The sequence below is a fragment of the Equus asinus genome, chromosome 21 (genome assembly GCF_041296235.1).
Source record: "Equus asinus isolate D_3611 breed Donkey chromosome 21, EquAss-T2T_v2, whole genome shotgun sequence".
NCBI classification, from domain to species: domain Eukaryota; kingdom Metazoa; phylum Chordata; class Mammalia; order Perissodactyla; family Equidae; genus Equus; species Equus asinus.
Genome location: NC_091810.1, coordinates 87,017,862 through 87,144,020, shown reverse-complemented (window position 1 = coordinate 87,144,020; position 126,159 = coordinate 87,017,862). Strand labels below are relative to the sequence as shown.

The 126,159-nt window shown below is 48.1% G+C and overlaps 1 protein-coding gene and 2 long non-coding RNA genes across 11 annotated transcripts in view; all 3 read right to left on the bottom strand.

Annotated features, from left to right (window-relative positions):
• Positions 1-2,449, bottom strand: part of LOC139041445 (uncharacterized) — a 4,938-nt gene extending 2,489 nt beyond the window's left edge. The window contains exons 1-3 of one of the 2 annotated variants that reach the window (XR_011496617.1): positions 2,354-2,449; positions 1,822-1,878; positions 1-1,486 (exon numbers count right to left, since the gene is read on the bottom strand). The exon at positions 1-1,486 is cut by the window's left edge and continues 1,130 nt beyond it. This is a non-coding gene — a long non-coding RNA (uncharacterized lncRNA). Of the gene's footprint in view, positions 1,487-1,821; positions 2,027-2,353 lie in introns of those variants that run through there. The other variant, XR_011496616.1, reaches the window with a different exon arrangement.
• Positions 2,450-4,485: 2,036 nt separating this feature from the next.
• On the bottom strand, positions 4,486-8,009 carry LOC123279465 (uncharacterized). Its single transcript, XR_011496615.1, has 3 exons — positions 6,924-8,009; positions 6,472-6,538; positions 4,486-5,387 (listed from the first exon to the last, which is right to left on the bottom strand). It is a non-coding gene; the product is annotated as an uncharacterized lncRNA (long non-coding RNA).
• An 8,863-nt stretch (positions 8,010-16,872) lies between these two features.
• PXYLP1 (2-phosphoxylose phosphatase 1) lies at positions 16,873-85,833 on the bottom strand. Of its 8 annotated transcripts, none has more exons than XM_070493432.1 (7): positions 84,109-84,269; positions 67,898-68,039; positions 51,209-51,340; positions 33,847-34,005; positions 32,909-33,035; positions 23,768-23,907; positions 16,873-19,245 (listed from the first exon to the last, which is right to left on the bottom strand). In XM_070493432.1, exons 3-7 carry the CDS (start codon positions 51,285-51,287, stop codon positions 18,311-18,313), a joined length of 1,440 nt encoding a protein of 479 aa, XP_070349533.1. In that variant the 5' UTR covers positions 51,288-51,340; positions 67,898-68,039; positions 84,109-84,269; the 3' UTR covers positions 16,873-18,310. The 8 variants fall into 8 exon arrangements, with proteins under 8 accessions (XP_070349533.1, XP_070349537.1, XP_070349534.1 ...); XM_070493436.1 differs by lacking the exon at positions 67,898-68,039 and adding an exon at positions 38,346-38,480 and having other exon boundaries at positions 84,109-84,203; XM_070493433.1 differs by lacking the exons at positions 67,898-68,039; positions 84,109-84,269 and adding an exon at positions 85,722-85,833.
• Between the last annotated feature and the right edge of the window lie 40,326 nt (positions 85,834-126,159).

Sequence of the window (126,159 nt, the reverse complement as noted above, 5' to 3'; positions counted from 1 at the left end):
AGTGTGACAGCCTGGTCAGAGTGCCTAGGGAGAGCAGTCAGAGGACAGAGGTGAGCGAACCCAAAAGTGAGATGGGTTAAATGTCTGGAGACCAGGTCAGGAGGTGTAGTTCATAGGGATCCCAGTCTATAAGGGACATGTTGCTTCTAGAAGACTCTCCCAGAAATAATTCATTCTATGTTGTGGTTTGGAGATAGTTTAATGGTGAGAGTTAGGGGTCTCTTTGTAAATAAACTCAGGAAAAAGACCATTTGTAAATTCAAACAAAACAGAAGGCTGTAAGACAGACAACTACTTGTGGAAGGGCGACAATCCTTGAAGAGACTAGAGAAGCAGAAGCTGAGAAGGAAGGTGTTGTCACTGTAAGTCCAACACAGTGCAGGCAGGGAGATGACTGACCCGTCTCCTGGTCTATTTGGAAGGCTGATCCCATCGAAGAGACATGTGACCTCAAAGTGTAACTAATTCATTTATTCTCCTGGTTGGTTGGTCTGAGCACATTCTGTGGTCCAGATACCAATGAAGAAAAACCAATAGACAAGACACAATCTCTTTTCTCTTGGAGATCACAGTCTAGTGGGAAATGCAGGCTTATAAACACCTAATTAAAACTCTACAAGCTGGGGTTGCCGATACAAAGTTCCTTGGGAGCTAAGAGCAGGGGCAATCCAATACTTCCCGGGAAGGTCGGGGAAAGCATATCCCGGGAAGTGACCTTTCGGTGGAGTTCTGACGAACAAGGGTCTTTCCATGGTGGTATTTCTTTTTGTCTCCACTTCGCTCTTCTTAATGGGAAAAGATGGTTTAGGACTAGTTTACTACGAACATTGCAGTTTTCTTGGCAAATATAGCTCTCATTACTAAACTGAAATTCCAGTTAATTTTTAGAACCAGTGTGGAAATCACTCAGACCTGAACTGAAAAAGCTTTTGAATCTACAAAGCCAAGGACTAAATCCTTGAGCAGAGTTAGATAGAAGACATGGTACCTGAGAGACCCACACTGATCGGCCAGACACCCTTATTTTCCTTTACCAACTTATGACTGGTAACTGGCTCAACCTGCGAGCTTTTAGGGCAGTGTAAAAGCAAGCTCCACGCTTCCAGAACAAAGGAGACAAATGTGTATGAGAGCGCAGCAGGGGCTTCCTCCACACTCAAAGGAAGCCTCCAAATAGGTCCCAGCAAAAGTTAGCAGGAAGACTTGAATTTATTTGTATTTTCCCAGGTCCTTGAGCCTTTAGACCTGAAAGTTTCTAAGGCTGGAATAACAAAATACCAAAGACTGGGTGATTTAAACAACAGAAATTAATTTTCTCACAGTTCTGGAGACTGGAAGTCCAAGATCAAGGTGCCAGCAGGGTTGGTGTCCTCTGAGGCCTCTCTCCTTGGCTTGCAGATGGCTGCCCTCTTGCTGTGTCTTCACATGGCTTTTTCTGTGTGTGTGTACATCCCTGGGGTGTCTTTTGTGTGTCCAAATTTACCTTCTTATAAGGAGACGAGTCAGATTGGAATAGGGCCCACACTAATGGCCTCATTTTAACTTAATCACTTTTTTTTAAAGGTCCTGTCTCCAAATACAGTCACATTTTAAAGTACGTGATGCTAGCATTTCAACATATGAATTTTAGGGGACACAATTCAGCCCATAATAGCCCCCCTCTGCAGATTCTTGCTATCTGGTTGCCCTGTGATTCACTGTGTGGAAAACGGCATGAATCTCAGAGAGCCGGTGAGAGTAGGGCCCTCTCCTTCCCAAAGGAGTGCCTGCCTCAAACCAAGAGAGAGTGGGCATCTTGGGATCTGCACCCCTTAGACATACCTGCACTCGGATGTAAAGAGCCTCCATTCATGCCCTCCCAGCATTTGGGCCATCTCCCTGTTTTAAGAGTGACAAAGGAAGTTTCTATTAGAGGGAACTGAAATGTCCATTTTGCACCTTAGGATCACATGGGAAGATACAAGCCATTGACCATCAGAGTCTTCAGACATCTCAGGTGGCTTTTAGAAGCAAACTTCAATGTAACAACAGAGCCAAAACAGAGGAAGTCAAAGAACTCTGCAAGGCACAGCTAGTAGCGCTCTGAAAGCCAGGGTTTCCTGTTTGCTAGCAAACCTCCTTCTCCCACAGGGGCCTTGCTCAACATTAACTGGTCCTGTTTGCCACGGCGGCTCTCGGTCAGTTCACTGAAAGCCACTTGTTTCCACCGTACCTTTGCAGTCCCTGCCAGTGCCCCCTGCCCCCCTTCCCCCTGCCCTTCCTGCCCCTCTCAGCGAGTTTCTTCAGTGGTTTCTAATTCCTCTTAATCCTCCCACTGCCATTTGTCCTCACTTCCCCCAATCCTTTCAAGTACCATTTGGTTCCTCCAAGCCTTTGTCCTCTTCCTGTCTTCCTATTAATCCCAGGCCTTGCAAATCGCTCCCAGTCCTACAGGTCCCTCCCTTTACACGCCAGTCCTTCACGCCCTCCCGGTACCTCCACCCCTCAGCCCCTCCCACTCTTCCCGGCTCCCACTCTACCTTGAAGAACACAGGCATTTTAGTGGTGATAAATACAGCTCAATTGCCTCTCCAAAACACTGTACCAATTTACACTTACGTCAACGTTGAATTCCACGAACGGGCTTGATCTCAGATACACCTTCGCTAACCCTGTTACTCTTTTTCACTGTCTGATAATATGTGTTGTGAAAATAAACATCTTACTGCTGTTGTATCTTATATTTTCTTGATTACCAGTAATGTTGAAAATCTTGTCCTCTCTGTTTTTGGTTAACTGTATTTCTGACCCTGTGAATTGCCTGTTCATAGTCTTTCTCCATTTTTTAATTGGGGTGCCTTTTTCTTACTGATTTATACGTTTGAATTATTAGTTTTTTATATATATCATGAATATTTTCTCCTCAATATCCCTTGTCTTCTAACTAACCAGGGTAAGACAGACTGAATATTCCTTAAAATGCTGTTATGCAGATATAATGGGATACTGGCCAACTAAGATTTGAAGAAACGTTCAAAAGCTGTTAAAAGAATTTCATCCAGTATGAATTGCTGTGAATTTTATAAGCAGGTAAAAGAAGCAGGTGAATATGGTGCATTGATCAGTGAATTGGGTGTCAGCAAATCGTCTGCTTCCTTTCCCAGCATATCTGCTCAATACCTCAAAGTGTGACTGCATTTCTTAATTTTATATGTCTGCTTTCCCTTCACATTCATTACCTTTCTTTCTTTTGTTTTCTAATCACACAAACAATCTATTTTATTGTGGAAAGATTTAAAATATACATATATACAGACAACTGTAGCAGACATTTTTGTGCCTTCTCAGTAGTCATTCCCCTCACCCATGACCGTAAAGCCCAGATTTTGTTCAGACATCCACTCAAACTTGTTAATTGGATTAATTCTCCAATTTTACTAATTCATTTATGAATTTCTGAGAAAGTTACATTAAAAAGAGCAGTAGAAGAAACCTAGAAACCTTGGTTCCACAGTCCCAGGCCCTTCAGTGACGTGGGGGACCCTGGAACCACATGAGGTGACCACACAGGAAGAGGGTCCACTCACTCAACAAGAGGGCAGTGAGCCTGTCTTTGGCCCTACTGTGCGGATCCATTTAGAGGGGCTCTCACAAGTTCCTAAAAGGTATCTAACATGGATTCAGAGTGTGGCAGTTTGCAGAACTGGTGGGCTGGCCGTCCCAGTAGATATATTTACTCTTAGGGCGGTGTAGGTGAGAGAACCTGGCAGATGATGTGATGTATGACAGACGTTGGTATCCTGCCTGATCCTAGGAGACACAAGGGAGAGGGACTGAGCCAGAAGCAGAGAAGGTTTCTTTATGAGGGACTTTATATGACTTGAACTGGTAGCCTTGTGAATGCAGTGAGATTGCATACGTGGCTGGAGGTCTGGGGACTCTCAGGTTACAAGTCAAATATCACAAATATGTTGCAGACACAGACTCAGCCACGAAATGCACAGAAAATCCTTTAGAGCCAAACAATGCAGACTCAGGCCCAATGTACAAGCTGAATACGCTGCAAAACAGACATAATGCTTCCATAGAGGAAGCGGAATCTTCTCTGCCACGTGTTCTGTGTTTTTTGTTATAAAATATTTCACATCCCAAATAATTTAATATGTAAGAGATAAAGAAGCCGGTAAATATCACATATAAATCACCTAGCTTGAGAAATAGAACCTGACCAATCTTTTAGAAGACCCCATGTACGCTTCTATTTAATACCCTAAACTGAAAACTGAACACAACACCTTCACCTCACATGTCATTGGCCAAAGTCGCACCACATGCCCATCCCTAAACTATTATTTGAGGGTAACAGAGCCATCCGATTGCTCAGATAAGTGATCTCAGAACTTTGTGGTCTCAGGACTCCTTTACATTCTTAAAAATTACTGAGGACCCAAAGAGCCTTCGTTTATATGGGTTACATCTAGTGATAATACCATAGTAGAAACTGAGAAAATTTAAAAATATTTAATTCATTTACAAATTACAATAATAAATCCAATACATGTTAGTACACACACACACACACACTTTTTAAGAAAAACACATTTTCTAAAACAAAAATAATTAGTGAGAAGAGCCACTCTGTTGTACATTTTTGCAAATCTCTGTCTGGCTTAACAGAAGAGAGCTGGATTCTCCTATCTGCCTCTGCATTCCGGTCTATTCTAATGCTGTTGTCAGTATATGACAAAAATTTGGCCTCACAGGGATACGTAGTTGGAAATAAGGGGAGTATTTTGATAGCCTTTTCAGATAATTGTGGATACTCTTCTCTGATCCTACACCAGAACTCAACAAATGATAGCTTCTTAAAGGTCAGAAGCAATGTGGGATCTAAAACTACATCAATGAATGTTTCCTACTCTGTTACATTAAAAATCCATGGGGCTATCTTGCAATTAGAATAGATTTTTTATCTGTGCATCATGGCATTGTAACATCACACAGTCATTTGGAAAATATTGGTTCACTAAGTGTAGTGTTATTGAAACATGTCCACGTATTCTTCGGTACTCTTCCCTTTAAGAGGTGGAGCTTAATTTCCCTCTCTTTGAGTGTGGCCTGTACATATGACTCACTCTAATGAATAGAATGTGGTGGAAATTACAGAGCATGACTTCTGAGGGTAGATCATAAAAGACACTGAGGCTTCTATCTTGCTCCCTCTCTCTGATCACTTGCTCTGGGAGAAGCTGGCTGCCAAGCTGTGCGCATCCTCAAAGCCCCGTGGAGAGGTCCGTCCAGTGACGCCTCCTGCCAACAGCCACGTGAGTGCACCTCTTGGAAGCAGATTCTCCAGGTCCAGTCAAGCCTTCAGATGGCCGCAGCCTCAACAGATGTCTCGACTGCCACTGCAGGAGAAACTCTAAGTCAGAACCATCTGCATAAGCCACTCCCAAATTCCTGACACACAGAAACTGTGAGATAATAAGTGTTTGTTATTCTAAATCACTATGTTTAGGAGTAATTTGTTATGCAACAACAGATATCTAATAGGCTGCTTATGCAGATCTTCCAAGTGTTGACACATTTCATTATTCAATATAAAAAAATCACATTTGCTAATATCACCACCAAGCTCATCAGAAGAATCTTTTAAGTACTGGGAAGCTGTCAAGATATATGGCAAATATATATTTTTCAAAATTCTAATTTTTGCTTGAAAGACCAAATTTTATCATTGGCAACAAATAATGTCAATTGCTTCCCTTGAAGTGACAAGCTTACTTTGTTCGTTTTCTAGAAAAGTCTACCAAACATCCAAGTCCAAAGAATCACACTGTCAGTCATTCAAGTACAGGAGGCATTTTCTGGAAAAAAATTCTAGTTCAGCCAGCAAATCAACACAAGCACAGAACTGCTTTTTGTTGAGCACGTGACACCGATTACTACCTCCAGGGCAGGAGTTCCATCTCTCAGAGGACAGCAAGTAGTATACCACCTGCCAAGAGGACCAGCAGTCCCAAGATGTCAACCCACTGCATGGTTTGCAGGTGTTAGGGTTGCAAAGAAAGACTCGACTCACACAGGCAGTGGATAGAACAACACTTTCCTCACACAGAGAAGAGACAGGGTGAGACCAGCATCAGCAGTGAGTGTCCCCCGCGGCCAGCACGCAGGGTCTGCACGCACTCCGCCTGTGCCGCAGATGAAGGGCTCTAGTGTCTCCCCACAGGAGCCCGCGCAGCAGTAGGGGTGGGTAGGTGCCATATGACACAAAGGCTTTAGCAGAACAAAGAGGTACACATTAAGTCCAGAACAGGGACAGAGATTCTCGAACAAAGATATGCCCAGCACAGGCCAGGAAAGCTCTTTGTCTCTTCGTAAGGAAACGTTCCAGACCCAAGGCATGCTCTTATGTGACTGTACAGCGGTTCAAAGACTGCACACACGTGACTGCCTTTCCCAACACTTTCCTCAAGACAAACACAGTACCTTGGTATGCAGCAAGCCTGCTTCATGCGTACTTCCCATTCTGTCACACAGGGTAGCAACAGGACCTCTACTCAAGGTTCAAAATGGAGTAAAATGAATACTTTTTACAGCTTCATGAAGAACATTCTTAAGTGAAACTGGCTCCCCCTCCCCCCTAAAAAGCTTTGGTGAAAAATACAACTGCAAATATAGTTTGATGCCACTGCCTTGATTCACGCCAAGGTGCTAGCAGTTTTCCATGTCACTTTAAGTTTAAATGTCAATACACTGAAAAATGTAAACAAATCTTAGTATTATTGTGAAACAGTTCTGCCCTTGCAGATCCCCTAAAAGGGTCTCAGGAACCTCCACAGCTAGCACAGAGGAATGTGGCAACATCGAATTACTAGTAGTAGGTGCGGGGAGGGAGGGGAGAGCGCCAGGCAATGCTGGGAAGTCTGTAGTTCACGCACCTGTCTTGTAGAAGTTACCAGTAGCTGTAGCTCCTTAGGAACAAATAGGTGTGCACTTCACTTAACACGTTTGGAACAAAACTAAATTACTATGGGTTGTGTGCCTCACAGAGAACCAGAGCTCTGAAAAATGCGTTCCTCATCTGCCTGCTCAGAGACACCTAAGTTTCTTCCTTTTGAGACATACAGAGATGATGGGTCTCATTCCCTCGCTCCCTCACCCCTGCTCCCTGACCCTCCCATTTTGCCCCAGTAACTTTCAGTCCCTCAAATGTTCTGCAGTTCCATCTTAGTCCACTCCTTCCCTCCAAATGCTGCAGACTCCCTATCTCAATCCCAATCCCACCAGTTGCTCCCATTTCTAGCCAGGTGCTCTAGGTGGCCTCCGAGGGGAAAGGTGAAAACAGGTAGTGGGACCGACAAGCGTCGTGGGGTCTGAGGAAGGAGGCTGCCTTTCTCCAGAGTCCAGGCATTTGAGGACACGTGGTGGACGGGCCATAACTAGCCAGAGGGCAAGGGCCATAGGAAAGTTATCTTCTTGGGAACAGAGGCAGCACGTCAGGAACCACAGACCTTCCCCTCCCTGCTACTGTCCACACCTGTCCTCACTACCCACAGCTTCGACTCCCTCAGCCACTGCTGGAAGTAGCAGAAGAGCTATGGGACCCCCACGTGGAGCCCCGGGGGGTTACGCCCTTAGGGCCAAGGTCTCACTAATTCCCAGAGGAAGACGGGCAAGGCAGGGTTGGGAACAAAGGGTACCCGGGACCTTCTAGCTATGGGCCTCCATTTCCAGACACGCCGGCGGCGGGAGAGAGGCTGCAGCGCCCGCAGGCCGACAGAGCCGGGGCAGGGGGGCGAGGGCAGGGACGGGGCGGGCCTCGTGGCGCCGGGCAGAAGCAGCCAGAACGCTGCACAGCCAAGCGCAGAAGGACTGTCGCCAGGCCCTCTCCCTCCAAAGGCCCGGTTTCTCTGACTCACGAACGACCCCTGGAGGTAAACAGTCCGCGAAACCTCGAACCGTTCTACCCCCTTCAGAAAGCGTCTCTACTGCCAGGCTCGCCCATCTTCCGCTTTCAGAAAAATAGCGTAGTTCCGGGATGAGGACCCCGAGGAGCTTTCTGGGAAATGGAGTCCGGGTCAGGAGGATTCTGGGAGTCGTAGTTTCTACTGTTCCCTGTGCGCACGCGCATTTCCGTTTTCGCGTCCTGCCGCCTTTTGCTCGGCGGCGCGGCAGACAGACGTGTACACGTGTGCCTGGCCGTTTTTCGATCTGCGGTAGCTCAGGCTCCTCGTTCAGTGGGAAGGGATCCCGGGGCGGGAGGGGGGTGGGGAATGTGACTGACAGACTTGGGTCCTCCATCAATTACAATTGCCAATTGTAATTGGGCAATGACAGCGGAATGTAGTAGTCTCCGAGATGCAGGACGTAGGGGCAGCGCGTTAGGGCCCGGAGGACGAGGCATCAGAGCCCAAACCTTGGGGTGTGGCATAGGACCTGGCCGAGGGGCGACGCGTCCAAATTCTGGGGCCTTGAGAGCCTAGAGTCTCCAGTGAGCAGGGCTACTACGACGTTGAAAGGACCCTCGAGTTAGACTGCGGAGATGGGCTTTATCCCCCCACAGTGTAGAGCTGTTGTCAGTTTCAGGCGGGGCGCGCTGTGGCCCTAATTTCATTTTATTAAGGTCAGTTCCGCTGTGGTTCGGAAGAGTCGCTAGGGGGAGGGCATTGGAGATGGAGCAGTAGTCCAGGGAGATGTGATGAGAACCAGCGGTGGCAGTGGCAGTGTGGACTGAGCCGGTGATGCCGGTTCAGGAGAGGGAGGAGCTGAGGATTTCCAGATTTTTGGTTTGGGCTACTGGCATGTATGCAGATATTCTCACCTAGTGAAATTCTTACTCAGAATCTGTCTCAACCCAAAAAAGACTTGAGGGGTCCATGAGTGAGCACACATGTGCAAATCCATGGACAAAACTATTCAGATGCACACTTTGACTCAGAGGACATTCATGTGCATAGCCACGCAGCTCTGTTATACCCACCCTGTGAGTGCACTGGCGTGTAAATACACACAACCACGTAGCTCCTCATGACCACATACTCACTGCCCAGAAAGGGCCCTGATAAATGCATCCTTCATGTCACCTCAAAGAGCCTCTGCCCAGAGCTGAGGAGGCCCTGTTATCTTGGTCTAAGTGTGGCCTCTGGGCCAAAAGGACACGGTGATTTCTTTGGGCTTCTCTCTGGAAACTTCAGGCACAGCTCAGCCTTTATCCTTCCTACTACATCCATGTCCACCATGACTCTCTGACTCCTCCTAGTTTTCTTCCTGCCACCCTGGCCTGATGGGAGGGAGAAATGGGGCTTGAATTCAGGTAAGGGCTTTGCTTATGTGAATGTGTTTGCTGAGCATCTTCCCAGAGCAAGCAGTAGTTCTGAACATATTTGTATGTGCTGAGCTCTTTTAAGAATCTAATGAAAGCTGTGACCCCTCTTCCTAGATAAACACACATCTTTATATCCACACTATTTTGAAAACAAAACTGAAACCCATCTAGGGGGCCCTGATTAAGAACCTCACTAGAGATAGAAAAGGTCGGTTTCCTAGCTGCCCTCTCTGCGGTCTTCAAGTGGCTCTAGAGGGGAGAAGAGGAGGGCCCCAATCTCCCAGAGGAGTCAGGCCGTGAAGAAGGGGCAGCCTCCCCTCCCATCCATCTGTTACCCTTAGTCATGGAGCCAGACTGTCAGTCTTGCTGGTCCTCTGCTGGGCAGTCAGTCTGTCAGCTGGTTAGTGGAAGAGCCAGCCAGACAGGCAGTTCCAGCTCATCAGATGTTATTTAGGGTTAGTAGGTCAGTTAGAAAGCCAGTAGGTCAATCAAATGATTTATGGTTTAGAAACTTAATCAGCCAATTAGCCAGTCAGTCACTCAGGATTAATTTTTCAGATGGACAGTGGTCCATCAAGATCTATCAGACAGAAGATCAATTTAATGGTCAGTCTGTCCATCAGGGAGCCAGTTGTTGAGAATGTTAAACAGCTGGTTCATCAGTAGGACAACAGGGCAGTTGGGGTGAGACCATCTAGATACGGAGTGTGTTTCTACTGCTACATCCTCAAGGCAATGTGGGCAGGTAGAGAGAAGAGTTGACTCCTAGGCCACCAGATGGAGCTTCAGTTTTTGGGAAAGAGGTGACGTCTGGTGAGGGGACAAGGAAAGGAGAGGAAAGGAAAGCTTTTCTGGGCACTGCTGCCAGGGGCACAGCCGCACTGGGCAATTCCGGGGAGGGAGGGTGGAGGAGGAGCACCTTACCTGTCTGCCCCAGGAGCATGGAGGGGAGCAGCTCCCCAACGCTGAGGTACCTACTGAGGGCAGGATCTGCCCTCTGTTGAGATGCCTCTCTCTTCCCGGGCTGCTGCTTCAACTTCTCTAGGGGCCAGGGTAGGGTCAGACCAGTGGCCTAAAGCCTCCTTGTTGAACTCGGTGGCCAGCTGCCGCTTCTGCAATGGACAGCCACTCTAACTAAAGCAGGAAGATAGAGGTTAGTTAAAGAGAATGAAGGAAACATGGGGAAAGGACAGCAATGGACTTCATTTCCCTTGGGGAATAATTGAGATGTTATATAAGGTGTCAAATACCGCATTGGGCACAAGGGCAGGACTCAGAAGCTTCGAGTTCTTTTCTCTCCCAAAGGGAAGTGCGTGAGTGCAGGGAGTTCGATCTCCCCATTGTACCTAGAGCATGATGCAATGCCTCCGGGTGGGCTTCCTGGCTTAAAGAAATGGGCAGGGACATATTCTGGTTCCAGCTGGTTAGGTGAGTCAGAGCCGCTAAAAGAAAGAGTAGTTTGGGGGCAGTCATGGTTGCTGCCATGTGGAGTGCCCCGTGTACCTGGCACCTTCCGGGCACTCTCTCCTGGGAGGGGTCTTCCCGGTTCCCAGGTGAGGAACATACCACCTAGAGAGACTAGATATAGCGTCTGAGGTCTCACAGCTGGGAAGTGATACAGAACTGCGTTTGAACTCGGCCTGTGTGGCTCCAGAGCTCTTTCCTTTTCTGGGATATCACACTCCAGACACAGATGGAGAAAGGGAAGAGGGGAAGGACTGGAGGTTGCTAGGTCCCAGGAAGAGTTGCCCGGGTCCTCCTGACAGGACTGTCTCCTTCAGAGATTCTGCAAACCCGATGTCCCCCATGGTGACACTAAGACCCTTCTCTCTCTCCCAATCATGCAAGAAATGCGCCAGCAGCTACAGTCCGTGTACAGCCCTGCAGCCTTGTACCACTGCAGGTAGTAAAGCTGGAGAGGTAAGTGGGAGCCAGACCATGAAGGGCCTGTGAGTCATCTTAGGGAGCTCTAGAAGGCAGTGGAGGGCCAGGGGTTTTCACAAGGAGTGGGGTGATTTGATTTGCGCCGACACAAATGTGTAGTCCACATAGGTCAGAGAGAAATGCTGAGTCTGTGATTAGTCTGTGTCAGTGAGCCCCGCTGCAGACTTCGGGTGGGACCCGTGAGAAATGCTTACTTCAGTGGGTGCTGACCACGAGCAAGGGCTCTGCGGTCAAGCTGCTCTGACTCCCAGTTCTGCCACTTCCTGCCTCTGAGGCCTTAGCAAATGCCCTCGCCTCTCAGTTTTCCCCGTCTTAAAAATGGGAGATAATATGGAGGATTTCTAAGCTGCAGGGCTGCTGTGAGGCTGAAACAGGGGTATGCGTACAAAGCACAGTGCTTGGCGCGTGGCGGCACTCAGGGAACGCTGGGTCATCCTCACATCCAACACACCCCCGCCCCCCTTCCAATCTTCTCCGCTTCATGTCTTCCCAGCCACTGTTTGGCAACCAGGTCCAGGCAGGCTTGGAGCTGACAGCATCTCATTCTGTGGCTTCCTGCCCAGGGGCTCCTCGGATGCCGGAGTGCCCAGGTGAGCCCGCCGGGCTCTCATGCATGGTCAACCCAGAAGCACAGAGGACCCAGCTGTGGGTGGAGCCGGGGGATAAAGGTTTCCCCCTCTTCCCCAGGTGAACACTTGGGAGACACATTTCATATGGCTTCTCGGGGTCCCGTGGGCTGGAGCCCCCAGTCACGGCAGTCAGCTCAGCGTGCATCCTCACTGTGCCCCCCCAGCCCAGCCTCCCTGTCCTTCACTTCTGCTCCTTGGGACCACATTCCCTAATAAACACCTACACTGAGGTATTTTTTCCTCAGACTCTGCTTTCAGAGGGGCCCAGCCTAAAACAACCCGTTATAAGATGATCTTACTTTCTTGGAAATGCTGCATTACAAAAAAATGGGAAGAAGAATCAAAAGGAGCGAGAAACATGATCGTCTATGGAGAACCTTCCTTGGAGAAGGGTAGACTCTTGCCTGTTACGCATTCGTCTGTGTGAGGGGAACGGAGTGAGGGTAGAGGAAGCAGGATGCTGAGGGAGCTGGAGCAGCTTTGTTGTCTAGGATGACCCCGTTGCACACCTGAGTTGGCTGCTTACTACTGACTCTCTGATCCTGGCAGATGTCCGCCTCTGAACCTGTTTCCTCACCTGTAACACAGAGGCAGTAAATGCCAACTCATACGGTGAGACACAGAGACCATGTCAGCTGAGTGCCGAGCCCGGTGCCCAGGCCCTGGTGTGCGTCAGTAAATGCTGTCTTGGTGGAACAGCCCTGTGTAATCAGCTTGGGACTGTCCGGGACCAAGTTTCTCCTGCTGCTTCCTGTGTGCTTACTTCCCTTCCACAGTAAAATGGTGAGCCTCTCAAAGGCAGTGATAGAAGTCTGTGATCAATAGACACATTATCCCTTTCAAATAAACGACTCCAGCGTTACTGCCCAGACCAGCAGAGGCCTCAGCCCCTAGGGTTTGCTTGCTTCCCATAGCAGGTCGGTGCCCAGGAAGCCACTCTGAGACAGTTATGTATGCAGGAAGTTTATTGGGGTGGGTTCTTGGGGTCAACACTGTGATGGAAGGGAAGGAAGCAGGATGAGGCAGATGTGGGCTGCGATGCAGTCACAAGGCCTCAACTGACCCTGTGGGGAGCACTGGAGCTAGAGTGGCCCTTCAGGGTTGTCCTCAGGCTTTAAATCCCTGCCCTGTCCAGTCATTGGATGTGGCTGCCCTGAGAAGGAGGCACTGCCAGCCCGCACATTCCCGGCCACGGGGAAAGAAGTGAAGTGGGGGCTCTGAGTGGAGCAGCGCCCACCACACCTTCAGTTCTAATGGGTGGCTCTGGAGGATGTGGCAGTTACTGCTAGCTCTCCACCCAGTGTCCACTCACCCCTTCTTCCTTATTAAGAGGTGCCTGATTGTTTGAGACAGCAGTGTGCCCAATAAAAATACTCACTTTCCTAGACTCCTTTGCAGTGGAGGTGGGCCAGCGACCGCACTGTGGCTAGTAAGATGTAAATAGCAGTCTGGGCTCCTGATGACGTGGTGGAGCCGTTAGAGAAAATGAAAGGCTGTATCTGCTTAACCACTGTGATCAGGTTTCTGTTGTATGTAACCAAACAGTTCTAAATGGTTCACAGAGGCATTATCATATCCTGTCTTAAGAACAGGGTCCTTCAAGTTAAATGAACGACACCTCTGGGTCCCAGCTCTGTGCATACCAGCTAGCTCTGTGGAACCTCGGAGGAGTCACTCCACCCGGCTTCCTGTTTCTGTAAAATGGGAACGACAGGACTACCTGGCACATGTCTCATGTAACACTAGGGTAGCCAACTTGTCCCAGTTTGCCTGGACTTGCTCGGTTTTAGCACTGAAACCCCAGACAAACAGGGACAGCTGGTCACCCCATTAAAACACATCCCCAAACACCCTACCTCCTTTACGGATGGAAGACGGCCCTGAAGGCTAAAAATTCTATTTGATGCTGCCCCCTAGTGGCTGAATAAAACATAACTTCACTGCAAAAATCAGTTTTAGATTCTCTAAGTGGTTTTATCTTAACAAAAATAGCAACCGCAGATGGTTAGAGGCCAAGTCGGAATATTCTCCTAACCATTTAGATTTAAATTAAACTGCCGTGACCCCACTATGTTTTAGTATTTCTTGATATTCGCCAGCAAATATAGTATCTTGTAGGGCTATCGGGAGGATTAAATTAAATTAGTGTAGGAAAAGCCTTTTCCATGGTGTGTCCCACAGTACATGGCTGTGAAGTTCACCCGTGTCGCGTAACCTGGGGTCAGACTCGGGGCTGTGACCCTTCCTTTGGGAAAGTGACTTCACCCCTGAGCCTGTCTCCTCATTTGTAATAGCGGTAATGGGCCCTTCCTCAGAGGGCTGTTTAGATTGATAAAGAAATGCTTGTGGGGCCCCTTGACGGAAGCATGACCCAAAAATGGTGCCTTTACTATTGACAGAGTTATCCAGAAGCCAGGCCTCAGGCCATCCCTCTGCTGAGGGGCTCTGCAGTTCTGGGAGGAGCGTGCCAGCCCCTCAGGGATGTCTTCTCTTCATCAAGGCGTCTCAGCTGGCAGCTGGGCTTCAGAGGCCAGAAGGCCTGACCAGGCACGCTGATGAATTCAGCCGGTTCCCCTTAAGCCGAAGCTATTATGACTCATCTGAGCTGGCCACTGGGCAGGCAATAGACAGGGGTACGACCCCAAAATTCAGTTCAGTGGCCTTGAGCAACGACCAGAACTCTGTGCTAGCCACCCTCAAAGCCAGAACTGCAGTGTAAGCCCCCGCCGTTCTCTGCTCTCTGCCTGTGGTTGTGTTTAAACGCAGTAGGGTACACCCCCACTTGCCTGGGCGGCTCAAGCTGTTCAGAGGCTTCCTGAGGATTCAGAGGAACAGAGCATGCATCCCTGTCTCTCCTGCATCAGTGTTTTTAAGTTCTAGAGAAAGGAAACACAAATCTTTCAAAAGTCTAATTCTCCTATACCTACAAATACCCTCAAATAGGCTTAATAGCAATATTAGCCCAAGTTCTTCACTTCTGTTTACAAGGGAAATTAGAGAAAGAATACTCCACTCATGTTAATACCTGCAGCTATACCGGAAAACGGCTAACCGCTCAGATGGGCTAGAAAATCACACATCCGACTGCTGGCCTCTGACTTGTTCTGTGAACCTCGAAGTCTTGTGTTTCCATCTTAGTACCTTGGTTTTAAGTGTCAATTTCATTCATTTAGTGAGATTTAAAAAAATATGTCTCATTTATATCATGAAATATTATGTGGTGACTATAAAAAGAGCTATCTATTGGGGGCTGGCCTGGTGGCACAGTGGTTAAGTTCACACACTGCACTTTGGTGGCCTGGGGTTCATGGGTTCGGATCCTGGGCGTGGACCTACACACCACTCATCAAGCCATGCTGTGGTGGCGTCCCACATATAAAAAATAGAGGAAGATTGGCACAGATGTTAGCTCAGAGACAATCTTCCTCACCAAAAAAAATTTTTTAAAAAGCTATCTATCTCAATGTGGAAATATCTCGAAGACATGCTGTTAAGGGAAGCAAGTTAATAAGAAATATGTCTAAGATGTATTGTTAAAGGAAACGAATGAAATATAGGGGCCAGCCCAGTGGCTCAGCAGTTAAGTTAGCATGCCTCCATTTTGGCAGCCCGGGGTTCACTGGTTCGGATCCAGGGTGCAGACCTATGCACTGCTTATCAAGCCATGCTGTGGCAGGCACCCCACATATAAAGTAGAGGAAGATGGGCACAGATGTTAGCTCAGGGCCAGGCTTCCTCAAAAACATAAATAAATAAATAAAATAAATAAATATATATATATATATATTTTAAAGGGAAGCAAGTCACAGAAATATATAAAATCATCTTGTTTCTATTAAAAATTTGCACATACACTGTATTTTTTTTTTTAAAGATTGGCACCTAAGCTAACATCTGTTGCCAATCTTATTTTTCCCTTCTTCTCCCCAAAGCCCCCCAGCACATAGCTGTATATTCTAGTTTTCTAGTTGTAGATCCTTCTGGTTGTGCTATGCGGGATGCCGCCTCCGCGTGGCTTGATGAGTGGTGCTATGTCTGCGCCCTGGATCTGAACCGGCAAAACCTCAGGCTGCTGAAGCGGAGCGGGCGAACTTAACCACTTGGCCACGGGGCTGGCTCCTACACTGTATTTCTGCATCTGCATGGGAAATTTCTGGAAGAATATCTCAAACAGCTCACGGTGTTCTCTCTGGAGGTGGGATTAGAGGAGAACTTCACTTTTGAAGTTGTTTTCCTATCGTTTAACTGTTTTCCAGTGCGCATGTATTAATTTTAATCATAAGACCCAGAAAGCTGAAGATGCGCATGTATGCACCACCCCCACCAGGAACCAAGCCACTAAGACCACTGCCCGGAAACCGAGGACTAAGTCCATTCACCTCAGCTCAGTGCTCAGTGTTTGTTTATAGAATGAAATGTCTCAGGACTCGATACTGAGGAAGATATTTTAATGCTCTGTGTACCTGATGTCTTGGGAGGCAAAACCTACGTCCGTACATTTAATGTTGACTCTTATCCAAAAATATTTACCTTTACCAACTGATGTTGCAAGTTGATTTTTAAAACATCTTCTGATTCACTTTTATTTTTAAATCTTCAAGCTGTGTTTTGCAGTTCTAATTCAGATATATTGTGAGTAGGAGCAAAAAAAACTGATTAGGCTTAAAATACGTGAGAGACAATGCATGATTTTCAGCCGCAAAAGAAGCAGTTAAGATAAATTTTAACCCTGTCCAAGGCCACCAGCCATGACACCTTCCCCAGGCTCACTGAGCCCCGATGCTGCTGTCAGAGAAGGAAGCTGTGGCCCCTCTGTGGTCCCTCCGTCATCCCTGCTGGGCCAGGGGGCCTGGCCCTCCTTTCCCCATGAGTACTGCAGAGTTTTCTAATTTAAAACCCTTTATTTATTTTCTTAAAAAAAGATAAATTTAAAAACTATTGGAACTCACTTGAAAAGAACTAGAATGACTTATAGGGACAAACCATTAATTGTACATCTGAGTATTCTTCCAAAATTTATTAATCGAAACAGATGTATTCAAATGCGACACTGGACAAAAAGAGACAAGGCTGGAATGCCAATGACGCTGGAGCGTCTCACTTGCATTTTACATTTCTTCACACAGAACTAGCACCATTTTAGTTCCAAAATCACAGATTTAATTATAATTGCTTCTAATATATAAAATACGTTATAAAGATTATTTAACTATCTAGTAACAAAGTTCTTCCAAAACTTATTTAAAAATCAATTAGAGTTTACCATTTGAAACTGATGAAAATGGTTTAAAAATTGATCCAAATCTACAGCTTGTCAAAGGGAATGAGCTATCATTAGTTTTATTGGAAGAAAGTGCCTGAATTCAGCTTCCGACTCCTTCTAACCACCACACAGGTGCAGTAAATTGAATATTACATAGGAATAAAGCACATCTAAAACTGGCCTTAGAAAATATTTTCCTAGACTATAAAAATACTAAATGGGATACAAAAATCTCAGCATATACAGCAAAGAGACTACAGCAGACAAATATTTAAAACATACTTAAAACTATCTTATACCACAATTATCATGAACATCAAGTATTATTCTAATCATTTTCTATGATTCATTCTGATTCAATGTTTATTTGCCCTCAAGTCTTGTTCTAATGTCAGATATGGACCAAATCCTGTGTTTCTAGCAGAAGTTCCTGGAGGCACCACAAGAGAATTCTTGGTACCCTTTGCAACTGGTTCTCAAAGTGCTAAAAGTGCAGTTGGAGTAAAGCCTGCTTTTTAGGTCAGGGGTCAGCAAACTATAGCTCACAGGCCGAACCTGGCCCACCACCGCCTGTCTGTGCGGCCTGTGAACACAGCCGCACGCATTGGCATATGTATTGTCTGTGGTGGCTTTCACGTTACAAGGGAGAGCTGAATACCTGTGACAGAGACCCTACGTGGTCCGCAAAGTCTAAATACTTACTACCGGGCCCTTTACAGAACAAGTGTGTCAACCCCTATTTTAGATAAATAACTTCAGGAAATTTTTCACTGAACAAGGACAAGGAAAGACTGTCCCCGATTAAGAAAATTCTGGCTGAGGTTTGCTGGTTCCATCATACAGTACCATGGCAGATCAGAAGAATACACATTTGGCTTGGCAACTCTGGGTATTGAAATATTCTGGCCTTGTCAGCAAAGTCTGGCTACGACAAAGTACTCTTCTTTCTCTGTGAACTGGCCATTACGTACCAAGTAACTCACGTACCCAATTACAGCAACGTACTTTCTGTCCAACTCAAACTGTCTATGTGGCTCCCAGACACGATTTCTAGCCTTTAAAAATCGATTATCTTGTACCCTTTGCAACAGATAGTTCGAAAAGCAGACCTTTCCCATCCCTCTGTTTTGGCATAGATTCTGTAAGCACTGCGCTGAGTACCTTTTAGAACCCTTCCCTGTGACATGCATCGTGATAATTAGTAGTACCTCCCAGGGCTGTAAACATGTCCCTTTTGACAAAGCGGACTAAGTTTTCGAGGGGGCACATGGGCTTGAGAGAACGCTTGTGGTGGTCCTGGCAGAAAGAGGTGTGGAATGTGACATCAACGCCATTGTAAAGAATCCGGACGGAATGCTCACTGGGCTTTTCCCTGTCTTGCCAGAGCTCAAAGATCAACCTGGCCGCAAACCTCGGGAATCTGGCTTCCGTAAGGCCCAAGGCACTGAGAACTGGGGACAGAGTGACATCGTGGGCAGAGTAGAGGGTAAAGATCTCTTCTTTCCTGCCTGCTGCGGCTCGTTGCATCCGGCTGATGGTTTGATTCAGGATGGGGTGGGCGCCCAGGAGCGCATACCCCAGATACAGCTTCTTCTCCCGCCTCTCTCTCTCGTCCTCTATCTGATGCGTCTTGATCACCTTGAAGTGCTCCATGTCAATACACCCATTTCTGGTGCAAGGGAAGCTGACGTTGTGGCAGAAGTGGCAGAGCATGGAGTCTATGGGGTTGGCAGCTCGGAGCTGCTTTGTGGGGACGTCCACAATCTTGGCCATCTCCCCGTAGGTCCTCTCCAGCTGGCTGTTTTTCAAACGTAAAAGGTACTGCCGACGCTGCTCCTTTTCCAGATACTGGTTTCTCACTGGGCAATAGCAGTTTCCAGAGCAGAAGAGAGCACTGGGCTGGTGCCTGAAATAAATCTTCTTCCAGTCAAAATCTGGGAGAAAGCCATAGAGCAGGGCCAGCCCGCTTTGTAGCGTCCGGCTTTTCCCCGTGGTCTCTAAGTACAGCTGCTCTGTGGACCAGTCATTCGGCAGGAGTCTGTGTTTCTTGAGATAGATGTCCCTCAGCAGCTGGCCGTTCTGCAAATGCTGCACGACTCCTGAAACAGAGGGAGACAAGCGTTCCTTACTGCCAGCTTAGCAAAAGGAATGACAAAGGGAAGTTGAGTCAGTGTCCAACCCTGGAATGTGTTAGATAAGCGTAAGAAAAATTACTCGAGCCTGTTCCCCACCACATGGAAGCTGCAAGAACGAGTTCACGTCAGCTGGTGAAGGAGCCCCTCCGGGTTATCATGGATAACCATGGATATCATGGATAATCCATGAAGGGGTGAACAGAGGAGGGGCCTGTCCTCTGGACCCATGGCCTTTCTCGGGGGCACAAGGAGGATCTGCCTCGATCCCTTCCTCTTCACCAGCCCCCTCCCTGGGGGAGGTGCTGTGACTGGCGGGCCTCAAAGAGTAGGAATCACCCCACTGGTGGATGTCTAGGCTGTGACTGGCATGGGCCCAAGGAGAGCTTTCTTCCTCCTGCCCAGGTTCACAGCACTCCTCACTGTGCAGGGAGAGCTCACGGGAGTCAATCAGCCAACCAGTGCTGGCTGCTCAGTCCCCTCAGCGCTAGGAAGCTCCCACCTTCACCCCATCCTCCTCCTCTCCCGGCCAAAGGCTCTCTGCTAACCTTCCAGGTACATTCTGCTCATCCTGCTGGGACTTTACCAGCATATCAACAAGGATACTCTCTCTGTATGGATATGGAATGATCTCCCAGGTACCCAGATAGAATACGTGAACAAAAGCAAGTGCAGAACAGTATATTATATTATATAATATATTATTATATTTTTAAAAATGAGGGAAAAATAAGGATGCGTATTTGTAGTTGCCTGTGTTTGGCATAAAGAATCTCTGGAAGGAGACACAAGAAACTAGACTCAGTGGTTACCTGGGGATGACGGGGCACAGAAATGGGGCGGATGGAACACAGAGGGGAGGAAGAATTTCAAGTTTACCTTTTCGTTGTTTTAGTTTTGAACTACCACAGTATAGTATAAATTATCTTGAAAAAATAAAATAAAAAAGCCTTATCTTCAAGCAGGAGAGGGCAATCCAAGATAAAGCAAGCTCACCCTCACCGACAGATGTAAGGGATGGAGTTTCAGTCACAGCTAGGAATGCTCTGAGAGCGTAAACCGCACGCCGCCCCTCTGACCAGTCATGTCATTCATGCAGATGCCCAAACGGTTTGAAAAGCCCCATCACAAATAGAAGACAACTTAAGGCGGATGTGCGTGAGACAGAGGGAACTGTGTTGGCTCAGGAAGGGGAAGGGCTCAGAAAAAACCCACGGTGGGTGTGTAGGTCCTACTCCAAATGACGAGTACTGAGAGCAGAATTCCCTCTGAGATCGGGGCTGGGACAGTGTTAGCATTTCCAAAAGGATTTGCACAAAGGGGCAAACCATGAGTGATGAGGATCAAGAATCCGTGTCTGGCCCCAGTTCACACCTGGGCCTACCTCGTATTCTTAGGCTACATATATTAAAGTTGGAGTGCTCACTGTGTGCCAGAACTTTCTCCTTTAAGCCTCACAAAAACACAATAGAGAAGGCACACTATTATTATTATCCTCATTTTCCTTATTTTACAGGTGAGGAAACTGAGGCCCTGAGCCCTTCACAGTTAAGAAGCGGCAGAGCCAGAACTCAAGCCCCATCTGGCCCCACCCCTGGGCTCTTAGCCCCTGCTCACAGCACGTCCTCCTACCTTCTCATGCAGAAATACTAAGTGCTAGCCATTTAGGGCTTCTTTCACTCTCCAGACTCAGCCTGCATCTTCACAACTTTGCTCATGCTCTTCCCCTTCTCCGTTCCTCATCCAGCGCCCGGCTCCGATACTCCTGTAGAGTCTTCCTTCCTCCTCCCCCAGGTCAAAGGAACAATTCTTTCTGCGCCCATAGCTGCTGGACCTCTATTGTTAGCTGCATTCAGGGAGCCTTGCATGTGCTCGCCCTGTGCTGGGCACTTCACACGTGCTCTAATTGAACTCACCGCCAGCTCTGCGGGAATAGCACTGCCCCCGATTTACAGGTCTGCCTACTCCAAGAATGAGTTTATCTGGAAGACCGTGCAGCTTGCGCATTGCAGTTAGTGACTCTGTGCGTGTCATCCCACTGCGGCTGCAGTTCCTTTAGGACACGCACGGGAGCATCTTATTCATCCAGCCACCCCGCTCCCCGACACTCAGCAGCTGCCAAAGCATCTTGGGCAGGGTAAGCACTAAGGATCCATCTTGTCTTATATAGTTCCTGTGGGGTGCTAAAAGTGTGCCAGTTATAAATGGTTATTATAACAGCTATGCATTTGTAATGAAATTGAAAATAGAAGATAAAAGTGACCATTAAAAGTGAATAAGGGAACAGGAGCAAACAGTACTACAAAAATTATTTCTCGAGTAATACTAATTTAGCAAAATGATGCTGATAATACAGCAACTGAGAAGAAAGGCCAGAATGAATGACCGTCTCTAAGTGTGTGAGGCCACCTGCCCCCACCTCTTCTCAGGGAACAGGCCCTAGATCCAGAGGCTGGGCCCCCACTGCCCGATGCAGAGTCACCTGACCCTCAAGACCCCATCACATTCTCACTCTCAAGAATTTGGACTTGCAAGTTTGTCTCTGGATGTGGCTAGGACTCTCACTCTGTGGACAGACACACAGCCCAATCACAGAGGTGGGGACAGACAGCTTTTTTATTCCTGGTTCCAGTCTCCTGCCCTTAGAGTCCGTGAGGCACCCTGAATCCTTATAATAATAAATGTCCCTTTTTTGCTTGAGTTGGTGTCTGTCACTTGCAACCAGAGAGTTTAACCAGTGGTTCTCAGCAAGGCTGGTTCTGCCCTCGGGAGGGTTTGGGGGTTGGGTTGTCACAGTAATATGAGGAGGAATGTTCCCGATACCGAGTAGGTGGGAGCCGGGGGCTAGACAGTCTGCAGGAACTGTTCTCTGTCCCACATGATTTCTGAATGTACCGCGAGACATTCCCACATGTGAAAACCCATCTAAATCCTTTAGCCTAGAATCTGCTTTTTGCGTCCATAAACACAAAACCATTTTTGCATAACATTAACATTCACTGAACTTTCCAGAAATGCAATATAAATTAAGGGACATCTGTATTTTGTTTTGATCAGAACTTGTCAAAAAATCATGTCCCGACCTGGTATTAGAGTCACCAATACAACATCCCTCAGTCGTTCCGCGTGTGTAACTGTCATGGTGACCAATCCCGTTTAAGTGTAAGCAATTGATCACTTCGTTCTATTTTCCAGGGCAGGTGTGCCCAAGCGTTTACACTGAGATGCACAGAAATATGTAATAAATTAGCGTCCTTTTGTTTCTCCTTTGTATTACAGTTAGGGTGCCCGATATAACTGTTTTTTAAAACTTACGTATATATTTGGTTATATTATATTTAGATTTCACTTCAGGGTAGTTAAGCGAGCACCACAAAATACCTGTTAATAAAAGGGGTGCTGGATCTGGTAGGATGAGATTGCCTGCTTTAAACTAACGTGGAGCTTGTGCATGTGGAACGAATTATCAAAAGCTTTTGACAAACTCCTTCTTCAGGGCTGTTCCTCCAGAGCCTTCAGCTTGCCCCACTTTGTCACTCACTCATTCTCCCCAGTAATAATGGCTTTCAAATCATGGCAGAACCCAACAGGGCAACTATGGGACAGAGACCTTCCTTCCGTCAAAGCTGCGGTCCTAAGATGCTGGTGCAACAAGAAAGCAGAACATGGCCAATGGATCCTCTTGATTTTTCCAGGAAGGCTGTGGCCAAGCAAAGGTCCTCTGAGGCCCCGGGAGGAAGAAGTAGGAAGCTGGAACCTCTTGGGGGACCACCAGTTCCGTCTCTTCCCCACAAAGGTGGCACCTCAATTAACTCACCAACCTACCTGACAGTGAACTGGCTGCACAATGGTATGAACAGGGCTGCAGAGGGAAAGATGGGCTCCCATGAGGAACACGCTCGGCCACACGAACCCCGTGCTTAGTGGGGATCTGCCATATGTGCTTCTCCCTGAGACCCTAGCAGGTGTTTGGTTTGAAGTATCTAAGAACACGGGACTGGTCACGTAAATTATGGCCCACCCATAGTGGAACAATATGTAGTCATCAGAAATGATGTGGTTGATGAATATTCATTGATAGGGAAAGAGTATCACAATATATTAAGTGAAAAAGTGGGTTACAAAACAGTGTGTTTAGAAAGATAACAGTGTGTGTGCACATGCGTGCATTAGCACAGGAAGAAAGATTACTAATTTCTTTGGTGGAATTATGGGTGCTTTAAATTTTTCTTCCTTTTGCTTAATCTTCTTTCCTAATTTCTCTTCCATGAACATATATTGCTTTTGTGATAAGAAAAAGGGTAATTTTTAATTTTTAGAAATCAGATGTCTAATTAGATACCCTGGGGGCTCAGAACCACTTGCGAGGCCAGTCCGTATTTACCCCTGTGAGCCCACAGCGAGCGCCCTGCACAGGAGCCTCTGCTCCAGATGTGTGCCAGATGGAGGAGTGGGCAGGAGGCAAGTGAGGGGACGCGGCCACACGTACCTGTCTGCGTGAGCTCCCCCATCTCACACAGCAGGTGATTGGGGTAAAGAGGCAGGGAGTGTAGGGGGCTTTCGAAAGAGGCTCCGGGTCCTTTTGACATGTGACTAACGAAAGCTTCCAGTTTAGGGTGATACGGTTTCCTAAAGAGACAACACAGAGAATTAGTAGTCAGCCTGCTCCAAAACAGGCCACAACGGTTTCAACTTCAGCAAACAAAATCCCAAGTGTGTCATGCCCTTTCTTACGATAATAGATACTGGCTCAATCACTTTTAAATTCTAATTTCAATACTACTTGGCCACTGACACCTACACATCAGATCCCGGCTCCGTGAGGCCGGCCTGAGCCCTGAAGCCCTGCAGAAGCGCCCGTCACTCTCAGCACTGTGGGAGCCAGCTTCGCCCTCCACCTCCAGGCTCCCCAAGCTGCGCCCCTCCTCTCTCCCTCTCCAGGAGGCCCCCGACCCCCACCAGGCAGTCATGCCTAGGCTGGGAGTCCTCCTTCATTTCTCCCTTCCCTGCCCCTACACATGCCACCTGCCTCCAGTCCTGCAGACATGTCCTCCTGGGGCTTTTCCAGCCCTCTCTCCTGCGTCCCTGCAGCCACTGCCTGGCTTCTGGCTCAGGCAGCTTCTGTCTGGATGGCAGGGGCTCCCCCTTGTCTACCTGCAGTCCAGTCTCGCCTTCTCCACAGCCAGAGAGATGGACTCAAAAGGCAACCTCAACTCGTCACTGCTCTTCCACATTACCACCTTCCGGAAGGAGCCATGCATGGCCCGTCAGTCTGTTCTGGCCCCACCTCACTGAGGCTCAGGGCCCCCGGTCCTCTCCACTCTAATGTTGTGCTCTGGCCACACGCAGCCAACCACCTTCTGTTCCCCCAACACACTTCGTTCTTTCAGGCCTCTGACTTCCCACATGCTGCCTCTTCCTCCTGGAAAACCTACCCCAACCTTCACCTGGGTAACCCCTAATCCTTAACTTATCTGACCGCTGGAAAATCTCCTTTAAAGAAAATTGACTGATTAGGTTAACCAAGATCTCTATTGCTCTCTACAGTTCACTATGCATTTTGCACATACAGCATCTCATTTCATGTGGGGTGGTAACAAATAGCTAAAAAACAGTTTTTTCCTTAGATCTGACATTATATTTCTGCCATGAAGTACATGTGGTAAATCAAAATTTATCTTTCTAGTCACTAATGTAAAATTTCCCTGAATAATGAAGTGACCTGTGAATATATACACATTTTCTCTGAATAATGAGATGGCCTATGAATATACACACCTTTTCTCTGAATAATGACATGGCCTATGGAAAGTACATACATTTTCCAGCAGAAAGGAAGTGGACAGATAGAGTCGTTCCCTATTAGACTAAATCAGCATGAAAAGAAGCAAAGATAAATTGTGCTGATGGCAGACCCCTGCTGTCTGAATGCCCAATTAACTGTGGCAATGCTTTTAAAAAGGCTGCTGAAATGGGTTTATTATCTTTCAAAAACATAAAGCTAAAAAAAAAATCCATCTTTTAAAAAATACGTTTTAAAATTAGAGAATGCTAATCCTGATACACAATACAGTCTAATAAATTACCCTGGATTGCATGAGGGCATCATGTCTGTCCATAAAAACAGAGAACATATTATTTTTCTTGAGGCTAAAATACAAATATTTGCAAACTGGGAAATAAAATTTCCAGACTGATAATGAAGTTGCCAATATGAATCCACATAAACAAAGGCTATCCATTAACAGGAGTCAAATGTTCTGTTCCAGGCCATTATTTCCAGTTGGTGATTTTTGAAGATCTAAGAAAGCTTTTCTGCCAATATTAAAAATGAAATTTCACAACTGAAAGTGTTCGCTGAGACGTCCTGGGTTTTCAGGGCATCTGACTGCTTAATGATGCGTTAATACCTAACGGGATTCAGGAGAGCTTGTTTTTGGTATGGAAAGATGAAGATTCATAGAAGAAAAACGTCACTTACAGAAGAGATAACAAATGGCTGGAGCTTTTAAACCAGAAGAGGACCAGGTAACCTGAGTCCTCAGCCTGTCCTGGATCTGAATGACCAGGTCCTGCCTGCCGGGTCCACTGCTCCACCCCTGGAACTGAGAGGGCACCCAGCACATGGTAGCTACTCCCAAACCACATGTGAATGAAGTCAAGTGGGAGGTGCCCCAGCCTTAGGAGCTTCATGGAAAGCCCAAGCCTTCCATAATCTATAACAACGAATATGGCAAGCTCCCATAGTATTTATTAAAATATTCAGATTTTGATGGAAATATTAATAATAAAGTCCTTTGTGGGTGAGACTACTAATTGTGACAAAGATTCTCTTTGACCAAACTTTAGATAGCTTCCTCTGAACCCTCTTCCTTGGACTTTCATGTCCATCTTTGGATTTCTGTCCCTCTTTGCATCACGCAGTTTTAGCGAAAATCCTGCTAAGTGGGTTTAGCCGGAATCGCCCACTCCTGATTTTTGATCACTCCGATGTCTGATCAAATTCCTCATCCCCAGATGGTGTCTGATCACCCCGGCCCGGCTTCAGCAAGAATTCTGCCAGGTCGGTTTAGCCGGAATTCCCCCTCACCTCCGACGTCTCTACTTAGTAATTTTCCGTCCAGTGCCCCCGACCCTGCTCCTTGGCTCTGACAAGTTCCCACCTGTCCATGCCATATTTGGAATTAAGCCTCGTTCTATACCCAGGTCTCTTTTCCCTACTGCGTTAGTTCCTGAATAAAATCTGTTTTCACTGCTTTAACTACTGTCTAGTTCTGGTTTTTCTTTAATACACGAACATCTATTCTCTTCTTGGGAACTTGGTTGGATCCCGTTTCTGAGGTCCTAGTGGTTAGGTAGAGCTACATTTTGCCAATGGAATGGGAGGAGGTATGCCACCTCTGGGCTATCACACTCTTCATTCCCTCTGGCCACCGTTCCCGCACGGCAGCAGCCCTGGCTCAATCATGTAGACATCCTGAGGGCATGGTGGCAGCAGAGACCTGGAAGGAAACTGGGGCCCTGAATGACCAGGAGGAGCCAAGTCAGGTCCCGGAACTCTCATCTCAGAACTTCACAAAAACTTCTTTGTTATTTAAGGTAATGTATACTTGGGTCTCTTTGTCACAACAGCCTAGCCTTACCCTGACTAGCAGAGAAATGATTCTATCTGTGAGGATGAATTTTTCTTCAGGAAAAACTCATGTTATTGTCACCTCACTGGGAAATCTGTTTTCATACGGAAAATTGAAAGACTTGAAAGTGCTATTATCTTAAGCCTTCTTATTTACATTTTTATATGCACTGTTCACACCTATTTATGCCACAAAGCCTGAGACGGAACCCCGAGGCTAATCTACCCACCCGTGAGAAATTTCCTGTGCTTAGCTATAATCTGAGCGATTACTGAGTTCTGCACAGAACATTAAGACAAGCTGAGAAGAGGGATCAGACCAGCGACACTGTTATCAGAAAACACAATTCAGAAGAGCTTTCATGGCTGGAAACTGCAATGAATTCATACCAAAGATTTTTACAATTTGTGCAAATTGAAGAATTTATTATTTTATATTATTAATAAAATGAGATTCTAGAAAGATAAACTCAATACACTCTTCTCAGTCTTTAGCATTCTGGACCTTCTGCTTTACCTGACGTGATTAACTGCCCCTCTGCTCCCTGGAACTGTGCCCACCCTCTGCTCTCATAACATCGCTCTCCTGCCTTCTTCCCTGTGTGCAACGTCACCATCTTCTCCCGGGACCCTCCTTTCTCTCTGTGCGGCTACAGGCTGGTGTGTCCCAGGGCTGTGCTTTGGCCCTTCCCTCACTGCACAGGCTCTGGGATCCCACTCAAGCCCACAGCTTCCACTGCCATCTGCATGCTCAACTCTCAAACCAACCTCTATCTCCCAGCAAGACAATGCTCCTGAGCCCCGCAACTACACAGCCTATACTGCCTTCTAGAAATTACTGCTGGGATGTCTGATGATAGCTCAAACTCAGGAGGGCAACTTGTCCACATAACCTCCCTCCCTTCCTGCCATCTGAGCTCTCTACTCCAGGGAGGGGTACCACCTCTGGCCAGATGCCCAGTCAGAAACCGGGGCCCTGTCCTCTCTTTCTCTCTTACTCCCACCCAACCTATCACCAAGGCCCATCCATCCCACCTTATAACTTTCTCTCAGATCCCCTGCCCCCACCTCTGCTGCGACTCCCTGAGTTCCAGCCTCCATCATTTATTCATTCAACAAATATTTATTGTGTTCCTCCCATGTGCCAGGCACTGTCCTAGGCACTTGGGATACAGCAGCACTGAACAAAAGCAAATGAACACCAGTGCCCTCAGGAGCTCACATTCTAGCTCAGGGAAACAGACAACATACAGTGAACACTATACATGCATGTGTGTGTTAGAAGGTAAGACATGCTGTGAAATGTTTGATGCGTTTATCAAAAAGAAGAGCAAGTAAGGAGGACCTGGGAGACAGGGACAGAAGGAAAAGTCCACTGAATTTTAACTAGAGTGTTCTGAGTAGTCCTACTGAGAAGGTGACATTTGAGCAAAGACTTGCAGGAGGTGAGAGAACTGGCCATAACGCTACCTGGGGAACAGCCGTCTGGAGAGAGGACATGGGCAGTGAAAAGCCGCGTGCAGGAAGGAGAGTGAGGCCCAGGGTGGCTGAAGCAGTGAGTGAGGGCAAGGAGGGCAGCAGGTGAGGTCAGACGGGTAAGGGGTGAGCACAGGAGCCCTGTAGGTCACCTTAAGGGCCTGGGCTCTGACTCTGTGTGAAGTCTTTCTTCTGGGTCGTTATCCCCATAACAATGTAAACACCACTGCCAGCCTCCAATCCATCCTCCACATCATGGCGGCCAGAGATCTTCATAATCTCATTCCTTCACTCCCCAGCTCCCTCGCCGCCTTACAATTTGTGCTAGTTGAAGAAATTATTATTTTATATTATTAATAAAATGAGATTCTAGAAAGATAAACTCAATGCACTCTTCTCAGTCTTTAGCTTTCTGGACCTTCTGCTTTACCTGACGTAAATGCTTGGAGTCCACACTCTTTAGCTGGGCATTCAAAGCGTCAGATGACCTAGTTGCTACCCACTCTCCACTTCACGCTCACGCCTGTGGGCTGAGCGGCCCACCTCCCCACACCTCTGCACAGGTAAGTCTCACCACCGCAGGTACTGTTTATCATCAGCTGCTACCTGACTTGTTCCTGCACACCCTTTCCGTCCCTTTCTCTCGGTGGTCTTCCCTGATCTACCATCCCATCTCCCCTGCCTGCCCAAACTGAGTCAGGCCGCCCCTCTTCTGGCCCATGCCCCCAAATACGGTACCAAACTACTTCCACTTCTACTTCTTGCTCTTCTTCCACTTCTTTCTCTAACACTGCTGCTGCTGTTACCACCCACGCTGGCTTACCATGCCCCAGGCACCAGGTCTGTCTCTCTAGAGGTAAGTGAGGCCTCTGAAGGCAGGAACAGCCTTTCTTCTGTAAATCCTTCGAAGCCCTCTCTCTCCCCCTCACTTCTCCAGTCCAGCCACGTACTGGTCTTATTGTTACTCATACAAGCCCAGCTCTCCCAGCCTCAGGCCCTTTGCACTTGCTGTTCCCTCCATCAGGAACACTCTTCCCCCAGATCTTCATAGGTCTGTCTCCTTCACTTCATTTAGGTGCCTGCTCGCGTGCCACCTCCTGGTACATGAGCCAGGCACATATGACAGAACCTGGCACATGATAGGAGTTTAAAAATAAAGTTTATTGAATAAATGCTGATTGAAGTGAATATTCTTTTCTTCCTTGGATGTAGAGAAGAATATCTGATTCATATTCATGAATACAAAAAAATAAGCACTTACTAAACACAGCATATCAATGGCTAATAGCCTTAGTGCTGGCTAAATGTAGTCCTATGAGGGTTAAAATAGCATCTTTGTCACAAGGCACGTGGCATTCACAAAGAGGCAGCTTCCACCACAAAGACTTTGAGAGCCATGGAATGTGTCATCGGGAAGGGAAATACCAGGGCAACCAACCCATACATGCATCTGGCTGCTGATTCAGCGCACGCACCCCTGCCTGGGGGCCCAGAGACCCCGTTCACTAGACTAGAGCAACAGACGCACGCCAGAACTCAGCGCCTTTTAGGAGGCCATAAAAATAAGTAATTCCTGAGGTGGAACTAACACCTGGGAAGGCAACAGGCACTGCTGGTGACGTGGATCCCGCAGTCCCAGGGGATTCAGAGGCCCCAAGCGGGTCCACTTGGCGGGGAGTCCTGCTCAGGCGTACTCTAAGTGCTTGCTTATAACAAGGCAACTTATCTTGTTTTTAAAGATGGAATTGATTAAAATGACATTAATTAAATATGCATACTCCACCCTCTTTCTACAAAGAATGTGAAGTAGCTCCTAAAAATACAGAATGTTCAGTAATATAAAACTAGGCCAAGAGATCAAGGCCAGGAAAAATGAGAGCAGAGGCAGCCGGGGCGGCGGGTCCCCAGGAACCGTGCTTCTCAGGTGGGAGCTCCAGCAATGGTCCCATCAGAGGATCCTGTCATCACTGTGACAGAATGAGGGGCCCTGGGACCTGGCCCAGCCTTGTGACCACCCCACTCTGAGAGGAAAGAGGCAGAACCCCAGAAGACCTCCAGGCTGCTGCGGTAAATGACACGACACCACAGATCAGGCTCAGTGCTTTACTCCATCACCTTAGGCAGACTCCACAAGGATGTGACAAGGGGGGGATTACCACCCCCACATTCCAGAACAGACTACTGAGGCTCAGGGGTGAAGCGACCTGCCCTACATCACACACGTTACAAAGGCCTCAGAGGATTCCAGGGCCGAGGCTCACATCTGCTGCTAGGCACGTGATAGGAACACATGAGAGGCAATTATGACTTGCGATTCTCTCTGAGGTCCTGAATTCATTCTGCAACCAACCCAGTCCACCAACTATTACATGCCAGGCTCAGGCTGGGCACCAGGATTTCAGGAAGGAGTAAGTCCCAGTGCCCCGGAGGAGCGGTGGTGCAGGGAGGGCAGAGACAATGATGCTGGGAGGACAAGCTGCAAAGTACCGAGGTGCACAGGGAAGGCCCTGCATGCAGCCAGATGGCCCTGCCCAATGGGCCCCTTCTCTGGGAACAGCCAGGGTGGCCCCCAGAGGCCTCACGGTGCCCAGGGACCTTTCCACAACAGGTGACTGGTCTGGAGACAGACCTGTGGACTGAGCTGAGCCACTCAAATTCTCACATCTGGGAATTTGAAGCCCGGCTAGAGAAAGGGGAGCAGAAACTGCAGGTCACCAGGGCTGAGGCATAGTACTGTCCACAAAGTCCTGGAGGCTGGCCTGGGTCTGGCCAATTCAAGAGGCCTAGGGGCCCGTCTGTGCCCAGGCTGTTCAAAGGGTGGATGTCCAGCCAGTATGCGATGGCAGGACTATGCCAGTTGTTAACAACATGGAAACTCTGTGGTACCTGATGGAGCAAAGCCACTTCCTGGGGCTGCCCTCCCTGTACCCTACCCTGCGCCTTCCTGCCACCCCAGAAACTCCAGCCCATCCCCATGATCCAGAAACTAAAGGGCTAAATTCCCAGCACAGCAAGTGGCCTCCGCCCTTGCCCTAGTCCTAAGGCCAGTTAAGGTCCGGCCATTAGGTATTTTGTTCTGACACCCTTCCCGTACATCCCCCGTTTGTTTGGGTGAGGCAGCGACAGCGCCCGATACAAGCAGAGAATCCATCCCGATACACCAGGAGAGGTCTCCCAGAGCGGGCAGCATCTCAGGGCGCTTTGCACAGGCTGCAGAAGTGGGCCAAGCAGGGATGGGGCCCAAGCAAGCCAGACGGCAGGTGCAAGGCCTGAAGGAGTGAGGGGCCTGCAAGAAGGGGTATGGCAGGGGCAGAGGGTCCCAGCGGGGAGGCTGGCACAGCACGACAGAGACTGGAGGAAGAAAGCCGGTGTCTGCAGGGCACTCTGACATGGGCCGGACTGCATCCAGGGTGTTTTCCAACCCACGGGACACTAGGACATGCATCTGTGCTTGCTGAACATAGAAGAGAGGCACAAATACCCAGGGCGCGAGCCTCAGGACCTCCAGCAGGAAATGAAAAGTGTGTGAAGGCCTCCGGTCACAGAGTATTTCATGATGTTTACATGAAACGGTTCACTTAATCTTCCCGTAATACTGGACCATGAGAAGGCTGAGATGCGAAGAGAACCTGAAACTCCCAGCTTCACTCTGCAGTCTACTGTGAAAGAACAGCCTGGCTGCAGGGAGGCAATCTGTGGGTCCCCAGGCTGGCCCTGCCCGGGGCGGGCTGGCACCCAGAAGCATTCCATCCCAGTCACGTCTTCCCCCCCCCCCGTCTTCTCTCCTCATCCAGTGAACTCTGCTCGGGAGGTTACGTGCCCACAGACACGTCTGCTGAGGTCTGGCCCATCTCCTTATGGCTAACCGTGCCTCTAATTTTAGAGCCATGCCATTTCCATATGCACAATTTCCACTCTCTTTTCAATTATTTTTCATCCTAAGGGCTCATCCAACAGCAGGCTGTCTCTACTCCCATGAAAAATTAAAAGGTTGAAGTAATATCTTACATTTATATGACTTTGCAACTGATAGCGCGCATTCCCCTCTGTCATCTCACTTACTCCTCACCCCAGCCCTGCCTGGTCAGCACTGTTATCCCCATTTTAGAGCTAGAAGGCTGATGCTCAGAGAGACTAAGGGACTTAGCTGCTGCCCTGAACGGAAGTGCCAAGCCAAGGTCTGAGGACTCCTAACCCAGTGTTCACCACACCATGTCCCAGCTGCTTCTCAAACTGAAGAACAGCAGGGTGAGACAGTGAGCCTCAGCTGAGCCTGGGCTCAAATCTCAGTTTATCTGCTGAGTGGCCTCACACAGGTGTCTGCACCTCTCTGGGCCTCTGTCTTCTCAACCGTGAAAAGGCATTAACATGCAAGATTGTTCTGAAGATCAGACTCCTGGCAAAGAGTACTCGCTCAACCAGTGTTGGTCACTCCCCATCCCGTAATTCTCCAGTCAGCATTCTGATTTGGACAGAGATAACAGATTCTTGAAAATGACTTTTAGAAAAAGTGCAATTTACCTGTTAGCCACCAGAGTGCAGTCAATTTCCGGTCGCTTCGTTTTGGGAATGACATACAGCGGGTACCTGTCCCCGTGTCGAATGAGCACATGCACTGAGACCAGCTTAAAATGATGCGGAGCGTGGCCTGTGAGAGAGGAGCATGTCATCTGGTTATCACTCGGGAAGTGTCAGCCCTTTTCACTGTGCAGGCGTGGGGAGGGGTGACCACACTGGATGGTGCTGTGCTGGGTGGAGGCCCCTGAATAGACTCACAAGGCAGGGCAGGGGACTGTGAGAGGGCTGCTCACGTCCCAGATCCCCAGAAGTCACAGGAGGCTCTGGGCGTGTGGCTGGGGGCCGGAGGCCAGTGAATCAGGAGTAAGACCATTCATGTGGACTCACTCCCATCCACAGACCAGGGGAGGCCCACAGCAATGCTGGAAACAATGACTCCTGCTTTAGAGCTCTCAGGAGGCAAGGCAGAGCACCAGCAGACACATGTTCAGCATCACTCTGATACACTTTCAAAAAAGCCAAACTCAACGTAGAGATCCTATTTTCCCACCCCGTCACTGCAGGATGCCTAAGTCCCAAGGGAGCCAACCCAGAAAAGGGGGTGGCTGAGGCGATGCCCCAGGGCCTGCCACGGCCACCCGTCCGTCTTGCTGATGTATCACTAAAAATCATGACAACGGCAAACTCTGGTGGAAGGCTTCTCACGAGCCGCGTGCTGCTCAAGCAGGTACGTAATCCCCCCAGCAGCCCTGTGAGTAGGTACCGCATTTTACAGATATGGAGCTGACTTGAGAACTCATTCAAGGGCACGGCCTAGTGGCCACTGCAGGGTTGGAGCCCCAGCCATCGGGTTCCTTGCCACCATGCTGTGCTGCTTGAAGAACTAGGCCCTTGAGAGGTGTCCATCTGGGCACCAAGTTGGGCAGTGCCGCCAGGCCTACCTTCCATGCTGCGCTCAGCCACACTGGGGATGTTGCAGTACAAACGAGCCTCGTAGACAGGGTCCGTCACCGGGGGCTCCGTCACCGGGTCCGGCAGGATCCTCTTCCGACTCCTGCCACTCACTCCATTCTTAGCCGTCGACACTGGGATCAGGTGGACTGCCAGGAAAGCAGAGCGGGTCACGACATGCGGTCACAGGAACCAGCGGCAGGGGCCCTGTGTGCGGCTGCATGTCTACTTTGATGAACTATTCTCACCCTCAGCATCAGGGCAGACTTTAGTGGAGAGCACATGGTCAGCTGCCCATCCTGTTTCCTGAGCCCCACTGTGCCCCGCCTCTTTCTCAAAGCCATTGCTCTCTCCTCACCAATAATTATCATGCAACACTGGGTGGGCTACCCCAGAGAAAGGGGCCTCGCTCACAGTGGGAAGGAAGAACTTACACACCAACCTCATGCAACCCAACCACCTCGTTCCTAACACCCTCAGAATTCTAGTAAATACTGAGGAAGGAAACCATCGCCTACTCAGACCTACAAGGGGCGAGATGTGGTGTCTGACATGTCTTATTTGATATCACCTGATTCGCAGTTTGTGGCCCCAGAGCCCCATCGCAGGCATCATTCACTAATCCTCCCAAGACTACTTTACAGAGAAGAGAGCCTTGGATCCGGGGGAGCCGAGGCAGCTGCCCAGGGCGTACACGGCGGATGGAGCCCCATCCCAAGCCCACTCTCTGTCTCCAGGTAGCTTCTCCCCTACAGTCTCCTGGAAGTCACGCACGGGCCCTGCAGTCTGCTATGTCTGTCCATCCAGCACCCCTCTTTCTGTTGGCGAACCACTCCTTCCCCTCCCTTTGTGGTTCTGATTGAACCACCATCAGTCATAATGTCCCTGCCCCCTGGCTAGTGATGGACATGTGAACAGGATCAATGAGGACAGTGATGGAGCAACTGGACTCCTTTTCCTTGAGAGAGGAGCTGTACAGAGACACTAGAATTCTACATGCTGATCTCTAAGAATGGAAACTTGGGGTTGCCCCAGCCATTTGTCCCTCCGTGGACAGCCTCTGTCAGCAGTGAAAAAGATGCTAAGTAGAGACAAGCCAGACCAAGAAATGAAGGGAGTTAATCAGAGAGAGAGAAAGACCTGAGGACATCCATCCTTTGAGCCCCTGGGTCCGGATGTGGCTGAAGCCAGAAGCTCCTTTAGATGTCCCAGGTATGTAAGCTGAGCAAGTCCTCTTCTTGCTTGAGCTAGTCTGAGTTGGGGTTCAGTTACTTTCAGCCAAGTAAGTCGTGACTAATATGTTATCAATTATTTACAAGCAGATGTTAAGTCTATTTTCTGGGTCGGTGGTCCCCAATATTCCCATGTATGAGAAACCTCTTCGTAGCATCTCAGATTTTCTGGAACTCTCTACACAATAATAGCTGTATTTTTAGTAACTACCAACTAAGGAAATACATGAAAATAGATGTGCTTATGAATCACTTCTAAAAAGTTTATTAATCACCATAACATATATATATATACATTTGAACAATAGCTAAAACAGGGCCCAATCACCAGTCTAAATTCATTTCAATTTCCTAATTTCCTTTGGCAAATAGAAGTTATAAACAAAAGTAAAAGACAAGCAAATCACTGAAAGGAAAATATTTGCAACATACACAACAAATTATTAATATCTAAAGTGCATATGAGTTCCTACAACTGAAAAATCAGTAAATGATATGAGCAGGCTAATTACAGAAAAATAAATACCAATGGCAATAAACATGAAAAGATGCTCATTATTCATATTTCAAAAAATACAAAATAAACAACAATAGGATATGATTCCCCGAATCAGACTAGAAAATTGTGTTTTAATAATAATATCAGTACTGGCAAAGGTGTGAAGCCTACACCTCCATACGCTGCAGGTGAGAGTGGAAAGTGGTGGAATGACTTTTTGAAGGGAGTATTCGGCGGTAGCCACCAAAATGTCCTTTGTCCCTGATCCCATTATTCTACATCTTGGAATCTATTCGACAAAGATATCAATTCCCGTCACAAAGATGTATGGCCAAAGAGATTCACTGAGTGCTGTTTGTAATAACAAAAAAGGAAAATAACCTAAATATCCATCATTAGCAGAACAGAATGTTATATCCATACTGTGGAATATTCTGCCACCGTTAAAAAGAACGGAAAAGAATCAAAGATAAATGAAGCAAATAAACCAAGTCACTGGATATTTACATGATTCTCTTTGTGTAAAGAAAAACCAAACGATAAATGGATGAATATACAGGCATTTGTTTATTATGTAAATGCAAAGAAGAATGTCCACAAGGACATCCGTCACCATGCAGCAGTGGTTTCCTCCGGGCAATGGGTGGAATGGGGTAAGAAGAAGTATTTTTACTTGTTTTTCTATAAATGTCTACATTGTTTTATATATACACACACATATATATATTTATAGTAAGAATGTTACATACGTCCTATACGAATAGAAATATATGTATCTTCCTATAATGTCTAGATACACTTTTTTTTTTTTTTTTTTTACTATTAGCATATTTTCATTCATTACTTGCGTTAGTCATGTTAAAACAAGTGCTGGTGCTTCACCAACTCAAAATTAGCTCTTTGGCTGGTCCTAGAGCCACTTTCTTTCCAGAAAGGGGCCAGAACTGCTAACACACAACCCAGATGTTGGAGGTAATTTACTATGGGGGATTTGTGCCGGAGCAAGGGAATGAGGAAAAGTAGATATCCTAAGGCAGCATCTTAATGATCCCATTCTCCTGGCTGTGTGGCACCCCACAGTCCTTAACTCTGCTCCTTTATGAAATGGTACCACAGGTGGCCTCTTGGCCATGCCTTGGGCACAGTCCCTTTGAGTCTGGGCCTCGGACCGGTGCAGCTAAGAAGACATAACATGAGTGACACAGGGACAGTGGGCCATGGATCCCTGGGCATCCCAGAGTCTCCAAGGTTTGCTGGTTTATCTGTAAGCACATGGAGTAAGGTCTGTTGGGACAGCCACTTAGGAACTGCTATAGACTGAACGTTTGTGTCCTCTCAAAGTTCACGTGTTGAAACCCTAACCACTAAAGGGATGGTATTTGGAAGTGAGGCCTTTGGGAAGTGATTAGGTCATGAGGGTGGAGCCCTCAGGAATGGGATTGTGACCTTATAAAAGAGACCTATTTCTGCCATCTTTGGTTACAGCAAGAAGATGCATAAGAGGGCCCTCACCAGACACCAAATCTGCGAGCACCTTGATCTTGGACTTCCCAGCCTTCAGAATGCAAAGAAACAAAATTTCTGTTGTTTGTAAGCCACCCAGTTTATGGTATTTGTTAAGTATCCCAATGGACTAAGACAGGAACCATGGTGGTTGGGTCCAAATGACACACCCACAACCCCAGGAAGCAGTGGTTTGAAAGCCCCAGATAAAGAGTGGGTGGTAATCAGGGACCTTTCACCCAGAAAGACTTATCTGCTGCCTCCTCTGCCATCTGGGCCTGTGGGCCTTGCCCACAAGCTGCTGAGATTACCCCGTGCCATGTGCACCTTCTTGAGTCACCAGGATGCAGGGAAGTCCATGCAGGCCCTTTGAGGGCTCCTCCAGATACCAGACATTCAGGGGAGGTTCTAGTGTGTAGAAACCGTGAGTGAGACGTCTCCCCAGCTCCATCTCCCTGCATCCCGCCCCTAAGTTGGTTCTCACTGTCCTGAACTGCTCAGAGCCGCCCCCACTCCCCAGGATGTTTCTCACCCATGCTCCTCCCTTTGCTGGCAGCTCTACCCGCACCCCATCTCTGTTCCCCAAATCTGGCCAACTCCATAACTGATCCCAGGGGTCACCCTGCCAGGAAGCCCACCCTGAATGCCCAAGCAGTTTCGACATCCCTCTTTTATGAGCCCACCTGGTCCTGGCTGCCATCCTGGCTCACATTCCAGTAGATGTAAGCAGAGGTGTCCAGACTTTGCCAACCCACCACCTCAAACGCCCAGAGGGCTGGGACTGTGCCTCTCTCATGTTTATATTCCCCGGCCAACCAGCACAGGATGGGCCCTCCATAAACCCTTATTGAACTGAAGGCCTGCTCTGAGCCAGGCACTGTGCTCCATGCTTTTGATGAAATATCACATTGAATCCTCACCATGGGAGCTCTAAGGGAGAGGGTTACCCAACCAGCCTGGGAAGTGGTGATCATCTAAGCAGGCTTCCTCGAGAAGACACCGAAGCTGGCCTGAAAGGCTGAAGGGGAGCTGGCTACGCGCGGAAGAGGAGAGGAGGACAAGAGAGGGCTGTGTAGCATGGGCAAACAGAGACAAGAGGCAGCAAGTTGGCTCAAGACACCCTTTGAGGCCTGGTCCACTCGGCTCCACCAGGGCTGACATGCAGGGAGCCCTGGGAGACATCAGCTGCGAAGGAGCCTGAAGGAGCAGCCCCCGGGCTGGAGGCTGCCTCGGCCCTGGCTGCTGCAGGACTCACCACATCAGCTCTGCTGGGCTCGCCAGGGTCACCTGGACAAAGGGGGTCGAGGGGCAAGCTCAGGGGCCGAGGGGCCTGGGGCTCCAGTGCTTCTCCTGGCAGGCCTCGCCCAGGTCCGCAACTCCTCCAGCCGCCCTGTGGGACAATTAGAAATCTGCTGACCTCAAGCAGATGACAGCAGCTCAAATGTCATCAGGCAAGAAAAACAGACTGTGGGAGCATTGGAAGGGACAGTAGGCAGGTAAAAAGATAGAAGGATAAGGACTTTCATTGTGTAGGTGTAAAAACCCCATGAATCTAGGTGAGTGCCCTGGGGCTACTGCACCACCATGGCCAACATGAATAACAGAAGAGGAGGCATCTTTTATTGATAATTAACCTGGTCCCAATGGGTATGCAACTTCCCCGAGGAGTGATTTCCAAGCAGAGATTTCCATAAGCCACTTGTGGACAGGAGTCTCTCTCATTTATGGCTGCTTTATCTGCTCATCTCATCTACAATCACTTTCATCCTGTCGGCACATCTATAACCTTCTTGTGTAAAGATGCTAGTGGGGTCTCAGTGTCAAAGAAAAGGCAGAGAACATTACCTCTAAGGCAGTTCCTTGGGCCCCCTCACTTGTAAAAGCAACTAGTAAACTTCTTAGAATCGTGAAACAATCAGGCGTTGTCCGCGTGGACAGCGTAGCCTCTCCCCTCTCTCCCCATTCCACCCTCCCCAAGGCACAGAGGTTGAATCCATGTGCGTTATTAGCACACATTCCGTAGCTGTGACTAGGACACAAGCCAAACTGGCCCGCACTGCTTCTTCCAGCTCTGGACCTCACGCTGGGAAGAGTAACCAGCAGCCAGGCAAAGCAGCTCAGGCAGAGGCTGGTCAAGGGGCTTGCCCAGGGCCCCGCAGCCTGTAAGCAGGCCTGCTAATCTCTCAAGTCTAGTATTTATGCATCTTGCACTCAGTCATCCAACATTTACTGAGCATCTGCTGGGAATTCCTCAGAGAATAAGAGTAGACGGTCTCTGCCTCCTGGAGTTTACAATCCCATTGGGGAGGGTGGTGAGATATTAAAAAAGAAAAGAGGAGCAGAAAGCATATGGCCATTAAGGGGGCACTGGCCTCCGCACACCCTGGTCACTGGTTTGGGGGTGAGGAGCAGGAAGGGTGCAGGAAAGACCTGGATATAGAGGAGATACTGGGAAGTCACCACAAGAGGGGTCAACAGCCTTGGGCAGAACAGGACCTACCAGCAAGCCTTGGCCCAGGAGCCACAGTGGACTCGTCTACAGCGACACGGCTCATCTAACGACAATTTGCTTCCTCTAATTTTTGCTTATTTTATTGATGGTCCCCATGGAATAGAGGAAAGGAGAGAAAAGACCCCAGGTCAGGGTCAGATCATAACTTACCAGCACAGGTCCTAGGCCACAAGCCCCTGTCTGGCCTTGGGCCTCAGGCCACCCTAGTTACTTCCACAAACTTGGTGATCCACAAGGTCAGTAGGTGATGTTACAGCCAGGTGTCTGCAGCCAGCCCATGACCTGAGAGTCACTTTGACCAGCATAAAGACAGGCCAGTGTCCTTCCCCCAGGGCACCAAGCCAACATCCACGGTCTCTAGCTCATCTCCCCATACCAGGACTCTGGCCCAGGGCAGAGGACAAAAATCTTAAAAAAAGAATGCACACCTGGCCTTCTTCCACCATCTCTAGCCTTAAGAGTCTGCTGTATGCAAGCCCTTTAGAGGTGCCTAAACACCGACTTTGACAGAGCATTGTCAGGGCCCCACCCCAGGTCAGATCACTGCCCCTCTTTTCCTTCTGTGTAGTGGCTCTTGCCCCTGCCAACCCCGTGGTGTGGTGGGGGTATTCACGCTGCTCCTCCAGGATCCCATCCTTGTCAAGCTGACTGCTCCAGGGATGGGGACCTGACCCTAGCCAACTGTGCCAATAAAGGCCCTTCCAGGAAAGAGAGGCGTCCCCACGTGGAAGAGTCAGTCTTCTAAGGAGCCAGATGGCCTCCGAACCCCTGCCTCCTGCCATCCCTGCCTCGGCTCTAGGCTGCCTCCCATGGTACCTAGACGTGTGCTGTTTAGCTGTCAGCTCTTCCTCTGATTATACTGACACCCTGGGAGATTAAAGTGAGGTGTCAGGGATCCCCAGGCGTCCCAGCGAAGGCGGGTATGATGGAGCTGAAGTGCTGGCTCAGCTCTGCCTCCACTGCTCCGGGCTCTGCTGCCCACAGCCACATCACTGACTGCACCAGCAAAGGCGTGGCCCACCATCCACTTTTTACCCTCCCAGCTCCAGAGCCTGCCTCCCCCTTGTCGGGACCTCAGCCCTGGGCTGGCCACCTCCCTAGGGGCTATAGTCACCTCTTCTTTGGGACTCCTTTTCCAGAGCTACCAAAGTCTATCCTCAGTCACCTCTGCTGTCCATGATTATGAATGCAAGGAGGTGGCACGGGGCTGGGGGCCAAACAGTCACAAAGGCCGGGGTTCAGTTCCTGGCTCTGTTACTTCCTAGCTACGTGACCTTGGGCAGGTACTCCCGCCTCACCATGGCTCATTTTCTCCATCTGTAAAACGAAGATGATGACACCTGTGTCAGGGTGGCGGTGAGGACGACTTGAGACATCACCTATTGTGAAAGACCACGAAGTGCCTGCAATGTGGTAAGGGACCCAGAAGTGCTGCTTCCCTTTGCTGTGATTATCCTTGCTCCTTACAGGCTCCTAAAAGGTGCTCCTTTCACCTAGGGAGCGGGAAGGGATGCTGACCCTCTCTGTCCACGCGTTTCACAGATGCTCAACAATCCAGTTTCACCTCCCCTCTCAACCACCCCAATTTTAGAAGCTTCTCTGACTCCCTTAAATACATTCAGCTCATCCAAGATGGCGCCTTCTCATAAGCTAAGACACCCCTAGCCCTGTCATCTGATTTCTCTCTCCCAGTAATCCAAAAGGTTCTTGAATTCTCTCTCCTTCACTGGCCTGCCAAAGAATAATGATTTGTTCTTATAGGCAATTCCCACAATTCCCCTAGTGCTCCTCAACCCACTAGGTTGTCTTAAATGACATTCTGCCTCGACTCTGCAATGAATATAAAGATGCCTGTGTGTAATTCTCATATATAAACCAGAATCACGACACCAGAGCCCACAGTTTTGCTATTTGCCTCTGGTCACTTGCTTTTAAAGGCAGGGCTAGAAACCCCGTGTACAGGTGTGATGTGAGAAACCAAGTCCCCATCTGTACACCCAGAGAGACTTGGTTTTACAGAGACAAGATTATCACACAGTTGAACCCCCAGTTCCCTTTCTGATGTATCCACTTGGGGCCACAATACAACACCAATCTTTTTCGTTATCCTCCTCCTTACTCATTCTTCATTCCTCATTCTCGTTGCCTCATGGGGAACCGCTGTTAGATGAGAATCCAGTAGGTGCTTTGGCGCCAGTGATAAGCCTGGTCCTATGCAGGAGCCAGTGAGCCACTGCAGGGGTGGCTCCCACGGGGTTGGGGGCTCAGCTCCGGCCCCAGGCTGTCCCAAGCTCTTATTTCCACCCTGCCTGGTCGTTCCCTCTGGCATCTGCCACTGAGACCTCAGTCCACAGGACTCCAGAGTGCAGGGGCAGGGGTCCCACATAGCCTGAGCTTAAGCCCAGCTGCGTCCTCCCAGAGGGACCAGGACACCTCGCACTCCTCTGGGGCCACTGATAACTGGCCTCGACCTAACAGGGCCCTCTGGGTTAGATGATGCAAGCACCAAGGACTCCAAATCATGACAGACGCTAGAAATCAGAGAGACGTCCAGGTCAGGCCCTAAAAAGAACTAGGAAAGAACCCCAGCCATCCATAACCATCTCAGGGCCTGGACCGCCTCTGCCTCACCTCTGAGAAGCTGATACAAGCTACCGATCCTCACCCCTGAAAGAAGACTGCAAACAGAAGCTTTGCCTTCGATTCCCGGGGGTTCACAGCACCCCTGAAACCATGCGAGACAATGCAGACGTCCGTGGACTCAGGCTAAGGACCCACTGTACCTGGAAACAGGTTTCCAATCTCGACACCCTCAAGAAGAGTTTTTTTTTTCTTTTTTCAAAATGAAAAGGGATCTTTACAATTCATATAAACATGTGTTCATCCTAAAATAGCCATTCAACACTAAGGTATAAAAAGAAGTGAGAATCACCCATAACCTTCCCACCCAGAGAACCCACAGTGGACATTTTAGTGTGCATGTGCAGCTGGATGTCCTGCCAGAGATTCAACCTGTGCGACCGTCCATGTTCTGCTGGGAACGGTGACAGAGTCACTGGGGCCCAAGGATACTGTTCCCCTCCCCCAAGAGGAATGAATGAGTTCTGTGTCTCAAAGGTCTGCACCCCATTGAGGCCACCAAACCAACCACCCAGGAAGGTGGCCAGTCATCTGCCTTCTGTGGGAAGGGTGAAAAGGAAGGGGGGCGGTTTGGGGAGGCCACCTCAGGGAAAGCGACAATGCAGCTGAGGGAGGGGCCTGCGCCCTAAGGTATCTGGACCTCATGAGACCAGCATCCCACCCTCTGGCAGAGCCCCGGGGCTGGGGAGAGGCAGAGCTATGGGTGGGTTCCAGGTTCCCTGAGGGGCAGACCCCTGGCCAGTAGGGTCCAGCCCCTTAGAGGACACAGGAAAAAGAGGGAGGGAGGCAAGAGGTGATGCTGGAGCCTGAGCCAGATAAATCACAGAGGGCGTCGCATCCTGTCCCTCCCACCCAGGGGCAGCCTGGCTTTGCTGGGCCCCCGTGGGCAACCGTGTGCTGCGGCCACATTGGCAGGAGGACAGTGAGAGGTTCCCAGAGTGCTCTGTGCATACTCCTGACTGCACCCTCTCATTCAGGATTCAGATTCTGCCCCCCAGCCCTCATTCTGAGCAGCTTCACAAACTGCCCCCTCCACCCCCGGCCCCCAAGTCAGTGGGCGGGCCTCTTCCACATCACAGGGCTCCGCTCTGATTACCACTTACTTCACTTCGAGGTGGACTTTCTTGTTTGTTTTTTTTTTAATGTCATCAGCTTAGGGCTGGAGCCCTGTTGCTAAGACAAAAGGGAGCTGGTCAGTGCACTTGGAGCAAACTCCACCCAGCCACTCCCACCGTGTCCTTGGCTCACCTCCATTCAGTGATTACTCTGACAAAACATCCTGCGGCTTTCTCTCCTCTTTTGTCTTCCTCGTCACACAGTCTGGCATCTGCAGACACTCCTGAATTCACTACTTTCACTGCCACTTCCTAGTTTTACTAACTCATAGCTTCCCCTGCTCTAAAATGGGAGAGTCCCCACTTATCAGCACTGCTGACTGGACACACACACACATATTCCCATGTAAAAGTTCCATCCGTCCTTTCATGTGATGGACAACCTCTACGTCAGCACAGGCAGGTCCATGTCATCAGGGTGTAATGCACGCAGGAGCGTTCGCTGTTGGACGCTTCGGGTGCCTTCCCCATTAGAAGCCGTGATGCAATAAACGTCTGTGAAGGTACCTCCCTGTCCTCTCGTCTATTGTTAGGAGAAATTCCCTAAGATCAGAAGCTAAAAAGGAAGGAAAGAAGGAAGAAGGGAGGGAGGGAGGGAGGAGAGAGAGAAACAAACAAGGCCCCCACCTGGAAGAAAACCAGAGATGAGCCACAGACATAAGTGCTCATTCGGAGCTGAGGGAAGGGCCTGCTCCCCGAGACTCTTACCACCACCACCCCCAACACAACTACCACAGGAGCTTAAGACGGTGTGATGAAAGGTGACTTTTCAGGCTTAATTTTGTCACTTATCTACAGATTTTTTTTACCCACTGATAGTTAACTCTGTGTGGTAGCTGGACACAAAGCAGTCAGAGAAAAAGCAAAATTAAAACTCTCGGAAATCAAACAGATGAGATGAAGATATTATGACGGAACTCTTAGCTTAAAAAATGCAAGCCCTCATTTTCAATTCCTTATTCTTTTTAACTCTAACTCACCAAAATGAAAACCCAGGAGGAAACTTATTGTGGCTTTTAAAGCAGACTGCACAGTTCATCGGCCCCTTGGCATTCTAAGCGTCACAGTCCCAGACTTTGTCACCAAAACACATTAAGATCTTCATGAACCCCCAAATTCACACATTCCATGGGGCACGTGATTTTCTCCATAAAATGTACCCAGGACAAAGAGGAGAGAATGATGAAGGCACCCCCGTCTCCACTGCCCCCCAGGGCGGGATGGGGGCCTCTCAGCTGGAGCTCTAGATTTGTGCCTCAGCAAAATCCCTGCCCTGACATGCCACGGGCCCTCGGGGTGCCCACAAAGAGGCGAGCTGCAAACGCTGACAGCCAACCTCAAAGAGTGGCCGAGGCTGAGGAGGTCCAGTCTGAGCAACTGAGGCGAGTGTCACAACAGCCAGGCAGGTTTTCAGGGCCTCCTTGCTCTCCTACCCAGAGGCAATGTTCCTTTAATTTCTACACTATTCTACCAAGCATGGCCAGTCTCTTTCCAGAAGACAACAGGCCCAAAGAACATAAGGGAGAGGATATGGGGCCCGGGGGCTACAAGACAGTGAGGGCTCTGCAGGGAAGAAAGGTGCCAGGGGAACTTCTGGACACACACTCACACACCACACTCACATATGCCACTCACACCCATCACACACTCACACCACACTCACGTATGCCACTCACACCCATCACACACTCACACATACCACACACTCACATAGACACTGCAACACACACACACCACACACTCTCACACACACCCTGCACACTCACATACATACCACACACACACACTCACATATATACTACTCATACACACGCACACGGCTGGCTAAGCTGAGCTCCTCAGCTGCCCCCCTTAGCGCTTGGGGCGGGTCACCTGCCTCCCTGGCTTTGGGGCCCCACCTCTCGGCTGCTGCTCTGTCTCCTTCATGGCCTCCGTCCTGTCTGTCTGCCCAGGTTTCGTCTCTGCCCTGTCCTCTTTTCCCTCTACCGGCACCACAGGGCACGGACTCTGGAGCCCACGGCCACTCGGCAGAGGGGGGCTGAGGAGAAAAGGAGAGCTCACGACCCCCAAGGTGGCAGCCCCCTCCCAGCGGCTCAGCTACGAGGGGCTGTCCCTGCAAGTGGGCTCGGCTTGCTGGACAGCCTGGTTTTGAAAAGAGGGGCTGGAAGTTTATATGAAATTGCCTAGTTTTAAAACATTAGTAAATAAATTAAAAAATATGAAAACACTGGTTGGGCCAAACTAAGCAAGTCCACAGGCTGTGGGTCTGGAGCGACTTCCCCACGCTGCTGGGAGATCTGGTCTCCCCAGGCCAGGGCTTCTCCAACAGTGAACACAAAGTCCCCAAACAGGGGCTTTGCACAGGGTCTCCCGGAGGTTCTGCCCTGAAATCCACCCTCAGGCAGGACACTGCACCCATTTTGGCCTTGGGCACCTCCAATGACCCCTACGTACCTCAGCGACTCCCCCAGGTGCCCCCCTTGCGCTGCCCCAGCTCATCCATGTGCCTTGTCCTCATCCTCTTCTCTTCTTGCTCTGAGCACTCTCCCTGGGCCTCCTCATCCAGACCCAGGGAGCCATCAGCCCCACATGGTTGACCTTCCAGTCTATGTTCTGGGCATTTCCTTCAGCCTTCAGCACACTCATCCAGAGGGATGAAATGTCCATGTGAATGAACGCATGAACGGAGGAAGGATGGAGGCATCTCCTGAACTACCCGAGCCAGGCTCCTATGTGCCATGGTGGAGGCCTCCCCTTCTCCCATCACCCTGGTCCCACTACGCCGCCAACAGCTGTTAGTCCACAGCATCACCCTGACACCTCTGGCTTCGCTTCCTCCTTTCAGGGCCAATACCTTCATTGGAGCCACCCTCAGCCTTTTAATAGAGGAGCAAAATGGGCCTCCAGCTGCCTCCCATCATCATCCTCCCATCCGCTTCTGAATAGGTAGTGCCCAAATTTTCTTTCCTTGTTGAGTCAGTGTCATGAGTATGCACAACTTTCCTTGAGTTTACAAATGCTCCCAGGAGTGTTGGAAAGCTCACCCAGGGAGCTTGTTTAGAAATGCAGATTTCTAGGTTCCACTCCCACCAAGATTCTGAGTCTGTGGGGAGGAACACAAAATGTGCTCTCTTCTTTTTGGAATATACGTGTTACCAAGCTCCCTCTAACAATGTGCTCGGGAGACCACACTTTGGCAAACGCTGTACCGGACTGCGGTCCTTCCCAGACACAAATCCGATGGTGTCTTCCCTGCTTCAGTGGCTCCCCACACCTTCAGGATGTCATGTGGTGGTGGAGGTGGCCCCAGCCTTCGTCCAACTTCACAGCTACACACAGGTGACTAACCTGGTCCTGCTCTCTCTTGTTCTGCCTTTGCACATCCATCTCCATCTGCCAGGAATGCCCTTCTCAGCTTCCTCCTTGGCCAACTTCTACTCATCTCTCAAGGATGAGGCTTGGACATCACCTCCTCTGGGAGCCTTCCCTGACCTCCCAGCCTGGATTAGCTTCTTGTTCTCTATCCTCCCATATCACCCTGCCATAAATTATCTCTAATTCACTTTCTTTAACAAACATGCATATAACAATTATTATGTGGTAGGTATTATTTTAGGTGTTTTATAAATATCAGCTCACTTAATCCTTTACCAATCCTATGAAATAGGAACTCTCATTATCCCCATTTTACAGATGAGGAAACCAAGGCGTGGAGAGGGTAAACATCGTGCCTGAGGTCACACAGCTGGGAAGCGGCAGGACCGGGACTCGATCGAGGCTGTCTGGCTCCAGGGTCCACGTTCTTTCCCACCTTACCTTACATGCTGCTGCCTCTTACCTGTCCTAGCACACTGTACACTGTTCCAGGTGTCCATCCATGATTCCCTCCCCTACACAGACAGCTCCTGTGGCCTCAAGAGATTAAACTCCCAGCCCAGCTCCTAGCACTCAGTGGAAACTCAAAGAGAGTTTGCAAACTCAAGGAAAGTTGTGCATACTCATGACACTGACTCAGTAAGGCAAGATAAAATTCATACACCTCAGAGTGCGAAGAGACTTCAATGGGATCAGGTCCAATGACCTGCCTACTATCCTACTCTTCACAGAGCGACGCTCCAGAGTCTGCACACCACCCACTCCGCCTCCACCCGACGCAGACTTGGCAAGCTCTTCCCCACGCCTAACTGACATGGTCTCCATGGTCACCTGGGCCACACAGAGCAGGTCCAACTCCTCTTGCAGGGAGGGCTCATCAGATACTGAAGACAACACTGGCTTTCACTTCTGCAGGTTAACCCACCTCTCTTCCACCCGAGGATCTGAATTTCCAGTCCACCTTAGATATTTCCCTGAGAAGCTGCTCTGGTTAATGAGGGCAATGCCCAAAAGGTAACCCCTCATATATGGGTGCCATGTGCCCAGTGTAGACTGATCTCCACCATGGCCAATGAACTCTCATCAAGAAAGAAAGAAATGTATGATATATTTCAAAAGCTCTCTCGACAAGTGGCTGAAGTAACATAAGACTTTGGGCATAAGACTTCTGGCAGCCTTTGGGACACCAAGAGCTCTGGATTCTGAGGATGGTGCATTATGACAGCACTCTGCACTGTTGCTCAAAAGGCTTATGTTGACTATGCTTCCCCGAGCCAAGGGTTTTCTCACAAGGTCTCCGTTCTCACACCGATGTTGCCAAGCAGCAACAATTAACTCTGTTTTACAGAAGAAGATACAGAGGCTCTGGGAGGTCCACCTTGCCAGGGGCACACGGCTGCTAAGTGCCAGAGCAGCATTCAAATCCAAGGCTGTGATTCCAGAGCCTGCGCTCCTGTCACGCTGCCATCTTGGGAATGCCACTTGGAACATGGCGCAATGAGCATAAAATATGCATGAAGGGAACGCTGGGTTGAGGCAGGAAAATGGATGATCGCAAATGAGCAGAAAAAGCAGAACATGACTAACCAATCGCAAGTCCTCGGAGCCCACAGTCTTTCCCTGTCGCACTAAAGGAGTCCTTCAACTTGAGAAGTTATTTTGCCACTTGGACGCATTTTAGCTGGAATAACTAGAGATATTTATGCCCTACTCGTTCTCCTCTACGATTTGAACGTCAGGAATTTCAGAATGTCCCCGTTTCCAAACTCAAAAACATCAAGGACTTGAAACTACAAAATGAATGATTTTCATTAAAGGCTATTGGCATGTAGCAAGTCATTAGTACCATTTAAAATAAACATATCTTGAGAAACTATGAACTGTATCTTAATCTTTTTTCTATCCTTTCCCTACCTCTTCCACCCCGACAGTGTAGACAAATGCCCGACACACATAAGCACTTAGTAAATATATGTGGGTTCATGTATGCATTTTGTGTACCAAGGGGGAGAAACGCTTATTTAAAAATCCTGATTTTTTAATTGTATCCTAGGTCATAACTTTCTCATATTCAAAATATCAGAAAAAGAAAACTACCGAAAGACAAAATAAAATACATAATCATTTCAGAAAATGAAACTATACTGTTCACTTAAAGCATGAGAAAACCAAGTTATATTTGATTGCCTCAAATACATTACCTAAAATAATTATATGTGCTAATTTGGTATTCAAAAATTAGTCAAAAGAAATGGTACAGAAAAAGTCCGTGAATTTTAGGGTAAGGACCAATTCTGAGAGTTACTTTAGCGTCTACCTTTGTCTTATGGATTAGTGTAGTTTCTTACACCATAATAATTAGCAACCAATAAAGTAATTAAATAAATAAGGCAATTAAACGCCGTTTCCACAGAAATGGGTAAATTCCAAAGTTACAGTTTACCTAGAAATAGAAGAGCAGAAAGAACGTCCATAGCTGATGTCTTTCCGAACTTCGACGCATCCGAGAGTGAAGAGCTCAGACCCAGGCAGGCTAATTTATCCTGCAAAATTTTCCTTAAAAAAACTATGGCTGAAAATTGGCTCTCCTCAAACAGAAGGTACTTTCAGGAGAGTTATATAAGCAAAACACACAGGCCAATTCAGCAGCGTGGAAACCACCTCATGCAAGAGAAACGCAGCAAACACAAGTGACCCACACTCACGGCTCAGAACCCATCAGCTTCTCAGGACAAACATCAAGGTCGATTGTAACCTCCCACCTCTCCAACCGAAGGATGGAAAATTTTTAATGAAAAGCTAAACAAACCACTCAGAGTCCTAACTTAGTTTTTGAAAAGGATTCCTATTTTACGGTTCATTAACCATCTAGAGTTATCCATAAACTTCCCAGGCCCACCTTCTCTTGACCTCTCCTTATGCTAGAAGGATAAAATGAGTATTTTAAATTCTCCTTACTATTAGAAATAGCCAGTCATGTGCACCAGACATGTGCACGGAATATGTCACAAATTGGAGGCGAATTAGGGAAACTTGCTCAAAGCCTCCTCTCTTCAAACCACTTACTCCAAATGCCAAGCCTGTCCCACGTCCTCGGCACACTCAGAACACCCCACTCGCTGAGCCACCTGCTCTTTCCATCAGTCAAACTGTGACAGGAACACCACCTCCTCACGGGGCCGTCCCAGGCGGAGATGGGCACCAACCACGCATCTCCCACCCGTCAGGGTGAGGTGGGAAAATGGAGGGAAGGCAGGCGACAGCAAAAACACAATTCTCAGCCTCGTGCAGAGACATTCCCTCAGCTTCAAGCAGACAGCCCCACGAGGGAAGGGAAGTAGGGTCAGCCTGCTGTTCAGAGCAGGTGTAGATTCATCCACTCATTTAACAAACATTCATGAAACACCGACTGTGTGGTTGGCAGTGCTGGTCCCCAGAGTATAGAGGGAAACAGGACAGGGTCCCTGCTCTCAGAGAGCAGACAGTCTTATAGAAGGAAAAGACACAGAACCGAGAATTATGATACTGCACGGCTGGCGCAGAAGGGGAGCAGATTCAGGGCATCCTGGATGTACATCAAAGAAGCACCAGACTCAGGTGGGGGCTCATGGAAGCCTCCTGGAGGAGAAACGGGCTGAGTGAACCATGTGGAGGGGAGGATGGGAGGGAGGTGAGGAGGCGAGCACTCCGGGCAGAGGGGCAGCAGGATCCGGGCACAGAGAACAGACTGGCGAGGAGAGAATGCCACTCGACTCGGCAAAGCTATGGCATAGAGTCCAAGGGGAGAGAGGAGCCACAGAGGGCTAAGGGCCTCCCAGAGACCGCGGCCACCACGGAAGGGCTCCACCAAGTCGTTGCTGGGGCCTGCATGTGAGGATGGCCGCTCTCGGGGGAGCAGTGGGTGCGCAGATGTGGGGCCCAGCCCACGCACCAGCTCCCAGTGAAGGCCAAAGTGCTGGGCGCTGAGTCGCAGACTGGTTCATCAGCTCTTGGCTCATCACACGGGACTTCCCATGCACAGTCACCACTGCCCGGTGACCTAACCCCCAACCCTCCCCAGCAACTCCAGCTGCCCAGCTCACTGAACATAAGATGGACACCCAACCCTCAAAGAACCAACCAGCGGGCCACACACCTCTGCTCTGTGAGACTCAGTACAACGAGAGACAAGCTGAGCCACTCAACATCTCTGCCTTGGTAACCTGACTTGAGAACAACTCAGCAGTTTAGGGATCGATGCAGAAGCCAAAAACGTGTCGCCAGGCCCAGGAGGCCCTCTTGCTCCTCCTGGCCAAAACCGCACACCCAGAGGTTTAGGATTCCTACTCAGACCATCCACCATCAGCCTCATCGTTCATCTGAAAGCAACGGCTTTGGGGCCTACTTGCCTCCTCCCCACAAGGGCCCTTTCTTTCAGAACAAAGCCCCCTCCCCTCCCAGGCCCAAGCGACGCCCCGGCAACACCCCAATACTCACAGAACTGCAGGCTGAGGCTCACGAAGGCCAGCAGCGCAGCCAGGGCCAGCAGCAGCAAGAAGCGACTGCGGAAAAGCATTATTATTTGTTCTATTTTCTCTTCATGGTTTCACCTCAAATCGGGAACACGTCCTGTGAATAAAGCAGAGGCAAGAAACATGTGTTCCGAGGTGGAAAACCAAGTTCGTCAACTGAAAATAATCCAATTAGCCGAGTCCTCTGGCAGGGAAGCGTGAATCCTGGTCGCACAACAACAGCGTGCTGTGGCTCCTGTCTTTGCCCCCAGATAAGGCCAGCAGAGGATGCTCCCTGCAACCGAGCAAGAGCAAACCAGCCTGTGAATGCTCCATGAGGCCACCAGGGCCTGACCTTCCCAAGGAAAACCGTAAGGTAGCTTATGGAGCACTCACGGCGGGTCAGACAATGAAGTCCTTCCACGGACTGGCCCACGCTCACCCATGCTGACCCCCAACTTCTAAATCTTCAACCTTTTTTGATAAACTCTTTGCTAAGATGACTCTTGTCTTCTTTAATTTCAATCATTAACCTGAACGTCAATTGCTACCAAGTGTCCCACAGGAAGGCCTACAGGGGACAGCTGGGGTGTGCCCTGTCCCGGAGGAGGATTTGTTCCCACACCAAGGAACCCCATCTGCTAATGAGAGACCTCCCCCCACCCTGGACCCCGGAGCCCATTTCGGCTGCATCCATGGGTCTTTGTGCAGCCCCACCCCACCATTCTAACCTCCTCTAACCACACCAGGACTGTGCAAAAGGATTTTTTTTTAAATGCTGAATGAAGCCTTAAATGTCCGTTCTGTGAAAAAAGTAGCTGGCTGCTCCAGGTTTTACCCCATCGGTCTTAGATACCAACTCCACTTCCCGGGTCTCATTGGGGTTTGAAATAGAGCTTGAACAACACAGTCTCTCCAGAAAAGCCTCTTCAACTCCAGTAAGATTATAACGGTAATTTCAAACCTGATTTTCGCAGCAGAATCTTCCTCCTTCAAATACAGTCCCCTTCAGAGCCCCAACAGGCAAAACCAGGTAAAGCTCTGTTTTACCAGAGGGTCGCACAACTTTGGGAAAATACTAAAAGCTACTGAACCGTACGCTTTGGGTGAATTGTATGCTATGTGAATTATATCTCAACAAAGTGGTTTTTCAAAAAAGCATATCTGCAGGGAATGAAGCAGTAGCCAGACCCCTCGAGTCTCTTACTTGCTCCCCCAAGGGTCCTGCAGGGGAGTCTAAGAACTACCCCTTTAAAGGGATTTATCAGGACTGGCCACCAAAAGAGAACATTTGCTAAAAGATTGATGAAAACACACTTGCACGTCACAACTGAGCCGGTACATTGGGCGACCAGCATCTCTGTTAACAAACAGATCCCATTTTCACACCTGCAAATAAGCACTGCGTCTGTCCCTTTAGTCACCACCCCTAACCAACGGCCAGTGCCCAGTGTCCCAAGATGATCTGCAACCCCTCTTGGGGACACTGCTCCCCCTGCCCTGGAGCGGACTCACCAGCCCACAAGCTCTCTGCGTCTCTGGCTAAAACAACACTATTCTGGCTGATCCCACCCAGGATTTAACATATTTGGGGCCCCAAAGAAACGTTTTCTGTTTCCAAAATTCAAACTCCCCAAAGGCTTCGCCCAAGGGCGTTTGAAAGGACATGCACAGACTGGAAGGCATCTCCGCAGAACCTGTGCTTGGTGAGAAGCTGCGGCCAGGACTTCTGCACTGAATTCCCGAGGAGGCCAAGGTCACAGTAAGAGACAGAATGTGGGCCATCTGACCGTGGCCCTGCAGGGTTCCCTCCTGTGGCAACCCTGGATGCCGACGAACCCCAATCCTAGATATAACACATCAAGCCTGGGTAGCTCTGGGCCCCTGATCCTTGCCTGAGGTCTCTGAGAGTCATCATAGTCCACTCTCTTGTACCCTTGACCTTGGGCGTGTCCTTGGCAATGCTCATCCGATGGTTCAACAGTAAACTCTCCCCAAAGGAAAAAAACCACAGTCAAATCAAAGTCACAGTCTCTCTGCCCTCCACTCTGGACAGCTCCCAGGAGAGGAGCATGGAAGGCGACAACAGTCACCTGCTGATACTGGCCAGTGTTTCTAAACATACCCCACTTGGGTGGATTCTCAGCGCTCCCTCGGCCACCCTTCCCCAGGGTGGAGGCCCTCAGCAGCTTCCTGCCAGGCAGCCTCCGACCTTTGCTCTGCTCCTCCAGGAAACAGGAACTTTCCCCGGGTTTCCACTCACTGAGCACAGTGGGAGCCAGCTGCCCTTGACTGTGGGGCCCTCGACCTCACCCCGTTCATGCTCTGCAGGGCAGGCAATTGCGTTTCTAACACACAGGCAGGAAACCCAAACTCCAGGGTGCAAGGTTATTAAGTTGTGGTAACGAGATACAAAGCAAGATCTCCGTGCCTCTAAAGTTCTTTTTCATGTGTTATAGGGTCTCCCTCAGTGTCCACACACTGATTCTAGTTATGGATCCACACACAATCAGCTAACTTTGGCACATGCCAGCTTCTTAGATCCTGAGGATGGCCAGCCCTCCTGGCTAAACAGCCTGTGGGTTTCAGAACCTCTCCTTATCTCAGTCACTCCTGATTGAATCTATTCTTCTTTATCAATGATCTTCTTACAGGGTGATCCTTTTAATTTGGGGAACGTGAGTGGGGTGCGTGGGTGAGATTAGATCACAGGATGGGGAGAGGGCACAGAGCCGATGTCTCCTTTTGGGGGCCCCTGTACCCTCAACAACAAACATGCTGGGGCTCTTCTTCATGCCTTCCTCACCCTCTAATATGCTACCCCCTTCTGTTGAGGCCAATGCCGTCTTTGGAAGGTCTCCTTTCCCTTTACATGAGCATCTTCAAGAGTTCTGCCTGGCAGATGGCCTTTGGGGGTCTTTCAGAGTTCCACTGTTAGGAGGGTTCTGCAGTCCTTGCTGCCTAAAGATGTTCTTGTGGGACCACACCAGCAGTGTGGTGCAGAGAAAGGGGCACAGCACGTGGAGTCAGACATATCTGAGTCAGAATACTGAGCTTGGTGGCATAGGCCAAGTTACTTAACCTCTCTGAGACTCAGTTTGCTGATCTGTAAATCGGGACTAATTCCCTCCAGATGTTGTGAGGAGTAAATTAAAAGGCTAAGTACAATCTCCAGCGTATGGTAGACATTCTAAAGAAAATGGCAGTACTAGCTTCATTACCTGCTCATCTTCTATCAGTTCACTTTGCTGTTTCTTCCCTCCTCCCAGGAAACAGGACTAGAGTTTCTTAACCTGTTGGTTGGCTCCTCTAGGTACGTGAGTACTGAGCGTTCACATGTTCTTGTCCACATCCCTCCCTCTGTAGCTCCGGCTGTCTTCAGCCTCTCACTCTGAGCCTGGGAAGCAAACTTGCTGGCCCTGGGAAACCACCCACCCTGGTTTCTGAGCCTTGTGGCATGTCTTGCTTTAGCATCTCAGAGACCAGACCTGCCTCTTGGCCACTCTGCGTTTGGGTGTAGGAGGTGAGAGCCCGTCTTCCGGTGCCGGGCCAGGTCTGGCCCTTCAACCACTTCCTGCCTCCAGCCTCTCAGGGGATTTTCCATCACACTTATTGGCAGATGAGGCCACTAGAACTGCTAAGCACACCGCCTATGGTTTTGCCTGACACTGCCTTTTCATACGAGGATTAATCACAACACAGTTCAGAGACGTCTTCAGACGGGCATTAGGTGGAGACAACTGTTATTTCCTGCGTTAAATCTCAGGCTCCTAGGCTGATTGACTTGTTGCAGGGATGGTCCCCAGTTTGTTCCTGCCTTTCTGTATCCATGGCCTTGTGCAGTCTCCTCCCACACTGACTCTAAGCTTGGACAAGGTATATGCATTGGCCAATGGGACAACAGCAAATGAGCTGCAAGCAGAGGCTTGAAAAGTACTCACACACTGGGGCTTGTCCTCCTTTGCTGCCTTTGGAACACTGAGACCACCACATGAAGATGCCCAGGCTAGCTGCTGGAGGAGGAGAGACCACAAGAAGCCAAGGCAAGCAGTCCTGGCTGAGGTTCTCTTTCAACAATCAGCTTGCCAATCACCACGCACGTGTGCGAGGCCATCCCCCACCATCCAGCCCCGCCACACCACCAGTAGATGGACATCGGGAGAGTCAGCCCAGACTAAAAGAGGTACATGGCCAACCCACAGATCACAGGCAAATGTAACGGTTGCTGTTTTAAGCCACTAAGTTTTCAGAGTCTGAAACAAAGCAACATCTAACTGACCCAATAGAGAGGGAATACCTTGCGTCTTTACCAGGAAATTCTCAGCCAGGGCCTACGTCTCCACAGCCTCATCTGCAGGCCCCAGGCGCAAAGCTCCATCTTGTCTACATTTCACAATGTGCTGAGTGCTTTTGGAGAAATGGGCTATATTTAGTTCTAGATTTAAAACACTGAGGATATGTTGGGTGAACCAGATGGCTGGGATCACGTGACTGCCTTACTGCTTTTAGTTTTTGGGCTCCTGGCATCTCTGCGTATCTCTGGCTTTTCACTTGATGGCACAGGCCTGGATCTGGGAACACCCACTCTTGCCCCTGGCACTCTCTGGGTAGTTACGCCCTCCCCCTTCTGACTCTCCTTTGGCAGCCTCCAAATGCCAAATGCCAAGCAATGGTCAGAATCCCCTTACTTCCAGTTGTGCTAGGACCAGCCTAAAGCGCACATGGCCCTGGGTGGGGGAGATCGACACTGAGCCCAGGGAAGAACACATGCCTTCTTCTGGAGCCAATTTCCCGAGAAAACTTAGAGAGGAAGGTCATGCTTTGTTCTTACATTTTTTTAAATGGCTAAAAATGATGATGTAATCCAAAATCCACGTGGATTTGAAGTTTGTGTCTGCAGTTGGAGCTGGGCCCCAATGTGTGTGCGTACGCATGCGTGTCCAGGGTGGGCACTGGGGGCACGATCCCGCCCTGGGGTGTTTCCTCACTGGGGCCACCTCCTCGGTGGAAGAGACCGAAAGGAGGCCTGGTGTAGTGGAGAGCGGGAGGCTTAGAGACCGGCAGCTCTGCGGTCAGCTCCCTGATCTGCGGCTGTTTTCAGTGTGCACACTGGACAACTGCCTGGCTTCAGTTTTCTGAGTTTCAGGATCCCAATCTTTAAACAAAAGTGGGGATAGGAGTATGAAAGAGAAAGAAGGTGGTGAGGAGCAAAGATCATGATATGCAGAGCACTTGGCACAGAGTCAGTACATTCTGTGTTTGACTCCGGGCTCTGGAGGAACCTGACAGGCCCAGACACCCCCATCTAAACACAACGACTCACCCCTTGCCCTGAGCTGCTGCTTCTGCTCCATGCTGTGGTTCCTCTTCCAAAGCCTGGCCACTGCCCACTTCCCTCCTCACTGGCCCCAGCCGTCGGGGCAGGCAGCCACGTCTGCAGCCCGTTCCCGGCTCCTCCACCACGGCAAGCCTTCCTTGCAGCTGACTCAGCTGTGGTGTCCCTGCCTCACCACAGGTTTTCCAGCCTGGAACATGTGTCTCAGCCTCTGTTGGCCTCATGCTAGGAGGACAAGGACTACCAGCCAATGGGCTCTCTCTGTGGCCCCAGCTCCGGCCCCATTTCCCAGAGCCCCCTTTATCTTTTTCCATCCCTAGGGAAGAGGCTCATGCAGCCACTCAAGAGGTCATGCAATCCTTGGGCTCCCTTCTGGCCATCTTCCTGCATCCTCCCTCCATGGGGGCTCTGTAGGCACACCCCCCCAGGGTCTACTGCAGCCCCTCCAGACACCCCATCAGACCAGTCCAAGTCACGGCAAGTGACAGCCAGGACTCTGGGCCCACAACAGAAGCCTTGCAGCCCGCTCACTCACACCCAGAAAGGGAAGTCCACAGGAATTCACTGCCACACCATCAGGGTGAGGCGCTGAGGGGTCACAGCCTCCTTCAGCACAGCCCCCACATCTAAGCCTCAAACACCTTTCAAGTCCCATCACCTTCCACGGCACGGATGCTCATGGCTCAACACGGCATCAGGACCAAATCCAATGCCTATAAACATTTCAGTGGAAACAACTATCTTATGTTATAGGCTGAACATATAAGTTTCCAGTCATCAGCCGTCTCCTGGGTATAGCCTCAGCCCCCTGCGCTAAACCACACGGTAAAAAGACCTTAATCAAGAAAGAGAATAACTCTGAATTCCTCATGAAACAGCAAAAAATAAAACAAACAGAAAGCTCAGCTAACTCAGCTTTACAACAGATTTGAACAGTGAAAGAAAATATTTTAGAATAAAATTCTTTAAAAAAGTACTAGTTACCAGGTAGTTGCCATTATATTATGATAAATACCATTTCTGGATGAAGAGGAAAAAGGAACACGTCAGAGGCATTTCTACAAGCTCCCACCCTACGCCAGCGAGTTCCAGAGCCCACGTCCTGGCCTGGGTTTTCACCTCATAAGAGCTGGAAATGCCAACATCTAGGGACTGTGGTCTCAGGGGCCCCTTCAAAGTGTACAGAATGTAGGGTTTCAGACATGACCACGACTGCTTGAAAGAAAAATGTGCACTCAATTACCTCTCATTTGTGTAGTTAAAATACCGTTACCAGGAATAGAAAGATGGTATTTAAAAAAATGCTTTAAAATGTATTCTATACTTTGATTTTTTTTTTTTTTGGTCCTAATAATTTTGGCCTAAGTAAATACAGCATTATAATTAAAAAAAAACACCTCATTTACAATTGTGAACTAAATACGAACCAAGCAAAGGTAAAAGCTACATCTTAATAATCTTCCCTTGTCCAAGGTCACCTCAAAGTAGAGTTTAATTGCAAAATCAAAGATGCTTGGCTAAGAATAAACCAACCCTAAAGTCTGATGAATGAATGACAGATTCAGAACCTCCTGGAAACCCCAGGCAGCGGGACAGGCACCAAGGAGGCTGTGGGCTCCCAGCAGTTATTCACATCCCAGTTATCCGAATTCAGCTAATTTGCAGGCTCGGGTCTAAAGGTTGAAACCACTTCATTCATCCAGTCAATAAAGTCGACTCAAACCAACCTATTCCCCAAGGGCCAGTATGTTGTCGGGCACCGTCCAAAGTGCTCAGGACACAGGACACAGCTTCTGCCACCTTGAAGCTCACAGCTGAAATGTACAAAAGTTTATGGGAGAAATGATATGAGATCTAGGAATTGCTTTAAAATATTCTAGGAGGAGGGAGCACGCTGAGGAGGAATCAAGGAAACAAGACTGGCAAAATGTTGACAATTGTTGAAGCTAGGTAACGGATCCTTGAGGGTGCATCACACGACCCTCTCTGCTTTTGTGTATGTTGGAAATTAAAAGTAAAAAAAAAAAAAAGTGAAAAAAAAAGGAAGTTCGTGGTCTGGTCAGTGGAGCAATGAGTAAATAGACCATCAGGCCATATGAAACCAGTGCCATGGGGGCTGGGAGGAGCGGGGAGCGGGGTTGGGACGGGTGGTTGGGGAGGAGACAACACTGAGGCCAAGAGAGGGTAGCCACGCTTTCGGACAGAGCTTAAGCTTGCAGAGCAGACTAGAGCTGGTGCATTTGTTTTTTGTTTGTTTGTTTTTTCTGCTTTATCTCCCCAAAACCCGCCCCCCCGTACACAGTTGTATATCTTAGTTGCAGGTCCTTCTAGTTGTGGGATGTGGGACACCGCCTCAATGTAGCCTGACGAGTGGTGCCATGTCCGCACCCAGCATCCGAACATTGGGCCGCCGCAGCGGAGCGCGCGAACTTAACCACTCGGCCATGGAGCCGGACCCTGGAGCTGGTGCATTTGTAATCGCATTTTAGGAAAACAGAAACAGCACTAAGTAAGACCACTGTTCGGGGGCGGGGGGGAGGGATTGCATAGCTCGAGTGAGAGGAGCGAGGGGAAGGAGGGGGTTAGTCCAGGCACCAACCAAGAGTTGCACACGCACTGATGCCCAGGCCCTCCCAGGAGTCCCTTCAGGGCACAATGCCACTGAGCTCCAGGTGGAGCAGGAAGAGGTTTGATCCCAGGATCCCTGCGACCAAGCACTTCCAGCTTGACGGACAGGCCCACTTCATGGACTGACCCTCATTTTCTAGGGTCAGGGCTCTCTCCTCCCAGTGCCAGCCTCCTTCAGAAATACAGAACAGGAGCAGGCCCTGAGACCTCCCTGCTCCTCAGGACTACTAGCCATGTGGTGTGCCTCCCCTTGAACATTCTGCACTTTGTCCCACAGGGGACCCTCCCAGGGCTCCTCTCTCACCTGTGCACTCTCTTCCTGAAGCATAGCTTGTCTTCTACCCTGGGGTAGTGAGGGGTGATGTGACCCATACAACGTCATGCCCAGACGTGACAGGAATGGCAACAGCCTAGCTTTTGGGTAACCAGCAGGGGGCCAATCAATGCTGCAGATGGATAAAGGGTAGCCTCAGGCCCAATGCTCATCCACCCTGCTTTCAGGGCTGGCTCTGATCGGGCCACACCCCACAAGTCCCACCTCAAGTCCCAGGCCTTCCCACAACGCGTGGCCAAGTGCGTGGCCTCAGGGGTCAGATGTTAGGTCTAGAGTCCTTCTCCAACCCTTACTGAGGCCCAGTTTCCCCATCTATGAAATGGGAACAATCACAGGCTCCATCTCATAGGTTGTGTAAGGGCTAATGGGGTTAGTACGTGTAAGGGACGCAGCCCCATATCCGGCTCCACGTGCACTCAATAAAAGTTAGTGACTTCTCTTAACGGTTTCAATAGCCAACACCCATACGTGAGGTACTCACCCTGCTGCCCCCTTGTTTCTGCCCTCACTTTAGAAATAGGATGCTAGTGGGACCATGCCAGAGAAAGTCAGAGTTTGAAGAAGTTTTATTTATGTATTTATTTATTTGCAGGGGAAGATTTGCTCTAAGCTAACATCTGTTGCCAATCTTCCTCCTTTTTTTTCCCTTCCTTTTCCCCCCAAAGCCCCAGTACATAGTTGAGTACAGTTGTAAGTTCTTCTGGTTCTTCTACGTGAGCCACTGCCACAGCATGGCAACTGGGTGTGGTTCCATTCCAGGGAACTAAACCCAGGTTGCTGAAGTGGAGCGCACTGAACTTTAACCGCTAAGCCATCGGGGCTTGCTCTGAAGAGGTTTTAAACACCACCTGGTTCAAATGTCTTGGGTGACCAGAAGAGAGGCTGGGACAGGTCAGAACTGCCACAAGCTCCAGGATGCTCAGGGAGCCTGGCCCTCAGGGCTCAAACCCTTGCTTCACAATCAGAGAGTGGCACCTAGTGCTCTGTCCTTGTCATGTTCTTCCTCGTCACTGTCGAGGACACACTATGTGGCAGACACTTCTAACTGTCCCCCGGTGTCTACTCTCTCCTTCTTACTAACTAGGTTTTAGCCAGATACATGACCACCCAGCTAGAGATAATATTTCCCAGACTCCTTTACAACTAGCTGTTGTCATATGACCAAGTTCTGGCCAATGAGCTGTGATTGAAAGGAACGTGTGCAAGTCTAGGTCAAAAGGAGGCCACCTGCCCTATCCCCCTCTGCCCTTCCTTCTTCCCCTTTCCCACGTTCTGAATCAGTGGCATGGTGGTGAGCCAGCTTTCTTGATGCACGTGGGTCAACATCCTAGTGGATCACAGAGAAGAACCTTAGATGACCCCATGCGGCAGGCCACCTATCTCCTTGAGTGCCTACCAGCTCCAACTGTTCTAGGAGAGAAAAAACAATCTTACAAACTTTTTAAGTCACTGTTCTTTCACTTCTGCTAAAGCAGCCAAACCAATATTCTAACGAGTGCTGTAGCACTAAAAGACATTGGTCCTCCTCGTGGGGGCTCCCTCTGTAGGTGGTGAGGAAGAAGCACAAACGCATTCATGATGAAATGCATTAGGCAGAAAAACCTCACCACTGACCAGGCGGAATGTCACTCGTAGATATGGTATAAACGAGACACGGTCGTGGTAACCTTTGTTCAGTCTGAGTTTTATTTTTTGTTTTATCTTAAATAATTAATGTATCTGTGAAGACGGCTTGGCTGCAGGCAACAGAAAACCCCAGCTAACACAAAGGGACTCACCAACAGTCTCACATTAACAAGTCACAGGGTCAGGAACAGCAGCTCCAGGGGAGTTAATTCAGCAACTCCTAGGCATCATCAGGAAGCGGCATCTTTCCATCTCTGGGTTCTCCGCCATCCTCTGTGTTTATCCTGTCCCTAGGATGGCTTCCCTCAAGGGTCTTAAGATAGTGACCACACTCCGAGGCACTGCAGCCACACTTGCAACGTGCAGAGGCAGATGGGACAGCCTGTTCACTTCCGCTGGAAGCAAGGAAGCCTTTCCAGAAACCCTCCAGCACACCTCCCCGAACGTCTAACGGCCAGAACTGTGTCACATGCCCACTCCCAAAACAATCCCTGGCCCCGGGCAAGGGTCACAACAATTGGGTGAAACCAACCAGGATTCACCTACCGGCGGAGGCCTGCACTGGGAGGCAGAGGGTGGAGGCCTGAACAGAATAGCAGTTCTGTTGGGAACAAGGGGACAAGGGGATGTGTGCAACAACCCACAACTGGAGAAGGTCTGACAACAAACACAATTATTCTAAAAAATTATTCTCAAACCCCGTCATCTGATGACAGAACCAGCACTTTTCAGATCTAGCAATCAAAGCACATACAGTCATAATTATATGTTTAAAAAACATCCATGCTGGTTTGCCCAGGTACAATTCAGCAGTGACAAACGGCAGAGCAGCATCCATCAGCCTACTGACTGTACGCATTCTACCAACAAGACCTTTTATTCCGTATGTCACGTGTTTAAATAGGCAATATGAATTATTTATCTACCGTTTCTTTCCAAAAAGAATTTGAGGCAGATAATCTGCAGATTTAGTATTTTTTAATTCCTGAAGATTAAAGGTTTTCTTTCTTCCTTTGTGAACTACCTCTTCCTACCATGCTCTCCTTTGAGGTGTTTCCAGCTCTACGAGCCATGAACTTCTCAAGGCAGCTGATCATTTCTCAGGACCAGAAAAGACTGAAATAACGAATCCATCAAGCCAGGATTTTCACTTTTACATACTCTTCAGTTATTTTTTTCTGACATTTTGGGAGAAGTTTGTGTTGCAACCAACTTTACTGCTTTGCTCTTTCTTAAGTTTTAGAAGTAGCTACGTCTGAAGCTGGCGTTCCTATTTTAGAATGTCAAGATCAACCATCAGCACCTCAACGACAGAAGACGAACACGCAGTTGGCATGATTTACAGCAAAGCAACTTTCAAAATACAGCTGATTGTTTCTATTTTGCAAGCAAACTGTGTCCATTAAAAGTTTCTCACAATGTCAAGGAAAGCACAAGAGGATTAAATAGGCAGGGTGGTAAAACTAGATACAAGTGGTGTACGATGAAGGTTTGAGCGGTAAAAGTCAAATTTTTAAAGGCAAAAAAAAAAGAGCTTAGAAGGTCCTGAGAATCAGGGCTGGGCCATGGGAATCAAGCACTCCTGGAAGTGCAGGTTGCCAAGGCCACTTACGCTTTGCGAAAGCTGCATTTTCTGTTAATAGCACACAGAAATGTGATTTTGCTCTGGATGGTACATGGTCGGGAGTACTCATGCGTGCCAGAGATCAAGGCATTTCGCCTGATGAGGCCTTTTTCAGGCTGGGAGCACACCACCTGTGTAGCTCTGACCCAAACCCTGTGCTCTCTGCTGACCCATTCACTCCACGACTTGATCATGACGAGGCGTGGAGCACCAGTCCTCAGTGGACCACTATCACTGCAGGGGCCAGTGGGCAGGAAGTCCATGCTCTTACAACGTCTTCTAGAAAACTGCCGGGGGGTGGGGGGATCAGTGGGAGGCTGGTAGCATCAGTGTCAGTACAGAATGAGCCTTCCTGCCCACAGAAGTGGTCAAGTGTGCTGGGCACGCTGTGGAGGGGCCAACGGGTGGCCTCTAGAAGCCCTGCATGCGCTGAGATCCCAGGCTTCTCTGATTCAGACCCCCAGATAGGCTCTCAAAACCAATTTTTTTCTCCTTTGCACTTGTAAAGGGACAAGTAGAGCAAAAATAGAGCTAAGAGCACTGTCACACAGAATCACAGACATTCAGCTTGCAGAGGAATCGGAATTGCCTTCTAGTCCCAGCTGCTTTCCAATAAAGTAAGGAAATAACACTGCTACAAACGCCAACACTTTGATTCAGCTCAGGTGAGAGCTGCAATGAAACACAAGCCTCAAAGTCACTGGTACTCACCATACTCAGTGGCGAAAAGCTGAAAGCCCCTCCTCTCAGGTCAGGACCAAGTCAAGGATGCCCACTCTCGCCACTTTCATCAACACAGCACTAGAAGTCCTAACCAGAGTAATCAGGCAAGAAGAAGAAATAAAAGGCATCCAAGTCAGAACAGAAGAAGTAAAATGGTCTCTATTTGCAGATGACATATCATACATGGAAAATCCCAAAGACTCCATAAAAAAACTGTTAGAACTAATAAATGAATTCAGTAAAGTTGCAGGATACGAAAATCAATACGCAAAAATCAGTTGCATGTCCATACACTGACAACAAACTATCAGAAAGAGAAATGAAGAAAACAAGCCCATTCACAACTGTATAAAAAAGAATAAAATACCTAGGAATAAATTTAACTAAAGAGATGAAAGATTTGTACGCTGAAAACTACAAGATATTGATGAAAGGAATTTAAGAAGACACAAATAAAGAGACCTATTCCATGCTCACAGATTGGAAGAATTAATACTGTTAAAATGTCCACACTACCAAAAGCAATTCACAGATTCTATCAAAATTCCATGGCATTTTTCACAGAAATAGAAAAAACAATCCTAAAATTTGTATGGAACCACAAAAGACCCTGAATAGCCAAAGCAATCTTGAGAAAGAAGAATAAAGCTGGAGGTATCACACTTCCCGATTTTAAACTATATTATAAAGCTATAGTAATCAAAACAGAATAGTCTGGCATAAAAAGAAACATAGATCAATGGAACAGAACAGGGAGCCCAGAAATAAACCCACACATATATGATCAATTCATTTATTATATAGGAGCCAAGAATATACAATGGGGAAAGGACAGTCTCTTCAATAAGAGAAAACTTATTGGGAACTTATAAGGAAATGTGTTGGGAACACTGGACAGCCACGTGCAAAAGAGTGAAACTGGGCCACTCTCTGACATCAGACACAAAAATTAACTCAGAACGGATCAAGGATTTGAGCATAAGACCTGAAACCATAAAATTTCTAGAAGAAAACATGGGCAGTAGGCTCCTTGACCTCAGTCTTGGTGATGATTTTTTGGATCTGACACCAAAAGCAAAGGCAATAAAAGCAAAAATAAATAAAAGGGATACAGCAAATTTAAGAGCTTCTGCACAGCAAAGGAAAACAAACCTGCACAGCAAAATCAACAAAGTGAAAAGGCAACCTACCAAACCGGAGAAAATATTTGCAAATCATATATCTGATAAGGGGTTAATATCCAAAATATATAAGAACTAATACAAATCAACAGGAAAAATTAATCCCATTAAAAAATGGGGAGAGGATCTGAATAGCCATTTTTCCAAAGGAGACATACAGAAGGCCAAGAGGTACATGAAAAGGTGCTCAACATTACTAACGATCAGGAAAGCGCAAATCAAAACCACAATTCAATATCACCTCATAACTGTTAAAATGGCTATTCTCCAAAAGACAAGAAATAACAAGTGTTGACGAGGATGTGGAGAAAAGGGAACCCTTGTGCTCTGTTGGTTGGAAGGTAAATTGGTGCAGCCACTATGGAAAACAGTATGAAGATTCCTCAAGAAATTAAAAATAGGGCCAGCCCTGGTGGCCTAGTGGTTAAGTTCAGTGCACTCCACTTTGGCGGCCCAGGGGTCAGTTCCCGGGCATGGACCTACACAGTTCTGTGAGCAGCCATGCTGTTCTGGTTGCCCACGTAGTAAAAAATAGAGGAAGATTGGCACAGATGTTAGCTCAGGAAGAGTTTTCCTCAGGAAAAAAAAAATTTTTTAATTAAAAATAGAACTATCATATGATCCAGCAATTCCACTTCTGGGCATATAGCCAAAGCAAACAAAACCACTATCTTGAAGAGGTATCTGCACCCCCATGTTCACAGAAGCATCCTTTACAAGAACCAAGACATGGAAACCACCTAAGTACCAAACGGTGGATGAAAGGATAAAGAAAATGTAGTAAGATATATATCTATACACATACAATGGAGTATCACTCAGCCACAAAAAAGAAGGAAATCCCGCCTTTTGCAACAACATGGATGGACCTTAAGGGCATTATGCTAAGTGAAATAAGTTAGAAAAAGATAAATACCGTATGAACTTACTTATATGTGGAATCTAAAAAAAACAAACTCAGAAACAAAGAACAGATTGGCGGCCGGCAGAGGTAGGCGGTGTGGGGTGGGGGAAATGGGTGAGGGTGATCAAAAGGTACAAACTTCTGGTTATAAAATAACTAAGTTCTGGGATGTCATGTACAGCATAGTGACCACAGTTAACAATACTATATTGTATATTTGAAAGTTGCTAAGAGAGTAGATCTTAAAAGTTCTCATCATCAGAAAAATTTGTAACTATTTACGATGACAGATGTTAACTAGATTTATTGTGGTAATCATTTTGCAATATATACATATATCAAATCATTATGTCATATACCTTAAACTAATATAATGTTATATGTCAATTATACATCAATAAAACTATGAAAAAAAAGCATGTAACTTGATGTTGAGTAAATATGAATGTATAGTGCTAAAAGAATAAAATTACCAAAAGCAAAAGGCAAACTTGGAAGCCACATACTGTAGAAGGCAGAGCTCACCAGCCTGGGCTCCCACATCTGTGCGTAGGGCAGGGGCTCCACGCTTCCACTTACCCCATCCTTGATACTGTTGTCTGGAACTAAACTGGACTGGTTTTGTAAAGGAAAAACAATCTATTGTGTTAAGCCACTGAAATTTGGGGGTTTATTTATTATAGTAGCTTAACACTAATCCTAAGTAATACTTGTCCATATACATAGGCTTTTGATAAAGATTAAACGAAATAATAGACATAAAACATCTGAATCATAATTGCTCAATAATGGTTGATCCCTTTCCATTCCTAGGTCTGATACTCACCTGAAAATATACCAATAACATCACTTTTTTTGCCTTGGAGCAAGAGTTTTCTAAGAATATTTAAATAGACAGATTGGGGCTAACCCCTCAAGCTTATTATCAGGCAGCATTTTGGGGAGAGTTCTGACCATTTACATCTTTAAATCACTCTGGGACCTGGAATATTATGTTTGCCTTGAAACCGGACATGAAGCTGAGGGTCGAGGTCCTGGAACAGGGACACCCTCCTCACTCAGTGCACAGCAGGCCCTGTCAAGTTTTCCAGAGCCGGTCATACTTACCTATAATTTACTAGGGATTCTAAAAAAAAACAAGGCGACGGTACTCAGCAAGAAATGTCGGGGAAGAAGCTGTTGACTGATGCAAGGGCCTTTGAAAATGCAAACCATTGGGGCAGCCGTGATCCTTGTTTACACACCAGTTTCCACAAATTTAAGTTAAATGAGCAAATACTTATTCTGTAGTATTATCATCATAAAATTGAGTTTCTGGGGGCTGGCCCCGTGGCCGAGTGGTTAAGTTCGCGCGCTCCGCTGCAAGCGGCCCAGTGTTTCGTTGGTTCGAATCCTGGGCGCGGACATGGCACTGCTCATCAAACCACGCTGAGGCAGCGTCCCACATGCCACAACTAGAAGGACCCACAACGAAGAATATACAACTATGTACTGGGGGGCTTTGGGGAGAAAAGGGAAAAAATAAAATCTTTAAAAAAAAAAAAAAATTGAGTTTCTGAGTTGAGTTTCTGTCTACTACATAGGACATGGAGCTAACCTGTAATATTTAGAGGTTTGTTTTAACAGCCATCTCGCAAGGTCTGTTGCGTTGTTAGTTGGCACGATTTGTTGTTAACTGTTGCAGTATCCACTGGGTGCCATAGGCCTTCACAGTGGTAGGAATGTGTCTCGTAGATTGTGTTCAGCAAGAGTGTTGTGAACTCTGTTGGTTATGGAAGATTGGCTGCCCACCAACCTCGTGATAACTAACCACAGACAGCCATACCACTGATCTTGTTATAACTGATTCAGTCAGCATGGAGATCTACGTCTCCTCTTCTCAAGTTAGGAAGATACCGGAAAGTCTTTGTTAAGAAAAATAAAGCGTTCTAACAGATTAATTTAAAACATACTGCAAAATCTTGTTCTTCCCGGAAGGACTGTCTTCTGTAATTTTGCTGGCTGGTGGTCATCAGAATTCTGGCCCTTTGGCAATTTCCCATAATGCTCTTGGGATGACGACCAAACACTGCCCACAGCCTACAAGGCCCCACTGTCAGTCCAGCCTCACCTCTAGCCTCCGCACTAGACCCCTCAGCCATCCTGGCCATATCTCAGCCTCACAGAAGAGCCTTGCTACTCGAGGACTCGGGGTCTGTGTCCACAAGTGTCCTCTGACAACCCAATGAAGAGATGGGTCAGCTGGCCAGGTGCCTGGAGTGCCAATCCATAAGGGACCCCAGCTCACACAAGAAAGAAGCCGAGATGGAGAAAACTGTACCTTTCTGGAGCTGCTCGGGGCAGGGAACAGAGGTAGGACCCCAGAGGACATCGTGGAGCCAGGAGACAAGGCCATTCGATTGCATTCTTGGGAGGACTCTGGTGAGCCTTGGTGGGGACAGGGGGTAGGTTTGAAGCCAAGGCTGAAATTTCCAGGAAAGCAAAGCATGAGAGTGTGTTGGTTTTAAAGCATGTCCACAAATTCTCTGTCACATCTCCCATCAAAAGGGGGTTCTGGGTCCCCTGAGTAGGCTTTGGGACTGCCTTGAGGAGCAGAATGGGATAGAAATGATGCTGCATGACCCCAAGGCCGGGTCAGAGAAGTCTATGCAGATTCCACCTGGCTCGCTCTCTTGGGCCACTTGCTTTTGGAGCTCTGAGGCCACCACGCTGGATAAACCACGTGTGAGGCCCCCAGAGACAGGGATGCCCACGTAGTCCCCAACTGTGGCAGTCTTCCCTGCCCAGGCATCAGACACATGAGGGAGAGAACCTTTGAACAATTCCAGACCAGCCACTGCCTGAACAACCATGTGAGAGACCCGAGCAAGAAACACTGGCTGGGCCCAGGCCACCCCCAAACCAGGATAAGAGTTGCCTGAACCAGGACAGATGCTCAATCAACATTTGTTGGGTGAATGAATGAAAGGACGAGCGAATGGATGAATGAACAGAGAAACTCACTGCAGCCACCAGCAATACCAGCAATCCATCCTCTCTGCTTCCTCCAGCCAGTCCCGCCTCTCTGTCTCCTGACCAGGCCACAGATCCCAGTTCAAAGCTCACTTTCTCATGGAAGCTGCCCTTGAACTCCCCTGTCCAGGTCAGCATCCTGTCTGACACCCGAGTCGCCCTGCATTTCTCCTTCAGGACCCCTCTCAGGACTATCATCACATAAGCAAATAACCATGTTGAAATTCCAAGCTGGCCAGCTGTCTCCTGGGATTGACCATGGCCCCCTGGCAGCAGGGATGGTGTCCATCTGTTCACAGGATTCTCCAGTGCGGAACGAAGCCCGGCATGAAACTGGCTGAAGGCATGTCAGAGCATTCCTGGAGAACTGGCAACATACAGCTCAGCTGTTTTTACTCACAACACTTCTGACACCAAACATGTACGGTTTTTTTCTCACACCAATTCTCCAACTCTCTGGACACTGGGTGGGTGTTCCACAATTCAATTCAATTCTGACGCTGACTACCCAGAGTCAGTGTCAGACTCGACAGGTTTAAGCGCGCAGTCCCAAAGACTGCGCCACTTCAGACGCCAGTCCCAGGAATCGGGTCCCCAGCTTACTTGCTTCCGTCTGACTTAGCTACAAAGTCGGGGGGTTCTCACAACCCCCACCCCTTTCAGGTTGGGTAATTTGCTAGAACAGCTCACAAAAGTCTGGAAAACACTCTACTTAATGCTACAGTAGATTTACAATAAAGGAATAAACTCAGAAACAGCCACATGGAAGAAACACACAGGGCAGAGCATGGGGCAAGGGCTCGGGGCTTGCAGGCTCTCTGCGGGCAGCCATCCTCCTACCACCTCAATGTGTGGGCAACCTGGAGGCTCTCTAACCTGGCTGTGGGACGTTTGTGTAGAGGTGCATTACACAGGTGTAATTGACTAGATCATGGCCACTGGTGACTGAACTCCACCCCCAGCCCCGGCCCTCCCTGGGGGTCAGGGGTGGGGCTGAACTTTGCAACCCTCCGACCAAGCCTCAGTCTTTCTGGAGACCAGCCCCGATTCTGAAGCTACCCAGGGGCCTCCAACTACCAGTCATCTTATTAGCATATAAAAGACATTTAGCACTCTGCAGATTGCAAGGATTTTAAGAGCTGGGTGCCAGGAACCTGGGAAAAAGACCAAATATTTATTTTTTATGATACCACAACAGCCATCCCATTATTAGAAGAATCGGCCTCTCACTACTAGCCTGTCCTCCACCAGGCTTTCCAGACCCACTCACACCCTGGTCACCCTCACCACAGAGACCCCAGGGAACCCCAGAGGTTGAGTGTCTTCTTCAGGGTTACGCAGCAGTCAGGGGAAGAGCTAGAATCTGAAGTGGGCTCTTCTGACTTGCCAGTTCAATGCTATTTCCATTCCACTACGCTGCCACCAGGAGGTTTTCACGGATGCTAAACCGCTCTGGAAACATCATACTCCCTCCATCCAACCACAATGCTTTGTTTTTCATAATGGACCATATGGAACAGGTGAAGCTTCTTCATATCTCACATAAAGGATTCAATATCTACATATAACAAGAGCTCTTGGTGATATCTTAGGCACCTCCCTGCCAAATACCTAAGGGATGAGCCCTGAGCAAACACCTAATTCAGATTTTAATTCATCTCCTGTTTACTGGAAGACCCCGTGTCCATTCCGCGCAGAGGGTGACCCTTTAGCTTCCCTTTCTTTTCTGTTACTTGTCATTCCCAGGGTCTCTGGAGATTAAGCACCTCAATAAACTAAGATGAAGACCACTCCGGGTGATCTGCAATAGTTCACAAGACAGCACCTCTGACAACTGAGCTTTTGAAGACAATGCAATGACGGGGGAAAGACAACGTGAACATTTTTAATGTGACTGAATGTGAAAAAAAAAAAAGGATCCAGAACCGTGCACTGCACGACTCTCAATTTTTTTAAATGTGTATATGTATATGCCTGGAAAACTAGGATGGAGAGAAATACAAATTTAAGAATGACATGGCACTCTTCAGCTTGGCAAAAAGTAAAAAGATCCTTCATCTCCAGTGAATGTCGGTCTCCATGGGGACGAATTCTTTCGCACGCTCGATGAGAGGGTTAATGGAACGGAATTTGCGAAGAACTGATGATCTCTTACAACAATGAATACACACACCCTTTGCCCCAAGAATTCATATTCTGGGGATCAATTCTCAAAAAACGCTAACTCCTGGGTAAAAAGCAGCAATAGGAATAATTATCAAAATTTGAAAAGAACTGAAATGTTCATCCTTGGGGACGTGGTTGGATAAATTATAGTTTGTCTACACAAGGGAACACGATTCAGCCTTAAAAAACAGAGAGACGGACTTAGGTGTGGACGTGGACAAACCTCCAGGAGATACCGCCAAGTTAGACAGCTGAGCCAGAGAGCGTGCTAGTAGCTGCATAATAGATACAGTAGAATTTCACGTAGGTAAAACATATATTTGCATATCTCAGCATATATTTGGAAATTTTAAGAAAACATCTAAATTTACAGGAAAAGTTCTGGAAGGAGACAGCCCCCAAATTAATAGGGGTCATCTCTTCTGTGGAAGTTCCCATATTTACTCATATATTCACTGCTTTGTTTTTACAACGTGCTGTGTACAAATAAAAAAGATCAGTTATGACAGATTATATTGTTAAGGCAAAAAAGCAAGCTATAATACAGCATGTGCAGTTTGGACTCAATTATGTGTTAAAGATACCTTACAAAACTGGACTGAGGGGTTTGAAATGGGTGGCAGTGGGAGTTTTTATTGTTTCCTCTTTAGAACTGTGAACCTAATGCTGTTTTTAAAAATGAGCAAAAGTAACATTAAAAAAAAGAGAGGAAGATGGGCGTGGATGTTAGCTCAGGGTCAGGCTTCCTCAGTAAAAAAGAGGAGGACTGGTAGTAGTTAGCTCAGGGCTAATCTTCCTCAAAAACAAAAACAAAAATAAACACTGGGGTCCTGTCCCAGTGGCTTAGCGGTTAAATTTGTGCGCTCCACTTTAGTGGCCCGGCGTTCACTGGCTCGGATCCCGGGTGCGGACATGGCACCACTTGTCAAGCTGTGCTGTGGTAGGAGTCCCACATATAAAGTAGAGGAAGAGGGGCACAGATGTTAGCTCAGGGCCAGTCTTCCTCAGCAAAAAGTGGAAGACTGGTGGCAGATGTTAGCTCAGGGCTAATCTTCCTCAAAAAATAGGAAAGAGAAAATATACCCTTAATTTTATGCATGGTTATGGCTGGGATTCCAAGTAATCTTAATTTTCTTTAAAACAAATAAATTGCAAAACAGAAGTCTGGCTTACAACTCTTTAAACAGGTGATGGGATCCTAGAAGGCTTTTCTTATTTGTAGTTTTCTGCGTTTTCCAAATTTTTTTAAGCAAACATGTATTACTTTTAAAATCAGAAAAAAAGTAACAGAAATCGAAATACGATGTACTCCTGAAATTTAAAAAAAACAATAAAATCAGAAAAAAAGAAAAGCTGTAAATGTATTTAAATTATTTTTAAACAACATAGTTAAGGAAATAAGTCACAAGGTGGATACATGATAAATCATAAAGAAACCAGTGGTTTTGAAAGAGAACCTCCTTTCAAAACTCAGCAATGTGGAACCTGATGTGTAAGAAAGATAAATGCAGAGTTTACTGGACGAGGCCTCGGGCCCCACTTTGCAGAGGCCTCACCCACCGCGGAGCCCAGGGTTGCAGGACCTCCACTGGGAAATGCAGTGTATGGAAGACTGAGGCTGCAGGGGCTCGTGGCTGGGGCTCTTTGGACTGGGTTGGTCAGAGAGGGCTTCATGGAAGAAGCAGAAACTATGTTAAATGAAAAGGGCAGGGCGGACGTCAGTGGGTATGCCTGGTGACGCAGGCATTTTGAGGATAAACGAGGTGTACAGTGGTACAGAGGCGGGCGAAGCCCACCCCTTCCTGCACTGTTGACTGATGACAGGCTTCGTGTGGTGACTCATCAGTGAACAGGGCGGAGAACAGTTGGCACCAGACTGGTTCCTGTAGGAGTGGGGAGCCACAGAGGGTTCCTGAACACAGGCATGACAGGGTGAAGGTGGCATTACAGAAACATCACTCCGGGGCTGCGGATGGATATGCTCCCGTATATTCATCCCACGCTCGAGTGACAGCGAGGCCCTGGCAGCAAGAAGACAGACAACCTTCTGGGCCTTGACAATTGGGGGCTTGCAGCTCATCGTCACTCAACTGATCGGTTTTGCCACAGTCGTGCTGCCTGTGGTCAGAATGTCAGGCCAGGCAGGCTGTGGGCCTTCCTACAGTGCTGTCCTGGAAGTCACCCACGTTCCAGGGGCGATGGGCCTGGGGTCCCCAAGTCACAGCTCATGGTGCTGCCCTGGGACTGAGATCCAGGACTGTTACTCCATCACTTACCTACCAGCTGTGACAACTCAGACAAGTTACTTAATCTCTCTGAGCATCAGTTTTCTCACCTGTAAATGGTGATTCAGTTATTCATTCAACAAATATTTACTGAGTATCTGCTATATGCCAAGTATAGTCATGGACTGGTTGTCAGTAGGGACTGAATTCGGTCCAAAATGCCCAACCTCATGGATTTTAGGGAATGTAAAATTACCCACTTCATAGGTTCATGTGTGGAAGAGACGAGATAGTTGCTGGAAAGCACTTAAGGGGTAACGATTTGGCACCTAATTCCAATGTGTGTGGGTTTTTTCCCCATACCACCAAGCCATGCTCCAACATCAGCTCAGCGTCCTCCACTGGGAGACAGCATCGGATCCCACAGATGAGGGTTTGGTTCCACAAGACTGCCCCCCACCCAGACTGCAGACACCGGCCAATCGCAAATCCAGGTCGTCACCTCTGCTTCTGACACACGGGCTACAGATCAGGTTACAATGACCCCCTCTTTGGGTTTGATTAATTTCCTAGAAGGGCTCACAGAACTGAGAGTAACATTTTACTTACGAGATCACTGGTTTATTATAAAAGGTAAGTCAGGGACAGAGAGATGGAAGAGATGCACAGGGCAAGGCATGGGGAGAGTGTGGCGCTCCCACCCGCTCTCCTAACGCACTGTCCCCCACGTCCACATGCTCAGCAACCTGGAAGCGCTTCGAACTCCACCCTTTGGGATTTTTATAGAGGATTCATTACACACACACACACACACACACACACACACACACACACACACGGATGACTAATTAAATCACTGGCCCCTAGTGGCTGATCCAGCCTCCCGCCCCGTCCGCTCCCCAGAGGCCTGGGGGTAGGACTGAAAGTTCCAATCCTCAATCCTTGAATCACTTGGTTGGTTTTCCCGGCAACCAGCCCTCATCCTTAGGTTACCTGGGGGCTTTCCAAAAGCACCTTATTAACATAACAAAGGATGCCTTTCCGGTCTCCTCACTGGAAATTCCAGGGGTTTTAGGAGGTCTGTGCCAGAAACAGGGACGAAGAACAAATAGACATATTTCTTATTATAAATCACGGTACCACAGGTAGTAACACTCCTCCACCTCCTCGTTCTCATGCCCATTCCCTACAGCGCTTGGCACCAGGACATCCAATAAACACCTCAGGACTGGTCTGAGTTTCCGGCTATGGACAAGTCCCCACCTGGAAACAAAACACCATACACTCAGCCCCGCGCTTGGACTAGCAAGAAGCTTCCTCTCTCTGCACCCCACCCTCCAACACTGTCAACTCCACCTTGACAAACAAGGCCGGGAAGGAAGGAAACCACCCTTGGGGCCACTCATCATTCTGAAGGCAGCCGACAGCTCCTGGAAACCCTGGCTCAGCCCTCATTTCCTCGGGGAGATGAGCACCACTCTATGGGATGGTGAGGGCCGGTCCCCTCTCAGGCAGTGCTGACCACAGTCCTCACCTGGAGGGGAACCCCTGATGGACATCCCCATGGAGATGACATGGCCCCTCCAATCAGCCTGGCCCAGGGAAAGGTGAGCCAGCACTTGGTAGATGTCAGCATTAAATGTTCATTTCAATGTGCTCACAGGGTGGGGAATAGGCACAACCAGGACATATTCTGAGCCAAGGGGCCAGCAGTATTGGTGTGAGTTAAAAGGAGAAAAAAAAATTTTAAGCCAACTTTAGAACCTCATCCTTGGGGCTCCAAGAAAGTACTCCACCAAAAATGCAGCTGGCACATATCTTGATATATAATGACAGCTTCAGCTTTCCTCACCAACTACATGCTGGTGTTCTGGTGCCAGCCTCTATTTTTATAGCCTGAGTAATGCCTGGGCAAAGGACCAGATGAAAATTGGAGACAGAGGGATGGGGCACAAGAGGTGATGGCACAAGCCATGGGGCCCACATCCTACTCGGCTGCCAAGAGCAAATCCTTTGGAGCAGAGTCTGGACAGCAGCCAAGCCCATCCTCCTCTGCAGCCTCATCTCCCTTGGGGCTGGGACCTAATCTGCCTTGTTCACCCCTATGACTCCAGGGCCTGGAGCACAGCAGTGTTAAATGAATGAATGACATGCCGTCCCACCCCAACTGCGGCATGCTGGACTACTCACCATTCTCCCTGAACCCCAAGAGCCCCTTCTCCTAACTCAGTGTCTGTGCCCACTTCACCTTCTTGGCCCAGATGCCTTCTTGATCTTGTTAACTCCTACTCATCCTTAAACTCAGCTCAAATGCCACCTCCCCCTAAAAGCCTTCCCTGAATCCAAGGCTGGGTGAGGTCCTCAGATATTGGGCAAGCACAGCCCTCTCAGAAAACTCATCAACACCACAGGCTCATGTTGGCCTCCTTGCCTACCTTCCCCAGCGCTGGGTGGCCACAGAGCTGAATAAGCAGCAGATGCTCAGTAGGTGTGTGTGGGAAGGGAGGGAGGGAGGGAGGGGAAAAAGAAGGATGCTGTGGATGGAGAAGTACCTGTCACTGAAACCTACAACAAACTGAACAAGAACAAAGCACTAAACCCAAGAGACCAATGGATCATTCCTCAATGTTTACTGAGAAAAAATGGTAGGAAGTGGTGGGAAAATATTTCTCAATGGATCTCAGTGGGAAGCAGAGGTTACTCTTGGCTATGTCCTCTCCTCTCCTCCCCTCCGGGTGTGGGCTGGGGTGGGGGCTGGAGAGGAAGAGAAACTTTAGAAGACTGATTGAGTGGGCACTTGAAAGGCTCATGGGCTTGGAGCTCTCTCAGGCTCCTCTGGTCTTGGGAGGATAAGGCCACTTCTTCTGGGGTAACATCCAACTACTGAGGGGGATCAAGTAGGACTCATTCCCTCAAAGCTGTTAAGAATGTCCTGGGTCAAGAAAGAGGGATAATGAGGACCTTCATTGTCCTGCTGGCCCAGTTCCCAAAGGTGGGAACAGAATCAAGGATTTCAGACAGATGACCTGGGAATAAAGACTATTTTTGGCTGGAGCCTTCTTAGCACAGCATTTCCTTCTAAGACAGACATCTCCAGTTGCCCCTCAGTATTCACTGTTCTTCCTTGTTAAGAGAATACTGATTTTGGGGGAAGACAGTGTGGAGGAGATTGCCAGCTAACCGGGAGAGCCATTCCTTCTAACTCCTAGGCAGAGGGCTGGACCACATTCCGCAGCCTCCCTTGCAGGGGATGTGGCCATGTGACTGAGCCCTGGCCAAGGGAATGTCAGCGGAAGTAATTCACCTCCAAGCACGGCCCAAAAAAATCCTGCCACACCATCCTCCACGCTCCTCCCTCTTCCGCTGATTGACGCAAAGGAGCCGGGAAGCCTTGAGAGCCTGGGTCCCCGAATCACCTCTTGGAGGCAAGCTCCTCCCCGCCCCCACACTGATCAGGCACAGCCATCTTGCACTTGTGTGTGAGCAAAAAGTAAAAGTTATCATATGCGAGTCACTAAACATATTTGGTTTGTTTGTTTCCAGTGAGCCTACCTAACTAGTCTAGGCAGCAGTGTGCCCTGCTAAATACTCATGTAGCCCTTTCAAATGGGAGTGGTCACGTGACACAGTTCTGGCCATGAAATGTCAGGGGAAGTCTGCTGGATATTTTCAGGAAAATGTCTGCTTTTCTGATAAAATGTACCAGTGTGGCTGGAGCCTCTTTCCTGCAGCAGCCATTTCTCCATATTGAAGGAAAGGCCAAGAAAATAATGAGTCTCAGTCCAGACAGACATCAGCTGTCAAAACCAATGCCCACAACCACCTACCTTCAGACAACTTGTTACACGAGAAAAATAAGCCATTAATTCTTTCAGCCACAAAGGTGGGGCTTTCTATTACTTGCAGCCAAACACAGTCCTAACTGCTTTGCAACCACTCATTCACCCAAACTTCATTGAGGCCTATTTCGTGGCAGTCCTTGTGGTAAGGGCTGAAGATTCAGAGATGAGCTGGGTGCAGGCCCTGCCCTCCAGGAGCTCCCAGTCAAGCTGGGGAATGGGCCCACAGTGGACAATCTGAAAGCAGTGGGAACGGATGCTCTGAAGACACTCAGCATCCCAGGGGGCGTAAGCAGTGGGTGGGGGTGGGTGCTAAGGCACAGGGTTCCCACCTACCTCCCTCCCTGGCATCCGTACACAGAACACTCCTCAAACTAAAAAGAAAAAAGAATGCGCTGTGCTCAGCCGAGCCCACTGCAATTACTGACTGCACGTTGTGTCGTTAGACACCATCAATTAATGCAGCTGTTTTGAGATGATCGGCGGTCATTACAGCAAGATGCACAAGAGGAGAAAATAAAAATCATACGCCTCTAACTTAGAAATGCTGGAGACTATGTGAACTGAGGACGAGGCAGGCTTGCTGACATCTTCCTGCCTGCTGACGTTAGCCATCTCCTAAAGTATACTTTCTTTCTCAAAGAAGACATGGTGATTTTTCACCTTGAAGACAGAGCCAAAAAGATCAACCGTCCGTGCCATGACTGTTAACCATCGATGTCCACGCTTTGATTTTCAGGTCTGTTTCCATCAGGAACTGTGCTGGAGACAAACTCGGGACAGAAGATGGCCCCAGCTGAGAAATCAAGAGGCAACCAACCCAGAGAAGTGGGTGCACCTGGAGAACCATCTGGAAACTAGAGAAAAGGTCCTCCTTTTAACTCAATTCTGCCACATGCAAATAATGGTTTTCAAAAATGAATGGTATCATTTGCCATTTCTTCATTTTCCAAGTGTGGGGAAAGTATTTAAAAAAAAAATGAAGCCTCATTGACTTCAAATTCCAGTAGTTTAAAAATGAAGAAAAATAAGCAGGCTCCACATGAAGAGAACCGAGTAGCAGTTTTCCGGTCTGTCCAGGAGGTCCTAGTGCGAAGCGAGTCCGTGTAGAGCGAGGGTGTGCTGACCTCCCAGGGGAGAGTGCCCAGGTCCTGAGGCCGCAACCACAGGAGCCTTCTCTAGTCCTCGGCCCTTGCTGGAGGCCAGCTCGTGACTAGCTGGGCAGGCTGCCGTGCAGGAGTTTCTTTCTAGGACACATTGACAAGGGCAGGCGAGGTCTGAGGAGGAAGGACCTCCCTTTCCAGGACCAGTTATTAAACTCAAGCCTACCAACACAGTTTCCCACAGAGTTTCAGGTCAAGGAGGTTCTGGAAATGGCAGACACAGGAGACACAGTGGTCTAGCCTTCTGCCTCGGACTAGTCCCCTCGGAGCTGCTATGCCATTCCTCCCTCAGAGAACTGGGTCTCTGATGGGATCATGGGCCTCAGGAGCTGAAGAGCGATCCAGAGCAGAGACCAGCACTTGGTGTGTCCACCAGGACCAAGAATAGTGTTGGCAAACCAGGCCAGTAAACACTGAGTTCACAGTCTCTTATCACTCTTCACACTAACCACCTGAGGCCAGAGTGATAGTTAAACCATTAACTACTGGCATGTGTCAGACACAGACCAATCCAATGAGTGTCTGTCTTAAATGGCTGGCAAGGCCACCTCAGACCAGTGTGCACCAGCTGAAGATCATCAGTTCCTGCCTCCCTGCCATGGTCAACCCTTTATAGGCCACACACTAGCCTCTCGTGGCCATAATAGGTCGCCAGAAGCCAGGTGAGTGCCACCTGGGAAATGTCTGCACTACCATTCACGGTCTTCACTATGAACTGAAGTATAATGTCCTCTGTTTCGTGAGGAGAGAGACTATGTGTGTCTTATCCATTATCCATCATCTCAGTGCAGTTTGGTTGGCATTGAAAATGTATTTTTAAGGAATGAATAGTAATAACAGCTAACATTTTTTGAGCATGTGTTAGGCACTAAGTCCTTGTCATGTACTATCTCACTTCAGCTTCACAATACCATAAGGTAGGTATTATTATCATCACCTCAATTTTACAAATAAGGAGACTGAGGCACAGAGAGGTTAAGTCACCTGCCCAAGGGTAAAAGGCTAGTAATGGTAGATCCAGGATTCAAAGCCAGTCTGGCTTCAGGGTCGACACTCTTAACCAGGGCACTGTGCTGAATACACACCCAGGTACTCTAGTACGGGGAAGGCATCCACAGAGAAGCCCAGACATCCGCAAAGCCTGAGAAGCCCTGCTAGGAGGTTTCTAGTGCTGCTAAGCACACAGTTTTTGTTTGTTTGACTTCAGAACATTTTAAAGAAAACCAATTCCTACATTTACCCCTAAACAGGAGACTACCTGTAATTTTCAAATGACTATGTAACCACTTTGATTATCAAGCAACTGCAGCAGGAATATCTAGGATTACACAGTATTTCTCTGCTCAAGAGATCTGAATTCAAGGGGAAGCCTGTTAAACACCCTGTGGTCCCATGTCCTCATCTCTAAGATCCCAGACTTGCTGGATGGATTGAACGAGATCATGGACACAGCTGCTTATTTATAGGGTAAGGTACTGTATAAGCATATTTCAGTAAAATGATGGATCAAAATTTCTATAGTCATCAATCTATACTTGTCAAAATTCTATACTTGCCTATACTGCTATGGGAGTTCCTGTTTATCTCTCTCCACGTTTTATTAACAATGTCAAAAGCTTAATAATTTCTATAAGACTGTGTCCCTCCATTATTTTTCTGGGCTTCCAGACATTTCTACAACTCGAATAGTTCTTCTCTACTTTAATCCAGCTGCTTCATTTTAGAAACACAGAGTTAACAAGGCAGCAAATGTTTTATTCTAACTTCAGATTTTCCTATATTAGCAGACGACAAAGTTAGCAAGCAAAAGTTTCATTTTATTTTATAATTAAAAAGCTCAAAACAATATTGCTGTATTTCTAAAGGCCTGAAGTTTGGTGTCGGGTCCAAGAATGAGATAGGTCTAGGAAAGAAAGCTTTGGTTTTGTTGGTCAGAAAGACACCATGTCTCCATATAATTGAAGGGTGGGACAGATAGTATTCAAACTATTTGTAAATCTGGTGTACATGATGGCTCTAACCACAAACAGAAGTGGAGGGGAGTGGGGGGGGGGTGTAAAAACCAGGTGCAAAACTTTTCATCTTAGTCTCTTTTTTAAAGCTCTGGTTTCTATGCTATTGGTTACAGTTCTAAGAAGTCAGCTATACAGAGAGTGGTAAGCAGATGAGAAAAGGATGCCTCGCAACAGAAACATAATGTATAAGTTGGGGAAGGGACAGTGCAAGTATAAAGAGAATTTTCAAATTCCTACATTTGGGGGGGAGGGGAAGGGGGAAGGGGGGAAGGGGGGAAAGGGGGAAGGGAGAGAGGAAGGGAGGGAGGAGGGGAGGAAGGGAGGGAGGGAGGGAGGGAGGGAGGAAGGGAGGGAGGGATGACCCAGCCCAGAGGATATGGCTGAAGGCTGCCTCCTGGCTGCAGGAACTACTCCACAAGGCTCCTCCAGGTTCTTTTTTCAATGCCTTTTTAATCATTAACTTCCTCCATGCTCCTGGGACTGCTCTCCTCTTCATTATCGATTAACCTGTTCCTTTCCAAAAGCCAGTGGCTTCCTCAACCAAGGCCCAAGAAGACTCTGAGCAGCCTGATGGTCCTAGCAGTGGAGGTTCGCAGGCTGGGATCTGTGGCTCCATTAGGCCACCCTGGATCTCTTGCCTTCTGGACCCAGAGCAGACCCTGCAATTCTTTCCAGATTCACAGGTGCCTCCTCATGGCTGTCTTGCAGAATCTCCAAGTTGAGGGACTTCAGCAGGCCCTACTCCATCGGCAAGGCTGCCAGCAGGTTCAAGAAGGGTCCCTGGGACGCTGTTTCTGTCAAAAGGCCCACCATGCTACCAGAAGGCAGCTGCTGCCTCTTCGTCACCCACTCAGCGCAGGGCCGTAGACCCTCCCTGCTGCTCCCCCTTTCGCCACTCCCTTGGACTCTCCCCTGGACTCCCCTCATTATCTCAAGCGTGAGGTGGTTCCCCCAGGCCAGCCCCCAGACCAATGCTGCTCAAGCCACCATTTCCAAAGGGGCACAACCCTCATTCAAAAACTTAAAATGGCTCAGTGCTGTCCCACCTTGCTAAGCCCAGCTCTTAGCTGGCTTTTAAGGTCTTGTAGAAACCAGAACAGTGGGCCCATCAAACCTTATTTCAGGTTACTGTAGGGCCACTTTTCTTATCTCAGTGACTTTGCTCCTAAGGGAAACCTCTATACCAGAATGTGGGCACATGTCCTCAACCACCAACCAAGAAGGGTGTGCCAGGGCAGGTTGCCGGCTGAGACTACCCTCTGAAGGTTCAGGACCTTGGGTATTCTCCCATCCTCTTCCCTACCCCTCTCCAGACAGCAGCCTCTCTCCCTCCCTCCCTTTCTCTCTCACTCACAAACTGCAGGCATTAATTAAACCTCTTCTAGAAAACAGATTTTCACCAACTGCAGGAATTCTGAGTAAGAGCCAGACCTGGAGACAGAGACAGTCTGGGTAAGAAAGATAAGCCCATGATAGCTGTGAACCTGTGGGCAGTGCAGGGTCCCACATCCAAGTGGCATTCTGAATTCCAGTTCTTCCCAGATTCCCGGAAAAAGGGGGCATGGGGTGAGCCCGCACCCTCCGCCTCTGGCCGTACTCTCCAGGGCCGTACTTTGACAGAAGCAGAAGAGCTGGACTTCGCTCCTCTGCCAGTAGGTCACAGCCACCTCCCACAGGCAGAAACATCTTTCCAAAACACCAGCCTCCCTCCCCCCAGAGCTGCAGACCAAATTGCCTGAAATGTGCAAAAAAGGGTGTCCCCAGCTCTCCGCAGGAAGCAGTTATTCAGGGTGGGCAGCGCCCACTGGAGGGAAGATGGTGCAATCTGAAGCAGCCAGTGGGCTCTGCAAGTGGCACTCGATCTCCCTGAGGGCTTCTTCCATCATGGACAGGGATGCGGGATGCTGGAGGGGATGCGGGATGCTGGAGGGGATGCGGGATGCTGGAGGGGCTGCGGCCACCCCTCAGGGCCCGATCGTTGGGCTGTGGTCACTCGCCCTGCAGCAAACAGCCTGAGCTCCCATAGTGCCCATCACCCCCTCGCCCAGCTCTGGGATGAACACAACTGACTTCCTTCGTGGAAATTCTGGAGTCCCCACGGAGGTTAGAGCCCCAGCTGTCAGAGCATGACCCAAATTGAGCTCTCTGCCCCAAATACATACAAAAACGAGTTTGTCTCTAGTGAGATTATCTATTTTTTTTAAGAATTTGATGAATTTAAAGATAATTTGAAAACAATGCAGCAAAATGGAAAAACATGCGTTATGGACTCAGCCTGGATTCAAGAGGGGAATCCGTTTCTTTACTAGACAAACACTGAATACCTAACACTTAGAGGGGGCCAGGCTGGGCCCTGGGGCCATAGAGATGGTCCTACCCAGACCCAGAAGGTGCTCCTGGCCAATGGGGCATCTGACAGTCAACAACTCCCACAGGATCTGGTGGGCACTCGAGCCTACTGCGCCCCAGTGGGACCTGGGCTAATTACTTATAAATTCCCTATTCAATGGTGAAAGAATATTGAGCTGATCACTATTCAAGCCAGTCAAAAGGAAAAAGAGTCAGAGACTGCAGTTTCACAGGCTCAGAGTGCTGTGCCCCCTGGGGCCAGGGAGCCCTTCCTGTCCCTGTGCCCAAAAGCAGCCTCCTGGGCATCAGGGAGGGTGGGAAGGCCAGGAGCTAATCCCTCCAAGAAAAGTACCCCCACATGTGCTTTCTCTGAAATAGGCAGTTAATTTAATGCGGACTTAACGAAAGCCGAGAGAGCGGATGGGGCAGCTCGCGCGGCTTTCAGCTGCAACCATGCCGCTCCACCTCTCTCCCGGGAACCGACGCTTTTCAAACCATCTGCTTTACACTTTCTTCCCACAGATGTCCAGACTGGGCAGCAACACCTCTGAGGAGCAGGAGATGTTGCCAGGCCGCGTCCGCAGTCCCGTCACGTTCGTAAGGCTGGGCTCAGCCTTCTGCAAATAGCAACAATGTCCCCAAGTTGCGAAGCCCTCTTGAGGCCCTCTTGGCTATCCACCCCATACTTCCCCATTCGCACCTTATCTGATTCCACGTCTCTCTTCATTTTACTATTTCAATGCTTACAAAACACCTCTGCCTTCCCACGAAGACACTGGTCACCCAGGCTGCGACAGCCTCGCTCCCCACGGGGCCCCTTCGCCACCCCTGAACGCCCAGCCGGAGCGGGAAAATATGGCTCCACATCCTCCTGCCCCGCTAATCCTTCAGCCATCCACAGGTACAACTTGAAAGACCGCTGCAGCCGCAAGGAAAGCAACCTGCTCCACGCAAATCCATTTTTTGTGTGTGACAAAGCCGGCTTTTTTAAAAGATCGCGACAGACGCGAGTTCACGAGCAAAAGCGACGCCGTGGGGTCTAAACCACGCAGTCCTAACCTGAGCCCCCAGAAGCGTCAACCCGCGCTCGCAGCGACCCCTCCGCGGGGCCCCGGGACTCCCGGGCGCAGGGAGTCGCTTGAACCAGCCCCACCCCCGGGAAAGGCCGCGGAGGAGTGGCCACCTTCTTCTCACCTGGAGCCCGGCGGGGTCGGACCCGCCAGGGAAGGGGGCTCCCGGGAGCTCGGGCTGGAATCGGGCGGCAGGAGCGCTGGGGCCGAGCGGGAGCGGGTTGGAGGGGCGGGGACGCGGGTGGAGGGAGGCTAGGAAGGCGAGGCGCGGAGCTGGAGGTGGGAGGCAGCAGGCAGCGGGGCTTGGGGGAGGCGCCCGCCGGGAGGTGGGGGCTAGGGCCCGGGGAGAGAGCGGGGCAATCGTGGGCAAGGTTAGAGGGCGCAGGGGCTCGGAGGGCGGAGGCTGGGGCGCGGGGCGAGAGGGGTGGCTTGGGGAGGAGGAGCGAGTCGGGGCTGGGGTTTGGGGAGGGCGTGGGGATGGAGGAGGGAGTTTGGTCGCGGGGTTCAGACCCGGTGCTCGGAAGCCCGCCCCAGCCCCGCACCACTCTCCCACCAGAGACACTGCCCCGTCGTCCCGCCAGAAGACCCCTCGATCTCCCCACATCGGACCCTAGGACGCCCGCCCGCCTCGAGCCTCCGCGCCGCTCAGCCCCAACGGCAAACACCCCGGCCCCAGGCCGCGCCGCACTCACCGCCCATGGTCCCGGCCCGGCTCCGGCTCCGGCTCCGGCTCCGGCTCTGCCGCTGCGCGCCCGGTTCGGCGCTTGCCGCCTGCTCCGCCCGGCGCGGGGTAGGCGAGGGCGGCGCGCACCCAGCGTGGGGCCGCCAGGCACCCGCAGCGCCCCCTGCTGACCCCGCCGCGCTCCGGGCTCGGGGCTTGGAGCTCGGCCCGCCCCGCGCCGGGCGCTCGAGCTCCGCCCCGGAGGCGGCGATGCGGTGCGGCCGGGCCCGGGAGACCGGCGCGAAGGGCGTGCGGAGAGAGCGCTGAGTGGGAAGGCCAAACACAGTCCCCAGAAACAGGCCAGTCCGCAGAGCTCCCAGCGTGCGAAAGCCACGGTCCCGGGCATGCTGAGTGCTCAGGGACCGCGGCCACAGGCGCGCGGGGCGGCTGCGCGCCTCGCAACGGCGTACTTGGGATCAGGACTCCGCGGACGCGCGCCTAGGCCAGAGGACACGGACCCGGCCCGGGCCCCGGGGCCCTGGTGTGGGTGCCTCTGGACCGTATGCCTGGCTCAGCGCCGCCCCGATCCCGGGGCGACGCTGGGCACTCGTTTGGGGTCCGCCACCGCCGAGTGACTTGTCGCGTGGACCCAAACTGTCACGATTCTCGCCACCGTCCCCCCTTCCCCCCCCCCCCCCCCCCCGTGCACGCCACGGTTCTCTTCCGGCGCCGACCACATCCGGCCGTGTGTGTCAACTCTTGACCTCGCTGCTCCCATTTCAGGATGGTCTGCAGGCGCCCTAGGGAGGTCGCGGCCCGCGCAGCCTCTCTCCGCACCCCTTCCCGGCCCCGCGGCTCCCTCGGAGCGAGCGTCTGAAGATCCAGAGAGCGCTTGAGTGATTTCTGTAACTGCTTGTTAGACATCCAGAGGCGCGCAGCTGAACTTGATTTGATACGGTATTTGTGGCTCATTCTTTCAAATGTTGGGTTCCAGCTGGTGGTGATTGCTACGTGATTTCTCTGTGGCAGATGATCTGAGCAACTGCGGCTGTCAGAGAGGCCTTTGGTATCAGTTGGAGGTCTACAGTGACCCTTTTGTGCCCCGGCACGACTGGCTTTGAGCACAGTAGACGCTCAGAAAGACTTACTGCTGTTTGCCTTCGAGGCGCGCTTTCCGGAGGAGCTGGCCGCTTGGCCTCTTTGCTCCTGTGTGATGTCTCTCTCCCGAATCCACACACTACACCCAGATGTTTTACCCATATTTCTGCCTACCCTCCGGTTTTCTGCTTAGAACTTTGCATCTCAAATCAGCACTTCTAGCACCAAATTGGATCTCTCCCCGGCTCTTGCGTGGTCTCCCCAGTCCCCCAGCCACCTGGGATGCCTTCCTCACCTGAAGGCTCCCGTGTCCAGTCCAGGTTTGCTTCCAAACCTGACTAACCTGCCCTCCTCGCCTCGTTGTCGGAGCACCTTCCTGCCCTGACACAACCCCTCCCACACCAGGAGCCGTGGATCTGCCAGCACAAAATCTTTGCACTGTCGCCTTTACCATCAGCCCAGACTCCCCTACCTGCGTCTCAGTCCACCCTAACCCGGCCAGCTCCTCTCCTTCCCTCCACAAGCTCCTCCTGATTGTCCGCTCACTGATTCCAGGCTCTGCCCCTTCACTGGTGCTGCCTCCCTCTTCCTGACATGGGCTGGTCGGGCGCTTCCTGCTGTCAGTGACCGACAATCCAAATCACACTTGCTTAAGCAAAAAAAAATTGACCGACGTGTAAATGAAAAGCTTCAGGCCTGGAGTTAGTTGCAGGGACTAACGACTTTGGACACTCCTGTCTCTCAGCCTTGCTTCCTTCCATGTGAGCTGTAGGGCTTGGGTCCCACAGGACACCCCAGCAGACCCAACCTCACAGCAGCAAGTCCAGCAGAAAGACAGCTTCTCTTTGGCAAGCATTCCTGCAAGCCCTGGGCCTGGCTCACTGGCAGGGTGGGTCACCTGTGCGTTCTGTTCTCCCAGTCACTGTGACCCCATGGTGGGTCAGTTCTCTCTGATACCTTCTCATCCCCCATAGGGAACATGTGGCGGTTGCTGCTGGATCCCTTCTGTGTCACGGGGACTAACGGTGACTTGAGGGCACCATCTCAAACCATTTCCCCATACAACATGCTACACCACTGCTTCACTTTGCTGCAGCCCTCCTGGGTGGCACAGGGCATCCTGTAGGGCAGAGTTCCAAACAGGAAGTGGGGCACAGGGCCCTCTCTGTTCACAGCTTTCTCCTCAGCCTATCTGGGATTTCTCTGTTTGTACCATACCCCTCCCTAGGTCAAAACTTGGTGGAAAGTGGCCTCAGACCCCTCAGGGAACCAGGTACCCTCGTCTCCCTGGACTCGTCCTCTCCAGTCTCTTTCCTCACATTCCCTGTGCCCTGAGGGCTTCTACGCTACCTTCCATTCTGGAGAAGGCGTCCCCTCCCTGCTCCCTGTGGACTTTGGGTTCTGAGTGGTCCCCACCCTGCCCTGCCTCTGGGGCAGTAACACCTCGTGGCTGAGCTGCAAAGGAGGAAAAGGCTCAAGGAAAGAAAAAGAAAATTTCCTCCAGGGAAAATATATCGGGAGAAGCACTTAAAGACCATTCCGCCCATTAAATCTCTTTTCTCTGCGGTTGTTGAGGAGCTAGGATGTTGGCCCGAAGCAGCTGGTGGCCGTCTGGCCAGCACCTGGGGAGGCTGTGCCAGAGGAAAGCAGAGTCGAGAGATGGGCAGCTTTCTGTCGTGCCTGAAGTGGGGACCTAGATTTTTCAAGTGTATGCCCAATATACCCCCCACTTACCCCCAAGCAAATTAGAATTGTTTTTCTGTCACTTGCAAGCAAGAGGGTCCTGAGCAGTACAAACCCACAGCACAGTGCCTGGCACATTGGTTTCTGCAAAACAGTAATCATGATTTCAAATCATCATCGTTTGTCATCTGATAGAGGAGCTAGTGATGGCCATCGATGGCTGTAAAACAGTAGAAATGACAAAGTGCGGTGCCACTGGCTCATAAGCTTGGTCTCCCCTTCTATTCCCAGCCTGCCCCTTTGTCCTGTGCACGCACATCTTGGCCCCAGGGAAACGCTCAGCCTTCACTGAAAGCTGAACCCACCCATCTTATACAAATAGTCCCAGGCTCACTCAAGTCATGAATATTCTGCTAGGCAGCATTTGCTTCCCTTTTACACCAGCAATCCCTGCCTACTCCACGAGCAGCTAGGAGCAGGTGCCCATCTTCAATTCAGCTTCAATCTGTTGAGCAAAAATTGAGCAAACATTTGTATAGCCTCCTTTGTCTTGCTCTGTAGACTTAGGGAAACAATGGGCTACTGTCCCCACCCTTAAAGGGACTTTACCGTAAGGGAAGACGACGAGTTGTCTAGGACAGAGACTGAGGTACCCTAACAATACCAGGGAGTCCTCTAGAAGAGGGGGTAGTTTATTTGCACCAGATTCTAAGTCCCAAAGGTCTGGGTTGCCCGCACTCCTGCCTTACAACAGAACAAAACATTTCTTTTGTGCCCACCACAATATCTAGGTTACAAATATTATTTTTAAGTTCCATTTATCATGGGTTTTGTTTCTCTGGCTATATGAGTACCCATTCACTGGAAAAAATACAAAGCACACATATAGATGAAAATAAAAATTATCCAGAATAAGTTTGTGTCAAATAATATAGTAAAGAACATCAAACTTAGATATAAAGAGAGAAGACTATCCGAGCACGCTTCCATCCCACTGTTGGCCACCCCCGGGCCTCAGAGAGATAAATATCTTGCAAAAGGCTAAAGGTCATTTCTTAGGTCCTTGCAAAAATGTTGCATTCTCCCTAACACATGTATATTTTTAAAAACTGCAATCCGGGCCTCCCAGCTCCAGGGTGGTCTGTTCTCTCATTTGTGTATGCATGATTCATTTTACTTACTACCAGCTGCAATGCTTTCTCCCCACCCCCAGCAGCCTTACTGTACAAACCCCTTTCCCTCCTGAGAGTCTCTAGGTACAGCAAACTCATTTTACCATCTATCTGGGTGAAATTTAATTAGAAAGACAAATCTGGAAGAACAGAACACAAAATAACCATGTTAAGTAAAAATAAGAGAGGGCTTCGAACTTGACCTTGAGTCAACAAAATCACAAAGAACTGAAGTAATTTGCTGAATCATAGATCTAAATATTCACTTTTGTCCTCTAAACTCTGAGCCCAACTGAAAGATGTTTCTAAGGAAAAAAGGAACAAACAAGCACAGATGAACTCACACAAATCTCGTTTAAAATCATAAAAGGACAACAAGGGTTCTGACTGTCTTTGTCATCTCCAGCAGGGCCTGGCACATACTTTATAAAAATTGGATGAATGGATGAATGGGCCAAGAGTCCGTCCCTCTTATTTCACAATTAGAAGCCAATCAGGAAGGAGGCAAGAGGAGAATGGGACCTGGTGGAGCTTTCTGCAGTCTCACGGCTGCTTGGGAGACAAAAACTGGAGTTCAGTGTCCATGAGAGAAGTAGGGCCCAGAGGAACACCCAGGCTTCAGTTAGGGCCCCAAACAGAAATGATGGAAGCGAGAAAACAGCCTTAAAATGCTGAAAGAAGTCATGGCCAGTGTAGAATTCCGTGCCCAGAGAAAACAGGGGACGAGGGTAGTGCTGTAGCCCCAGATCAATTGCAGTGCAACATTGGAACTAGAATCTAGGCCTCCTGAACATCTCGGGGCCCTTTTCACTGAACTAAGGTGATTTTGGGTTTTTTTTTTTAACCCCACATATATTTTAAAAATATAAATGAATTTAGATTCATCCACTGAGGGGCCGGCCCCGTGGCCGAGTGGTTAAGTTCGCATGCTCCGCTTCAGCGGCCCGGGGTTTCACTGGTTTGGATCCTGGGCGTGGACATGGCACCGCTTGTCAGGCCATGCTGAGGAGGCATCCCACATTCCACAACTAGAAGGACCCACAACTGAAATATACAACTATGTACTGGGGGGATTTGGTGAGAAAAAGCAGGAAAAAAAAAAAAAAAGATTGGCAACAGTTGTTAGCTCAGGTGCCAATCTTTCAAAAAAGAAAATTCCTCCACTGAATGAAGAGAAAACATTTCAACATTCTCCAAAGAGGAATGGAATGAATTTATCTTACAGCAGCTTGAATGTTTTCAGAAATTGCACTCCAAAGCTAGTTGGGGTCACCCATTCTCTTAGTGTATTCAGGTTTCTTATATTTTTTTAACACTGGCTGAGTTGACTTGGGTTCTGAGACCTTTTGCCTCCAGCTCAGGCCTCTCTGTTGAGCCACTGACGAGGTCACCCAGTTGCTTACTCAGCGACTCCACCTGAACCTCCACAGTCTCCACCAGGCTTAAAACTGAACCCTTCATCTGACGTTCAGACCTGCTCTTCCCTACCTCAGGGAACAGTGCCTTTGTCATCTTCCCTGGTCTGCAAACTAGAGACATGGGAAACATCCTTTTCTCCCTCATCTTTCATCTCTAGTCCTTTCCCAAGTCTTGCTAGTCATTCCCTCTTTAAATATTCCTCCAATTTGCCCACTTTGCTTCTCTCCATCACCACCATCGTCCAAACCACTCATCTGCTTTCTATCACTGTAGAGTGGTTTGCATTTGCTAGAATTTTATATAAACAAAATCACACAGTATGTATGCTTTTTTTTTTTACTTAGCATAATTATTTTGAGATTCATCCACGCTGATACTTGTATCAATAGTTGGGTTTTTTGCTGAGCATTATTCCATTGTAAAGATATACCACAATTTGTTTCTCAGTTCACCTGTGGATGGACATTTGGGCTGTTTCCGGATTGGGCTATTACAAATTAAGCCGCAAGGAACATCTGTGTATAAGTATTGCCACTCGTACCAGTGAGCACGTGCTTTCATTGCTTTTAAGTAAACATCCAGGAACCGGCATGGCTGGGTCACTTGGCTGGCATGTATTTAATTGTTTAAGAAGCTGGCAAGCTGTTTTCCGGAATGGTTGGGCCATTTTATACTCTCTCCAGCAGTGTATGAGAATTCCTGTTGCTTCGCATCCTTGACATGGCGACTATTTTACATTTTAGCCGTTCTGGTGGGTGTGTAGCGGTATCTCACTATGGTTTTAATTTGTGTTTCACCAGTGTTTAATGATGTTGAGCATCTTTGCTTGTGCTTATTTGCCATCTGTATATCTTCCTTGGTGAAGTGTCTGTTCAACTCTTTTAACTATTTAATTCGGTTGTCCTATTACTATTATTGAGTTGTGAGTGTTCTTTATATATTTTAGACACAAGTCTTTGTCAGATATACATTTTGCAAATATTTTCTCTCAGCCTATGGTTTGCACTTTTATTTTCATAACAATGTATTTTGGAGAGCAAAAATTTTAAATTTTGATAAAGTGCAATTTATTGATTTTTCTATATTACAGTTCTTGATTTTTGTTTTCTCTTTAAGAAATCTTTGCCAAACTCAGCATCAATAAAACTTTTTCCTGACTTCTCCAGTTTTAGTTCTTATATTTAGGTCTATGATCCAATCAAGTTAATCTTTTTTCAATTTTCTTTTTAAAGATTGGCACCTGGGCTAACATCTGTTGCCAATCTGCTTTTTTTCTTCTTCTCCCCAAAGACCCCCAGGACATAGTTGTATATTCTAGTTGTGAGTGCCTCTTGTTGTCCTGTGTGGGATGCCGCCTCAGCATGGCCTGATGAGCAGTGCCATGTCCACGCCCAGGATCTGAATTGGGGAAACCCTGGGCTGCTGAAGCAGAGCACAGGAACTTAACCATTTGGCCACGGGGCCAGCCCCTCAAGTTAATTTTTTTACAGCGTGGGAGGACAGGGTGGAGATTGAGGTTTTTGCATATGATTCCCAATTGTTCTGTCATCAAATGTAAACATCATCCTTTCCCCATAGATTTGCCTGGGCACCTTTGTCAAAAATTAATCGGTTTATATTTGTCAGTCTATTTGTGAACTCTCTGTTCGGTTCCATTGGTCTATATGTCTGTCTTTATGGTCATAGCACACTGTCATGACAGCTTTATAAGTCTTGATAGGCAACACAATCCTCCAACTTTGTTCTTCCTTTTCGGAATTGTTTTAATTGTTCTAGGTCTTTTGTATTTCCACATAAATTTAAGAATCAGCTTTTGAATTTCTACAAAACACTTGCTGGGAATTTGATTGGGACTGCGTAAATCTATAGATCGCTTTGGGAAGGTTAGACGTCAACAATATTAAGTCTTCTGAAATATGTACATTATCTCTTTCTATTTGTTTAGGTGTTGTTTAATCTCCTTAGCAGTGTTTTATAGTGTTCATTGTACTCGTGTTGCACAATTTTTTGTTGAATTCACCCCTAAGGATTCCAGATTTTTGATGCTATTATCAATAATGATGTTTTTAAATTTCCATTTCCAATTGTTCATTGGTAGTAGATATAAATACAATTGATTTTTGTATATTGTCCTTGTATCCTGCAACCTTGCTAAATTATTTATTAGTTCCAGTAGCTTTTTGGTAGATCCATTAAGATTTTCTACAGAGATGATTATGTCGCGTGTGAATAAAGACAGTTTTACTTCTTCCTTTCCAATCTGGATGCCTTTCCTTTTTCTTGTTCTTACTACAGTGGCTTAAACTTCTAGTGAAACACTAAACAAGAGTGGTGAATGGACACCCTTATCTTGTTCCTGATCTTAGAGGGTCTTTGAGTCTTTCACCATTAAGCATGATGTTAGCTGTGGGCTTTTCATAGATCTCCCTTATCAGGTTGAAGTTCCCCTCTATTTCTAATTTGCCGAGAGTTGTTATCAGCCATGGATGTTAGTTTCTGTCAGGTGTTTTTTTATCCATGTATTAAGATGATCATATCGTTTTTTTCTCTGTTAATATGGTGAATTATACGAATTATTTTTTGGTGTTAAACCAGCCTTAGATTCCTAGGAAAAACTCCCACTTGGTTATGGCACATCCTTCTTTTAATATATTGCTGGATTTGATTTGCTAAAATTTTGTTTAAAATGTTTGCATCTATGTTGATGAGTGATATTAATCTATAATTTTCTTGTAAAGTAATTTTGTGGCTCTGGTATCAGAATAATTCTGGCCTCACAGGATGATTGGGGAATTGTTCATTCCTAAATAGTTTCTGGAAAATTTTGTGTAGAATAGATGTTATTTCTTCATTAAATGGGAGATATCACCATTAAAATCATCTAGACCTGGGCTTTTCTTTATGGGAATCTTTTCAAACTATGAGTTTGATTTCTTAAATAGACACAAGACTGTCCAAAATATCTATTTCCTATCCAGTGAGATTTGGTAGTTTGTGACTTTGAAGTAATTTGTCAATTTCATCTAAAATGTCAAACATATTTGCATAAATTGTTCATAATTTCCCTTCTTGTCTTTTTAATGCATGCAGGATTTGTAACAATTTCTCCTCTCTCATTCCTAATATTGGTAATTTGTGTCTTCTGTCTTTTGTCTGTCTCTTCTCTCTGCTGGGGATTTATCAATTTTATCCAGCATTTCAAGAAGTTTTTGGTTTCATTGGTTTTCTTGGTTGTTTTTCTGTTTCACTCGTTTCTGCTCTTACCTTCATACTTACTGTCTTCTGTTTACTTGGCTCTTTTTGCTCCCTTAATTCCTTAAGGTAGAATTTTAGGTCATTGATTTTAGGCCTTTCTTATTTTCTAGTATAGGCATTTAGTGCTATAAATTTCCTTTTAATCATTGCTTTAGCTTCATCCCCCAAATTCTGATATGTTGTTTCATTTACATTCAGATCAAAATGCTTTCCAGTTTCTCTTTTGATTTCTTCTTTGAGCCATTGGTTATTTAATAGTGTATTTAGTTTCTGAACTTGTGGGGATTTTCCAGCTGTATTTCCGTTATTGATTTCTAATTTCATTCCATTGTGGTCAGAGAACATACTTTGTATGATTTGATTCCTTCTAAATTTATTGAGACTTGTTTTATGACCCATATTATAGTCTAACTGAATAATGTTCTGTGTACCCTGAAAAAGAATGTATACCCTGCTGTTGTTGCATGAAGAGTCATACAAATGTGAACTAATTCAAGCTAGTTGATAGTGTTTTTCAACTTTTCCAGATCCTCACTGATTTTCTTTCTCTTTGTTCTATCAATTACTGAGTGAGGGGTTGACATCTCCTACTCTGATTACATATTTGTCTATTTCTCCTTTCAGTTCTGTTCATTTTTACTTCATGTATTTTTAAGCTCTGTTATTAGGTGCATAAACATTTTCAATTGTTATGCAGGCTTGATGAATTGCCCCTTTTTTATTATGAAATGACCTTCTTTATCCCTTTTAATATTCTTTGATATGAAATCTACTTTCTCTAATAATAACATAGCCACCCCAGCTTTCTTTGGATTAGTGTTAATATGATGTATCCTTTTCAATCCTTTTTCCTTTAATCTATCTGTGCCTTTATATTTAAAGTAGTTTTTTGGTAAGCATCATAAAGTTGTGTATTGATTTTTTATTCATTCTGACAATCTCTGCCTTTTCTTTGAGGTGTTTATTTTCATTTAATGAGATAAATAATTTGGCTCGGTTTAATGGTATCGTTTTACTATTTGTTTTCTATTTGTCCCATTCGGGTTTTTTTTTCTTCTTCTTTTTTTGTTAATTGAACTTTTTTATGATTCCTTTTTACCTCCTTTGTTTACTTATTTGTTATGTCTTTTTGGGTTTCTTATTTCCAGTGGTTGTATCAGGGTTAAAGTATACATTTTTAACTTATCACAGTTCTATCGCAGTTCATCTGCTGGTTTCGTTTGACCACTTGATGTACAAAAAAAGAAACCTACAGCCATACACTTCAATTACCCCATCTTGCCCGTTGCAATATTGTTTTTGTGCATTTTATGTCTACGTTTGTTACAAAATCCGTGATACATTGTTATTACTTTTGTTTTAAACCATCAACTATCTTTTAAGGTGATTTTAAAACTAAGAAAAAAATCACTTCATGTTTACTTGCATAGTTACCATTTCTGGTGCTCTTGATTCCTTTGTGAAGGTCCATATTTCCACCTGGTATCATTTTCCCTTTCCCCGAAGGACTCTCTTTAACATTTCTTGTACTGTATGTCTCACGGTGATAATTCTTTCAGCTTTTGCATATCTGAAACCATTTCTGACTTTACCCTTGTTTTTGAATGCTGTTTTCACTGGATATAGAATCCTAGGTGGACAGTCTATTTCTTTCAGTACTTCAAAGATGTTGCTCCACTCTCTTCCGGTTTGCATTGTTTCTGATAAGAATCTATTGTCATTCCTCCTTTCTTCCTCTTTATGTAATGTGTCTTTTTTTTCTCTGCTTGCTTTTATAGTTTTCTCTTTATCACTGGTTTTAAGCAATTAGGTTGTGATTTGCCTTGATGTAGTTTTCTTTGTGTTTCTTCTGCTTGCGGCTTACTGAGCTTCTGGATTTGTGATTTTATAGTTTTCACTAAATTTGGGGAATTTTCAGCCATTATTTCTTGCAGTGTTTTTTCTGTCCACTGCCCTCTTTGGGGGACTCCGATTATACACATATTAAATGCTTGAAATTGTAGCACAGCTCATTGATACCCTGTTCATTTTTTGCATCTTTCTCCACTCCGTGTTTCACTTTGGATCATTTCTATTGCTATGTCTTCAAGTTCACCAATCTTTTTCCTGCAATGTTCTGGTTTTTGGGTGTTTTTTTTGTTTTTTTTTTTTTGGTGAGGAAGATTGTCCCTGAGCTAACATCTGTCACCAATCTTCCTCTTTTTTTTGCTTGAGGAAGATTGTCCCTGAGCTAACATCTGTGCCAATCTTCCTCTATTTTGTATGTGGGTTGCTGTCAAAGTGTGGTTGATAAGCAGTGTAGGTCCACACCCAGGATCCAAACCCATGAACCCCAGGCTGCCAAAACAGCGTGCACCAAACTTAACCACTATACCATGGGGCCAGCCCCTCATGTCTCTTTTTAACATGCTCATATTTTCCTTCACTTTATGATCATATATAATAGAGTTATGATTCTATTTGAATGTCTCTGTCTACTTATTCTATTATCTATATAATATCTGGGTTGGTTTTGATTGATTCGTTTTTTTTCCTCCTCATTATGGGACACAGTTTCCTGCTTCTTTACATGCCTCATAAATTTTGACTGAATGCCAGATGTTGTAAATTATACCCTGGTGGGCACTGGATAGTCTTGTATTTTTAAAAATATTTTTTAACTTTGTTAGGACACAAAGTTACTTAGAAATATTTTGATCTTTGCAAGTCTTTATTTTTAAACTTTGTTCTGTGGGACCAGAGCAGTCTTGAGTCTATAGCTGGTTTTGCCCCACTACTAACGTAATACCCTTCTGAGTACTCTACCCAATTCCTCATGTATTACAAAGTTTTTCCACTCTGGCTGGTGAGAACACCAACTATTCCCAGCTCTGTGTAAGCCTGGATGTCAGAAACGCGTTCGCCTGCCTTTAGTGGGGGCTGAAAAGATCTCTTGCACCCGAGAAACTAAAGCAATGCCAGATCTAGCTAGCTAAAGGGCACCCCTCAATGCCCAGTGAACCCAGCAGTTTCTCACACATCTTACAGGCAACAAGGAGCTAAACAGCCCTCACCCTCACTCCTCTGCTCCCCTCTCCCCGTCCATCATACCAGGCTCCAACACCTCATCCCACTCCTTTGGACCCTCCCTGGGTTGCAGAATGGCTCAAAGCAGAGGAGTTGAGTTGAGCTATAGGCTGTGGTGGGATGAGAAGCAGGCCAGGGGACAACTGGGGTGCTCCCTGCTATCCTGGAGAACCAGGGTGGCATTGACCCTAATCCCTTTGGAAGAATGAGAGGCCAGATAATGGCAGTGTGGAGGGATGGGCAAAGAATGGAGTGGTTGCAAGAAGTCTCCAATCGCCATTCATTCATTTACTGAGTGCCTAGGACACTCAGCACTGTGCTGGGTACCTCAAAGACAACAGTGAGTCTTCCCCACCTGAGCAGCTCCCAAGGCCTGCCTGGGGAGACACGTGGTCAAACAAGCAACAGACCACAATGTGATCACTGTGGGTGCAGCAGGAAAAAACGTAACCCATTTCATGCAAGGGAAAAAAAGTAACGGCTAGAGAGGTTAAGTGATATGCTCAAGTGACCCAGCAATTTGATATGAGATTAAGGCCCAGGGCAGGTTCCCCGAGACTGTGTCAGCCCTCTCATCAGTGCAGCCCTGCCCCATAGGTCAGGGCCTCTCTCACAGGTCAGAACTGTCCAGCATGCACATTATGATGCCATGATTCTTCACCAGGCTCCTTTCTGCAGGTCCCAGGTCCCTGAGCAGGCTCTGTACCACCAGAGTCGGCCCCACGTGGCTCCAGCTGCCACAAGTGGCTGTGACTTGTCACCACCGTGGGCCTGTCAGCTTCTCAGATGACATCTCTGAATCCCCCAGAGTGGCTCACACATGCCCAGTGATCGATAACTGTCTGCTGATCAAGTCCCTGTTAATGAATGGCGAGGCTTCATCAGTGAATATTGATGGATTTGGTACTCCTGCTCACTCTGGACAATAAGCCAGGGCTTTTGCCAAAGGAGGCTGGAAAGAATTCCCAATAAGCTGGATGTGTTCCAGTCCCCCACATGGACAAATCTGTAATTGATTCAGGCAGAGGGATGGGGTGGGGGGGGGGTCTCTCTGTTCTCATGGTGACTCAAAAGAAAAAAAAAAGGCTTCTTCTTTAACAGCATCCCAGACATCAAGACTCAGAAGTAATGGCCCTTTTAAAACTGAATCATACTAATAAGATCTACTTGACTGAACAATATGTTTCTTTTTATTATTATTATTATTAGATGCATTATTAACTTGGCTCGCAGCAGGACCTCATAAATGCAAAGTGTGCATTCAAGAAGAACACCACTTCCAGCACAGAATAAATAAGGATGCAACTCACCAGTTCCAGAATCCCGGTGGTTCAGGAATAAGCTGTGTGAATGGTGATCTTCTGCAGGTTCCTGAAGTGTCTGGGTCATGCGGGTTACTTCTCTTGGGCAAATCCTCAAAACCTGGGGCAGCCCATGCAGGCAAGCAGACCAGGCTGGTCACAAAGCATCAGAGGAAGTTGAGAAAAGAACAGTAAACTTCACAGAAGTTATACATTGTGCAAGAGATGAATTGCAAGAATCTTAAATCATAGAGTTCTCTTCCCCCAGTGCTGCCTTTGGCATTGAATTTAATAATGCTCAATGTTTATTGAACAAGTAATGTGGCAGATAGACTCTAAAATGGCCCCCAACGATCCCCGCTGTGGTATTCACACCCTTGTGTAATCTCGTCCCCTTGAGCAGTGTGTACGACCTGTGACTTGCTTCTAACCACTGGAATATGGCAAAGGGAATGAGATGACACTTCTGTGATTACGTCACATAAAATGTTACTTCTGTCGTGTTAGCTGACTCTCTCCCTCACTGGCTTTGACGAAGCAAGACGCCATATTGTGAGCCACCCTATGGAGAGACCCCCTGGCAAGCAACTGGGGACAGACTCCAGCCAACAGCCAGAAAGGATATGAGACCCTCAGTTGAGCAGCCCCTAAGGAACTGAATCCTGACAACAACCTTCCAACCGTGCTTGGAAGTAGATTCTTTGCCAATCAGACCTTCAGATAAGACTCCAGCCCGAGACAACACCTTGATTGCAGCTTCGTGAGAAATCCTGAAGCAGAGGACTCAGCTGAGCCACGCCTGGACGCTTGATCCACACAAACTCTGAGATAACGTTTTTGTTTTAAGCCACTACCTTTGTGATGATTTGTTACACAGCAATAGATAACTAATACAAGCACCTATTGATGTTCGAAGTGCCATGGACACACCAGTTACAAGACAGACAATTCCCTGCCTTCATGGATGTTCCCTTCCTGTTGAGTAGGGAGACAATAAATACATTAATAAATCACTATGTTGAAGAAAAAGAAATTAGGGCAAGAGAATAGAGCAGGAGGTGGATGGTATTTTAGGTTGGGTTGGTGAGGCAGGTTCTCTGAGGAGGAAGCATTTGGGCAGAGAACTGAAGAAGTGGGAATATCAGAGGGAGGAGCATTACAGGCAGAGGGAAGAGCAAGTCCAAATGTCCTGGGGTAGGATCAAGCTTGGCAAGTTGAATTCCAGTTAGTAGAGGGAGTGTTGTCAGAGATGAGCTCAGAGCTAGTGGATTCAGATTGTGGATGGCCCTGCATGCCATGGGGAGGGCTTGGCTCATATTCACCAGGTGAGAAGAGGCACCAGAGCCTTCTGAGCAGGTGAGTGACATGGTCTAACCTGTATGTATGAGTCTTTCTGGAAGGATGATCCTCTCCCAGCATGCAGAGCATGAACTGGACAGAGGCTACACGGGTCCTGGAAAGTGGCAAAGAGCCCCTTGTCCATTCTTCTTCAGGGATTCTCCAGGAAACCCTGTGGGGTAGATGGCACAGGTGCAGAAATTCCTCCCCAACTTTGCATCCCTCTAGTTCAAGATGCTGCTCTATGTGGCTGGACTTCTGGGTCCTTTTTCCACACTCAGGAGCCACTAAAACGGAGGCAGGACAAGTGGTGAATCGCTCCAGTTGTGACTTGGGGACCCTGATCATAATGTCAGAAAGGCTTTAAATATTTGCATGGGGGATGAAACAGATGAAAAACAGTGCTTCTGAGATGCACGGTATTTGCAGCAAAGGCAAGTGAGTATACAGGAAATCCTCTTTAAAATTTATTTATAGATGTCTTTTTAAAATTTCAGAGAAGGAAGATCCTGAAAACATTTCTCGTGAATTAATTATATAAGATCCATTATTGCTAACCTAAAATGTTTCAAATGCCATTAAAATGATGGGGGTTTTTGGAGTGGTGCTCTCTTTATTGTGTTCTTTTAGAGGCCATATAAATATATATTGGAAGTTTTACATATTCATATACATTATTAATCCCTCAACCTTATTTTTTTGGGTAAGGTTTGAGTTCCACAGTACAGTATTTTTGTTAAATAAACATAAACCTCATGTTTGAAAGAGAAATCTATATTATTATCCCTGAAGTTTGAGATTAAGTAAAGGATCTTTATATTTTCTTAGTGGGTCCTGCTGCTTGGTGGTCTCCTGCCACAGGAGAGGGGGAGAGCAGCAAATCTAATCATACTGGAAAACAAGTGACTGCCTTCCATCCATCCCCTCATCCACCCATTCATTCACTCAGCCATCCACCATCCATCCATTTATTCACCCATCCGTCCACTCATCCATCCACCATCCATCCATCCATTTATTCACCCACCCATCCATCCACTCAGCAAATATTGACCACCAAACAGAGCCAGACATTCAACAGAAAACTGGAGATGAGGCAGACATGGCCTCTGTCCTCATACGCTCTAATCTTTGTCTTCCACATGAAGTTAGGTACCATCCCTAGAGCACCATCGCCACTGCTCTTGAGCTCTCACTTATGCAATCACACCTCTCAGTCTTGCTGGGGGATGTCAAGGTAAACTTTGGCCCACAGTACTGGGGAAGCAGAATCCAAGAGATTCCCTCAAAGCATTTTCCGAGTGAATGTGGTCAGAGTGGACAATCAGGGACAGAATCTGGTCCAAAGTCCTCCTGGTGCCTAAGACATGGGGAAGCTCTCCTAGGTACCGATACTAATAGCACAAAGCCCTCTGAAACAAATATGTTGAATAATTATTACATGCTGGCAGGATTGATGAGTATGTTCTTATTTTCAAAAAGTACATGGTTCTTTCTAGGTCCTGCTTCTCCACCCCCCTGCTCTAAAATTTTGATGTTTCTCCAAGGTTAACATCTCAGCCTTCTGCTTTATGTACCCTGAGTGATCTCATCCACTTCTCTTACAAATCTGAATCCTGAATCCAGCTGGCTCTCCTAAGCTCTTTGGTTTATTGTGGGTTTATTTTCCTGCTGGACTCACATGTCCCAAAGGGAATACAAATTCAGTCTGTCCTAAACCAAACTCTTATGGTGGGTACAACAGCAAGGCCCCAGAACTCTAAGAGCTGATGAATGAACTCCACAGGGCATGTCTCCTGGTCTGTCCAGAGCAGCACAGAGAGACTATGGCTAATTCAGGGATATGAACCCATCTCAAGAAGTGTGCAGCAGAGAGAGAGTGGGAGCGGAGAAAACCTGGGGTTGAGAGAGAAAGCTATTGTCCAAGGAGGAGAGACCCTGGTTGGAGGGGTCCTGGGCAGTCCTGCCACTAGAGAGAGACCTGAGCCATGGGATGGGGATTTTTTAGGACTCGCTGATTCACGGTCAATGCTTCCTAAGCAGCTAAATGATTAAGACTTTACTTTCTCAGCACATTGACCCATTGAGAAGGATCAAGAACCTTCCTGACTCCAGGTCAGGATCCCACTGTTGTGAACACACCTCCTTCTGGGGAGGAGTACATGAGTCTCCTGTGAGTACAGTCAGTGTGAGCCAAACACTGAAAGACATCACTCTGAGTGGCCTGAGGGCCCAGCCCAGGCCTGGATTGCCCGGTTCTGGTGGCCCAGGGAGGCACTGTCCACTTTGTATGGTGGGAATGACATCCAATTGATCCACGTTTATAGCAGGTGGGCACGACCCCCTTCTTGCTGTGATTTCCAAGGCTACTGGTTCTGGCATTTCCCTTGTTTACTCAATAACACATGAGAGTTCACCTTCAAGAGCCATCACTCCAGTAGCTAAGGTTTTCAGGCCATTTAACTGCATTTTGTGGATGGGGCGTAAATTGGTTCAATTTTGGAAAACTGTTCAGCAGTATTTACTAAAGATAAACACCTATTCCATGATCCAGAAATTCCATTTCTAGGTATGTGCTCAAGAGAAATGAGTGCATATATCTGGTAAAAGACATATAGAAGAACGTTCATCACAACCTTCTCCATTATAGCCCCAAACTGAAAAAACCAAATGTCCATCAACAGGAGAATGGATAAAAACTGGGTATCCATGCAATGGAATACTACACGGCAAGGAAGAGGAATGAAGGACTGATACCTGCAGCTGTGTGGATGAACCTCACAGACGTACAGTGAATGAAAGAAGTCAGACACAAAGGCTACGTACTCTATCATTGTATTCATAGGAAGTTCAAGAACAGGTGAAACTAATGGTGACAGAGGTGACCTCAGGGTGGGGATATTGACTGAGAAGGGGCACGAAGGAACTTTCTGGGGGCTGGAAACATACTTTATCATTCTCTGGATGGCAGCTACATAAATATATGTAAAAATTCATTGGCTGTACATTGAAAATTAGTGCACTTTTTACAATTTACTGCAAGTCACACTTTTTCAACATAAAAAAACAAAAAACAGAAACAGGGAAATTGTTTAAATGCAGTTAGTCCTGAGCAGGGTCCACGCGAGTCCAGGAAGAGCGAGTGTGTTCGATCTCACATGGACCCTGATCGAGCTACATTTTCCATAAGGGGCCAGAGGGTAAACACCTTCCGCCTTCGGGGCTACATGAGGGCAGTCACAGACAACAGGTAAACGAGTGCGCGTGGCTGTGTTCCAATCAGACTTCATTTAGAACAGCAGTAGTGGCGCAGATTTGCCCTGTGGACTGCGTTTTGCTGACCCCTCATCTAATCCGCTGGTGGTGACTTCCTAGGAAAACTATGTTGAGGATTGTGTGGCTCCTTAAAGGTCCACCAGGAAGAGGGCCGTGACCCATTAGTTACGTCTGTCTTAAGGGAGGGACAGAGCAGCCAGGCAGTTACAGACAGTGAGGAGTGGCCAGTCCCTCCCACTGAGCCCCCTGGAACCCTTGTTTCACAGAAAGCAAAGCCCCTTCATCCTTAACCCTCTCACTGAAGGCGTCCTCTGCCACCAGCCTTCACTGTCCGGCCCCAGGACACTGCTGCCCGCAGACTCCTTCATGCCTTAGACCCCTCATGCCACCTCCAAACCACCTGTTGTGAAATCCTCCTCTTCTTTGGGAGTTGTGCCATGCAACTATGTTGCCCTGTACCCCTGCTCAGGCTGATTTGTCCTACCTCCTGGGCACCTCCCTCCCACCACCCCCCCCATAGGTATTGTTGTCTGCCTGGGGGCTCCAGTGCCTACAGGGCTGACCCTCAGGATCCTAGCCTCTCAGGCTCTAGACGCCCACATTTCCCAGGAGCTCTCAGCCACTCATTCCTGCAGCCACACTGCAGACCTGCCCATCGCAGAGCCACAGCCCCTCTCCACCATCAGCATCTCAAATGCACACACTGCACTCTCTAAACAAGCAGTCCCCGTCCTCCCAGCTCTCCCTCCTTCCCTTCTCACCGCACTGCCCCACCTCAGGGAGAGCTGCAAGCCTCTGACTGACGCGGTCTGCTCCCGGTCAGCCCCGCCAGGCTTCTCTGCTCTTCCCGGTTAACCTGGGCGTCATGCTTCCCACCCTCTCGTGCTATCCTGAACCTCCCGGCCCCTCTGCGTAGCCGTCTTATTCACCCCCAGACTCCCCAGCTCTGCAGGAACACAGCCGTCTGCTCCTGTGGGCGCCTCCACGTGGCTGAGAGCTGCTGGGGAACAGCTCGGCCTCGGGCTGGCGGAACTGAACCTGTGGACTCAGCTGGCTCCTCAGTGCTGCCAGGACTTCCTTCCTCCGAGTGCCCCATGGCCCTTTGTAAACCTCCCCAGCTCCAGCCCAGATGACTTTACTGCTACTTCTCAGATGGGGCTCCTTCTGCCAGCGTATCCTCAAGTGTCCACATGAGACCCAGAGGCAGCCTAAGCCCCCACCCACATTCACCCTGAGAATGTCCACACATCCCTGGAGCTCACGTCCTCAGGTCCCTCTGGTCCTGGGTGCCTCCTTGAGGGCCTCTCTGCCTTATTCCTGTCCCTGCACTGGCTGCCCCCTCCTCCGCACCTGCCCTTTTTTTGGTGGCCACGTAAAACCAGTGTCGGGAGAAAGACCTTTCCTCTTCCAACTTGTGTCCAGCGGTTGGGGGCCTGCAAATTAGCTGAGGAAAGACAGACTAAGAAGAGAAAAGGCAAAGTTTGTTTTCACACGTGCAAGCAGGGGCTCCCACTAGTGGAAAAGCTCACAGAACAGCTCAAAGTAAAGGTTAATATATATGGACTTAGCCAAAGGGGCGTTTTCAGGGCTTCATGGGAGAGCGTGGGAGGTTTTCAGGCTTGGTGATGCTCACCGGAATGGGCAGTCTGTATTCTTGGCAGCTGAATTTGCGGGAAACTCCCTCAGAGTGGGGTCAGGGCAGCCGTATTTGGGGAAGCTCTGCTTTAGTCAGATAAGTGAGCTTCAGCTAAGATTTCTTTCTGCATCTTCTGTAGCTCAAGTGTTTTCACTTTAAAATAATCTTTATACCAACTCTAGGGGTCCGAGAGGGTCACCACACCACTCACAAAGCTTTTGGGGGTATGGCAGGTTTTACTGATCATTTCAGAGACCAGTGGAGTTTACCTCACAGAAAGGCAGAGAACCTAAACTTGAGCATTAGAATTTCCTGCCCCTAGAAACTCCCTCGGCCACTTTTGCCAAATAGAGTGCAGCTCCCATGGGCAGCTCTCCCTCGCCCTCTGTTTTGCCCATACTCACAGCCCTATTGGGGCTGGCCTGGTGGCACAGTGGTTAAGCTCGTGTGCTCCGCTTCAGTGGCCTGGGGTTCACAGGTTTGGATCCCGGGTACGGACCTAGCCCTAGCACCGTTTGTCTAAGCCATCAAGCAGCATCCCACATAAAATAGAGGAAGATGGGCACAGACGTTAGCACAGGCCCCTCGCCTTTTTCAGAGAGGGCTCCCCTCTCCAGCCTCTACACCTGGATTACTGAAACCCGCAAACAGTTAGCCATTGATGAATAAGCAGCCAGGAACTAGAGGGTTTTTTCCTTTTTGCAATTACTGATTATAGCTTTTAGCTGTTTACCAACCCGTTGTTAACTGTGCTGCTCAGGCAATGTGCTATCTGACTCCCACTAGGCTCCTACAGATAGCATCTCCCTGGAGCCTGGGTCACCATGGTAATGGGGGTGTCAGCTGTTTTTCAGGAATTAGAACCCCTTGTCCACTCCAGGCCGGTTGAGACTACCAATCCTTCAACTGGGCCTGCGCAGATGTCTGATAAGCGACCTTTTGACGTCAAGAGGCTAAAAACTCCACCCTCAGATTATGCCAACACCACCATTTTGGGAACGTGGGTCCTGTGAAGAGGCATGGGGTCTGACCACGCTTGTGCAGATCTCCTCACCTCCAGTCATCTATCTCCAGGTTTCAGACCACCTTGCCCCCCACCCTATAAATATCCTGGGTCCCCATTTCCAGGAGGCAGATTTGAGACTCATTCTCTCGCTTCCTCACGTGGCTGCCTGGTGAGTAAACCCTCTCTCTGCTGCAATCTCATCGTCTCGGTGTTTGGCTTTCTGGGTGACGGGCCAAAACGAACCTGGTTTGGTAACAGTACCTCAGACCTCTCTTTATGTTGCTGAAGACTCAACATAGTCAGCTAAACAGTGGGCGCCTCCCGCGAGTCCCCCACGTCCCAGCTCCCTCTCACCCGCCAGTCTCTGCCAGGAGAAGGGGAAGGAGAGAAAGTCCTGACCCGCTGACCCTCTGAGGCAGAGGATGGCGGGGGGGGGGGGAAGGAGCCAGTTTTGGTTTTAAAAACCATTTTCCCCTCTGTAACAGCCGTCTCCCACCTCCACCCCCGCCCCCCGCAGTGGGAGAGGTGCCCTCCTCTTCCCAGAGTCAAGCCTCCTGGGTCTGGAATCCTCGCCTCTCCAGCCTTCCCAGACCCCACTCTTTTACTTTTCTCCTCTCTCTCTGGGTTTTAACTTTCTCCACTGGCTTCTTTCCATCTGCATTTAAACACTCTTAACTCTCTCTCAATCCTTCGGGGAGGAAAACCCCCCAAACCCTCTTCAATCTCCTCTTCCATCTCCAGCTGCTGCCCTACCTTTCTCCCTTGTTCTGAGCCAAGACCTGGAGCTCACGGCCTGGGTTCTTCCAGCCGCCCGGCTTCCCCTGGCTCCATCCCATCAACGCCTGCTCCCCTTCCGTCCTGGTGCCCTCTGCAGTGAAATCCTGCAGACGCCCCACAGCCCCCGCTTCTCCACCCCTCCGCTGCCACCCTGCCCTGAACACGTCTTCCTCTTGAGACCCCGTTCCTCTGGCTCTGGGGCCGCACACTCTCTCTGTGGACTCCCCTCCTGCGTCTCCTGTCCTCCTCTGCAGCCTCCCCCCAGGCCCTCTCCCACCGCCCCTGAAATGGTAGTTCTGCAGGACTCGGTCTGCAGGCATCTTCTCAGTCTGTGAGCTCTTGCCGAGCAAGGCTGGTGTGGATAACCAGCCATTTCTCAAGCCAAACCTCTCCCTGGGAAGTTCTGGGCATCCTGAGTGATGATTAGGGCAAGGACTGCCAGCTGCCTCCCTGCATCTATTCTCTTCTTTGTACTTAGTAACAGGTCCCCACTGTTGAGCTGGGTGCATGGTTGTCCACAATAAAGATGCTATTTCCCAGCCTGCCTTGGCAGTAGTAATGGCCATGTGACTTGGTTCTTCCCAACAGATGTGAAGGTGTCATGGGGGACTTCTGAGATTACTTGAAAGAAGCTCACTTGACTCGCAGTCTCGTCCCGTCTCCCCCTCCCCTTCCTCCTGTTCACCGACTGGACAGACACGTGATGCCCGACTCCACTGCCATCTTGGATCCTGAGGTGATGGGAAGGGCGGCAGTCACGTGCACTGGAGCAGAAAGATGGGAGCCGTCTGGATCCTTGATAACTTGGTGGGGCTCAGTACCTGCCCTGGACACCCACCTGGACTGCTTCATGGGAGAAGAAAAACAAACGCAGAAAACAGAATGCGCTGTGTCTAAGCCACTTTGAATCTGTTGAGCCAGGGGGCTGGAAGGAGTTCTGATACATTCTCCTCCCCATTAGGAAGCTGAGGATCTTCTCCCACCCCAAATCTGCTCTTCCTGTGTGTCCTGCCACAGTAGCAGGCACACTCCTTTCTCCTACTCCCTCCTTGGCTCACCCCTTGTCCAGGCCCAAAACCAGGGCGTCACCTTCAATGCCCTCATCCCTCCTTATACCCAGCCAGCAATCCAATCCTGTCGTTCCTTCCTCCTCACTGACCGCAGGATCCACACTTGACCTCTAGGCCCCCATTCAGCCACCGTAAATGATCACCCTACAACCACCCAGAGACCTTGGGGTCCCCGGGGGCTCCGAAACCACAGAATGCTGGCCGCTCTCGTGGGAGCTAGCCCTGGCTTGCCTGAGACGAAAGGGGAGGGGGCAGGTGAGGGCGCCTGGAGGCTGGTCGGAGGGAGGAAGAGCCCCTGAAGGGACGTTGAGGCCCCTAGGACGTGCCCTGTCTGCCCCCCACTACTTCTTCCAGGGCCAGCTGGGATGGCGTGATGGGCAAGGGAAAACCCAGGGCAAACCTTGACATTAATCTGCTGCAGCCATCCCTTCCTGGGGACTGGCCTCATTTCCTCCAAAATCATTTCTAGCCACTTCTTCTTGGGGAGATTTAATTATCAACTCACAGGCTGAGTGTGTGGAGCGCAGGAAGGGGCAGTCAGAGCCCCAGGCACCCCTGGGTTTAGTCTTCCATCCACTAAGCACCTGCCATGTCCTGGCCCAGTGCTGGGAGCCTCCAACATTCTTTGGGGAGAGTTTTTCATGCCTGTTTTATAGGTGAGACCCTGGGACTCAGAGTGGTGAAGTGACTTGCCCAGGGCAGCACAGCCCAAAAGGAATGGGCCTGGCATTGGCTCTGGGTCCATCCTTCTCCAAATTCCCATTCTTTCCCTGTTCACGGATTATCCTCAGCCTGGAGGAGTAGCTCTATCACCTGCAGAGCTACTAACAATTCTGATTCCAGGGCCCAACCCCAGAAATCCTACTTCAGCTGCTGTGGGCTGGAGTGGGGGAGTTGGTTTTTCAAGGTGCCCCAGTCCCCAGGCAGTCGTGGTGCTCAGCAGGTCTAGGGCTGGCCCTGCACTGCACCTTGCTGCCTCTCAGTGAGGGGAGCTGCCGCTGAGCCTGCTGAAAAGAGCCGGGGCCAGGAGACAGCTGTGTCCCTTTGCTGTTCCTACCCCATACTGGCTTCAGGGATTGTGGCTTTGAATTTTTTGTGCATTTAACCAAATCTAGTCATTCTTCCCATCCAATCTGCACAGAGATGTCAAGTTAAGCTGCTGTGCTCAGCCTCTGCCCTTGTCAGGCCCTGTTGGAACATTTTCTCAGGCTCCTCCCCATCCAGGGGGTGCCGGTGAAGCTCCTGGCCCCAGGGTGGTCTGGCCTGACCTCCTGCTCTGCCTTCTCTCCAGCTGGTCTCCTTCTCAAAGCCCTTGGACCTTGGCTTGTGCTTCCTCTTTCTTTCCCTCCCTGATCTGGAACACCCCCTCGATCCCCGCCTCACTCTCCAGAACCTACCCCAGCTTTAAATATCCCTTCCTCCAGGGAGCACTCCTTGACTGGCCTGGTCCACAGTCCTTCCTGGAACACTTGCTGTTGTTCATGTCCCCTCCTCTGCTGTGGCCTGCAACCTCCACATGTCTGTGTCCTAACAACACAAGCAGAGGTCACTTCTCAAGGTCATTGGTACGCTCTTGAATCTCTTCTTGACTCTGCACCCACACTCCCCGGCTGTGCCCCAGCCCTGGATTGTCCTAACAATGCCCTTTGACCTTCTTCCCCTGCCCTCAAAACTGACCTGCCCCGTGGCCCTTTACTCTGCTATGAAACTGTGAGCCAGTCTGTAATAATTTAGTTGTGCTATTTAATTTTTCATTTTATTAGCAGAGGAGCTATATTTTATGGAGCATCCGCCCTTTGCTAGGTGTTTTGCCTCAGTTAGCATATTCATCCCCCAAAATTCTCCAAGGTAGGTGTCTTACCCGTTTTTACCAACATGGAAACTAACATTCAGGGAATGATACCCCCAAGGCCGCACAGCCAGTGAGTGATGGAGCAGGGCGTGAGGTCTAGGCAGGACGTCTTCATTCATTTTCTTGGCACACGCTCCTCCTTTCTTGCTCTGCAGTCAACAGTCACTAGATGGCCTGAGAGGCAGCCGGGAGCCTGGCTCTCCTGGATGGAAGGTTGAGGGAGGGGGCGGGGATGCTGAGCCTGCAGTGCCCACATTCACCACTAGGAGGCAGGCGGGGGAAGGAAATGGCACATTATCTTCCTGGGAAGGCCACAGCAGCTCATTGATTATTTAGTTATTCTGAACGTTGCAAGTTTCAAAATGTGCAGTTGAAATCTTCCTTACATATGTTGAAGCACCATAGTCCAAGCAGAACTGTAATCTTTTTTGTTAACTAACGTAAAGGCATCAGCATGGTTGATAGAAAGAACAGAATCTCACTCTAACTTCCTGGCTTGAGCAACGAAGAGAATCACACCACCAATGACCTCCTGTGTGCCAGGGGCTTTCCATGCTTTATCTCGTTTAATCTCCTCATCTTTGAGAGGTTCCCAGAGGTGAAGTAAACTTTCCCAAGTTTACACGGCAGAGCCAGGATTTCGATCTCAATTGATCTGACTTCAAAGTTTCTTGGCCTCTCCAAGCCTCAACAGCCTCATCTGTTAAATGGGCATAATCACAACAATACCTATCCCAGTGTTGAGTAAGATAATGTACACGAAGTGCCGCAGAGGCACGGATGTGGAGTGCGACAGTGGGCAAAGTAGAAGACGCTGGTTGCCTGAGGTCCGTCACATGGCGAATTCTAAAACAGGTCCCCAAGCACAGTCTCCCTTTTGCAGCACCAACAGCATTATAAATTCTGATGGCAGGTGTTTTCATATCTGATTTACACAGAGAAACTGAGGCCCAGAAAGGGGAAGAGATTTGGCTGAACTCTGAATTTGTGGTATTCCTTGATTATCGTTGATTGGCATACTCGACATTTATTGAAGGCCTACCACGAATCAGGCCTGTGCTAGGTATGGAAATAAAAGGATGACTCAGGTATTGTCCCCAGCCCTCAGGTGTTCACAGTCCAGGTAAAGGAAGACTGCCCTGATCAGGAATATGCTATCATTCCCCACTGCCTTCTGTGACGTTTCCTCACCCGTACAACCATTTATTGACCCTCCCCCAAATCCCCCATTCATCTACTCACCTATCCACCCACATACCAACCTAGCCATCCATCCACCTATCTACCCACAAATGCATCCACCCACCTATATACCTATTCATCCATCTGTTCATCCATTCATTCATCCACCCATCCACATGCTAACTGTACATCCATCATCCACTCATTCATCCACCCATCCACCCACTTACCTGTGCATCCATCATCCATTCATTCATCCACCCATCCACATACTAACTGTACATCCATCATCCACTCATTCATCCACCCATCCACCCACTTACCTGTACATCCATCATCCATTCATTCATCCACCCAGCCACCCACTTACCTGTGCATCCATCTAAACAACTGTTTAGGCATTCCCTCCTCTGGGTGAAGTCCCTCCTAGTGCTCCCACAGCCGTTTATGCTTCCCTCTATCACCTCACCCATTACTCCGGTTGTAATGGTCTGTTCTCTTGCCTGTATTCCCTCCAGACAGTGAACTGCCTGAGAACAGAGACTGGAGCACAAGAGACTCGGCGAACGTTTGCTGAGTAAAGCAGTGCTGCCCACAGTGGGAGTGGCGCCTCAGGGTTTGTGCAAGACGATCCTCTGGGATGCAGGAGGACAATTTTAGAACTTCCATTTGCATTTAATTTTTAACTAAACAACAAGAACATAATTAATCATCCCCTGATATTTAAGATCCAGATTGATATATTGGCTAGCCCTGCATCGCTCCTGGTACGGGAGGCATCCTGAGAGAAGGATGAGTGTTCCCAGCTGTAGATGGCTCCTGGGGCTTCCTCTCTTGTTTGCTGCTTTCAAGCAATTGCAAATGCAGGACTTCTTCAACTATAGTGTGTCACTCATGTTAATTTTATAAAAGCGAGATTTTCAAATATCAGAATCTTTGTGTGACTTTGTAACAAGATGTAAAGTGAATTAGTTGCTGGTTAAATATGTTTACTATAATCCCCTGAATTAAATATCAAATGGCAAAATTGGGTATTAAATTTAGAAGACGTGGGCTCCAGGACACAGGGAATCTGCCACAGCACAGCTGGGCAGGGGAAGTCCAGAATGGCTGCTGGGCAGCGGGTCCAGAAAGCAGCTGGTTCAGATGGAGCTAATGGCCAGAGGACTCAGAGGAAAGCGACTTGTTGGTGGGCCTGATGTTTAGACAGGATGTGCCAGTTGAAGTACTGCTGAATTGGTTGCTAAATAGCAGTTAACGTGAGCCACTCTTTTCCCACGGCCCAGCCTCTTCCAGGGGTCCCCTGGACCTCACCATGATCCAGACCCTGAGAAGTTAACGACTGGCACAGCAGGCAGCTTCTAGCCCTCTGCCCCGTGCTTTGGTGGCTAGTACTTGATCCATTCTGATTGCTCTCTACTATAAATCATCCCCATTTATTGAATTAAATTGGGTTGATTGGTGATTAAATATTTTTAGTATAATTCCCTGCTGGTTAGAATATCTGATGTGATGGAAAGTTTGGAAAAAAAATGAGGAGATGATATAGGCAAATAGGACAAAACAAAGCAGAGCAAATAGGAACACCAGGACCAAGAGAAAGCTTGCAAGAAAGCCAGCGTGCCGACAGGACGTTCCAGCAACTGCCGAGCCACCATCGAAGTCTGCCAGTTGTAATCATGTAAATACCATTTCCTGATTTTCCATTTTTAGACTCAGCCTGTAAACAAAGAACAGAAACTACACTTGTAGTTGTGAAATGGAACATCAGCCTTGAAATCATAAAGGAAAGCTGACCAGGCTGGGAGGGTGGAATAGGGAGAGAAATTAACATCTTCATCTTACCAAGGGTGAGTCAAAAGACCCCATGGAAGGATGGTGGACCTAGGAGTAGAAATATAATAGCATTTACACCTGCAAAGGCATCCAGATGAGGAATGCAAATGATTATCTAAACTCAGGTTAATCAGGAAGCTAACAGACAATGCCTAAAATTGCTAAGTCCAGACAGCGTATTAAAACCGTGTTGTCTCGAGGTACGGAGTGAACCGACACAGAAGCACCTGGAAGAGTTCCGAGGGGCCCCACACGGGAGGCAGTGGGGAGGGCGGCTGGGGCTTCCTCTTCTAAGCTCCTCTGTGCCCCTTGGCTTTCACCAACCACGTGCATGTGCTAAAAATTCAAGACCAGCAAGAGCTTTTTCATGATTGAAGTGGACGAGGTGGAGACTGTTGAAAACACTCCATTCGACGGCCGTTCCTGGAATCTAAAATTCACTGACAGACACACTTTGCTTAGAGATCTGTTGCAATTCAGACTCCCCCCCAAAACCTTGCCCTCCCTCCCCTCATCAGGTGAAGGCCTCCTCAGGTGAGGTCTGAGAGAGGTGCCCAGGTGGGGGTCCCAGGGCTGGAGGCTGCTGCTCAGGTCAGAAGGGGATTGAGGGCCCTTCTCTGGGTGGAGTGTGTGCGGGAGTCGCGGGGTGGGGTGGGGGGGAATGGGTGGGGGAAGGGCAGGAACCAGACCAGATCCCAGATGGCAGGAGTTTAGCATCCAGGGTGACCATACCCACATCCTGCACAGCCCCAGCTGGGATGGCGGGCAGAGGGAACGCAGAGGGCAGGGGCCTTCCTGCCCAGTGAACAGGGACCTGGGGCTACCTGCCTGTGGGTAAGTAGACCCCGGGACATTCGGCAGCCATAACATTCCTCCCTGAGGACAGATGGAGGCAGCAATTGGCAGCAGACACGTGCACACCTGGGACAAGGACTGTCCCTCTGCAGGTGGCAGAGCAGACCCCAGGAAGGGAGGCCTGATCCTTCTCCTGGTCTCTCTCCCCCTCTGCCCCCACCTGAAGAGCCAAGGACACCGGTCTGCAGGGCGCTCTCCTGTCTCTCCGACTACTCCCCTTTCTGCCCACTGCAGACCCCGCTAGGACCCCCAGATTCCTCCCACCTTGGATAGGGCCCCTGATTCCAAAATAATACACCACTGCTCCCCACCAAACCCCGGGTTCTCAGGCCTGCTCCTACCTGACCTGGAGTCAGGCTCCCAGAAGTCAGGCTCCTTGGACCAGCAGCGCAGGCATCGCCTGGAGCTTCCCGGAAACGCAGGGCCTTGGGCTGCTCCCCAGACCTCCTGCATCAGAATCTGCAGTCTAAGAAAACCCCCAAGTAAGTCACATGTACATTAAAGTCTGAGAAGCAGTGAGTTAGAACACACCATCTGATAAATCGACTCACCCTATTATTACTAGGTGATGCCTGAAAATGCTTCTGACAAGCCAGGTGTGCTAAGACTACGTATGAGCTGACATGTAATTTTCACACAACTTTACAAGGTAGGGACTCTGTTGAATCCATTTCACAGATGAAGAAATTAAAGTTTGCAGAGATCAAGCAACTTGCCTAAGGTCACATAGCAAAGAGCAGAACAGGGGTTGAAGCCAGGCAATCGGGCTCCAGAAAACTCGTAGGTCTCGAGACTGAGGTTAGCAATGATGTCATCCATCCAGGGAGGGGTTGTGCTTATTCTAAAAGAGTCTTCAAAAAACATTCACTCTGGAGAAGCTGTCCAGGAGCTGGGAAGAGATGAGGACAAAGTGGGAGGGGACTTGGGTTCAAGAACCACCTTTTAAGAGGGTGACTTTGGGCAAGTCATTTAGCCTCATCTGTGGAATGAGAATGATGATGGCAGTTCCTGCCACAGGGGGCTGTTAGATTATTTGATGAGAAAATATGCAAATTCCTCTGCAAACAGTGAGCATCCAACAGACCTTACTGGGCTCCTCTCGGGTGCTGGGGATGTAGAGATGGGAGACGACACCCCACCCTCTGAGGGTTCAGAGCCCGACACTGGGAATCGGGGACACTGACATAGCTCTGATTTACAACAACACAGTGTGTCTGTTACAACAGGAAGCACGGGGGACTGTGGGGGGCTGTGGGGGCCAGAGGAGAGAGGTGCAACCACTCTGTGCAGGAGGAAATGCTGTCCTGGAGGAGGTGACCCCTGAGTTGAGTTCGGAGAACTTAGGTTGGTGGAGCGGATGATCTAGACGAAGGAAGCGCACACAGCCCGAGCTGGAGAGGCAGTGGCGGAGCCTGCACACCACACTCCCCAGCAGCCAGAGGTGGAGAGGACTGGGGGGTAGCTCCTGCCACACAGAAAGGGCAGGGGAGGATGGTGCAGGGTCAGACAGAGGATGGGCAGTGGACCTGCCCCTCCCGCATGGACTGTCCAGGCCCTCTCCCACCTCCTGCTTCCTCTGACCTTTCCTCGTCTCTCCTGGCCTCCAGCTCTTTCTGGCTTTTCTGACAAAGTCTTCTGCTTTTTCTCCAGCGCCTCTGGATTTGGAGACCCAGTTTGGGGCCTAATTCCCTCAGACCCCATGGTTCTGCTTCCCAGCTTCCTCCTCAGATCTGACTCTGGTCTTGGGAACATGGTACCCTCGGGGTTGCCACTAGCCTACGTGGTGGTTTTGTGCCTCTTGCTTGGGGCAGACACAGCCCTGTGCCAGGGTTCACAGGTAAGCAGGCTGAGTGCTGACTGGATTTCAGCCCCACTTGCCCCTCATTTGGGGGCCTTTGTGCAGTGTTCGACCTGCACAACCACACATGGTGATCCTGACGCTTAAACTCCTGCCCTCTGTTCTGCTCAGATTGGGGGTCCTTGGAGGGCAAAGAAACTGTCATCCTCATTTCTGACACCCCAGTGTCCAGGAACAGCGCCCGGCACTCAGTGGGATGAATGGAGGGCCTCACACTCATGTCCTCCAGTCCAACTGCCAAAGGAAGGGAAGGGGAATCCGGGGCCACACTGCACGGCCCACTGCAGGTGCCAGGGCCGAACTTGTTTCAGTCTCTGGCTTGCCCCAGCTCGGGCTCAGAGAACCTCGGCTCTGCACTTCTGACCTCCGGTGCGCCCAGACTGGGCTAGGTCCCTGAGGCCGGAGGCGGCAGTGGGGCCTTCCAGGTCCTCTGTGCACAGGCAGAGCTGTCCCCGCAGCACGGGAGGGACGGGGGATGGAGCTCCACGGCAGTTACAACCAGGGTGGGAGATGTTAGGTTTCTGACAAGAATGAATGAGGAAACTCTCAAACCTGCCGATCATTTCAGGCCCGGACCATGCCGTTCAGGCCTCCTGACTCCACCAGCGAGCGCGTCCACTGAGCTCCCCAGGGCCCCTGGGAGTCTGCGGGGAGCCCGAACCACCTGCTGCACCGCACGCTCCAAGTCTCTTTGAAATTACCTCTTTCATCTTAAAAATTCATGAGAATTTCGCACTCCACTTCTGGGCTGACTTTACAGTAACATTTGTGTTAAATTACTTAAAATAGGAGCTGCAGAAAGACACAGTTTCCCCGTCTTCGCACTCCGCTGGCACAGTCCTGGTGAGAAGATAGCCATTCTGTCGTTTTCCTGCCCTGCCTCCATCGCTCTCTGGCGCCAGCGGCTCAGTTTCCCTTTGGGAGTACATCCCTCCCCACTCTCCGTCCACAGTCAGACTCGGCCCTCTGTCCCCGGTGGACCCGTGACTCCGGTCACATTCCTCCGAGCACAGTGATTGCTTCAGGAGTGAACATGTGGCCCCAGTGGAACCAGGGAGCGTTAGTGCCAGGACTTCTGCTGATTCCGTTGGGACAGAGAAGGCCTATTTCAGCTGGGATGGCTAAACCGCTGGGAGATAGCCTAGAAACTTCGAGGCCACCTAGTAGAAAAAAACTGCCTGAGAATGAACCAACCCAAGGGCAAGCAAAGCTGAAACACGGAAAAAGACAAAGTCTCAATGGGCCATGTAAGTCCCTGGATCTAGCTATACCTGAAGCCATGTATTTTTTTGGTTAAACTGGTTTGCATTAGGTTTCTTTCACTTGTAACCGAAAGAATTCTGACTAATTCAAGCAGTGGACACATGTCCCAGTTTGGAGGCCCAGGCTTATTGGAAAGAATGTCAGAGCTCTGGAATGGAGCCAGAAGACTGGATTTGGGTCCTAGCTTCCCCACAAACTTGCTATGGGATTTTAAGGTTTGGATTAGGCCATCTCCAGGGTTTCTTCCAACTCTAAGATCCTCTGCCTAAAACTCTTGTAGAAATTTAATGAAAGACAAATTTACCACAGAATTGGGGTGGGATTCCTGGGCTGCAAATCTGGAGATTGTGACTCTATGTCTGAGTGGGACTTAGAAGTCTGTATTTTTAATGAAATGTCCAGGTGGTTTTGATACATAGCCAGGTTTGGAAACCATTCGGCTTCTTAAACTCTTCCTCCTAATGCAGCCATTTAAAGATTCGTTCAACAGGAAGTTGTTGAGTACCTACCGTGTCTTGGTGGCACCTACCTCTGACAATGGCCTTCTTGTTGGGTGGGGGAGGCTGACCTCCATCCTCATGCCGGACTTTCTGTAAAATCCCAAAGCTGACTCTGAGAAAGAACCCACATTACTGGCAACACACTTCCTCCAGTCATTCAGTTGCTTCACAAATGGCATCTAAAACTTTTATTGATGAATAAGCTATTCACTGTCCAGCTGGTTCATTTATAAACAGCAAGTGGGTGAACGCATGCATTTATGTCGCCATTGCTGTTGACATCTCATTTAAAACCTTAATGAGACTGTGCCATGGCAACTGTAACTCCCACAAGACCAGAACTCAAATGGCTTATTATCAAGATCAACATTTCTTATATTAAGGTATGCAATATTAGTGTCATATTTTATGCATGGTTACTTGTAGCATAGTTCAGCTCGGGGCCAACACCATATTGAATTATTTAAAGCCATTTCTCCCCGGGTTATTAAAAAGTTCAGTAAAATATATATTAGTGTATAAAATTTTAATGCATAGTTCACATTGCTGTATTTGCAAGCTCTTGGCCTTTAGAAGAGGAAAGCCAGGAAACCGAGCTCCGAACAGACTGTGTCTTTGAGAAGGTGCAGACTGCGCACCCAGACACAGCCTGCACTTGGTCTCAGCGATGGCTTCAATCCTGCAAGGCTGTCTTATACAAGTTACGGGGGAGGAGGCCAGAATGAGGTGACAGCCACCACTCGTGGCTTACCAAGGTTGAATCGGGTGACTTTCAGCTTGAGCAACTTACTACATTCCTCTGAGCCCCAATTTCCCCCAAAATACCTGAGGCTGTGAATATAAGACCCACGACCCCCACTGGGTGCTCCCCAACTGTTCCATCGCCCTCCATGGATGTTCATTTCTTCTCCTGAGAGCTGGGTCTTCAGCGCCTTCTCATTTTTCTTCTTTACGCCCCTGGCGGCCTTGACTCGGGCATTGTTCTACGGCGGGAGAATGTGTCGCCTGTGTCGTGTTGTTGCTTGTACCCTCTTTGCAGCAGGAGACGCTCAGAAGGAGGAAAAGTTCATTTTTCTATCTTCTCTTGCCTCTTAACAGGTAAGGACAGACTGGATCTGGACTCCTTTGCCTCTGGAGAGAGTGACAGCTTTTGGGTTTTAGAGCCCAGAACAGAAGCTATCAGGAGTCTTAGGTCAGGGTCCCAAGAAGCAGACCCTGAGACCAGGATTTGGGGACAATCTGGGAGGGGAGCCCAGGAGGGAAGTGGAGAAGTGAGACCAGGAAGGAAGGGGAGCCGATGCAGGTGTGTTAACGAGTGGTACCTGCTCTGCGCATCCAGGCTCCATCCTACTCGGACGTCCGGGAGATGGTGGGAAACAGCTCCGCGTTGTCCCACACCAGGGGCCCAGAGCTGGCGTACTTATCCGCCAAATGCTTCTGTCGTTGGTTGAAGTTGCTCCCAGGGCATTAGCTTCTGGGCACCCCTGGCCCGCACCCTGGGGCGAGCACATGTCTGCAGCTGGCAAGTCCTCAGGCAGTCCCAGGGCCTTGCAGGAAGATGCTGTTGGCTTCCCCAGCAAGGTGAGTCCTGGGGTTAGGTGACTACTACGCTGGCACCCAGAAGACAGTCTCTCCACAGTGAGGGGGAGGCATGGAGGTTGGGGCTTCTGGTGACTTCCAGAGATGCAGGGGAAGAAGGTGGTGGTGGGTCCATGCAAGGTGAGAATGACACTTTCGTGTCAGGGCCTCTGAGGGATGGCACACAGATGTTGAGGACTGGGCCCTGAGGGGTATGATATTGGGGAACAGCAGTGAACAAACGCTGTGCCCAAGCCAGGCAGAAGGAGGTGACCCCACCCGTTTTAAATGGACAACATAGATGATAAGAATCTTGCTGGTGGTCATGATGGACTGAAGGCCAGAGATGCTTCCTCAAGTTTTCAGGACTGTGCAAATCCCACTGGCTTGTCGGGTGACCTGGGGAAGAGAGAGTATCCCCAGTAATGAATGATGTTGGGTATCTCATTTCCCTGGTGAGTGGAGCTGAGAGCCAGATTGAACTTGAGTTAGGAAAGAAAGCAATGTTACTTGCTCTTAAGGCTTGTGGAGTAAAGGCAAACCTATTTCAGTCGTTGGAGTGAATAAGGTTTTGCAATCAGGCGAGAGGGAAGCCTGAGATGTGGGGCCACAACCCCAAGGGTGAGCAGTTGTAGTTAAATGCTGTGCATTCAGCAGAGGCACACAAAGGGAAGGGTGTCCCCTGCAGCAGGAGACGACAGCATCAAGAGACTGCAGCACCCAGCAGAGAGTGACTAAGTGACAGAGACAAAAAAAAGTTGCCTTATCGTCCTTAAAGACTCAGCAAGGGTGTGAAGTCCTGGAGAAGAGGAAGAATAGGACTCGGACCTGAGGATGAAGTCCAGACACTCAGGGAACTGTAACACAAAGCGGGACCTCCTGTTTTCCCAAAGGCAGCCTGTCACTTCGAGAGACAGCACAGGCTGGAAATGGGGACAGTGTCAAGAAGGCTGGGAGGAATTCACAATTGACCAAGGCATGCGTGTTACCTGGGGAATTAAAGTTTGGGGCAACCATGCCTGATTGAAGGACCCTCCTGGCCTTTGCAAAGCCGTATGGAGGGCAGGCCAGTGGGTCTCGGGGCCAGTCTATAGCGACATCACTCCACATCTACCACCAAGGTGTAAGCAAAATATGAAAACATGGTACAGTAACTCAGATGTCCACACTGGACAAAATGTACTGTGGTCCCACTTTGTTGAGGCACACAGAACACTGGAGGGGAAATTTTAAATACCACAGAGGGCATCCTCCTACTACACAGGGAACAAATATTGTTAAAATATCAAAAGGGCTGTACATCTATGAGCCTGAGACACGCACATGTCTCCGGCCAGCCCTGAGATAATAATTCTAACCCTTGGATGACGGAGTCTTTATGAGAGCGGGGTCTGACAGGCATCCACGCTTCCACCAGAAGCACAGGGGAGTGGAGGAGACCCCCAGGAGCAGGGGAGGGGGCAGGTAGAGGTGGCAAGGGAGGGGAGGGCCACAAGCGGTTCTGTGTGACTGGAAGTGCAAGTTGGAAGTTCCAGGACAGAAAGATGGAGACATAAGCAAAGATCAGTTCCCAGGGGGCCCTAAAAATATGGTGACCATATATTATTCTTTAAATTGGGCCACTTTTTTGTAATTAAACTTTTTATTTTGAGTTAATTATAGATGCACATGTATTTGTAAGAAATAATAGAGAGGTCCTGTGTACCCTTCACTCAGTTTCCCCCAATGGTAATGTGTTGCAAAACTCTAGTACAAAATCACCAACAGGATATTGACACTGATACAGGGAAGATACAGGACATGCCCATCACTACAGGGATCCCTAACTCTGCCCTTTTTAGCTGCACCCAATTCCCTTCCACCTACTATCTCTTTAACCCCTGGCAACAATTAACCTGTTCTCTATTTTTATAATTTTGTTATTTCAAGAATGTTATATAAACGGAGCCATATCGTATGTAACCTTCGGAATTGGCTTTTTTCACTCAGCATCCTTCTCTGGAGATTCATCCATGTTGTCACAGGTATCAGTAGCCTGCCCCTTTTTATTGCTGAATAGTATTCCAGAGCATGGATGTGTCACAGAGTGTTTAGCCATCCACCTGCTGAAGGACATCTGGATTGTTTCTAAATTTTGGCTACTATGACTACGGCTGCTCTAAACATCCACGTTCAAGTTTTCGAGTGAACATGAGTCTTTATTTGTCTGAAATAAATGCTCAGGAGAGCAATTCCCAGGTCTTATGGAAGTGGCATGTTTAGTTTTTTGAGAAACTGCCGGACTGTTTTCCATCGTTCAAAGAACTCTGTCCCATTCTACATTCTCCCGAACGCGTGAACGACCTAGTTCCTCTGCAACCTCACCGGCATTTGGTGTGTCCCTAATTGTTTAAATTGGGATATAACTGACGTATAACATTATAGGTTTAGGGTGTACCACACACTGACTTGATACACTTACAGTGTAACATGATTGCCACCGCAGTCTTAGCTAATACCTCTACCGTGCCACAGAATTACCATTTCTTCCGGAGGCGGGACAATGCAGATCTAGTCTCTCAGCAAATTTAATGTTTATAGTACAGTTTTGCTGTCTATAATCACTGTACTGCGGATTAATCTCCAGGACTTATTGATCTCCTACTTGCGAGTAAGTACCCTTACACAACCTCTCTCCCATCCCCCACCCCCAGCCCCTGGTAGACACCACACCACTCTGTTTCTTTGAGTTTGGTCTTTTAGCTTCCATGTATAAGTGAGATCATACAGTATTTGTCTTTCTATGTCTGACTTATCTCACTTAGCACGATGTCCTCAGGGTCCCTCCATGTTGTTGCAAATGGCAGGATTTCCCTTTTTTTTCATGGCTGAATAGCATTCCAGTGCATATATACCATGTCTTCTTTACCTATTCATCTGTTGATAGGCACTTAGATTGTCCCCAGGTCTTGGCTGTTGTGAATAATGCTACAATTAACATGGGAGTGCAGAGAGCTCTTTGATAGCGTGTTTTCATTCCCTTTGGATAGAAACCAGAAGTAGGATTGCTGGATCATACAGTAGTTTTATTTTTAATTTTTTGAGGACCCCTCATACTGTTCTCTATATTTGCTGCACCAATTTACATTCCTACCCACAGTGCGCAAGGGTTCCCTTTCCTCCACATCCTCGCCAGCAGTGTTGTCCCTAATTTTTATTCTACCATCTGGTAGGTGTGTAGTCATATTTTATTGTGGTTTTAATTCATACTTCCCTAATGCTAATGATGCTGAACATCTTTTCATGTTCATCTGTGTATCTGATTCCGTAAAATCTCTGTTCATGTCTTCTGCTCGTTTTCTAACTGAATTGCTGTTGTTTTTAACTACTGAGTTTTGAGGGTTCTTTACATATTCTAGATTCTAGTCCTTTGTTGGGTGTGTGGTTTGCAAATATTTCTCTCACTCTGTAACTTGTCTTTTCATTCTCTTTACACAGTCTTTCATGGAGCAAAAGTTTTAAATTTTGCTTAAATCCAGCTTATCATTTTTTCATTTTTATGGATCATACTTTTGCTGTCAAGTCTAAGGCCTCTTTGTCTAACCTTAGATCCAAAGAAGACACTTTGAGAGCAAAGAGGAATAATAGGAATAAGCTGCAAATATACAGGGCAAGTCAGGATGTATGGTTACACCGTCCACAAGTCATACTAAATAGCTTGTACTTAATCCTGTAGGTAATGGGAAGTAACAAGATGAGATTTAGGTAGGAAATGGATTGGCAGGGCCAAAACTGGAAGAGTGAGCCCCTTAAGGAGGGGCTTCTAAAATTCAAACAACTGCAGAATGTTGGGGTGGGAAGAGACCTCAGAAATCAAGTCCAACCTTCTCCGTATGTGGAGGAAGACAGTGGCACAGAGGCACAGAGATGTGTACTCCCATTGCCGATACTTCATCACGAGTGATGGAAACCTCCTCTGGATAGTTGACAAGTCAGCTAGTGATTCACAACTTTAATGCAAATTCAGGCCACTGGGGTCTTGATGCAATACATGACACCAGGATCACCTTCTGATTCAGCAGGTCTGGGGTGGGGCCTGAGAGTCTGCATTTCTGATAAGCTCCCAGGGGATGCCTGTGCTGCTGGCCCATGGATCACACTGAGAGGAGCAAAGTTTAGAGAACATCAAACAGCTCACAGAATGTCCAGGTGAGCCAGAGACCAGGCAAGGTGGCTTCACAGTCAGGAATAATGCTTGGATCACGCTGGGAAGCTGGCACACGCGCTGTGGGGGCCCTGCCGGTGCCGCTGGCACTGGGCCCTGCACACTGCTGCCCGAGCCCCTGTTGCTGCCACCCTTGCTGAGTGGATTCCCCAGGGGCCCGTTTCTGCACATCAGGAGCTCCAGATTCACAGTCCAGCCTGGGGCATCTGACAGGCAAAGTGGGGTTCAGGCTTGTTCCTCGCTACAAGGGAAGCTGGAAAAGAGAGCACCCCTTAGCTCCTCTAGTTGGGAGGCCCCAGTCCACACAGCAGGGGATCCCCCAAACTCAGTTCAAAGGAGCTAGACAGCCAGAAAGAATGGTAGTTGTTCACTCCAGCCTCTCCCGGGGACAAAGCCTACCATCTCCTACCAACCAATAAGGGTTAAAATCCTGAAACTTCTGGGAGGAAGAACACAGTAACTTGAGATGTGTGAGGGCCAATAATAATTTTTACGGCTCCATCTATTAAAGAAATGTGTGGATATTTGTTGAGTGCCTACTATGAGCAAAGCACTGAAAGCTCAGTACCCTGTGTTCATCTTTCCATCTCGTCAGGAACTAGTTTCCAAATATCTCTGCAGTTTCCTTCAGGCTTATGACTTTTCTCTGACTCTGCAGAAATCATGGGAATGGTCTTTTTTCAAGAAGGACAAGTTTCCCTGGCATCTATGATCCCTTTGAACTTCTGTTCAGACATCAATTCATTTGCACCAAATTGTTAAACTCTATTTATTCCTTTTACCAGCAGGCTCCTGGCATACTTTGCTTCATACAGAGGGGAGAATGGGCTGTCTTTCTGGAATATCCGAAAGCATACTTGAATAAAATGAGGATCTCATAACAATCAGAGGAGGATATGACACACCACAGATGGAAGGAGCCTCAGGATGCTCAATGCTTGCAAAGCAACAAACAATGGAAAGGAAGGAAGATAGAAATGGGATTTGATAACAGGTGGTCGGTATGAAAATCTGAAATCCTAATTTAGATAAGCAGACATATACCTTTATGAAAAAAAAACCTGAAAATGGTAACTAAAAGGGTAAATATATAACATTTTTCTTATTATTTAAATGTCATTGAAGAGATAGTTGACTGTCTAAACAACAACAAAAAGCCACAATGGCATGCAGGGTTTATAATATATGTGTAAGTGAAATATATCATAGCAAAAGCACAAAGGCTAGGATGGGTGAAATGAAAGCACATGATCGTGAGCTTCTTATACAGTATGAGAAGTGGTAAAATATCACTTGAAGGTATAGCATGATAAGTTCAAGATGTGTGAATATTAAAGCAACCACTAACATAGCAAAACAAAGAGTGATAGCTTATAAGCCAACAAAGGAGATAAAATGGAGCATAAACAATACTCAGTTCATCCAAAAGAAGGCAGGAGAAGCAGAAAAAGGGAACAAAGAACAGATGGGACATGAACTCCTTTTTTGAAAAAAAAAAACATATTTCCTGTAGGCAATATAAAGTTGGGTCTTGCTTTTTTATCTACAAAGAAAAATCCAGGCACAGATGACTTCACTGATGAATTCTTCTAAACATTTAAGGAAGAAATAATATCAATTCTACATGAACCTTTCTAGAAAATCGAAAAGGAGGGAATCCTTTCCCACTCAATCTGCAAGGCCAATATTACCCTGACACCAAAACCAGACAAAAGACTTTACAAGAGAAGAAAGCTACAGACTATATCCCTCACAAAGTTGATGTAAAAATTCAAAACAAAATGTTAGTAAACCAAATCCAAAAATGTGTAAAAAGGGATAATACATAACTGGTGAGTTTATGCCAGGAAAGCAAGGTTGGTTTAACAGGTCAATTGATCAATGGAATTCACCATATTAATAAACTGAAAAAGAAAAAGTAATTAATATCTTATTAATTATAATAAAATATAACATTTTAATATTATTATATATAATAAAAATACAATAATTAATCATAATAAAAATAAAATAAAAATATAATAAAAATAATTATCTTAATACATGCAGAAAAACATTTGACAAAATACAGCATCCACTCCAGATAAAAACTCCCAGCAAATAGCTGTTCTTCTAAAGGGAATTTCCGCAGCTTGTTAAAGGACATTTGTGACAGACCTACAGCTGACGTCTTTGTTAAGGGTGAAGGGCTGAATACTCGGGCACTGAAGATCAGGAATAAAGCAAGAATGTCTGCTCTCACTGCTTCTATTCGACATTGTACTGAAGGGTCTAGCCAACATGATAGGGCAAAGTAAAGAAATAAAGGCATCCAGATCGGTGATGAAGAAGCAGAGGTGTTCTTATTTGTGGCTAACACGATCCACAGTGTAAAATATCCAAGGAAATCGACAAAAAGATGCTGGAACTAATAAGTGAGTGTAGCAATGTTGTAGGATACAAGATCTGCATTTAAAAATCAATTCTAATTCTCAATACTAGCAACCAATGATCCAAAGCAGAAAATTAAAAGAAAATTTACAATAGCCTCAGCAAATATGAAGTATTTTGGGGTGAATCTCACAAAATATGTCCAAGTCTTATCTGCTAAAACTACTAAACATTTCTGAGAGAAATCAAAGAAGACAAGTAAATGGAGAGAGAGATGTTTTTTCATGAGTTGGAAGACTAAATATTGTTAAGATGTCAATTCTTCCCAAATTGATCTATAGATTCAGTGCCATCCCTATCGAAATCCAAGAAAATTTTCTTTTTGGGAGAAATTGATGAGCTGATTCTAAAATTTGGATCAAAATACACAAGACCTAGAGTGGCCAAAATGAATTTCATAATGAACAAAGTTGGAGGACTAATGTTAACTGATTTCAAGAATTACAAAGCCATAGTAGTCAAGACAGTGTAGTATTGGCATCAGGATAGACAATGGAGCAGAATAAAGAGTCCAGAAAAAGACCACACGTGTATGGACAACTACGTTTTCACAAAGATGCAAAGGCAATTGGGTGGAGAAAGGACAGTCTTTTTAAGAAATGGTGCCGGAACACTTGGATACCTGTATGCAGTAGCACGACATTGATCAATGCCTTACACAGTGTACAAAAATTTTCTCAAAGTGGATCACAGACCTAAATGTAAAACCTAAAACTATAGAAATTCTAGAAGAAAATCTTTGCGATCTTCAGTAAAGATTTATTTAATAAGACACCAAAAGCACAGTCTATAAAAGAACAAATTAATGATTTGGACTGCACTGAAGTTAAAAACTTCAGCTCTCAGAAGATGCTGCTAGGAGCCAGCCTGGTGGTGCAGTGGTTAAGTTCACATGCTCCACTTCAGCAGCCCAGGGTTTGCTGGTTTGGGTCCCAGGTGTGGACCTATGCACTGCTTATCAAGCCACGTTGTGGCAGGCATCTCATAGATAAAGTAGAGGAAGATGGGCTTGGATGTTAGCTCAGGGCCAATCTTCCTCAGCAAAAAAAAGAGGAGGATTGGTGCTGGATGTTAGCTCAGGACTAATCGTCCTCAAAAAAAAAAAAAAATGATGCTGCTAAGAGAATGAAAAGACAAGCCAAGCACTGGGAGAAAACAAAGCATACATCTGATAAAGGATGTGCATCCAGAATACGTAAAAAACTGTAAAAATTTAATAATAAAAAAAGCCAGTTAAAAATGGGCAAAAGATTTCAACAGATATTTCAGCAAAGAAGATATATGGATGGTAAATAAGCATATGAAAAGATGTTCAATATCATTCATCATTAGGGATCTGCAAATTAAAACCTCAATGAAATACCACTTCACACCTAAACTTACGAAGGCTGACCATATCAAATGTTGGCTAGGATGTGAAGGGACAGGAACTCTTAGACACTGGGAATATAAAATGACCCAACAACTTTGAAAAACTATTTGGCAGTTTCTTAAAAGGTTAAACATACACCAGCACTCCACTCCTAGGTGTTTACCCAAGAGCAAAGAGAGCATGTGCCCACATGAGTATTCATAGCACCTTTGTTTGTAACAGCCCAATGCAGAAGCAACCCAAACATCCGTCAATGGTGAAAGGACAAACCAACTGTGCTGCATCTGTGCAACGGGATGCTACTCAGCCGTAAAAAGGAATGAACCATTGTTGCACATTGAGAATACGGCTGCATCTTAAAATAATTATTCTGAGTAAAAGAACCCAGATAAAAAAGAGCACATAAAAACCAACTATGCTCATTAGTGGTCAAAAATGAAAATAGCAAGCTATTAAACTCTAAGCTTAGATTCCAGTCAGTGAAGAACACATTGATGATACAAAATTATTAGTGACCTAGAGAGCAAATCAGGGAATTTCATTTTCATTTTCAAAGATTGATGAGAAATAACAAGTTGATTTCAACAGTCAGAATCCCCCTAATTATTAACTCAAGTGATCAGATGTAAATGATCATCCTTCTAAATCAGTTCACCTACACAGAATCTGTTCTTTTATTATTATTATTATTATGGATAATTTTCAACTATATAGCCCCGCCCACTCCGTGTGCCTCCAGCCCGGACATCATACCATTTCATCTGGAAATATTTGTTTGCATTTCTACAAGAAAAAGACTACTTTCAGGCTCTGTTTTAAACTTCTCATAATTCAGAAGCAGCCCCGGCAACTTCATCTGAAAATCTTGGGGAGATTTGAGAGGAGAGCGGGACTGCCGCACACTGATAAAGGAGAAGCGATTTAACCGCCAAGAGATTTTTCTAAAGAAAAGGCTTATCTTCTCCATTTACAAAAAAAAGAAAAAGAAAAAAGGCTGATTTTTCTGTAGCTAGTGGGCAGTGATGTCCTATTAGGCTCCATGTGAAAATCCCAGG

Coding starts and splice junctions, on each gene's coding strand:
- PXYLP1 (XM_070493433.1), bottom strand. CDS start 51,287: ATGCTTTTCCGCAGTCGCTTCTTGCTGCTGCTGGCCCTGGCTGCGCTG. Junction 23,908..32,908: donor TGCACTCTGGTGGCTAACAG/GTAAATTGCACT, acceptor TTGTCTCTTTAG/GAAACCGTATCACCCTAAAC. Junction 19,246..23,767: donor GGGGGAGCTCACGCAGACAG/GTACGTGTGGCC, acceptor CCTCTGTTTCAG/GAGTCGTGCAGCATTTGCAG.